This window comes from Cucurbita pepo, chromosome 14, assembly GCF_057944985.1.
Source record: "Cucurbita pepo subsp. pepo isolate OVF chromosome 14, ASM5794498v1, whole genome shotgun sequence".
Classification (NCBI taxonomy): Eukaryota; Viridiplantae; Streptophyta; class Magnoliopsida; order Cucurbitales; family Cucurbitaceae; genus Cucurbita; species Cucurbita pepo.
In genome coordinates this window covers 10,562,963-10,706,105 of record NC_141811.1, presented here as the reverse complement: position 1 = coordinate 10,706,105, position 143,143 = coordinate 10,562,963, and the positions used below count along the sequence as shown (strand labels likewise).

The 143,143-nt window shown below is 35.5% G+C and overlaps 11 protein-coding genes, 2 long non-coding RNA genes, 1 other non-coding gene and 1 pseudogene across 20 annotated transcripts in view; 4 read left to right on the top strand and 11 right to left on the bottom strand.

Annotated features, from left to right (window-relative positions):
* The window catches only part of LOC111810761 (subtilisin-like protease SBT5.3), a 4,785-nt pseudogene extending 1,300 nt beyond the window's left edge, over positions 1–3,485 (bottom strand). The window contains exons 1-8 of the transcript XR_015411757.1: positions 3,262–3,485; positions 3,066–3,175; positions 2,879–2,976; positions 2,462–2,626; positions 2,262–2,364; positions 848–1,382; positions 535–632; positions 64–309 (exon numbers count right to left, since the gene is read on the bottom strand). The product of XR_015411757.1 is annotated as a subtilisin-like protease SBT5.3 (transcript). The remainder of the gene's footprint in view (positions 1–63; positions 310–534; positions 633–847; positions 1,383–2,261; positions 2,365–2,461; positions 2,627–2,878; positions 2,977–3,065; positions 3,176–3,261) is intronic.
* A 7,395-nt stretch (positions 3,486–10,880) lies between these two features.
* On the bottom strand, positions 10,881–15,830 carry LOC111810765 (subtilisin-like protease SBT5.3). The gene is made up of 11 exons (XM_087117564.1): positions 15,721–15,830; positions 15,524–15,633; positions 15,337–15,434; positions 14,904–15,068; positions 14,716–14,818; positions 13,268–13,802; positions 12,960–13,057; positions 12,284–12,529; positions 11,998–12,109; positions 11,677–11,890; positions 10,881–11,521 (listed from the first exon to the last, which is right to left on the bottom strand). The coding sequence occupies exons 1-11, from the start codon at positions 15,802–15,804 to the stop codon at positions 10,977–10,979; spliced, it is 2,310 nt and encodes a 769-aa protein (XP_086973690.1). The 5' UTR covers positions 15,805–15,830; the 3' UTR covers positions 10,881–10,976.
* A 5,520-nt stretch (positions 15,831–21,350) lies between these two features.
* On the bottom strand, positions 21,351–25,742 carry LOC111810764 (subtilisin-like protease SBT5.3). Its single transcript, XM_087117578.1, has 11 exons — positions 25,648–25,742; positions 25,449–25,558; positions 25,262–25,359; positions 24,804–24,968; positions 24,595–24,697; positions 23,531–24,065; positions 23,248–23,345; positions 22,617–22,862; positions 22,377–22,488; positions 22,058–22,271; positions 21,351–21,907 (listed from the first exon to the last, which is right to left on the bottom strand). Exons 1-11 carry the CDS (start codon positions 25,729–25,731, stop codon positions 21,363–21,365), a joined length of 2,310 nt encoding a protein of 769 aa, XP_086973704.1. The 5' UTR covers positions 25,732–25,742; the 3' UTR covers positions 21,351–21,362.
* Positions 25,743–31,604: 5,862 nt separating this feature from the next.
* On the bottom strand, positions 31,605–41,296 carry LOC111810830 (subtilisin-like protease SBT5.3). Its single transcript, XM_087117315.1, has 12 exons — positions 40,768–41,296; positions 39,187–39,473; positions 35,952–36,061; positions 35,767–35,867; positions 35,301–35,465; positions 35,111–35,213; positions 33,750–34,308; positions 33,437–33,534; positions 32,981–33,226; positions 32,692–32,803; positions 32,369–32,582; positions 31,605–32,210 (listed from the first exon to the last, which is right to left on the bottom strand). Exons 1-12 carry the CDS (start codon positions 41,294–41,296, stop codon positions 31,666–31,668), a joined length of 3,069 nt encoding a protein of 1,022 aa, XP_086973441.1. The 3' UTR covers positions 31,605–31,665.
* On the bottom strand, positions 41,283–41,422 carry LOC111789454 (small nucleolar RNA Z247). The gene has a single exon (XR_002814352.2). It is a non-coding gene; the product is annotated as a small nucleolar RNA Z247 (small nucleolar RNA).
* Positions 41,423–51,133: 9,711 nt separating this feature from the next.
* On the bottom strand, positions 51,134–54,821 carry LOC111810782 (WPP domain-interacting protein 2). Its single transcript, XM_023697564.2, has 3 exons — positions 54,475–54,821; positions 53,008–54,178; positions 51,134–52,100 (listed from the first exon to the last, which is right to left on the bottom strand). The coding sequence occupies exons 2-3, from the start codon at positions 54,083–54,085 to the stop codon at positions 51,397–51,399; spliced, it is 1,782 nt and encodes a 593-aa protein (XP_023553332.2). The 5' UTR covers positions 54,086–54,178; positions 54,475–54,821; the 3' UTR covers positions 51,134–51,396.
* Positions 54,822–67,121: 12,300 nt separating this feature from the next.
* LOC111810753 (uncharacterized) lies at positions 67,122–72,808 on the bottom strand. Of its 3 annotated transcripts, none has more exons than XM_087117633.1 (5): positions 72,560–72,808; positions 71,634–71,962; positions 71,320–71,472; positions 69,863–70,997; positions 67,122–69,694 (listed from the first exon to the last, which is right to left on the bottom strand). In XM_087117633.1, the coding sequence occupies exons 2-5, from the start codon at positions 71,756–71,758 to the stop codon at positions 67,463–67,465; spliced, it is 3,645 nt and encodes a 1,214-aa protein (XP_086973759.1). In that variant the 5' UTR covers positions 71,759–71,962; positions 72,560–72,808; the 3' UTR covers positions 67,122–67,462. The 3 variants fall into 3 exon arrangements, with proteins under 3 accessions (XP_086973759.1, XP_086973760.1, XP_023553293.2); XM_087117634.1 differs by lacking the exon at positions 72,560–72,808 and adding an exon at positions 72,441–72,553; XM_023697525.2 differs by lacking the exon at positions 71,320–71,472 and having other exon boundaries at positions 72,560–72,807.
* Positions 72,809–77,774: 4,966 nt separating this feature from the next.
* On the top strand, positions 77,775–83,904 carry LOC111810759 (chloride channel protein CLC-f). Its single transcript, XM_023697536.2, has 9 exons — positions 77,775–78,565; positions 78,771–79,176; positions 79,335–79,529; positions 81,142–81,596; positions 81,697–81,801; positions 82,379–82,612; positions 82,704–82,910; positions 83,146–83,366; positions 83,515–83,904. The coding sequence occupies exons 1-9, from the start codon at positions 78,128–78,130 to the stop codon at positions 83,576–83,578; spliced, it is 2,325 nt and encodes a 774-aa protein (XP_023553304.1). The 5' UTR covers positions 77,775–78,127; the 3' UTR covers positions 83,579–83,904.
* A 79-nt stretch (positions 83,905–83,983) lies between these two features.
* Positions 83,984–87,348, bottom strand: LOC111810774 (putative WRKY transcription factor 2). The gene is made up of 5 exons (XM_023697557.2): positions 86,973–87,348; positions 86,085–86,551; positions 85,040–85,995; positions 84,805–84,963; positions 83,984–84,727 (listed from the first exon to the last, which is right to left on the bottom strand). Exons 2-5 carry the CDS (start codon positions 86,508–86,510, stop codon positions 84,166–84,168), a joined length of 2,103 nt encoding a protein of 700 aa, XP_023553325.1. The 5' UTR covers positions 86,511–86,551; positions 86,973–87,348; the 3' UTR covers positions 83,984–84,165.
* Positions 87,349–92,903: 5,555 nt separating this feature from the next.
* LOC111810478 (uncharacterized) lies at positions 92,904–94,849 on the bottom strand. Its single transcript, XR_015411656.1, has 2 exons — positions 94,710–94,849; positions 92,904–93,533 (listed from the first exon to the last, which is right to left on the bottom strand). It is a non-coding gene; the product is annotated as an uncharacterized LOC111810478 (long non-coding RNA).
* Positions 94,850–99,930: 5,081 nt separating this feature from the next.
* LOC111810820 (uncharacterized) lies at positions 99,931–106,883 on the top strand. 4 transcript variants are annotated; one of them, XM_087117718.1, is made up of 6 exons: positions 99,931–100,171; positions 103,516–103,712; positions 104,011–104,088; positions 105,434–105,639; positions 106,200–106,269; positions 106,515–106,883. In XM_087117718.1, exons 3-6 carry the CDS (start codon positions 104,037–104,039, stop codon positions 106,709–106,711), a joined length of 525 nt encoding a protein of 174 aa, XP_086973844.1. In that variant the 5' UTR covers positions 99,931–100,171; positions 103,516–103,712; positions 104,011–104,036; the 3' UTR covers positions 106,712–106,883. The 4 variants fall into 4 exon arrangements, with proteins under 4 accessions (XP_086973844.1, XP_023553394.1, XP_086973843.1 ...); XM_023697626.2 differs by having other exon boundaries at positions 99,932–100,171; positions 105,431–105,639; XM_087117717.1 differs by lacking the exon at positions 103,516–103,712 and having other exon boundaries at positions 99,932–100,171.
* Positions 106,884–110,349: 3,466 nt separating this feature from the next.
* LOC111810814 (calcineurin B-like protein 3) lies at positions 110,350–114,821 on the bottom strand. The gene is made up of 10 exons (XM_023697618.2): positions 114,709–114,821; positions 112,589–112,659; positions 112,355–112,500; positions 112,037–112,119; positions 111,794–111,853; positions 111,577–111,685; positions 111,389–111,441; positions 111,219–111,299; positions 110,965–111,077; positions 110,350–110,744 (listed from the first exon to the last, which is right to left on the bottom strand). The coding sequence occupies exons 3-10, from the start codon at positions 112,467–112,469 to the stop codon at positions 110,687–110,689; spliced, it is 672 nt and encodes a 223-aa protein (XP_023553386.1). The 5' UTR covers positions 112,470–112,500; positions 112,589–112,659; positions 114,709–114,821; the 3' UTR covers positions 110,350–110,686.
* Positions 114,822–118,948: 4,127 nt separating this feature from the next.
* On the bottom strand, positions 118,949–121,886 carry LOC111810773 (heat shock cognate protein 80-like). The gene is made up of 3 exons (XM_023697556.2): positions 121,674–121,886; positions 121,045–121,186; positions 118,949–120,961 (listed from the first exon to the last, which is right to left on the bottom strand). The coding sequence occupies exons 1-3, from the start codon at positions 121,794–121,796 to the stop codon at positions 119,124–119,126; spliced, it is 2,103 nt and encodes a 700-aa protein (XP_023553324.1). The 5' UTR covers positions 121,797–121,886; the 3' UTR covers positions 118,949–119,123.
* A 2,167-nt stretch (positions 121,887–124,053) lies between these two features.
* On the top strand, positions 124,054–126,145 carry LOC147789566 (uncharacterized). The gene is made up of 2 exons (XR_015411653.1): positions 124,054–125,473; positions 125,604–126,145. It is a non-coding gene; the product is annotated as an uncharacterized LOC147789566 (long non-coding RNA).
* Positions 126,146–135,207: 9,062 nt separating this feature from the next.
* LOC111810829 (subtilisin-like protease SBT5.3) lies at positions 135,208–139,626 on the top strand. The gene is made up of 11 exons (XM_087117621.1): positions 135,208–135,291; positions 135,379–135,488; positions 135,578–135,675; positions 135,808–135,972; positions 136,067–136,169; positions 136,836–137,376; positions 137,590–137,687; positions 138,007–138,249; positions 138,431–138,545; positions 138,652–138,865; positions 139,007–139,626. Exons 1-11 carry the CDS (start codon positions 135,208–135,210, stop codon positions 139,549–139,551), a joined length of 2,316 nt encoding a protein of 771 aa, XP_086973747.1. The 3' UTR covers positions 139,552–139,626.
* The last annotated feature ends 3,517 nt before the right edge of the window (positions 139,627–143,143 follow it).

Sequence of the window (143,143 nt, the reverse complement as noted above, 5' to 3'; positions counted from 1 at the left end):
CATAAAGTTTAAAATACTTCGAGAATAAACGTGGAAGTTGATGGAATAAGATGGAGTAATTACTTAGTAGACTGGATGTATTGGTAGACCGATTCACCATCGGTATAGCTTATATGTGAAGCAGGAAGTATGTGTGCTTCAGACAAAAGTGCACGCCCACCAAGCAAATCATTAGCAAGAATCATCCCTACACCACCTGCTTGAGCAACCATGTAACCTTTGTCCACTCTTGAATTGTCTCCTCTAAGGCAAACTACAATTTTTCCTTCTACCTTTTTAGGATCAAGAGTCCCTTCAAGACATAGTCAGCTGCAAGATCACAATAACTTTTGCTTAATATCATGTGGTTTATTTGAACTCAAAATGTATCTCGCTTACAAATTTACATTATACGGTTTCAAAAGAAAATTCTTTTAAAGGCTCGTTTTTTAATCTATTTCAAAATTCAAGTGTTAATTTTAAGGACTAGGGCGTGATTGAAATGTATCCAACATTTAGAGATATTTTTTATAATGTAAATAAAAATATACTCACGCTTCGTAATCAGAGACATTGTTGAATTTTGCATCTAAAGCACGAATCAACGGATAGAACTTCTTAGCTGGCAATATTTTACCTGAAAGACTTTCACCCTGGTATTGACAATGAAAAATCATTGAAGTCAACATAAACGTAGTACAGAGCCTTAAGTTCAATCGATAAAAATATAGAAACACGTATACGATACAATTTTATATGTCCAATAAAATTTACTATGTTTAAAAATGGTTCGATACTTACCTAACTATTTGTATAAATAGTGTCAAGAACATAACTATATAATACTAACAAGTGTCGAATAGAGTACCTTGAAGTGCCTCTTGTCTCCCAATGTCACGTTTGTGGTAAAAAGCCTATCAATTGTGCTAGCTCCTACCGTTATCATCCATGGTGCAACATTTGAGGCAGTGCCTTCATATGGTCCTGAATTTCCAGCAGAACAAACAACAGTGATGCCGTTCTTCACTGCATGGAAGGACCCTATAGCTAGTATATCGTCATAAAATTCTTGAACACTTCCACCGAGTGAAACCGACAGTACGTCAACTCCATCACTAATGGCAGCTTCAAAGCCAGCTAAAATATCGGCCACAAAACATCCACCATCCTCCACGGGAGGCCAACATACTTTATAGGCAGCAACAAGGGCTTTAGGGGAACCCCCTTTTGCAGTGCCATAACCATTCCCAAAAATGCTTACTCCTTCAACAAAATTGCCTCCCGTTGTGGATAAGGTGTGTGTTCCATGCCCATTATCATCCCTTGCTGTTTCATAGCTTGCATTCAGAGGTCCTGCGACCGATGCATAGCCTTTGTTGAAATACCGTGCTCCAATCAGCTTCCTGCATTTAAAATTGTTATACGTACTGATACAAGCATTTGATACAAAGATTAGCCAGAATACAAACACGAAAACCATAAATCTATTATCATTTTATATAAGAAGAAAACTAAAAAGTCAATGAGTTTATGCATTTGTATGCTAAAAAAACATGGATTAAACACAGGTTCCTAATTTTTTTTTATTTGTTTTTTTATTATATAGTTTGAAGGGCACTCTTCCTAATCCGAGTTTGAGATAGAACAAGACCCAGATGTACAGTCCTAAGTTTCTTAACTTTTATTCCTAAACCTTAAGTTCCTTGACCTTACAATTCTGTGATAGCCAAAAAAATCTTAAAATTTTAATTTTGTGTCTACTAAACTATGGGTATATACCCATTTGACATTTATTTAAAATTCAGGAACGTACTAAAAATAAATTGTATATTAAGAGTTCTATTAGACATAAAATTCAATTTTATAGGTAATAGATCAATCAGTTTTTAAATATCTAAATAGATGGAAGACGTATTAAACACATAATTGAATGTTTCATACCTATTATATATTTGAAAGCTTTTTTTAGACACAAACTTAAAGTTCAAATCGAAAGATATCTTAAATATTGAAATTTTGAAATTGAAACTAAAATGGATTTGATGTAATTTTGCCTTAAAAATTTATGCATTTGCGTGCCTATTTAGTATCATTAACATGATTTAATATGCTTCTAACAAATTTTAGATTAGCATTCATTATGAACAACTATTGTCAAGTGTTTGGTAACGAACGTGTCGAATCTGTGCTTAACATATTAGTCAAATGAAAGTGTGTGTATTTCTGAGCATAAAAGAATTAAATAGGGGTGAAGTAACAATAAGAGATTTGATGTTAGGGACGTGTTGCAACTAAAGTTGGATCCACCTTCACAACTTCCCTTCCATCTTGTTGGAATAGGTCCATATCCTTTATCACTAAAGCTTTTCGATTCTGGCCAAACACCTGTATTGATCCCAATTACAAGAAGAAGAAGAGGTGCCCAAATTATTACAAAAGTTGTCGAACGTCGAAGAACTTATAAGAGGAAAACAAGTTTGACCTGTGTCAAGGTTGCCAATGATTGTAGATTCACCAAATCTTGAAAGGTTCCAAAGTGAGTTCGAAGGAATTCCACCATCATTTTCAACTCCAAGAAAGTTCCATGATCGTGTCGTGTGCAGTTTTAGTCCTTTGTTTTCATATACTGATACAACATCAGGACGCTCTAAAAAAAAAACAACATCACTATTAAATTAAAAAAAATGAGTCACACTTGATAACTATTTGACTTTTGAAAATTAAGCTTGTGAATACTTTCAACCTACAAAGTTGTGGAATTTTTATGTAGAATTCTAATGTTTCCATAAAAGCATGAAACCCAATAAATTAGGACCAAACTAGTATGATTTTATTAGAAAGAAAATCATTATCAAACAAAAGGATAGCCATAGCCATAGAAACGGATGTATCATTTTACTTGCTATATCTTCTGCAACTTTCTGATCAAGAACAGCTGCAAAGGCATTGATATGTCTATTGTATGAGTAAAAGATTGCTTCCTTAGCTGCTTCATTGCTGTACTCAAAAACAAAAACATAAGAGCGTAAATGAAGAGGGAGAGTTCAACAAATCTACACTACATGATTTAAAACTAAAAGCTTCACCTTCCTAACACGGATCCAAGTAGATTGTAGTGGGTTTGTGTTGCAAGTTGGAGATCAACGGCAGAAGGATTCAAGCCATGTGAATGTGATCCCAAGTAAACAATATAAGACTGCACAACATAAACAAAACGTTTCAATATCTAAAACCCAGTTGATATAAACATTAAAAAGGATTTATAAGTGATGATTGAGTAACCTTCTTGGCTGCAATGGTGGATGTTTGCAAAAGAGCAAAAAGAAAGAATGAGAGAAGTAAAGGAGGAAGATTGAAGGCCTCCATTTCTTTTCCTCTTTCAGAATAATGGTTCCTTCCTCCTCATCCCTTCTTCCTGTATTTATAACGTTGATGAGTGTTTTATTTGAAGAAATTATTAAGAAAATTATGGTAAGAAAATGAAAATTATTTAACAACTCATCCTCCTCCAAAAACATGGAATCAAGAATGAATATGTTATGGTTATATGGTCATGTCCCATTTGACAGCCAAGATCATCCTCTTTAATTTTGTTCATACCACCTTCCAAAATAGATACAACTTTTTAAGCAATTGAATCTCTCCATTTTAAACCCTTTTAAATTTATTACAAATTTTAACTTGACATAAATAATAATATAAAAATATTTTAATTCTATTCAACTTGAGCATAGTTCAACTGATTTTAATATGTATAGCAGATTAAGATCATATAAAACTCAAAAAATAATAATTTTTTTTTTATATATATCTTAAATTGACGTCTTATGTTTGAATATATAGTCTTAAATAACTTAAGTTAATTGAAAAAAGTACATTGTTTTGTTTGTAAGTTTTCAAGCTGGATATTATAATGTCTTAAGTTTGAATTTGGTAACATGTTAGTCCATGTCGTGACCTGCCTTTAATTCCCGGTTAGTTAATTAATGAAAATTAACTCAAATTTTTACAAAAGTAAAATTTACTATTGAACAAAATAAAGAAATTTATATTAATTTCATCAATTATGTTTGGTTTTAATTTAATAAAATTAAGACGTTAAGCCTAAATTTGAATGACTAGGCTAGCGTAGAGTAAAAATGAATTATTATTTTTTTAATTATTAGTTTAAATTTTGATAGATCATATGTATATAAAGGAATTTTTTTTTTCTAAATTTTTTTAAAATTGATATTCTATTAAAAAAATTGAGATTTTAGAATAATAATGCAAAAAAAAACTTTTATAATCAATTTCATTTACAATACTATTTATTTTCAACTACTTAATTGAAAATTTACTAATTAATTAAAAAAATTGAGAGACATTTAATATTGTGATTATCAATTATTTTATTTAAAAAATAAATAATAATTGTTTTCTTAAAAAGGTAGAATCCAAGAAAGGATCATATTAGATTTGAACACCAAATTAAGATGATAAGGTTATATGGAATCTCTACATCTTTAAACCTTTGGATTTTATTTGATATGTTTTAATTCTTTGTTAATTAATTGAGTGGATAGACCAAAATGAGAACAAATTTAACTTTTAGAAATTTAGTTAAAGTTAATTTTAACATGAAACACACTTGAAAAGGAAAAAGTGTGAGAGATCATACCAATCTAATTCATATTAGGAGGTGGAAACTCGACTCGACTTTCTATCAAGTACTCAATTTCTTATTTCTTTAATATGGCTTGTGCCACCAAGATACATACGACAATGTTAAAGTAGAATGAGTAATCACTCTAATGAGACTTTTAGTTAAACCTTCTTGTGCGGTTGGAAATCAATTGTTGCACGACTCTAGACATCTTTGGTAGGTATGTAATGACCCTAGATTTCTACTTACCTAAAGTCACTATCGTCATCATAGCGTAATCATTTCTATGCAGAAATAAGCTTTAAACTTCTTCATAAAACATAAACTTCATCTTAAACACTGTCATAGACTTACGTGATCGAAAATATCTTTAAAATGGCATAATGAAAGACTAAATAAAATAAATAAACATTTAAATTAAAAATATCATATTCTAGTCCAAGTCTTGGAATATAAATGCATCTACCCTAGAGTCCTATCCGATCTCGACCAGCTTCTTATTACGTAAAAAACATGGAAAATAAGGAATGAGTACAAAAATTTAGTAAGTAGCCTACTTGTAGGCTCTTAATCATGTTCTTGATATGCTAGGGTACCACACTCTTTCTTGTCTTGTTATGGTTATTGTTGCAAGTACTTAGGCTCCTTAGTTATGTTCTTGACTTGGAGTTCTTATCATGATCTATCTGGAGGACATTGGTCTTTGGATTCTAAAATCTTAGTTATTCTCTGAGGGGCCTAAGTACTATGGTTATTGGTTCTTGTCCTTAAAACTTGGATCTTGATCCATATTCTAGTCCCTTCATCTTTATCTTGTTCTTGGTTATTTTTTAGGTTCTTGTTATGTTCTTGGTTCTTTCAACAAAACACTCCCCTAGAGTTTATGATATCAGTCATGAACCTGACAACCTGTGTCATAGGGTTCATGTGTACCAAGCGACACAATCTTAACCTACGTCCAAGGTTTCATGTGTGTCAAGTGACGTAGTCTGAACCCGCACCTTAGGGCTTACTTCTTAGGATATAGAAATGACTTTCTTAAGACTCTTACCCATGCTTAAATCCCTTCATTTCTTTTCTTTAATCCTTTGACATGAGCGGCTTATTCTTATTGAAGCTAATTTTCTTCATTTTAGGGTGTTACACTTTGATTAATGAACCAATGAGAAGAAGATGAGTTGTTCGACTTATAGGGACATGAGTCGTTGCCTCGCCTAAAGGAACAAACTTAAAGTTGAGAATAAGATAGAAAGCACAACTTCTAATTTGAAACATAAAAGTGATTGTAAATTGAGAATATTTGCTAGAACGACCACACACCTAAAGGGTGATGAATGTTCTTTCATGCTTTAAATCTATATCTGAGAATGTTTGATTAATCCACCACACCTAAATGGTGTGAAAATTATCTTATTTATAATCAAATAAATTACAAGGATATGGAAACAGTAATAAATGGAAATAAAAATAAATGGAAAGATACATATGGTAATAAGGCAAATATTAGATATTTGCCTTATAATAAAATATCAAATATAATATATACAACCCTAAATATCCTTAACAATATCACTTTTATACATACAACCCTATGTGCCCCACTTTTGTACACACATAACCAACCAGTCTCATTTCTTTTATTAGATGTACACATATTTTATATCACTTTCATATGTATAACCCTATACTAAATACTAAATGTAGCGACCCTATACTAAATACTAAATGTACACATATTTTAGATTCTTTGCAAGTAATACTTAGGATTGCTTGGAAATGCATTTATGTTAGTAAATCCTGCCCTTGGTGGATAGATTCAGTATGATTAGAGCCTAGAGAGATCGATTAAGTACGAAATTTGCCACACATATTGTAGAAATTTAAGAAATGCTCCTTAATTACTGTTATGGACTGTTTACTACTAATATGTTCATAGATATGTTGAAAGGATGATGAGAACTTGTGATCTGTGCTCTAGTTATTTGATGGATGGATGTTATCATCCCGTTGAGCATATGTGGTTGAATTGCATGTCTTATTATACATTAGCTTCCAATGCATGAATGTGTGTTCTCTCTAATAGAACTAATGTAGCTATTAAAAGATAAGACTCGGACATTAGAGACAGGTTGGCTAGACAATTTCTAGAGACCGGACGACTCAAACAAACTGAGCACTTTAGGATTATGAGTGGCAATCAATGGGTCTAGACCCTAGTGCTCTCAAATCAAGTAAGGGTTAAGGAACCCGAACAAAGAAACTTGGAGAGGAGAGTCCAAGTCAAAGCCATCAACCCGCCCTAGTAGGACTGACACAACAAACTAGAAAGACTAAGGTAGTGTCCAAGCTTATAACAATAGGTATGGTATCAAATAGACTTCCACTTTCCTCCATACCAGTACTGTTAAGTCAGGCCTAGACTTGTTAGGGCTGTGTGACCGACAGGTTAGTTGCTAGGAAGCATAGAGGGGTCACTCCACCAACTTTGGGTGACATGATGGTCCTGTAGGTAGGGTTTGCCAGCTAACCTCCCATGGATACTTAGACTAGGCTAGCACATACCAAGATGTCCCCACTAGAGAGAGAGTTCTATGGGGTAGCGTCTCAACTTAGGAGTTTCCGCTACATTGGCTAAGATAGTTACCTAAGCCCGAGAGAAGCAAAGGTTGCATACCAAGAGCCTAGAGAAAAGTTCGTGGACACCTACTAGGACATGGATGCGATAAGAGCTTAGAAGTAGGCTGTTTACTGAGTATAATTTTATACTCACCACTTGCGTCATTTATTTTTTTCAAGTGATTGATTTTAGTAGTTGAGGCGAGGGGTGCTCGGGAGCTTTGAAGCCACAGAGGGTGTCGACCCAGGGCATCTAGTGTGTCTGCATGTTATAGGATGTCATACTTTATAACTCTTGTATCCCAATTTCGTTCCCTACTTCGTAAACAATCTCATACATTTTCACCTGTAAACGTTCTTACTTTTGTTTTAATGTGAGTTCATTTATTTTTGTTAAATCGCGTAAAATTTTAATTTTCAAAATAATCTTTCATACATGTTTTTATTGCGTAATCCACTTTTCTTGACCTAGCTCAATATTAGTAAATTTGATTTAATTTGTCCTTCTGTTATTTAAATATTAATGTACAAATTGATTTCAAGGAAAGGGGAAAAGATAAATGTATACGGAATGATTTTTGAGAGAGAAAATATAGTGATAGTGACCAAAATGACTAATGACAATTGTTTTGATTTATATAAAAATAAGACGTACCTCATCTTTCCTAAGACAAATATGTTGAATGCAGGTTGAAGATTGTTGTGATTTATGTCATAAAAACTCGTAATTTATATCCCGATTTGGATATGCACATATAGCACAAATGCCCCAATAGCATGTCTTTTTGCTACGACTTTTTTTTTTTTTTTTTTTTCAATTTACTTCATGCTTGTAAACAAATATTCAACTAACGTATCCATCATATTACTCCATTAATTAACAGTTTTCTATCGATCCTATTTATAAATAAAATATGATACAAGTACTAATCATAGAATAGATAGATTCCAAATTTCCAAATTGGGTTTTTCTAAGGGGAGTCGGGATACTTCATTTTATTAGTACAACCGAGAAAACCGTAAATTATTCTAATTGATAATATTAATCTGGATACCCCCCAAAAAGTAGATCTAATTCCACTACACGCTCCAAATTTTTGATAATGAAATCAATCCGTCTTGGGCGAAAGAGAGGATACCTCGATCGAGGAAGAGAACGGGGAAATACCATATGACCCAATATATCTGACAAGTCGCACTATAGGTCAACCCACGATGCATCTTCATCTCCAGGACTTCGAAAAGAGACTTTTGGAATACGAACATGCATTAAAACAAACAAAAAAGAATTAAGTACTATAGCTCACTTTGAAGTGGAAGCGTAACAACAGGTTTATTGTCTTAATAAATAAGATCGTCCTTTTTTTATCATATTTGATCTTTTAGCATATTTTATACATAGATGGAATAAGTTCATAAAAAAGGAAAACAGAAGGAATAAAGGAAAATTCTTCCGAATAGGTTTTTGAATGATGAACAAATATGTATACATTCACTCATAAAAAATAGGATCAATTCCCATCCACCATTGCATATTGGTACTTATCGAGTATAGAATAGATCTGCTTCTTTTTGTTCCTACGAATAGAATAGAATTGTTCCATTATTACTAAAAGAATAGACCAAATATTAATCCTTTCGCCAAGATAATCCCCTCACCTCAAAGGGGAGGTCCATAGCATAGTTTTTTTTTTTTTTTTTCAGTGCAATAAAGTTACATAGTGTCTATTTTTCGTTGACAAAGGGGTATTTCCATGGGTTTGCCTTGGTATCGTGTTCATATGGTTGTATTGAATGATCTCGGTCGTTTGCTTTCTGTTCATAATGCATACAGCTCTAGTCGCTGGTTGGGCCGTTCAATGGCCCTATACGAATTAGCAGTTTTTGATCCCTCTGATCCTGTTCTTGATCTAATGTGGAGACAAGGTGTGTTCGTTATACCCTTCATGACTCGTTTAGGAATAACCAATTCATTGGGGGGTTGGAGTATCACAGGAGGGACTATAACGAATCCGGGTATTTGGAGTTACGAAGGTGTGGCCGGAGCACATATTGTGTTTTCTGGATTGTGCTTCTTAGTAGCTATCTAGCTATCTGGCATTGGGTGTATTGGGATCTAGAAATATTTTGTGATGAACGTACAAGAAAACCTTCTTTGGATTTGCCGAAGATTTTTGGAATTCATTTATTTCTCTTAGGGTTGGGTTGCTTTGATTTTGGTGCATTTCATGTAACTGGATTGTATGGTCCGGGAATATGGGTATCCGATCCTTATGGATTAACCGGAAGAGTACAAGCGCTTTTGTATAGGACACGTTTTTGATAGCTGTCACCTACCTTAGATCCTTATGTGAGTGAATAAACTTGATTTAGTAAAACAACTGTCAGTAGTAAAACAACTTTGAGTAGTTGCCAAAGTGTGGAGCTTAAGTTTTGAAAAATATTTAGTAATTTATTTAGGAGAATTATTAGACGTTTTAATATAAGGAGAATGTTCAGAAAATTTGTTAGTGCTTTCTCCCACATATAAATACTCATTAAATGTATGCTCTATTCACAACTACAAAAGAGAACTAAAAAGCATAGTGCTTAAGGTTCTTAGTCCAAGAAACTCTCTCCTCAAGTTGTTCTTTCTCCTTCATTAATTTGTTTTGGTATATTTTGATCTAGGTCAAAACCAATAATTGAAACGATCAAAGGCAAAGGATCCATCTGATTCCAGTGTAAGAACGACGATCAATGTCTATTTCTATTGACCAAAGAATATTACATCCCAAGTTTGAAAAAAGATCAATGTCTATTTCTATTGACCAAAGAATATTACATCTCAAATTTGAAAAAAAAATATTATTAGCTTTGATCAAATAACAGAAGAAGGTAGCATAATGAAGTTAGTTGACTCGTTCCTCAAGATATTCGACAAAAAAGGAGCTCTGTTGAAAAAGGTAAAACAATTGCAAAATCGCAGTATAAGATACTAATAAAATACCATCAACATCTTCCAAAAACCTCCATTAGCATTGAGAGCAAGAAAGAGAAGAAGAAATCAGGGGGTCGTGAGAAGAAGGAACGAAGAACAGAGCTAAGAAGAAATTAGAAGAAATAGCAATCTACAAGTCAAGGTGTTTCATAAAACTTACTGTCTTAACCAAAGAGGCCTCCTAGAGGCCGACTTAAAAAAACAAAAATTCAATAATAATAGGGTTTAAAAAGAGGAGTAGCTTACAACATGATGAAGTTCGAGTGTAAAAGAGAGGTGGAAGAATTGTCAGTAGCTGACAAATTGTGAAGCATAGTTATGGAAAATAATTAGTGGTTTATTTAGGAGAACTTTTTGCGGTAGAAAGTTTAGAAAATTTTGTTAGTACTTCCTTCCCAATAAATGTAACACGGATCAACGCTCTATTTACAACAACACTCTATTTACAACAACATATGAGAATTGAAAAACATAGTGTTAAGATTCTTAGTCTAAGAAACTCTCCCCTCAAATTGTTATTTCTACTTCATTTATTTTGTTTTAGGATAGTTAGATGGTGCCTGAAAACCAACCCTTCACATTTTTGACGGCTCTTTTTAAGCCCTTCAGCATAGAAAACTTAAATAAATTAAACTAAGAAAAAAAGCAACTAAAAATTCATTATTATCCGACATAAGAACTGTGAACAAGAAAAGAAATTTTCAAAAGATTGAGCTAAAACAAGCTAAACTCAATCCAACTTATGGGCTTGTTTTACTAAATCCCTAATATCACAAAAATCGGGCTACTAACACGATGTTTCCCATCAGACCATACAAGTTTTCCAAACACATGCTCTTCAGTTTGATTATTTGACACCCTCCTTAACACAACTTTGAAATCCTTCTCTTCATCAGTTTTAGTGAACTTCAAAGTACTTGGGTCTACCGAAACAGAAACTCCTGGTGGTGCCTCGACTTGAGCAACATACGTGCCTGGACTTCCCACATTTTTTACTCTTCTTTTGATCTCTACTGCCTCTGATTTCAAATTTTTCATTGAGATTGATGGGTAGTTCAAATCTGTTACTTTGAATGACTTTGAACAAACAAATGAAGTATCATTAGTGAATAGTTTCATTTGTGTTTTATTGTAGCCACGGGCACATAGGAAGTTCAAATAGTCTTGAGTGGAGAGGTCGTAAACAAGGCCTGGATTTGATGCTTTGTTTGGTTGGACATGACCTGAACCATATGCCAATGGGTTTGCTTTCTCCTTTTCTGAGCTTAGTATTGGATTTAAGTCATTGGCTTCGGTTCCCGCTACCAAACAAAACCGTTAGTAAGCAAGATTTAAGTCAAAAGTTTCTTAATGCAAAAAATGCAAATACCATAAATAACATCTCTTACTATTTATAAATTACTAGTTTAATTAGTCCCTTAAATTTAAAATGATAGAACAATTTTGAATAACGAACCTGTCGTCATGATTGCAGATCTGATAGCTGCTGGACTCCATTTTGGATAAAGCGTTTTGAGAAGGCCGACGATGCCAGAAATATGGGGGCATGACATGGAAGTGCCCGATAATGTAATAAATTGAGTATGACGCTTATCATAAGGTAAATCAGTTATGGATGCTGCTTCAGAGAAAGCCGCTATTATATCCACCCCTGGTGCTGTTATATCAGGCTGAAATTAAAAAAAAAAAATGCTTTACTTAAAATTTTGTGATTGTTAGGGGATGACACATTAAACTTTATACTATACAAGTACTCAACCCATCGTCCTTAACCAACCTTGAGTATTAAGGGCTCAACTGTGTTGGGACCTCTCGAAGAGAATGAAGCCATAATTGGTGCTGGTTTGATTCCCAACTCAGTCACCTGAGTCATGTAAGCTATTGGGGTTCTGTTTCAATCACAAAACATGAAATATATAACAAATTTTGAGTTTGATAAATTTTTTAACTTAAAAAATATATTTAATAGTCCTATACTTCTAATTTTATGTTTATTAGATCAAAAAGTTCAAAATACTTCGTGAATAAACATGGAAGTTGATGGAATAAGATGGAGTAATTACTTAGTAGATTGGATGTATTGGTAGACTGATTCACCATCGGTATAGCTTATATGTGCAGCAGGAAGAAAGTGAGGACTAGCCGAAAGATCATCCCCATATTGCTTGTCATTAGCTAGAATCATCCCAACACCACCTGCTTGAGCAACCACATAACCTTTCTCTCCTTTTGAATTTTCTCCTCTAAGGCAAACTACAATTTTTCCTTTTACCTTTCCTGGATTAAGAGACCCTTTACGACATAGTATGCTACAAGATCACAATAAATTTGGCTTAATATCATATGCTATAGTCAATTTATTCTAATTATTACCGTAAAACTATAGGGATTAAATTATATAAAATACTCTTAAATTTGAAAACATATTTTACCTTTTGAAAAATTTTATTTTAAAACTTTCAAAAATTGTGAAAGATGCAAATATTCTACAAATTAGAAAAAATTATGATCACAACTGATAACTATATATGTATAAAAAAAATATGATTAATGTTTATTGTTTATTTCAACTGAAAAGATATAGCTAACATCATTTATAAATTTACATTATAGGGTCTAATAGAAAATTTCTTTTAAGGAAAATTTTTGGATCTAATTTAAAATTCAAGCTTAGGACATGATTGAAATGTATCCAAAATTTAGAGATATTTTATATAGTTTAGAGAAAAATATACTCACGCTTCGGTACTAGAGGTGTTGTTGGATTTTGCATCTAAAGCACGAATCAGTGGATAGAACTTCTTAGGTGGCAATAATTTACTAGAAAGACTTTCACCCTGGTATGGATAATGAAAAATTATTGAAGAGAACATAAACATGGTAGAGAGCCCTAAACTCAATCGATACAAATATAGACATGTATACATACAATTTCATATGCCTAATGCAATTTACTATATTTAAAACTGATTCCATACTTACCTAAATATGTATAAATAGTGTCAAGAACATAACTATATACTACTAACAAGTGTTGGAAAGAGTACCTTGAATTGCCTCTTGTCTCCCAACACCACGTAACTTGTAAAAAGCCTGTCAACTGTGCTAGCTCCCACAGTTATCATCCATGGTGCGACATTTAAGATAGTACCTTCACTTGGTCCTGAATTTCCAGCTGAACAAACAACAGTGATGCCGTTCTTCACTGCATGGAAGGACCCTATAGCTATAAGATCGTCGGAAAATTCTTGAATACCTCCACCGAGTGAAACCGATAGAACATCAACTCCATCACTAATGGCAGCTTCAAAGCTAGCTAGAATATCGGCCATAAAACACCCATCACCTGTATCTGTAGACCAACATACTTTATAGGCAGCAACAAGGGCTTTAGGAGAACCCCCTTTTGCAGTGCCATAACTATTTCCTAAAATGCTTACTCCTTTAACGAAATTGCCTCCAGCAGTGGATAAGGTGTGTGTTCCGTGCCCATCAACGTCCCTTGCTGTTTCATAGCTTGAGTTGAGAGGTCCCGTGTCGGATGCAAAGCCTTTGTTGAAATATCGTGCTCCAATCAGCTTTCTGCATTTAAAATTACATACAAGCATTTGATACAATGATTAGCTAAAATACAAACACGACAAGGAAAAATCTAATATCATTTGTATATAAGAAGAAAATTCAAAAGTATTGAGTTTATGCATTTGCATGGTTAAAAACATAGATTCATGGACAAGTTTAGTTCCTAATTTTTTTTTTGTTTATATATATTATATATAGTCTATATATGAACTAAAATAAATGTCTCGTAAGTCTATATAAACTCTTAGCTTTGGATATATTTTATTCCTAAACCTTAAAAAGGCTTAAGTTCCTTAAACCTACAATTTTGTGATAGTCAATAAATCTTGAAATTTTAATTTTGTGTGTACTAAATCATTGATCCATTTGATATTTATTTAAAGTTTACAAACCTACTTAAAAAAAATATAAATTGAAGGTCCAGAGTTCTATTAGACATAAAATTTAATTTTATGTCGAATAGAAGTTTTTAAATATCTGAATATGTCTAGGACCTATTAGAACATAATTGAATGTTCCAAACATGGTACACAATTAAAAACTTTTTTGGACACAAAAAATTAAAGTTCAAATCCTTATTAGATAATTTTTAAAGTTTAAAGATATCTTAAACATAAACTTGAAAGTTTATGAACTATACTCGTAATTTAACCAAGAAAATGAATTTGAGGTAATTTTGCTCTAAAAATTTATAAGTTTCTTTTTAGTATCATTAATAATGTTTCGATAGCATCTAACAAATTTTAGATTAATATTCACTTTGAACAACTATTGTCAAGTGTGTGTTTGTCTATTGTGCGAATGAAAGTGTCTAATTTGTGCCTAATATATTAGGCAAATGGAAGTGTGCATATTTCTAAAAGAATTAAATAGAGGTGAAGTAACATTCACTAAGAGATTTGATGTTAGGAACCTGTTGCAACTAAAGTTGGTGCCACCTTCACAACTTCCCTTCCATCTTGTTGGGATAGGTCCATATCCTTGGTCACTAAAACTCTTTGATTCTGGCCAAACACCTATATGGATTCCAATTTCATATAAAAATTATTACAAAAACTCAAAAAAAAAAAAAAAAAAAAAAAAAACAAAAGTAAAACCAACCAGAGTCAATGTTGCCAATGATTGTAGATTCACCAAATCTTGAAAGGTTCCAAAGTGAGTTCAAAGGAATTCCACCATCATTCTCAACTCCAAGAAAGTTCCATGATCGTGTAGTGTGCAGTTTTAGTTTTTTGTTCTCATGTACTGATACCACATCATGATGCTCTAAAAAAGAAAAAGGATAAAAACATCATCATTATTAAATTAAAAAAACAAGGATCGCCTTGATAACTATTTGAAATTAAGTGTGAATACTTCCAATCTACAAAATTTGGAAACTAAAAAAGGTTTTTGGAATTTTTTTTATGAGTATGGTAATGTTTCCATAAAAGTATGAAACCAATAAATTAAGAACAAACAAATATAATTTCATCAGAAAATCATTATCAAACAAAATGATGTCACAGCCGTATGAACAGATGAATCATTTTACTTGCTATATCTTCTGCAACTTTCTGATCAAGAACAGCTGCAAAGGCATTGATATGTCTATTGTATGAGTAAAAGATTGCTTCCTTAGCTGCTTCGTTGCTGTACTTGGAAACAGAAACATAAGATCGTAAATTAGGAGTGAGAGTTCAACAAATCTGCACTACATGATTTGAAACTAAACGATTTACCTTCCTAACACGGATCCAAGTAGATTGTAGTGGGTTTGTGTTGCAAGTTGAAGATCAATTGCGGAAGGATTCAATCCATGTGAATGTGATCCCAAGTAAACAATATAAGACTGCACACAATTAAAAAAAAAACTTGAGTGTCTAAAACACATTTGGTTATAAACATTAAAAGGATTTAGAAGTGATCAATGACTAACCTTCTTGGCTGCAATGGTGGATGTTTGCAAAAGAACCAAAAGAAAGAAGGAGACAAGTAATGGAGGAAGATTGAAGGCCTCCATTTCTTTTCCTCTTTAAGAATAATGATTCCTTGGTGATCAGTGTTTCATTTGGGCTTCATCTTTCATTTCTCTTTATAGAGTTGGGAATAGTGGAAATTCATGGTTTGTTGAAGAAAATATTAAGATAATTATGGAAGGAGTGTAAATTATAAAACAACTCATACTGTTCCAAAAACATTGAATCAATAAGGGATATTATCAAAATGAATATGGTATGGTTAAATGGTTTTGTTCCATTTGACAGCACCAGACGAGATTCTGTTCCAATTGCAAGATCATCCTCTTAAATTTTGTTCATGGCACCTGCTATAAATAAATGGAGATTTTTATGCAAAGGAATCTCTCCATTTTAAACCCTTTTATTATTATTAGAAGTTTTAACTTGGAATAAATAATAACAATGCATAAATATCTTTTATTATTAGAAGTCTTAACCCATTTGTCGAATATATTTACATAGTAAAATGATGACATTTAAATGATATAGGTTATGGTACGGTATATGTGATTATTGACACGTTTATGATATGATATAATGTGAACCAATATGTTAGGGATATGTTATGTGATATGTTGGGATCTCATGCATTATTGTGTGTTCATCTATTGGGGGATACCCCTCTTCCTTGATGATAGTACAGATGCGTACACTACTAGGCTGGGGAACGTTCATTATGTTTATCATAATGTTGCCGTGATGGTTGCTATTCCGAACAGGTGTTCCGCATCAACAACTCCTGGAGAATGCTTGCCCGACTAGAAAGGGGGCCCAAGAGGTGTGCGAACTGATTGGTGGGTTCATATTCGCACATGTGGACTGTGTGTAGGAAAATTAAGTACACATCCCAATTACCTAACAGGATAGCCGTAGTAAGAAAATAGACTGTTATGATAGGGCTCATTGATGAGATTGTATGTGTTTGCATTTGACCTTAATAGTGGGGTCAATTACGGAGTATGTTTTAAAATACTCAAGTCATATGCTACTCCTATCTCAGGTAACGGCGAGGCATTCCTATATGGTTCATGACGACATCGCAATACGAGACCATGTCACAAACATAGGGTAGTCACGTTTATTTTTCTTAGACTTGGGTTAGAATGAGATGTTTTTAATTTAAATGTTTATTTGTTTAATTTAGTTTATTATTATGTCATTTTAAAGATATTTTCAAAACACGTAAGTCCATGAAGGTATTTTCAGATGAAATTTAAGTTTTCGAACACGTAAGTCCATGACTGTTTATTACTAATATGTTCATAAATATGTAGAAAGGATGATGAAAACTTGTGATATGTGCTCTGGTTATTTTTTATGGATGTTATAACCCCGTTAAGCATATATAGTTGAATTGCATGTCTTATTGTACATTAGCTTCATGTGCATGAATGTGTGTTCTCACTAATAGAAATAATTTAGTTATTAAGAGATAAGCTTAAGGCATTAGAGACAGATTGGCTAGACGATTCGTAGAGACCGAATGACTCCAACAAACTGAGCACTTTAGGATCATGAGTGGCGATCAATGGGTCTACACCCTAGTGCACTCAACCAAGTAAAGGTCAAGGAGCCAGAACAGATAATCATGGAGAGGAGAGTCCATGTCAAAGCCACCAAACCGCCTTAGTAACCTAGAGTACTGCCACAACAAACTAGAAAGACTAAGGTAGTGTCCAAGTTTATAGCACATACCACGGGTTGTGTGACTGACAAGTTAGTTGGGCTACCCTGCACAACGGATCCATCCTTCGAGAGGACGTAGGATTACGTAGGTAGTCTTAGTTGCTAGCAAGCACAAAGGGGTCGCTCCACCAACCTTGGGTAACATGATGGTCCTGTAGGTAGGGTTTGCCAACTAACCTCCCTCCCATGGATGATTAGAGCAGGATAGCACATACCACGATGTCTCCATTAGTGAAAGAGTTTTATGAGGTAATGTCTCAATCGGAGAGTAACCACTACTTAGGCTAAGATAGTTACCTAAGTCCGAGAGAAGCAAAGGTTGCATGCCTTGAGCCTAGAGAAAAGTTTGTAGACACCAACTAGGTAATGGATGTGATGAGAGCCTGCAAGTAGGTTGCTTGGTAAGTATAATTTTATACTCACCCCTTCCTTCCTTTATTTTTTCTCAAGTGACTGATATCACTGGTTGAGACAAGAGGTGCTCGAGAACTTTGAAGCCATAAAGGGTGTCGATCCAGTAGGTTTGCATGTTATAGAATGTCATATTTTATAACTCTTGTATCCCAATCTTGTTCCCTACCTTGTAAACAATCTCATACCTTTGCGCTTGTAAACGTTCTTAATTTAGTTTTAATGTGAGTACATTTATTTCTTTTAAATCACATAAAATTTTATTGTAATTTCTAATGTTATCTTTCATATATGTTTTTATTGCATAATCTGTTATTCTTGACCTAGCTAAAATTTTAAGTCCGTATAGTAAATGCAATTTAATTTGTCACTCGTTGCCACTCTTTGTTATGATAATATTAATATACAAATTGATACCAAGGAAATAATGAAAGTTCAATGTATAAGGAATGATTTCGAGAGAGAAAGTATCGTGCTAGTGACCAAAATAGCTATTTAATTATGGTCGTTTTTATTAAAAAAAAAAAAAAAAAAAAAAAAAAAAAAAAAAAAAAACTCTTTGGGTTAAAGTGTAACGCCCCGTTAGGTTTAATATATATATATATATATATATCTATATATATTAAAATAAAACTAACAAAATAAAGAAATGGTTTAATATATATATATTAAAATATAAATAAATAAAAAAACGACCACCTCTCCTTTAATCTCTTAGCCCCTCCTCTAAAATACCTCCCTCATCCAGTAAACAAAACAGAAACGGAAAGAAAAATTTTCTGGAGAAAAAAAAAATGTATACAATAGAGAGGTCGTTAGACAATAATGATGGAGAGATGGTTAGACAATAATGGAGAGATCCACGAGAAGGCAGATAATGAGAGAGATGGTTAGACAATAATGGAGAGATCGACCAGAAGGCAGATAATGAGATCGTAGACAAATAAAGGAAGAGAGATGTCATTTGAAAAGGAAACAAACCTTGGCAACATTGGGTGTAGTTCTCGAGGAACGGGAGCTTACGTTAAAAAAAATTAGGGAATACTTCGGCTAAGGCCAACCAGGTAAGTGGCTCACCCGTCGTAGGTTACGCGTTAATTGCTGTATGTTGGCACGTGCCTGTGGATATGCAAGTGTCATTAAATTGTATGCTAGCTTAATGTGCTTAAGTACGAAATCATGTGAACGTGAATGTATGTTATGTATGCTGCTTAGTTGATGTGATATGTTATGCATGTGACGATGTGTGGCCCTTGTACGACTATGACTTGTCTGTATGAATATTTGAATGTAACTGTATGAATTGTATGACATGAAATACGGTAAATTGCATGATACATAACCCTGCTAGGAATATGTATGATATGTAACGAAATGAGAATGAGAATGACATGTAAGTATGAAAACGTGACACGGGGTTATGTTCATTAATGATAACTGTAGGACTAGTGGGACCTCATGCATATTGTGTGTTCATGCATTTGGGGGGATACCCCTATCCCATCACGAGGGTACAGATGCGTACATCCAATGGCAGGACAAAGATTGTTATGCGCTGCATAGCGCTACCGTGACGGTTCTAGTTTTAACGGGTCCCAGTATAAGGGCTCCCAAAGCATGCCCACCGGCTAGGGACAGTGGCCCAGTGGTGTGCGAACTAGCTGGTGAGCCCATACTTGCACGTATGGGCTGCGTGTAGAGTATATGGTACACGTCCACGATTACTTGTTAGGATTACACCGTAGGGAAAACGAAACGAAACGATAGGTCCCATCATTTCATTGCATGTGTTTGTCGCATAACCCCGATAGAGGGTCACTTACTGAGTATTCTAGAAATACTCAAGCCTCGTGCTACTTTACTTTTTTCAAGTTAAGGCAAGGCATTCCTATACGGCTGACGACGGCATCGCAACTCGAGACCATGGCACATGCATAGGGTAGTGGTATTTATTTTCTGAGTCTTAGGCTAGAATAGGATGTTTTTAACTTAAACTTTTATTCCTTTTATTTAGTCTTTTGTTGTGTTGTTTTAAAGATGTTTTCGAAATAAGCAAGCCCATGGCTGTATTTTAAGATAAAGGTTATGTTTTATGGAATTTTAATGAAGTCTTCCCGCATTTAATGTTTATAGTACGTATACAGTAGCGACCTTAAATTATGTAGAAAATTTCGGGTCGTAACATAAAGTGTTTAAGAGTTACATTGAATGTCGAATATTACAAAACATATCTCATCTTCTCTAAGACAAATGTTGTAGGTAGAGTCTGCTCTAGAACTCAGGTCTCACTGCTATAGTGTAAGTAGAAGTTGTGATTTATATTATAAAACCTCATAATACCTCATAATTTATTATTTAATTTTTGTATAGGACAAGTTATGTATAACCATCACTTATTTTAGATCCTTTGTGATTCAATAATTTTGACTTAGTAAAAGACTGGTTAGTAAACTGTTAATAGTTGCCGAATTCTAGAGTAAGTTTTGAATAATAGTCCGTGATTTATTGAAGAGAATTATTAGTACCTTCTCCCATATAAATACTCATTAAATGTATGTTTTATTCACAACAGACAAAAGAACTAAAAGGCTTAATGCTTAAGGTTCTTAGTCCAATAAATTCTTCCCTCAAATTGTTCTTTCTCTTTCATTTATTTGTTTGGGTATATTTTGATCGTAGGTTAAAACCAATAATTGTATCGGTCCAATGAAAAGGATCTATCTTATTTCAATGTAAGAACGACGATCAACGTCTATTGACCAATGAATATTACATCCCGAGTTTAAAGAGATATATTATTAGCTTTGATCAAAATAACAAAAGAAGTTTACAGAATGGAGTTAGTTGGCTCGTTCCTCGACATATTCGACAGAAACGGAGCTCTGTTGATGAACATAAAACGGTTGTAAAATCGCTAGTATAAGATACTAATAAAAAACTATCAACATCTTCCAGGAGCCTCTATTAGCATTGACAGCAAGAAAGAGAAGAAGAAATTCGAGAGTTATAAGAAGAAAGAACAGAGCTAAGAAAAAGAAATTGGAGTAAACTTCAGTCGGAAAGAGCAATCTACAACTTAGATTGCTTCAGACTTACCGTCTCAATCAAAGTGACCTAGAGGAAAACCTAAAAAGAAACGAGAAAAACCTAAAAAGAAACAAGAATTCAATAATAATAGTGTTCAAGGTTAGAGGAGAGAATCGAAGAGCATAGGGTTAAGGTTGAAATTCTCCTCTCTAAGTTGTTTTTTTCTACCTCATTTATTTTGTTTTAATATATTTGGATCATGGGTGAAAGCCAATACCCTCAACAAATTTTAGTGCAAAAATTTAAATAAATTAAACTTCAAAAAAAAAAAAAAAAGCAAGGAAATGATAATTCATTATTAATAGAAATGAGAACTGTGAATAGGAAAAGAAATTTTCAAAAGATTGAGCTAAAACAAGCTAAACTCAACCTTTTACTAAATCTCTAATGTCACAAAAATTGGACTACTAACACGATGTTTCCCATCAGACCACACAAGTTTTCCGAACACATGCTTTTCAGTTTGATTACTTTGAACCCTCCTCAACACAACTTGAAAATCCTTCTCTTCAGCAGTTTTAGTGAACTTCAAAGTACTTGGGTCTACCGAAACCAAAACTCCTGGCGGTGCCTCGACTTTAGCAACATAGGTGCCTGGACTTCCTACATTCTTCACTCTTCTTTTGATCTTCACTACCTCTGATTTTAGATTATACATCGAGATTGATGGATAGTTCAAGTCTATTACTTTGAATGACTTTGAACAAACAAATGAAGTATCATTGGAGAATAGTTTCATTTGTTTTTTATTGTAGCCACGAGAACATAAGAAGTTCAAGTAGTCTTGGGTGGAAAGGTCGTAAACAAGGCCTGGATTTGCTGCTTTGTTTGGTTGGACATGACCTGCACCATATGCCAATGGGTTTGCTTTCTCCTTTTCTAAGCTTAGTATTGGATTTAAGTCATTGGCTTCCGTAACCGCTACAAAACAAAACCATTAGTGAGCAAGAATTAAGTCAAAATCTTTCCTAATACAAAATAATGCAAATACCATAAATAACATCTCTTACTATTCATAAGTTACTAGTTTAATTAACTTTTAAAATGTTGGAAGAATTTTGAATAATGAACCTGTGGTCATGATGGCAGATCTGATAGCTGCTGGACTCCATTTTGGATAAAGCGTTTTGAGAAGGCCAACGATGCCAGAAATATGGGGGCATGACATAGAAGTGCCAGATAATTCAGTGAATTGAACCCGACGCTTATCATAAGGTAAACCAGTTATGGATGTTGCTTCAGAGAAAGCCGCTATTATATTCACTCCTGGTGCTGTTATATCAGGCTGAAATTTTAAAAAAAATGCATTACTTAAAAGTTTGTGATTGTTAGGGGATGACACATTGAACTTTATACTATACAAGTACTCAACACACCGTTCTTAACCAACCTTGAGTATTAAGGGCTCAACTGTGTTGGGACCTCTCGACGAAAATGGAGCCATAATTGGTGCTGGTTTGATTCCCAACTCAGTCACGTGAGTCATGTAAGCCATTGGACTTCTGTTTCAACCACAAAACATGACATATAAATTCTAAATTTTGAGTTTCATAAATTTTTGTTAGATCATAAAGTTTAAAATACTTCGTGAATAGACGTGAAATTTCATAGAATAAGATAGAGTAATTACTTAGTAGATTGGATGTATTGGTAGATTGATTCACCGTCGGTATAGCTTATGTGTGCAGCAGGAAGTAAGTGTGCATCAAGCGAAAGTGCATCCCCACTTCCCTTGTCATTAGCAAGAATCATCCCAATACCACCTGCTTGAGCAACCACATAACCTTTCTCCACTCTTGGACTGTCCCCTCTAAGACAAACTACAATTTTTCCTTTTGCCTTCTCGGGATTAAGAGACCCTTGGTGACATTGTATGCTACAAGATCACAATAAATTTTGCTTAATATCATGTGTTCTTGTCAATTTATTCTTATTATTAGAGTGAAAATATGTGGATTAAATTATACAAAATACTCTTAAAATTTAAAACACATTTTACATTTTGAAAAGTTTATTTTAACTCGTTAAAAGATACCAATCAAAGTTAAACATTCAAAAAATTAGAAAACTTTTGATTATAACTATAGAGAAAAAATATGATATAGTAACATCATTTAATAATTTACATTATATTGTTTCAATAGAAAATTGTTTTTGGATATGTTTCAAAATTGAAGGGTTAATGGTAAGAATTAGGACTGGATTGAAATGTATCCAAAATTTAAAGATATTTTGTATAATTTAAATAAAAATATACTCACGCGTCATTGTCAGAGACATTGTTGGATTTTGCATCTAAAGCACGGATCAACGGATAGAGCTTCTTAGCTGGCAATAATTTACTAGAAAGACTTTCACCCTGGTATTGACAATGAAAAATCATTAATGAGAATATAAACGTAGTATAGAACCATAAACTCTACAATTTCATATGCCCAATGCAATTTACTATGTTTAAAAATTGTTTCGATACTAAACTAAATATTTGTAGAAATATTGTCAAGAACATAACTATATACTACTAACAAGTGTTGGGTAGAGTACCTTGAAGTGCCTTTTGTCTCCCAACACCACGTTAGTGGTAAAATGCCTGTCAACTGTGCTAGCTCCCACAGTTATCATCCATGGTGCAACATTTGAGGCCGTGCCTTCAAGTGGTCCAAAATTTCCAGCAGAACAAACAACAGTGATGCCGTTCTTCACTGCATGGAAGGACATTATAGCTAGTATATCTTCAGAAAATTCTCTAGCACCTCCACCGAGTGAAATCGATAGAACGTCAACTCCATCACTAATGGCAGCTTCAAAGGCAGCTAGAATATCGGCCATAAAACACCCACCACTCCCCACCGAAGGCCAACATACTTTATAGGCAGCAACAAGAGCTTTAGGGGAACCCCCTTTTGCAGTGCCATAACCATTCCCAAACATGCTTACTCTTTGAACGAAATTGCCTCCAGCTGTGGATAAGGTGTGTGTTCCATGCCCATCATCGTCCCTTGCTGTTTCATAGCTTGAGTTGAGATGTCCCACGTTGGATGCATAGCCTTTGTTGAAATATCGTGCTCCAATCAGCTTCCTGCATTTAAAATTGTCACTCGTACTCATACAAGCATTTGATAGAATGACTAGCTAGAATACAAACACACAAGTATGTTTAAGTTTCTTAACTTTATACTTTGTAATTGCCAATAAATCTTCAAACTTTAATTTGGTGCTATATCATTGACTCATTTGACATTTATTTAAAATTAAAAAACGTATTAAAAAAATAAACAGAATATTCAATTAGATATAAAATTTGATCAATTAATTTTTAAATATTTGAATGTCTCGAACCTATTAGATATATAATTGAATGTTCCAAACCTAAAAATAAAATTTCAAATCCTGATTAGATAGTTTTTCAAGCTCAAAGATATCTTAACATAGACGTGAAAGTTTAGGAACTATATTTATAATTTAACCAAGAAAATAAATTTGATGTTATTTTGCTTTCAAAATTTATGCATTTACATTTCTATTTCTATTTAGTAACTAGATATGCATTGAACAAATTTTAGATTAATAAGAGATTTGATGTTAGTAAGAGATTTGATGTTAGGGACCTGTTGCAACTAAAGTTAGAGCCACCTTCACAACTTCCCTTCCATCTTGTTGGGATAGGTCCATATCCTTCATCACTAAAACTCTTTGATTCTGGCCAAACACCTATATGGATTCCAAATACATATAAAAAACATTACAAAAACTCAAAAAATAAAATAAAATAAATAAATATATATATATATATATATATAAGGAAAGTAGGACCAACCAGAGTCAAGGTTGCCAATGATGGTAGATTCACCAAATTTTGAAAGGTTCCAAAGCGAGTTTGAAGGAATCCCACCATCATTCTCAACTCCAAGAAAGTTCCATGATCTGGTCGTGTGCAGTTCTAGCCCTTTGTTTTCATATACTGATACCACATCTGGACGCTCTAAAAAAGAAAAAGGATAAAAACATTATCATTATTAAATTAAAAAAACGAGTCTAGCTTAATAACTATTTGACTTTTGAAATTAAGCTGGTGAATACTTCCAACCTACAAAATTTTGGAAACTAAAAAGGGTCCTTTTGTTTTTGGAACTTTTTTTTAATGAGTATTGTAATGTTTCCATACAAATATGAAACCCAATAAATTAGGAATAAACTAATATAATTTTACTAGAAAGAAAATCATTATCAAACAAAATGATAGTTATAGCCATAGAAACAGATGAAACATTTTACTTGCTATATCTTCTGCAACTTTCTGATCAAGAACAGCTGCGAAGGCATTGATATGTCTATTGTATGAGTAAAAGATTGCTTCCTTAGCTACTTCGTTGCTGTACTTGGAAACAGAAACATAAGATCGTAAATTAGGAGTGAGAGTTCAACAAATCTGCACTACATGATTTGAAACGAAAAGATTCACCTTCCTAACACGGATCCAAGTAGATTGTAGTGGGTTTGTGTTGCAAGTTGAAGATCAATTGCGGAAGGATTCAATCCATGTGAATGTGATCCCAAGTAAACAATATAAGACTGCACACAATTAAAAAAAAAAAACTTGAGTGTCTAAAACGCATTTGGTATAAACGTTAAAAAGGATTTAGAAGTGATCAATGACTAACCTTCTTGGCTGCAATGGTGGATGTTTGCAAAAGAACCAAAAGAAAGAAGGACACAAGTAAAGGAGGAAGATTGAAGAACTCCATTTCTTCTCCTCTTTAAGAATAATGATTCCTTGGTGATTAGTGTTTCATTTGGGCTTCATCTTTCATTTCTCTTTATAGAGTTGGGAATAGTGGAAATTCATGGTTTGTTGAAGAAAATATTAAGATAATTATGGCAGGAATGTAAATCATTTAACAACTCATACTGTTCTAAAAGCATTGAATCAATAAGGGATATTATCAAAATGAATATGGTGTGGTTAAATGGTTATGTCTCATTTGACAGAATCATCCTCTTAAATTTTGTTCATGGCATCTTCCAAAATAGATAGAGCTTTTTAAGCAATGTAATCTCTCCATTTTAAACCCTTTTATTTTTATTACAAGTTTTAACTTGGAATAAATAATAACATTGCAAAAATATCTTTTAATTTTATCGAACTTTGGCATTGTTAATTTCGTTAAAGTATGTATAGTTGATCAAGAGATTAGGGTTCGAATCTGCTTCTCTTATTGAACTAAAAATAATAATAAATTTGTTATCTATACCATCTCTTTTATATGTATATAGTCTTAAAATCACTTAAGTTAATTAAAAAAAATTAAAATAAAATAAAATAATTCATATTAATTTCATCTAATTTAATGAAATTAAGACTTTAAGCCTAAATTTGATTGACTATGCTAGTTTAGAGTAAAAATGAATTAGTTTTTTAATTATTAGTTTAAAGTTTTTAGTAGATTATATGTATATTCTTTTATAAAGGAATTTTTTTATTCTAAATTTGTTTAAAATTGATTCTAAACCATTCAAACTTTTAATCGATACTCATACTAATTATAGAGTATGTTTTAAGTTGATTGAAAATTGAGATTTTAGAATAATAATGCAAAAAATACGTTTTATAATCTCATTTTATAATGGATTGATAGAACGATATGGTTAGGATACGTTCAAGCAATGGTCTGGCTAAAAAACGTTCATGAAACGATAAGAGTAAGATGCGTTCATGATATGACTAGGATACGTCTAGGAAACGATATGACTAAGTTGTGCTCATGAAATGATACGCCTATTATATGTATAAGAACATTAAGGCTATGATAAGTTAGGGAACGACATGACCACGAAGTATTTACGAAATGATATGATCATGATATGATATGGGAATGACGAATATATATATATAGTAAAATAGTATGTGATTGATATGATTTAGGTTATGGTACAATATATATGATTATGGACATGTTTATGATATGGTATAATGTGAATCGATATGTTAGGGATATGTTATGTGATTGTTATGATACACAATATGATATAATATGTGCACGATATGGATTGTTAGGTCTGAAAGCATGAAAACGTTATGATATGATTGATATGTGACATGAATGATATGCTATGATTGACATGCAAAACAATGAACTAGTATGAAATACAACCCCGACATACACAAAAAAATTGTGATAAATGATATAAGCAATGATATGAGAAATGATATGATAAGTACGAGATGCTAGTGGGGTTGTATTAATGATAATTAAAATGGAAAAATGTTGGGACCTCATGCATTATTGTGTATTCATGCATTGGGGGATACCCCTATTTATAGTAGAGACACCTACACTACTAGGCAGGGAAACGTTCATTATGTTTAACATAATGCTGCAGTGATGGTCGATATTCTTAATGGGTGTCCGGCATCAACAGCTCATGGAGAATGCTCGCTCGACTAGAAAGGGGGCCTAGGAGGTGTGCGAACCGACTAATATGTCCATGCTCGCACGTGTGGACCGTGTGTAGGAAAATTAAGTACACATCTCAATTTCTCAGTAGGATAGCCTTCGTAAGAAAATAGACTGTTATGATCGTTCTCATTCATGAAATTGTATGTCTTTGCATTTAACCCCAATAGTGGGGTCACTTACTCAATATTTCTTAAAATATTCAAGTCATCGGCTACTTCTCTTTCAAGTAAAGGCAAGACATTCATGTATGATTGACGACAACAGCGAGACCATGTCACATACATAGGGTAGTCACATTTATTTTTCTTATACTTAGGCTAGAATAGGATGTTTTTAATTTAAATGTTTATTTGTTTCATTTAGTTCATTATTATGTCGTTTTAAAGATATTTTCGAACATTTAAGTTCATGACTGTAGTTTCAGATGAAATTTATATTTTAGGAAGAAGTTTAAACGTTCATTTCCGTAAATAAATAAATATGTTATGATGAAGGTAATGACTCTAGGTAAGTAGAAATCTAAAGTCACGTTCTCGCCTAACATGACATTAAAAAAATCATACCTAGAGAGGCATAATTGACATCATAGCATAATATTCTTTGTAAGCATCATGTCAAAGGATCATGCAAAATAACATACATCAATTGTATGACCCTAGATTTTTTACTAACCTAAAGTTGCTATTATATACATATCATGAATATTTAATTCGAAAATAATTCATTTTAATGGTTATATGTTATCAATCTTGTGGTTATTGCTTGTTCGCTTTTACGTGTAACATTGTTTTTTTATCAAATTGTTTTCAATACATTTCCTCGCTCACGTTTCATAAAAAATTTCTACCCAATGTAACTTGAAACTCGATCGTACACAAAGATTATCCTCGATCGTTTGTGTCCCTTTTTTATCTATTCAGCCTTTGTATGTCACTCTTTTATCCCAACTTCGATACTAACCTTATCTTAATGTGAATTAGGTTCCATCATAAGAAATTCAAAAATTTCGGACACCTCATTTGGGAGAAATCGTATTTGGGAAGGCACGCATCAACCAAGTAAACACACAGATTTTAGGCAAGTAATACTCGTAGGGATTCTTTAAAATGCATTCATATTAGTAAATCCTATCTTTGGTGGATAGATTCAGTATGATTAGAGCCTAAGAGATCAATTAAGCAAGAGATTTGTCACAAATATTGTAGGAATTTAAGAACAGTTGTTAGGGAATGTTTACTACTAATATGTTCATAAATATGGTGAAAGATGATGAAAAGTTGTGATATGCGCTTTGGTTATTTGATGGATGTCATAACCCCGTTGAGCATATGTGGTTGAATTGCATGTCTTATTGTACATTAGCTTCAAGTGCATGAATGTGTGTTCTCACTTATATAAATGATTTAGTTATTAAGAGATAAACTTAGGTCGTTGAAGACAAATTGGCTAGACAATTCATAGAGACCATATAACTCCAACAGATTGAGCACCTTAAGATCACGAGTGGCGATCAATGGATCTAGACCCTAGTACTCTCAAACCATGTAAGTGTCAAGGAGCAAGAACAGAGAATCATGGAGAGGAGAGTCCATGTCAAAGCCACCAACCCGCCCTAGTAACCTAGAGTACGCCACAGCAAACTAGAAAGACTAAAGTAGTGTCCAAGCTTATAGCAGTAGGTATGGTATCAAATAGACTTCCACTTTCCTCCATACCAGTACCAATACCGTTAAGTCATGCCTCGATTTGTTAGGTTTGTGTGACTGACAAGGTAATGCCTAGATTTGTTAGGTTTGTGTGACATGAGAAGTTAGTTGGACTACTCTGCACAATAGATCCATCTTGAGAGAGGATGTAGGATTACGTAGGTAGTCTTAGTTGCTAGCAAGCATAGAGGGGCCACTCCACCAATCTTGAGTTACATGATGGTATTGTAGGTAGGGTTTGCCAGCTAACCTTCCATGGATGATTAGAGCAGGCTAGCACATACCATGATGTCCCCATTAGTGAAAGAGTTTTATGAGGTAATGTCTCAACCTGGGAGTAACCGCTACTTAGGCTAAGATAGTTACCTAAGTCCGAGAGAAGTAAAGGTTGTATGCCTTGAGCCTAGAGAAAAGTTTGTAGACACCAACTAGATCATGGATGTGATGAGAGCCTACAAGTAGGTTGATTACTGAGTATAATTTTATATTCACCCCTTCCTTCCTTTATTTTTTTCTCAAGTGACCAATGTCACTGGTTGAGGCGAGAGGTGCTCGGGAGCTTTGAAGCCATAGAGGGTGTCAACCCAGGGCATCTAGTGTGTCTGCATGTTATAGAATGTCATATTTTATAACTCTACTATCCCAATCTCGTTCTCTACTTTGTAAAAAATCTCATACCTTCGTACTTGTATGTTAATGTGAGTTCATTTATTTCTTTTAAATCACATAAAATTTTATTGTAATTTTTAATGTTATCTTTCATACATGTTTTTATGGCATAATCTGCTATTCATGACCTAGCCCAAATTTTGAATCTTGACTTTATAGTAAATGCATTTGTCACTCTTTGTCACTCTTTGTTAGGATAATATTAATATACAAATTGATATCAAGGAAATAATGAAAGATGAATGTATATGGAATGATTTTGAGAGAGAAAGTATCGTGCTAGTGACCAAAATGACTATTTAATGACCGTCGTTTTGATTAAAAAAAAAATCTTTAAGCTAAAGTGTTCAAGAGCTACATAGAATGTCTAGTATTACAAACATATCTCATCGTTCTCTAAGATAAATATATTGGGTGCAGAGTCTCTTCTAGGACTCATGCATGTCTCACTAGCTATAGTGCAGGTAGAAGATTGTTGTGATTTATATCATAAAACAACCTAATTTATTATTTAATTTTGTATAGCACACATTCTTGTATAACTATCACTTATCTTAGATCCCTTTGTGATTCAAGCTTGACTTAGTAAAAGAACGGTGGTAGTAAAACAACTGTTAGTCCAAAAGATCCCTTTGTGATTCAATAAGTTTAAAAAGAAAAATTAGTGTCTTCTCCCATATAAATAATTATTAAATGTATGTTTTATCAAAGTGCTTAAGGTTTTTAGTCCAAGAAATTCTCCTTCATCTATTTGTTTTGGTATATTTTGATCGCAGGTCAAAACCAATAATTGTACCGATCCAAGAAAAATGATCCATCTTATTTCAGTGTAAGAACGACGATCAACGTCTATTGACCAAGGAATATTATATCCCGAGTTTGAAGAGCAATATTATTAGTCTTGGTCAAATAACAGAAGAAGACAACAGAATCGATTAGCTGGCTCCTTCCTCAAGATATTCAACAAAAGATAGAGGAGTACCTTAAAATATGATAAAATTCCTGTTACAAAAGAGAGGTCCTTAAAATATGATGAAATTCCTGTTACAAAAGAGAGGTCCTTAAAATATGATGAAATTCCTGTTACAAAAGAGAGGTCCTTAAAATATGATGAAATTCCCATTGTAAAAGAGAGGTTGAATAATTGTAGTAGTTGCTTTTGTAACGACCAAGATCCACGGCTAGAAGATATTGTCCTCTTTGGGCTTTCCCTTTCGGGCTTCTCCAGATCCACCGCTAGCAGATATTGTCCTCTTTGGGCTTTCCCTTTCGGGCTTCCCCAGATCTACCGCTAGCCGATATTGTCCTCTTTGGGTTTTCCCTATCGGGCTTCCCCTCAAGGCTTTAAAACGCGTCTGCTAGGGGAAGGTTTCCACAACCTTATAAATGGTGGTTTGTTCTCTTTCCTAAAGAATGTGGGACATCACAATTGCCAAATTGTAAAACAAGTTTTTGGAAACTAGTTAGTAATTGGAGAACTTTTAGCTGTTTTAATTTGAGTAGAGAGTTAAAAGGAAATTTTGTTAGTGATTTTGTTAATAAATACTCATCAAATTTATGTTCTATTTACCAATTGAAAAGGATAGTGTTAAGAGATTCTTAGTCCTGGACACTATCCCTCAACTTGTTTTTTGTACTTCATTTCTTTTGTTTTAGTATACTTCCTTAGTTTGTCAAAACCAACAACATTGAAAAATTAAATTAATTAAACTTAAAAAAAAAAAACATGGAATAACTCATTATTCATTATTCATTATTATTAAACATAACTGTGAAGAGAAAAGAGATTTTCAAAAGATTGAGCTAAAACAAGCTAAACTCAACCCAAACTCATGGGTTTGTTTTACTAAATCTCTAATGTCACAAAAATTGGACTACTAACACGATGTTTCCCATCAGACCACACAAGTTTTCCGAACACATGTTCTTCAGTTTGATTACTTTGCACCCTCCTCAACACAACTTTGAAATTCTTCTCTTCACCCGGTTTAGTGAACTTCAAAGTATTTGGTGCTACCGAAACTGAAACTCCTGGCGGTGACTCGACTTTAGCAACATAGGTGCCTAGACTTCCTACATTCTTCACTCTTCTTTTGATATTCACTACCTCTGATTTTAGATTATATATCGAGATTGATGGGTAGTTCAAGTCTATTACTTTGAATGACTTTGAACAAACAAATGAAGTATCATTGGTGAATAGTTTCATTTGTGCTTTATTGTACCCACGAGCACATAAGAAGTTCAAGTAGTCTTGGGTGGAGAGATCGTAAACAAGGCCAGGATTTGCTGCTTTGTTTGGTTGGACATGGCCTACACCATATGCCAATGGGTTTGCTTTCTCCTTTTCTGAGGTTAGTATTGGATTTAAGTCATTGGCTTCGGTTCCAGCTACCAAACAAAATCATTAGATAGCAAGATTTAAGTCAAAATGTTTCTTAATACAAAATAATGCAAATATCATAAATAACATCTCTTACTATTCATAAATTACTAGTTTATTTAGTCTGTTCACTTTTAAAATGGTTGAAGAATTTTGGATAACGAACCTGTGGTCATAATTGCAGATCTGATAGCTGCTGGACTCCATTTTGGATAAAGGGTTTTGAGAAGACCGACGATGCCAGAAATATGGGGGCATGACATGGAAGTGCCAGATAATTCAGTGAATTGAACCCGACGCTTATCATAAGGTAAACCAGTTATGGATGTTGCTTCCGAGAAAGCCGCTATTATATTTACACCTGGTGCTGTTATGTCAGGCTGAAATTAAAAAAAAAAAAAATGCAGTACTTAAAATTTTGTGATTGTTAGGGGATGACACATTGAACTTTATACTATACAAGTACTCAACACATCGTTCTTAACCAACCTTGAGTATTGAGGGCTCAATTGTGTTGGGACCTCTCGATGAGAATGAAGCCATAATTGGTGCTGGTTTGATTCCCAACTCAGTCACGTGAGTCATGTAAGCCATTGGAGTTCTGTTTCAACAACAAAACATGACATATAAGTTACAAATTTTGAGTTTAATAAAGTTTTTAACTTGAAAAGTACGTTTAATAGATTAATAAACTTCTAAATTTATGTTTATTAGATCATAAAGTTTAAAATATTTTATGAATAAACATGAAAGTTGTGGAATAAGATGGAGAAATTACTTAGTAGACTGGATGTATTGGTAGACTGATTCACCATCGGTATAGCTTATATGTGAAGTAGGAAGTAAATGCGCATTAGCCTCAAATGCATCCCCATTTTCCTTGTCATTAGCAAGAATCATCCCAACCGCACCTGCTTGAGCAACCACATAACCTTTCTCGATTTTTGCATTGTCCCCTCTAAGGCAAACTACAATTTTTCCTTTTACCTTTTTAAGATCAAGAGACCCTTGGCGACATAGTATGCTACAAGATCACAATAAATTTTGCTTAATATCATGTGTTCTTGTCAATGTATTCTTATTATTAGAGTGAAAATATGTGGATTAAATTATTCAAAATACTCTTAAATGTTAAAACACATTTTACATAATTGAAGTGTTAATGTGAGGGGAGGATTGAAATGTTTCTAAAATTTAGATATATTTTGTATCATTTAAATAAAAATATACTCACGCGTCGTTATCAGAGACATTGTTGGATTTTGCATCTAAAGCACGGATCAATGGATAGAGCTTCTTAGCTGGCAATAATTTACTAGAAAGGCTTTTACCCTGGTATTGACAATGAAAAATCATTGATGAGAATATAAATGTAGTACGGAGCTATAAACTCAATCGATACAAATATAGAGACATGTATATGATATAACTTCATATGCCCAATACAATTTACTATGTTTAAAAATTGTTCGATACTAACTTAAATATTTATATAAATGTTGTCAAGAACACAACTATATAGCACTAACAAGTGTTGAGTAGAGTACCTTGAAGTGCCTCTTGTCTCCCAACACCACGTGACTTGTAAAAAGCCTGTCAACTGTGCTAGCTCCCACCGTTATCATCCATGGTGCGACATTTGAGACTGTACCTGCAAATGGTCCTGAATTTCCAGCCGAACAAACAACAGTGATGTCGTTCTTCACTGCATGGTAGGACATTATAGCTAGTAGATCTTCAGAAAATTCTATAGCACCTCCACCGAGTGAAATCGATAGAACGTCAACTCCATCGCTAATGGCAGCTTCAAAGCCAGCTAGAATATCGGCCATAAAACACCCACCATTCCCCACCTCAGGCCAACATACTCTATAGGCAGCAACACGAGCTTTAGGGGAACCCCCTTTTGCCGTGCCATAACCATTCCCAAACATGCTTACTCTTTGAACGAAATTGCCTCCAGCTGTGGATAAGGTGTGTGTTCCATGCCCATCATCGTCCCTTGCCGTTTCATAGCTCGAGTTGAGAGGTCCCACGTTGGATGCATAGCCTTTGTTGAAATATCGTGCTCCAATCAGCTTCCTACATTTAAAATTGTCACACGTACTGATACAAGCATTTGATACAATGACTAACTAGAATACAACACGACCAGGAAAAATCTATTCTCATTTTTATATGAAGAAAATTCAAAAGTCATGAGTTTATGTCTTTGTATGCTTAAAAGCATAGATTAAACTACAAGTTTAGTTTAGTTTTTTTTTTTTTTTTTCTTTTTTTTTTTACATTTGAACTAAAAGAAATGTATGATAGGTCTATCTATTTTATTCCAAAACTTTAAATAGACTTTACATTTTGTAATAGCAATAATTCTTGAAATTTTAATTTCATACTAAATGATTGAACTATTTGACATTTATTTAAAATTCATCGACCTACTAAAAATAAATAGAAGGTAAAGAGTTTTATTAGATATAAAATTTGATCAATTAATTTTTAAATATCTGAATATGTCTCACATCTATTAGACACATAATTGAATGTTCTAAAACCTATTACACATTTGAAAAAAAAATTAGACACAACAAATAAAAGTTCAAATCCTTATTAAATAATTTTTGAAATTCAAAGATATCTTAAACATAAACATGAAAGTTTAGGAGCTATACTTGAAATTTAACCAAGAAAATGAGTTTGATGAAATTTTTCTTAAAAATTTATGCATTTACGAGTCTATTTAGACAAATTTTACATTAATATTCGCGAATTTCACGTTAATATTCACTTTGACCAACTATTGTTCAATATTTATCTATTAGGCTAACAAAAGTGTCTAATAGTGCATATTTCTAAGCATAAAAGAATTAAATAGAGGTGAAGTAATAATAAGAGATTTGATGGTAAGGACCTGTTGCAACGAAAGTTGGAGCCACCTTCACAACTTCCCTTCCATCTTGTTGGGATAGGTCCATATCCTTCGTCACTAAAACTCTTTGATTCTGGCCAAACACCTATATTGATTCGAATTACATATAAAAATTATTACAAAAACTCAAAAATAAAAAAATAAAAAAAAAACTTAAAAAAGTAAGACCAACCAGAGTCAAGGTTGCCAATGATTGTAGATTCACCAAATCTTGAAAGTTTCCAAAGCGAGTTTGAAGGAATTCTACCATTATTCTCAACTCCAAGAAAGTTCCATGATTGTGTCGTGTGCAGTTTTAGTTCTTTGTTTTCATACACTAATACCACATCAGGATGTTCTAAAAAAAGAAAAGGATAAAACCATCCTGATACCACATCAGGATGTTCTAAAAAAGAAAAGGATAAAACCATCATTATTAAATTAAGAAAGGCTTGATAACTATTGAATTTTGAAATTAAGCTTGTGAATACTTCCAACTTGCAAAGTTATAGAATCTAAAAAGGGTCATTTTTGTTTTTTGAATTCCATAAAAGTATGAAACTCAATAAATTAGGAACAAACGAGTATGATTTTACTAGGAAGTTTCATTATCAAACAAAATGATAGCCATAGACATAGAAACGGATGAATCATTTTACTCGCTATATCTTCTACAACTTTCTGATCAAGAACAGCTGCAAAGGCATTGATGTCTATTGTATGAGTAAAAGATTGCTTCCTTAGCTGCGTCATAGCTGTACTTAGAAACAAAAACATAAGAGCGTAAATGAAGAGTGAGAATTCAACAAATCTACCCTACATGATTTGAAACAAAAAGCTTCACCTTCCTAACACGGATCCAAGTAGATTGTAGTGAGTTTGTGTTGTAAGTTGGAGATCAACTGCAGAAGGATTCAACCCATGCGAATGTGATCCCAAGTAAACAATATAAGACTGCACAACATAAACAAAACGTTTCAATGTCTAAAACCCACTTGATACAGACATTAAGAAGGATTTATAAGCGATGATTGAGTAACCTTCTTGGCTGCAATGGTGGATGTTTGTAAAAGAGCAAAAAGAAAGAAGGAGAGAAGTAAAGGAGGAAGATTGAAGGCCTCCATTTCTTTTCCTCTTTCAGAGTAATGGTTCCTTCCTCATCCTTACCCGTATTTATAATGTTGATAAGTGTTCTATTTGGACTTTCATTTTTCTTTATAGAAAGTGACAAGGATTATTCCATTGAAGAGAAGGGAGAAGATGAAGAGTCAAAAATAATGGACGTTCATGGTGTGTTTGAAGAAATTATGAGTATAATTATGATAAGGAAATGAAAATTATTCAATATCAGATTTGAGCCATTTGACAGCACCAAATGAGATTTTGTTCCAATTGCACGATCATCCTCTTTAACTTTGTTCATTGGCACCTTCCAAAATAGATACAACTTTTTATGCAATGGAATCTCTCCATTTTAAACCTTTTCACTTTTATTTCTAAGTTTTAACTTTCGTATAAATAATAATAATGCAAAAATATATTTTAAATTTATCGAACTTGAGCATAGTTCAACTTGTCAAACTATGTATAATTATTAAGGTTCGAATCTCACTCATCTTACTTAACTCAAAAAAGAATTCAAACCTCATATATATATATATATATATATATATATATCTTAAATGATTTAAGTTAATTGAAAAAAATATACATTTGATACGAAATATATAACTAATTATATAGTTTATTTTAAGATAATTAAAAATTGAAATTTTAGAATGATAATGCGAAAAATACATTCTATAGTCTATTTTATATCTAAACGATACTATTTATTTTCGAAGTTAAAATATAAGAAATAAGCTTCATAACTTAAAATAACATTTTTTTTCTTTTTTCTATAAGAGCTTGGGCAATATTAATTTCATTTTTTGAATTCATAATATATTATACAAAGTAATGAAATTTCCTTCCATTTGAAGAGAACAGAGAAGATTAAGAGGCAAAATGGTGGAAATTATTAGAATAATTATGGTTAGGAAATGAAAATTATTTAATAAGAACTTAGCACTAAAAAGGTAGAGTCCAAGAAAGGATCATATTAGATTTGAACAAGAATGATAAGGTTATATGAATCTCTATAAGGTTTAAAGATATGTTTTATTTCTCCGTTAATTAATTGAGTGATAGACCAAAATGCTATCAAATTTAACTTTTAGAAACTAAAAAATGTAATATTGTTAAGTTAATTTTAATATGAGCACACGGTTGAAAAGGAAAAAGTGTGAGATCAAACCAATCCAATTCATATTAGGAGGTGGAAATTGGCTCTACTTTCTATTAGGTAACAACTCTAAACTTCTACCTACTCAGAATTGCTACTATAGTCTCATGCTCAACTAATATGCGGAATCTAACTCTTAAATAAAATATCATTTGTAGTATAAATATCGAAAGCGTTAAAAACAATTTCATCTCTGGAAAATACCGTCATAGTCCTACTTGCTTCAAACGAAATACTAGAATTCAAAAATAAAACAAATACAAAATAATTTAAAATGATGAAATGCAAAACAATATATTCTAACCTAAGACTGCACGTATCATGGTCTCTGCTCGCAATACCACCGTCATACATTTATAGGAGCCTTGCCTTCACTTGAAAAATGATGTGGCACACGACCCGAAGAATACTCAGTAAGTGACCCCACTACAAGGGTCATGTTAATGCAAACACGTTCAATCATGCTCTAGGAACCTATCTTTATCTCTTTCTCATATTAGGATTGGCCTCCAGTTCGGACTACTATGGATGTGTAGTACTTCCCTACACATGATCCACACATGTGAGTGTGAATCCTCAGGCGGCTCACACACCCCCTGACCCTCTCTAGTCAAGCTAGTTGTCTGTAGCAACGTCCGGAGGTCAACGGACCCCTGGTGTCATGCTCCCCATGAACACCGTCATCATCATACTGTGCACGTCTGCACTCATCATCATAAAGGGGAAATATCCCGATGCTTATGTACACACAACATGCATGAGGTCCCTCTAATTCTCATCTTAACATCTCTTTTGACACAACCCTAGTCTCATCTCTTTGTTATGCTTAGTAACATGCTCGTTAGATACTTATATTAATATCGTTTTTCATGCTCTTAGGGTAGTGTCCTAGGTTGAACTTTCGACATGATGCAATATGGCAATCATCATCATAGAACATGCTTAATATGGAAAGACATCATCATATTAAGGTACATATCATGCAAAAACATCATACTCATCAGATAGTGCCATTACATGCATCAAGCATGTCAAGTACGTCATACATCATCATAACATCTGCATACATCATCATGCATCATAACTCATATATCATCATATAACTAGTGTACGACATAATACAATACAACTCATAGCTGATGATAATAATATCATCAACGTAGATGAGGATATACATCTGAATGCCCGTTTTGTTAAAAATAAAAAGAGAGACATCAGCCTTTGAAGGTGTAAAATCCAGCTGTAATAGTTTGGAGCTAAGGCGAGAAAACCAGGCACGCGGAGCTTGTTTAAGGCCATAAAGCGACTTATCCAGCTTGCAGAGATAACCAGGGTGTTGAGAATCCACAAATCCAGGGGGCTGCTTCATATAAACATCTTCATTAAGAAGGCCATGAAGAAAAGCATTTTGAATATCAATCTGCCGAATAGCCCAACCACGAGAAATAGCAAGAGATAATAAGAGCCGAATGGTAGTGGGCTTAACAACTGGACTAAAGGTATCATCATAATCAACGCCATACTGCTGTTTAAAACCTTTAGCAACCAGGCGTGCTTTGTAGCGATCAATAGAGCCATCTGGCTTTTGTTTGAGTTTGAAAACCCATTTGCAATCAATAACGTGAAGACCAGCACGAGGAGGAACTAAGTGCCATGTCTTATTTTTTTGAAGTGCCTGAAATTCATCATTCATTGCCTGACGCCAGAGGGGATGCTCAATAGCAGTAATATGTGAAGTAGGTTCAGAGGCAGAAGACCGAGCTACAAGATATGTTACTGTTCCATCTGTACGCACCTTGGGTTTCTTGATATTGTGCTTCAATCGAGTACCATACGGATGAGTAGTAGGTGCAGGATCCACATTTGAGGGGACGGCCCTATCAGCCGTTGCGAGGGGAGCAACCGATGCTACAGCAGTTGGTTGACCAACGGCCGAGGATTCGACCGGGCATTGCGCAATATCATCTGCTGGCGGAGGAGCCGAGGCCTCAATCATTGGCGGAACAACCAACGCCGATTCGCATGGCAGCGACGCGGAGGATTGTTGCGGCAATTCCGAAGCTGATGTAGACACCAAATTTTCTGCATCCAAAGAGTTAGTAGGCCCAGACATATGCATGTGATCATTCTCCAAATTAGTACTGCTATTACCCAAATGCAAGGTGCACAAATCAGGGGCATTATGCGTCGACTGCATGATTGGGGAAGAATTAGGTGAGGCTCTCTTGAATGGAAAAATATTTTCATCAAATATGACATCTCTAGATATATAGACACGACCAGAATCGGTGTCAAGACACTTATACCCTTTATGTGAAGAACTGTAGCCTAGAAAGACACATTCCTTTGATCGAAAAGAGAACTTTTGTTTGTTATAAGGACGAAGATGAGGCCAACAAGCACACCCAAAATTTTTTAATAAGGAGTAATTTGGTGGGGTATGAAAAAGAAGCTCTAAGGGGCATTTTTTATCGATGACACGAGTAGGAAGACGATTGATGAGATATGTGGCTGTAAGAAACGCGTCGTCCCAAAATTTAATAGGTACATGAGCATGAGCTAGAAGGGCTAGGCCAGTTTCAACAATATGACGATGCTTGCGTTCAGCAGACCCATTTTGTTGATGTGTGTGAGGGCACGAAACACGATGACCAATTCCAAGGGAACGAAAAAATGTGTTATGAATTTTCTGATATTCCCCACCCCAATCAGATTGGACCCACTTGATTTTAGTATCTAGGAGGCGCTCAACATGAGCTTGGAATTGCAAAAATTACGAGGAGCTTCTGTACGATCATGCATCAAATAGATCCACGAAAATTTACTGAAATCATCAATGAAACTAATATAATATTTAAAACCCCCAACAGATGGAGGTGCAAGGCCCCAAACATCCGAAAAAATAAGTTCCAAAGGTGACGAAGACCTATGGGAAGAACTAGTATATGGTAATCGATGACTCTTTGCTAACTGACACGCATTACAAACTGACAAAGATGACTCACTAGCACACGAAATATTATTTAGACGCAAAATGGATTTTATTACTTGAGATGAAGGATGTCCAAGACGTGCATGCCATTGGGCGTGAGTAGTAGATCTGCTCACCAAGGCGTGCTTGAGATTATCGACATCGGATGCTTAATAGGATAAAGACCAGATTCACACCTCCCATTTAGGAGACTTTTTCTCGACTGTCGATCCTTTATAGAAAAATGCCAAGGATGGAATTCAAAGAATACGTCATTATCACGAGAAAATTTATGAACAGAAAGAAGATGTTTGGAAATTTCAGGCACATGCAAAATATTACGCAACGCAAGAGGACGAGTAGCAGTATTAATTAGAGAATGACCAGTATGCAAAACACGCAAACCTGCTCCATTGCCGACTTGAACTTGTTCACCTCCATTATAACGTTCACGCACAGCGAGACGATCCAGGTCACTGGTGATATGGTCTGTAGCGCCTGTGTCGCTGTACCAATTTGGGTCAATCTTGTAAGAGGAAGTAGCCGCCAGTGCCGTAGGAGGAGCAGAAGAAGGTTCATCTTGATAGGACTCATCCATCCTATGCCAGCAGCGGATAGCAGTATGCCCCACTTTGCCGCAGATCTGGCAGGAAGGACGAGCAGAAGGGCCACGACAATCACCAGCAGGACGAGAGGGTGCATAACCTTGAGAACGACCACGACCGCGATCCCTACGCCCACGATTCTTCTGCTGACCACCACGACTAGCATAATTGGCAGAAGATCCAAGATTTAACTGAAGTTCAGCCTGGTGTTGTAGTTGGCGAGCTTCATACGTCATTAGATGTGCAACACGACTAGCATAATTGGCAGAAGATCCAAGATTTAACTGAAGTTCAGCCTGGTGTTGTAGTTGGCGAGCTTCATACGTCATTAGATGTGCAAACACATCATCAAGGGTGAGGGCTTCACTCTTGGTAGTCATTGAGGTGACGAAGGGATCATAGTCAGGGCCAAGACCAGCGAGAAGATACGCGATCACATCATCATCCTGCAAGGCAGAGCCGGCGGCGGCCAGCTCGGTGGCTAGCCCTTTGATCTTGCAAAAATAATTTGCAGCAGATTGATCTCGTTTCTTGGACGTGGCGAGCTCAACACGAATCTGAGTAGTGCGAGCACGAGTTGACGATGAAAACATCCGCTGCAGGGTATCCCACGCCTCCTTGGACGTAGTAGCGGCAACCACATCATGAAGAATCTCCTCAGACATGGAGGAGAGAAGGCCGCTAAGGACTTGTTGATCCTGATCATACCACTGATTATAGGCCGGATTAGAGACCAGCTCAGCACCAGCAGCAGTTGAGGAAGGGATCAGCTTGGCAGGTGCAACATTGGTCCCATCGAGGTAGCCCATAAGCTTCGTACTCCGTAGGTAGGGGAGGAGCTGGGCACGCCATATGATGAAGTTGTTTTTGGTTAGACGAATTGTGACAACATGGTGTAGAGGGATTGGATATTGTTTAAGGCCAAAAGTCGCCATGGTAGTTGAGACGGTGTTGGAGATGGTGGATGGAGAGGAGGAAGAAGACATGGCGAGGAGTTTAAAAAATAAACCTTGGCTCTGATACCATGTTAGATTGAATGGCACGATGACCTATATGGGTCACGACCTCATGTATTTATAGATGCGTATAATGAAGATTACATTCCAAATCTATGATTTGGTAACAAACCATAAAATCATAGATTTGGTAACAAACTCTTCAAATCATAACAACTAGTAAATCTTAGACTATTTTAGTATATACAGTTATGATCTATTTTAGGTTTAACAATCATCATATTAAGGTACATATCATGCAAAAACATCATACTCATCAGATAGTGCCATTACATGCATCAAGCATGTCAAGTACGTCATACATCATCATAACATCTACATACATCATCATGCATCATAACTCATATATCATCATATAACTAGTGTACGACATAATACAATACAACTCAAAAATCATAAATATCGCATACATCATTGGATGTCATCGCAAGTAATCATATATTATAGCTCATACAATTTCTAGTCTATCCTATAGTAAGGTCACTTATCTGTTAAGTTTAAGTTGTTGTCACGAATTTATCCTTAATGAAAGTTCGACAACCTATGGGAGCTCATGACATCACTTTCAAGTTCAAACTTCTATAAAACTATTTCCCTAATTTACATTGGTTCATGTGTTAAATTTCATGCTAACATTAAACTCTTTGCATGAATAAAGTCGTGAAATGTTTATTTATTTTTGTTACAATATTATTTTCATGCTACCTTTAACATTTCTCAGATATTTTCTTTCCTCCAATTTGTTTCCTTTTTTTTTTTCACACTTACATTCTAGCGAAACTAAATCTGCTTCGTGTTTGTTTTTGCAGGAGTGGTGAGAGTTGACGGATGGTAGGAAATCCGTTACCTTTTTCTTTTTTTATAAGGTTGTTAGATATCAAGTACTCAATTTCGTATTCCTTTAATATTGGTTGTGCTAGCAAAATACATACGACAAACCGAAAGTGAGAATGTTTGCTTAATCCATCTCATCTATGGTAAGAAGTCAAATACCTAGATATTTTCCTTATAATAAAATACCATATATGAAATATATGGTAAAATATAATTTAATATTAAATATCGTTAACACCCTTCGCAAGCTGAGGGTCGGATTTGAACGAACGTGAATCTTGGATCTGAAAAATTCAAAGAGAGATCGAGAAACACTTTTCGTGAAGATGTCAACAACCTGATTCAGAGGAGGCATAGAGAAACACTTTTTTGCCCATCAAAAACTACAGAGGGATCGTTGCTCAGCGGCGATGCTGCCTTGGCTCTGGCGAGAAATATGTCTAACCCAAGAAGTAGAATGGGAAACCTAGAGGAAAGGACAAAAACAATGTTGAAGCCGGAAGAGTCGCCACATTGGGCGAACAAGCCAATTTTGGTGAGAAGGGCTGCCGAAAGAGTCGCCACATTAGGTGAAGAAGCCAATTTTGGCGAGAAGGGTTGGCGACTTGGTTGGTGAAGAGGTTAGTGCGGCGCCTAGATTCCAAAGGTAAATCTCTGCAGAACGTCGATAGGTTTCTCGAGATTCTGTATATTTTCGATGGGAACGCTCATGAGGATTCTAAGGTTAGGGTTTCTGCGAAGGATGAAGGGTTGATTGGGATGAAAATGAGAGAGGCTATGTTGGCCAAGGGGAAACTGATTATGTTGGAGAATGTGAGGTTTGTCTGTACAAAGTATGACGAAGGGTGATTTGGTGGTCAAAAGGTTGAATCGAAGAGTAATCAATCGGCTCCATTTGCGGTAGCCATAGAGACTGTCGTTGCAGCGTCAAAGCCAGCAGGGGTGGTGGAGAAGAAGATGAGTAGGAGATTCAAAAGCTATTGAAAATAAGGGATCAGGGTTGCTAAACCGAAAGGGCTCTGATACCATGTGAATGTTTGCTTAATCCACCACACCTATGATAAGAAGTCAAATATCTAGATATTTGCCTTATAATAAAACATCACATATGATATATATGGTAAATTATGATTTAATATTAAATATCATTAACACAAAGTAATACTAAATGAGTAATCACTCTAATGAGACTATTAGTTAAACTTTCTTGTGTGGTTCGAAACCAATTGTTGTGCGACTCTAGACATCCGTGGTTGATAGCACTTTGAATGGTCTCAAATTTTGGCCGAAAGAACTTACTTCTCAAACTGATCTCTTACATATATAATATAAATGGGTTTATCAACCATATGGAAAAAAAAATGTCGTTAATTAATTAAGTAGTAGTGAGGCGTCGACATAAAATTGCGGTAGACCAATACCATATGACCTTTTGTGCGATAGCATGGAAGAGTTTGGTTTAGAATGAAGGTGTCAAGTTTTTTTTTTATCGGTTCACAAATAGATCTATTATTTAAAGAGAAGTTGTTCATCACTTAACTAATGAACCAAGGTGAAGGAACTAAGTTGTTCAATTGATAGGGATAGGAGTCGTTGTCTCACCTAAAGGAACAGACTCAAAGTTTAGAATAAGATCGAAAGCACATATGGAAATTTTCAACTCATACCTAAGAAGGGATTTGTTTAAATTGACAATATCCGATGAGCACTCTATCTAGATTGGCATAATCATGCTTATGATGAATTCATGAGTTTGAGTAGATCGAGGTTGTTCATCAAGTATCAATGAGATTTTGGTTTGACGGTAACACTTGTATTTCGAAAAGGAATTAAATACGATTTTTTCCTAAAATGTTTGAACTTGAATTTTATTTAGCATCTTAGAAGCCAAATTTCATGTTTGAAATGTTATTAACAAATGGCAACTATCAAATTTATTTATTAGACCCTTGATTCAAATTTAAGATCCGAATATCAGAATCTAACGTTAAAAAAATGCAATTATCATAAAGCTCATTAATTGTCCTTTTTCTTTACGATGTTAAGAGAACTTGTAGTCGAGTTTCCCGTTTGAGCAAAATTCATGAGGCTAACCTCGAATTTTTCCACTCTCGTCCTTATTCGCCCTCTCCGACCAGTGACAGACCAGCTCCAACAAGCATCATTCAAAGAGGAGATACAAGCCTTCCATGGGGCCTCCAAATGAAACCTCATATGCACATACAATGCCTTCATGGATGAAAAAACCTCATTGCACCGTCCACATTTGGGCTTCTCCAAGCTATCAGCTGCACTTCTAGTAATGGAGCTATAGCATGCTATATTGCTGTTGGTAGTTTGAGAGTTTTCAGACTTAAACCCTTTTCTTCTAATATTGCAGCTATGGCTAAAAGTTTGTTCGTTCGACCTCGAACATGGAGATGACGAAGATGAAGAAGACGATGCATCTTCATCACCATTTGAAGAAGCAGGGCCACCTTCAAATCTTAGGTTTTGACTATCTTGATGCATCTACAAGATTAGATTTTCCAAATACTTTAAAATTGTATATGAAAAATTAATATTAAAAAGGTTACATTTATAAAAATAAAACATATCAATGTTCGGTTTAGTTTAGCTCGATTCGATGGGTTCTTTAATCTAAGTTGATATGCATGCATGGTTTGTTTTGTATATATATGAAATGTTTTGTAGGTATAGAATCAAATGATCCGTAAAAAAGGATTGTGACGATCCATAGTCGTGTCATAAGTTAATTATATCACCATGATCACAAGCTGGTGGACTTATGTTTGTGAACAAAAATTGTCTTTGTAACGAGTTATGAATCTGATTGTTTTGGGCTTCACTTCAAGATTTTTAAAACACGTCTCGTAGGGAGAGATTTCCATACCCTTATAAAGGGGGTTTCGTTCTCCTCCCCAACCAATGTAAGATCTCACAATCCACCTCCTCTCCCTCCCTTGAGTCCCAACGTCCTCGCTGGCACTCATTCCCTTCTCCAATCAATGTGGGATCCCCACCAAATCCACTCCCTTTGGGGCTCTGCCTCTTCGCTGGCACATCGCCGCCCAGTGCCTGATTCTGATACCATTTGTAACAGCTCAAATACACCGCTAACCGATATTGTCCTCTTTGTGCTTTCCCTTTTGAGCTTCCCCTCAAGGTTTTTAAAACAGGGAGAAGTTTTCATACCTTTATAAAAGGTGTTTCATTCTCCTCCCCAATCGATATGGAATCTCACATTATATTGCTTTTAGTCAGTCTAGGTTTACAAAGTCGAGTCGCTACCTTCTATAAATTTGAATCAATATTGCAATTAATAACTCTTTACCACTAAATTAGAAAATTCAATCAATCATACAAAATTCATAGAAATAACAAGACCCAATTATGAAAATCTTGAAATCTAGCCATACCAACAAAAGTAAATAAAGAAAATGCTCATCATTGGCAACAAAATGCCCTAAATCCAATTAATGGAAAGCATTCCACATAAATATATAAAAGAATCAATATTTACATAGTAGTCTTGTTCAATCATAGTTTTCAAAATAAACATTGGAAAAACTTAGGATATTAAATGACACCACCACCAAATTCAAGTTTTGTTTAGTTTGGTATTTTGTTTCACAAAAATTAAAAATTAAATAAATAATAATAGATGAAAGTATATGAAAAGTTGAGATGTCCATTTAAACTTTCGAACCTGACCGAAAAAATGTATAAACAAAAATTTGTAGAGAGAGCTAGACAAGAAAGGTAGGAGGGAGTGGGAAGAGATTTCTTCTCGTTAACTAAATGTAGATGGAGACAAAAGATATATTTTCCGTCCCCATCCTCTCCCAATTCCCCGCCCCTAAATATATATAATTTCCATTTGTTTAGATATGTTTAAGATTACGTTACGATATTAAAATTTAAATTTCTAGTTAATAAGTAAAGAATTTCGAAAGGATGGAGATAGAAACAGATGACATAGACAAGGAAGGCTTCACCCTCCCTATCCCGGTGAGAAACATACATTCAGAGGATGCTATAAAAATCTATTCCAATTCATATCAATAAAAATTTAAGTTAGATTAATTGAAAAACGGTAACAATGTTCTCAAATTCTCTCCGAGAAGCGTTTTGAAGTTAAATTTCTCGACACCTTTGTAAAGAGTCTCTGAAAGTTTAAGCAAATCGATGGTGTTGTTTGAGAAGCTTCAAGATAATAGAGTGAGGATGGAGAAGGCTTCCCCATTCTCATCTCCGTCACCCATTTGATACACGAATCTGATACGAGTGGATCTTTAATGCAAGTTGTCTCATACCTGTTCTTTAGTCTGGTTCGTGTAAATCCACACATATCAGATTCATACGTCAACCGTATATATATATAGACTACCAACCAAATCGAATCAAGTATAAACAAGTAGACATCAAATGGTAAACAAAAAAAAAATTATTTCACAAAACAAATAAGCAAGAATCATCCTAATCTCTATTATTTTATTTATTTATTTATGTTTGGAGCCAAGAAGACATAAATTTTACTTACTTGATTCCTCTTTGTTGATTGCTCCATTGAGTTATTGGTTGTGAATGTCATTGTAGCATAAATAACATCCTCAAAAGTTCCCATAATCGTGTGAATGAAGAACATGAAGAACATGAAGATATAGGAAGAGGGTATCCAAAATAAGGTTCTTTTCATGGGCTTCTTCACATCCAAAGTTTTTGTGAATCAAAACTAGATTTTAAAGTTCGAGATAATTGTAGCAAAATTTTAAAATTTTAGATATATCGTTCTATTCTCTCTTATATCTTATATCTTATATCAATCAGATTTTGGTTCGTGCCAATCTTTTTCCTAAATTTCGATCGAATAATTTAAATTAGATTAGGTTATTTTGAATTCTTTAAATCTAGGTCGATTACATTAACATTTTCAAAATAAATAATCCAATATTTACACAATCTTTACTTGATTTTGTAGATTAAATTATAAGTTAAATTCATAAAATGATGTCATGGACTTAAATGTTCATATTAAAAGCCTTAAAATAAAATAATGAAAAATAATCAATGCAAAAGTATAAATAAATCAAAGAAAAGATTAAGATCATGTCTTGATCTAACTTAAGAGCTACAAAATGAATAAAATGTAACTATCTTAACAAAAGTTTCATGGTCTTCTATGCAACGCCGTCGTCGTCATCCGTATAAGGGTGTGTTGTCTTTATGTGAATATAAGAATAGCACAAGGATTGAGTATTTAAGAAGTATTAAGTGATCCCATTATTGGGGTCGTGGAATGGAAACATATGTAGAATGATGGGACCTATCATTTAAAATCGTCTTCTGTTAAGCAACTTTCCAACCTAGACAGATTGGATGTGTAGTACTTCTCTAAACACGATCCACACATGCGAGCATGGGCCTACCAAGCGAGCTCGCACACCCTCTAAGCTTGATGGTTGGGCTAGCTTATCTGGGCTGTTGTCAAAGACCCAGAGGGTATATCTGTGTAACGACCCTAAATTTATGGAAGTTTAAAGTGATTACTGTATACATAACATACTCATTTGTGCATAAATAATCATTTGAAACTTCAACATAAAGCATTGTCATGGACTTAAGACGTTTTCGAACACTTAAGTCTAAAAAAATAAATACAACTATCTTATGCATGTGTCATGGTCTTGACTTGTGATATCGTCGTTAACCGTACAGGAGTATCTTGCCTTTACTTGAAATAGAAGTAGCACTTGAATTGAGTATTTTAATAAATGCTTAGTAAGTGACCTCACTATTCGGGTTTGATGCAAACACATACAGTAGTGAATGTGAACTATCCTTTCAGTTTATATTCCCATAAGCGGCTATCCTAAACAAGCAATTGAATGTGACATATCCTTTCAGTCTACACATGGCCCACGCGTGCGAGTATGAGCCTACCAGTCGGTCACACATCTTCTGGGTCACTTTCTTGGTCGGGCGAGCATTCTCTAGAGTTGTTGATGTAGGACACCCGTTAGGAATAGCGACCGTCGCAGCATTATGATAAACATAATGATCGTTTTCCTGCCTCATCATGATCATAACATCATAATAAGGAGATATTCCCCGATGCATGAATACACAATTATGCACGAGGTCCCAACATTTTCATTCATTATAATGTAAAATAACCCCCTTCCATTTTCCTTCCTATCATATCATATTTTAATATAGCCTTTAAGGCATGTATCGGGGTTGAATCGCGTACCATTCATAGCATATTTGGTCTTATGTCATATCATGCACATAATATATCTTTCGACATATCATATCAGATCATATCATATCATAAAACACGTCACAACATGTTTTGTATCGTCAAACATGTTACACCATAACATATCGTATTATCAACACGTCACATCATAACACATTGTAACATTAACATAACATATCATCCACATTTCATAACATATCTTAGTCATATCATTTCATAAACGTATCACATATATCGTATCATAACCATATCATTGTCATATCCTTTTACATACATATCATAGTCATATCACTTTGTAAACATATCATAGTCATATCGTTTCGTAAACATAACATAGTTATATTGTTTCAGATACATGTCTATAGCGAAATACGATTAGTCATCAATTTTTTCTACTCGAAGTTATATGTTATCAATGTCGTTATCTCTTATTTGCTTGCCAGCCGATAACATTACTTTCCAAAATTACTTTCAAAACATTTTAGAATTTCACATACCCTTTCTTTCTACCTCGCTCGTGTCAATGACGACACAAATATGAGTTGACCCTTTCTTTCTACCTCGCTCGTGGCAATGACGACACAAATATGAGTTGCCTGACTTACTTGTTGGTGGGAGTGAGTGTCACACAATCATTTTGCAAAGCCTCGTAAAAGTGTGTTTGGACTAAAATCGAGCATAAACTATTTTTTTAGTTTAAAAAAAAAAGTTCAAACAAAAATAAAAATGCAAAACAACGAAAATGATTGGAAATCACAATGGATTACCGCTGTTTAAACCAGCATTAGCGAATGCAATTTTCTTCCATGAAAAATCAAATGTAAAAATCAAAAGGTTTACATATCCAACCATACATTTGGATGTTTTGGTACATGCAACTTCAAAATCCCAACTACTTCAAAATAGTTTAGGCCAATCGATGAGCGAGGAGGTGACGAAGACACGAGAGGGAGGGAACAATTTTGTCAGACGAAGGCAAATGGTATCTGAGGTATGGCTGTTTGGCAAAACCACGACATTAATAAAACGTAAGTCAATCCAAAGTGACCAGTTAACGTGAACGTAGCTCAACTAGTTAAGATGTAGATTCAAAAGTTCCAACCACATGAAAACAATTCAATCTTTTGCAAGAAATACAACGGAATATTTTCCTCAGTGAATTGTTTGCGAAACGTGGCGAGTTTTCAAGACCGATAAGGGATAGTCCATGGGGAATTCCTGTTAGTCACTATAACACAACATGAATAAGAGAATTATACCATTTTGACTAAACGCTCCCAAAAATAAAACCAAGAGTTTGTTCAGTTTCAATGCACAACATCAACCGCATGTCTTCAATAACTTACAATATGGCATTCCCCAATCTAATCAACCACTCCAAATATTCGAACAATACTATAACAGTCCAAGCCCACCGCTAGGCGATATTGTTTGGATCAAATATTGTAACTAATAATAGAAATACCGTAACAGCCCAAACTCACCACTAGCCGATATTGTTCTCTTTAGACTTTCGTGTCTACTTTAGACTTTCGTGTCTACTATGGAGAGGTTTCCACGCCCTTATAAAGAATGTTTTGTTCTCCTCCCCAACCGACATGGGATCTCACAATCCACACCCTTATAAAGAATGTTTCGTTCTCCTCCCCAACTGACATGGAATCTCACAATCCACTCCCTTATAAAGAATGTTTCGTTCTCCTCCCCAACTGACATGGAATCTCACAATCCACACCCTTATAAAGAATGTTTCGTTCTCCTCCCCAACCGACGTGGGATCTCACAATTCACACTCTTATAAGGACTCTTTCGTTCTCCTCCCCAACCAATATGGGATCTCACAATCCACCCCCTTCGGGACCCAGTGTCCTCACTAGCACTCAATAAGCTTGGGCTGTTACAAATACATCCTAATGAACCCGACCTGACGTTCTAGAGACAGCCAATAGCTAGTAATATGTATAATATAAAGTTCATTATTCAAATATGATGCCAGAAATGTATAATCCCAATGAATGAATGCACATGAAGCCAGGATGTTAACACAGTATAACAATTCAACCAGCAGTTGCAACCTTTTTAGAAGCTCTATTAGTTGTCTATCAAAAATCACGACTACAACAACAGTTACAAGAAGAAACAAAGGAAAAAAGAACCCATTAAACAACTTACAACTGAGATTCCTACTTGCCCCTTCCCCTTTTCCTCCTTTTTTTTCCTTTTTTTTCTATGCAAATTGATAAAAGGGGAACGAAGCCGTTTAGTTTAAACACTGTTCATCAATTCACAAAATATGTATGTCCTTTTCTAGGCTTAATTATGTTGGTACAACTACTCCAGCAGGTGAAGACATTTGCAAGACAAAAACCCAAAGAACCAAGCTCAAGAGTATCAACTGCAGAAACGCACACGAACTAACCTTGAATACGTCTCCTCGAGTCGTTGAAACCTCCTTTGTATCCAAGATATCACCACAGCATTTCTCCAAACCCTCTGCTCGTTTCTTAAGCGCCGTAGCTTTACTTTCGGCTTCTCTAAATATGTTCATCGTCTCTGCTTGCTCATCAGCCAATTTTTTTTTAGCATCAACTAATGTTTCACATTGTAAATTCTCAATGGCTCTTACTATTGCCAAATATTCAATTTCTGCTTCAAGTCTTTGCTTAAAAAACATCTCAAATTCCTTCTCTATTTCCTTGACTTTTTCATCCCTTACTGCTTCCTCCTTGGGTGATTTTCTGGTGCTAATGGAGGATTCCAGTTCAGCGACTCGGGATTCCTTCGATTTGAGTATGGTCATCGTCTCTTCTAACTTGTTCTCCAGAAATTTAACCTTTCCTGTCAAGCCAAGAACTGTGGCTTCGAAGGAACTCGAAACAGCCTTCCCAGAGCCCATTTGGAAAGAAGAACTTGATTTGTGTGCTTCTAGGTTGTCATACCCAAAACTTGAAGGTTCGGTATTGTCGATTATGCTGGAAGATGGTATCTCGTCCCTTCCTATCTCCCCTAGCTTCTTGATTTCTGGGAAGTGTAGAACAGCATTATTAGATATCACATTGTTAGCTCAACTCAAAATAACAAAGTGCAGAAAAAACCAGCAAGAAACAACCAGATCTGATGGATAAAAACCAAACTCCATGTGTGTAATGGCAACAAACAACAATCAGGTTTGTAGGAAACTTTAAAAACGTCGTATCCAAACTGGAATGATGAGCTAATCGACCTCATGAACGTCCAGACCAATTTGTGGACACCTCGAATAAACTCATGAGACAAATGTTTTAGCCTACTACATTTGGTTGCCAAGGAAAGTATGATATTAAATCCTTGGTAGGTGTTCCCAGCATAATGTACATATACCTCAACAAAATATAAACGAGTACGAGGTACTCTCAACTATTTCCACGAGACAACTATTTGAGCCTACTTCATTCGATTGTCAAAGAAACTCATACAATATTAAATCCTACGTAGGTATACACCATAGCCACCATGTCATATATTCAAGTCAACGAAAATGTTCTAGCTACTTGTCCAGCGATACAAAGCTTCCCCACCCTTCTACATATACATAAGTGATCAGCCTATATGACTTCTAACTCAACAAAATGTAGATGAGTAAGAGGTACTAGCGTAATAAATCGTACGGTCTACTCACAAGCGCGTCACTGAAAGATTCCCCAACAATCGCAATGGAATATGTCACAAAGAACGCTTTACAACTATTGTCCAAACGAGAGATTGCAACATCTACAAGCTTTCTAAGAAAGCCATGATGGATAATAAATCATTACTTCATTCTCAGTTCATGAAGGCTCAAGGAATACCATCATTCTTGATTAGAAAGAGTGCATAATAATCTCATCTCTAAGGCAACAAAACTATAGAGAAAAATATTCCACAAATTTAAAAAGAAAGGTATATGAACCTTTTTCGAGCGCGTGTTGAGCTGACTGGAGGCTGAGAATAGACTCTTCCATGGGATCCTTATTCAAAGGTGACCAATGATTCCTATCCTTTTCATCCTTAACTTCCCAAGACAAGTCAGCAGCTAAATTATCTTCAGCTTCGACCTCGTCGTCTTTCCTATATGCAGTTTCAACTTCTTCACTAAACTGTTGATCACCTGCGTAAGCTCCATCACCTGCGTAAGCTCCATCGCTGTTGTCTCCATCGTCGGTAACAGACCTTTCATTTTGGTTTCCATTGCTAGCAGTAGCAATCATGCCCTGCCTAAAGACAAAGCACGAGCTCCTCGAGTCAGATTCAATGCTAGACTGAGAATTCTCCTTCTCGACTTTGATTCTTTCTCCTCTCGCCTTTTTACTTCCTTCAGCACGTCCCTTTCCCTGATGACCCTTTTGACCAGAACCACCTGGATTTTTCCCACTCACGTTCTTTATCCTGTTCTTTTCCCGCACATGTCCTAAGACGGTATTCAGATCATACCTCGCCTTCGGAGCACTCGCTGCAGTGGAAGATTTGCTACTCCGATCTTCGCTGTTTTCCGAATCTGTTCCATGGTTAAAGGCAGACCCCGCAGCAAACCTCGAATTGGAACTCGAACCATGGAATTGGCTATCAACATTTCCGATATTCCTCAACGGGGTTAAACCTTCGTTATTTTGCTTATTCCCGGTTGGAGAATGTTGAGGTTTAAGCGGATTCCCAGAAGTGGACAGTGCCCGCTTCAAAATTTTACTAGTATCGTCGCTAGAATTCATATCCTTCACAAAATCTCTAGGGATACGCTTCCATTTCTTCAATCCATAACCTTTTGCTACAGGAGAAGAAATGTTGGGAGGAGGAGGAGATTGTGAATTCATAGCTTTTCCACTTAAATCATTTCCCTTCGAAGGCGGTGAAATGGATACCATCGGGTCAGCATCATTAGCACAACTCCCATTGGTTCTGGTTCGGTTGATATCATCAAAAGGAATAGTTTCGTGGTTCACTTCATTGTCTTCCACAGATTCAAGAGCCGAAGATTCGCTTTCAAAATCCATGAGAGAAATCCAGTGAGATCTCAAACAGCCCGAATGCTCAAAATGTAAGTCCGATCAAGACAACAACAATCCTTCCTATCAGCAGCACTAAATCTACACAAAAACAAAAAACAAAAAACAAGACAGAAACAATCAATCAACAACCCACGTAATGAAAAACAAATTATAATAGAAACCAAAACAGAACCAACCCAGATAACAAAAACAAACACAAAACGGAAACCAAAAAGAAATCGAAACTGGGTGTTCTCGATCGTGAGTAAAACAAGCAAAACAGGGACAGAAAATTGCAAAGCGGAAGAAGCTTAAAAACAGTCCAAATTCATGAAATGATTAACAAACTAATCGCGGTTTAGTGAAGAGAGTATGAGAAAGAAATGGGAACGTACCTTGAATTTCAAAGCCCCCCACCTCCCACCAAGAGTAGAAGGTTTAGAAGAGGGGGATTGAAAGGACAGAGCAAAAGAGAGGGGAAATTAAAGGGAATTGGAAACCCTAGATCGTTGAGGAAGTGGGAAATTAATAGAAATAAAGAGGAATTGAAAGAATCAAAACCATGGGGGAAGAACTTAGAAGAGAAAAATCAAAATATGGGAACGAGAAAAACAGAGAAAAGGGTAAAAGAAAAGGGAAATTTGTTCGAAAGATGAACGAGCAAGAACGTGGAGAAGAGCGATGGGGGCCACATGGCGCACTGTGGGTTACTTAATCACCACCCACTACGCAGCCACACCCGTCGCCCTCTCTCCGCCGTCTGATCCATCTCCGCCCCCTCTCATCAACTGATAACCCGAGCAATTCAAATAGGACCCAATTTTTTAAGCTTTGGTTACGTAATTCAAGTTGGTTGGATTCTCAGATCAAGGATATTTCCTGACCCGGGTGGATATAGATTTGAATGGGGTTGGATAACTCCTTTGAATGAATTCGAAGTTTCGAGCTTGTTAGGTTGATGACTCGAGCAACTTGAATAAAACCCAATTTTTGCAAATTTCGAGTTCGTTAGGTTGATGACCCGAGCAACTCGAATAGAATCCAATTTTTACAGTTTCTGTTAGATAGTTCAAGTTACGTCCATTCTCTGATTATATGAACACATCACCTTTTTATCTCTCTATTTTTAAGCTTGAATTTTTTTACGTTTAAATTTTTTTTAAATATTATGTCTCAATTTTGTATTTAATAAATGTGTGAATTAAAAAAAAATTAAATAGCTAGAATCTTTGAATTTAAGAATATATTAAATATTTTAGTTTACAAAATTTAAAAATTAATTATTAGATATTTTTAGAATTTTTAGAAGTTTAAATGACATATTTAAAAATTCACTTAAATTTGTAATATTATATTTAAAATTCTTTTAATTTTTAAAAATTATTTTTCAGATTATTTTATTGCAAATCTTGAAAATAATATTTATACGTTTTGAATTTAAAATTTAAAATGTATAATTATATTAAAAGAAAAATAAAAGTAATTTTAGAAAATCCCTTTATAGGATAAACTTTTAAAATATGTTTTATTTTATTTTAAAAATTACTTGGAAAATTCATATAACTAATATTAATATATATATTAATTTAAACATATAAGAAAATATATTAAAATATTTTTTTTCGGAAAAAGAAAATATTGTTTTTAATTTTTGAAAATTAAGCTAATTTTCTTTATTTAGGATCAACCTAAAAACTATTTTAATTTTTATTTTCAGTTTTTATTAAATTAAAAAAAAAAGTTAAAAAATCCAATCAGACTAAAACGAAATTAAATATATTTTCCAATTTTTTATTCACTTCTGAAATCTCAATTAATATTTAAAACACTTTTGAGATCTCAATTAAATTTAAAAATAAGAAATATATTTCTGACATGATACAGATGAATAATTAATATATATATATTGATTAAAAAAAATTAAAAGGGGCATAAATCAACTTTTAAGTTAAGGTTGGTATATTATGCTTAGCATATGGATGTAAACCGTTTATCGATGTATTATCGTCTCTGCTCTTCTACTTCAATCTATTGTCTAACGCTTCGCATTAAATTATAAGAGAAATTAGAGTAAAACTTTTTAAATCATATAATCTAATATAATTATCGTTTTTAATTTAACATAATCTCGATTATCTCATTTTATCGTATATGTGACTTAAACACATTGCTGTATAACATCTCCAACGGTTTGAGATTAATGTTCTCATATATTAATAAATTAATTTTTTATTTTATATTGTGTATAATATTATCCAATATAATTTTGGTAAATTTGACTCGTATGTAGTTTATGTAAGAGAATAATGTTCCAGTAATAATTTAAAGGGTATATGGTATATGGATAAAGGTGGGTGTCTTATGTTTTTAATAGTATTAACACGATCTCCTTTGTAATTGTTATACAATGAGCTGTATATAAATTGACCATGAAACACTTAATCTCTCTTTATAAATTCGGAGTAAGTTATAGGATGATCATATGCAACTCAATCTTAATCTGGATTAAGTTATGAACTCCTCCTTCTAAGGGCTTGTTCTTTGATTTGTATAAGTGAGAATGACTTTTGTAGCTGATTCAATATATCTGACGTTTTGGTGACTTGACCAAATTCAGTGATAAAAACATATAGAATTCACTCCTACCCGTGAAAGTAGGTCAGTAATGGGGTCACTACTGTTAGGTGAGGGAGACTTATGCTTATTTATTATAGCTTAGTAAACGTTATATCGGGAAAGCTATATTTGGTAAAGCTATATATATAAAACTATATACGGTAAATAGCTATATATAGTAGATGGTTAAATCGGGTAAAGCTATATATAGTAAATAGCTATATATAGTAGAACTATATATAGTAAATTGAACTATATATATATCTAGGAGAGCTTTTAGATGTACTTTCTATTCTCTGTACTACCTCTGTTGTACATTGAAGTCATCAATAAAAAAAGAATCCTTTTAGCCAGATCTCCTTGCAATTTTCACTATCCCATTTTTTGTGTTCGTCTAGATCGAGCGTGTGCGTTGTTGTGCGATCCTAACACCTCCCTCTCTCACTGGCTCGTAAGTGACCTAATTTATGGTTGGATCATAAATAAATTGTTCATTAGAAAATTAGCAGTAGTTAAAGGTGCAAGATGTAATTACAAGAGTAAAACAAACTTTTGATCTACCTGTAATTTGAATAATTAGTGAATCATCGACTTGCATGATTATATCCATAGATACAACTTGACCTACCGTGCACAAGAGTTGAACTATAAAATCATAGTTGAGTGACTTATAGTTAATGAATGAAACATTATTGGAGTTTATAACCCGACTAGAAAATTTTTAAATGTTCAAATTAATATTTAATATATTTGATGTGAATTGAGGTGCTAAAATTAATACTTTACAGAAAATATATATTTAATAAGACTCTCACACAGGAGTTTGGTTTGATGTGTCGGATATGATGTAGATGTGTGATTATCTTAGTCACGGGTATTTAAATGTTCTTAGTGCTTACGTGTTTTGTGGCAACGAAGTTGAGTCTTGAGACCCATTATTTTAACTGTCCCTTTATTCGGGTTATTTGGAAATGTGTTTTTTTGGGATGGCTGACTCCTATTAGATTTCTCGATCGATTATGAAGCTCGACTGAATTTGTAATTTTAGCATAGATCATCACAGGTGAGCATTCGTCTGAAGTGATTATTCATATCATTCGATTCAATGCATTTCTTTATTGTTCTACTTTGTTTAGGGTTTTCAAAAACTAAATCACAAGCTTCTGATAAAAAACGAGCGTTTCGATCCATTTACTAGCAAAGACGGCAGTCTTGAGGACTTACAGGTGTTACGAATGATGAAAACTCCTCTTTGGAAAGGAATGTATTTACCTTGTCATCACACATATATTATCATTAATAATATCAATTAGCAACCATCATAGTCATGTTTATTTAATCTTAATTTCTCAAAATAGTGGTTGACTAACTCAAAAGTCTTTTCCAATTGTCAACATCAATAATATATTTTAATCTTTTATTAAAATAATATTTTAAAATAAAAATTTGAATAAGTCGAATGTGACGAATTAGTCTAGAAAAATTTTAACCGATAAAATTTAGAGATATAAATTGATTTTTTTTTTTTTTTACTTCAAAATTAACCTAAATTGATTTGAACGATTTGTTGTCAAGGAACGTCGGGCGATCTATGTGATCATCACATCGAGACTCTTGGACGAGGCGAATATTCGTATGATTAACATTCATCCATTGCCCTTGATGGTTGTGATTGTTGAAGCTAATAATAGAGTTTGAATGAGTTACTGCCGAAGAGAAGGAGGAGGTGAATTCAATTTCATCCACACAAATCTCAACCAACTCCGGGAATCCCCCTATAAAAGGACCTCCCTCCCCATCACTCAAATCACTCCTCCTCTCAATCTCACTTCAGTTTTCTGTTGTCACCAACAACTGGTATCAGAGCAATCTTGCAGCAGCAAAAAATGGCAGCAGAAAAACAAGTTGAGAGCTACGTTCAGCCCGCCATCCCGAGGTTCGATGGTCACTATGATCATTGGGCGATGTTGATGGAAAATTTTCTCAGATCAAAGGAGTTCTTTGATATGGTGGAGACGGGTTATGAAGAGCCAAATGAAGGCGAGGTACTCTCAGCTGGTCAACAGCAACTGTTGGCAGCATCGAAGTTGAAGGACCTGAAGGTCAAGAACTATTTATTTCAGTCAATTGATAGGACTATCTTGGAAACAATGCTTCAGAAGAAGACATCCAAGGAAATTTGGGATTCTATGAGGAGGAAGTATCAAGGCTCAACGAAAGTAAAACGTGCTCAACTACAAGCCGTCAGAAGAGACTTTGAAATTCTCCAAATGCAAAAGGGAGAAACGGTGAATGATTATATTGGCAAGGTTATAAGTCTTGCAAGTAAAATGAGGATGCATGGTGGTTCAATCACGGAGGTTGCGGTCGTAGAAAAGATTTTGCGATCACTAACTCCAAAGTTCGATTACATTGTATGTTCTATCGAAGAAGCAAACAATGTCGAAGAGATGCAAATAGATGAACTCCAAAGCTCCCTGTTAGTACATGAGCAGAGGCTCAATCGTACAAGTGCAATAGAGGAGATGACAGCCTTAAAAATATCCACACCAGGTGAAGCTTCAAGCCCTAGAGGTAGAGGGCAAAGAAGAGGCAGAGGTCGTGGGAGAGGCAGTCGAGAAAGAAGTGGAGATGTTGGCAGGTCAGCAGACCTAGTCAGAAATGATTATGAAAACAAAGGCAAGAGACACTTTGACAAGTCTAAGGTGGAATGCTACAGATGTGGACGCCTTGGACATTACAAAAATGAATGCTATACCAGGCTCCAAAAGGAGAAAAGAGATCAATCCAATTTTGTGGAGAGAAGAGAAGAAGAAACATTATTAATGTCATTCCATGCTATGAAGGTTGCAGATCAAGGTGTATGGGTCGTAGACTCTGGATGCAGCAATCATATGACAGGTTGTAAGGAATTCTTCTCAACTCTAGATGAAAATTTTCATACTACGGTTTCTCTCGGAAACAATTCAACTCTCCAAGTGATGGGGAAAGGAACCGTAGATATCAAGACTAGAAATGGCTTTGTAGAGTCTATTTCTAATGTATTCTACATTCCTGATCTGAAGGCCAACTTACTTAGTATCGGTCAGTTACAAGAAAAGGGGTATGTGATCACATTCCAAAATGATGAATGTGAAATTTATGACTCCAAAAGAGGATCGATTGCTAAGATGAAGATGACCACCAACCGTCTATATCCGTTGACGTTAAATATCGTTGCCAAAAGTTTGATGGTGAAGAAAGAAGATACCACATGGCTTTGGCATTTTAGGTATGGTCATCTACACTTCAAAGGATTAAAGACGTTGTCCTCAAAGAAGATGGTAACTGGGTTGCCAGATATTACTCCACCAACGGAAATTTGCGAGAGCTGTGTAGTAGCAAAACATGAAAGAAACTCTTTTTCATCCGGAAAATCAAGAAGAGCTCAAGCAATTTTGGAGTTGATTCATTCGGACATATATGGTCCCATCTCTCCAGCATCAAATGGTAACAAGAAATATTTCATGACCCTCATCGATGATTTTAGTCGAAAAACATGGACTTATTTCTTGCACGCCAAATCAGAAGCCTTTGATTGCTTCAAAAAATTTTGTGCTACTATGAAGACGGAAACTGGAAGAAGAATCAAGGCTTTAAGAACTGACAGAGGTGGAGAGTTCTGCTCGAACGAGTTTACTAAATTTTGTGAAGAGAAGGGCATACGGAGGCAGTTAACAACAGCATATACACCACAACAAAATGGTGTGGCCGAAAGGAAAAACAGGACCATTCTCAACATGGTTCGAAGTTTACTAAATAAAGGAGAAGTCCCGAAGGAATTCTGGCCTGAAGCTGTCGTGTGGTCCGTTCACATTCTCAACCGGAGTCCTACCTTTTCTGTTAGAGATATGACTCCACAAGAAGCATGGAGCGGAAGAAAACCTGCAGTAGACCACTTTAGAATCTTTGGGTGCATAGCATATGCACACGTTCCTGATGAGAAGAGAAAGAAACTTGAGGACAAGAGTTTGAAGTGTGTGTTCCTTGGAGTAAGCGAGACCTCTAAGGCGGTAAGCGAGACCTCTAAGGCGTACAAGCTCTATGATCCTTTGACAAAGAAGGTGGTGATAAGTCGTGATGTAGTCTTTGACGAAAGGAAGACTTGGACATGGGAAGAAAAGATCACTGTGAATCAGCAGATTCCTGTAGATCTTGAAGAAGAACAAACTGAAGCCCCAATTCAGCCTCACTTTGAGCATGGAGAGAGCTCATCACAAGCTCAACAAGAAGAACCAGTAGAAGAAGATCATGATCATAATCAAAGAAATCCAAGAACAAGAAAGAGACCAAATTGGATGATTGATTATGAGATGGACTATGAATCAAGTGATAGCGGTTATTTTGCATTCTTTATGGATAGTGATCCAATTGTCTATGAAGAAGCGGTAAAGGAGAAGAAATGGAAGGAAGCTATGGACAGTGAAATCAAATCCATAGAGAAGAACAAGACTTGGGAGCTCACCGATCTTCCTAGAGGACAGAAAACAATCGGAGTAAAATGGGTTTTCAAAACCAAGTTGAATGAAAACGGTGAGGTGGATAAGTACAAAGCGCGACTTGTTGCAAAAGGATACAAGCAAAAGTATGGAATTGATTATAAGGAGGTATTTGCACCAGTGGCACGTCAAGACACTATCAGGCTCATAATTTCTATTGCAGCACAGAAATCTTGGCCTATTTATCAACTTGATGTGAAATCGGCCTTCTTACATGGAGAGCTTCAAGAAGAGGTATATGTGGAGCAACCAGAAGGTTTTGTTAAAAAAGGCAAAGAGGAACAAGTATACAAGTTGAAGAAAGCTTTGTATGGTTTGAAGCAAGCTCCGAGGGCATGGTACAGTCGCATTGATTCTCATTTTGAAAAGATGGGATTCACTAAATGCCCGTATGAACATACGTTGTATGTGAAAACTGAAAAGGGAGGTAACATTATCATTATTTGCTTATACGTTGATGATTTAATATTTACTGGCAATAATGAAGAAATGTTTGAATTTTTTAAGAAGAGCATGATGAAGGAATTTGAAATGACAGATCTTGGCTTGATGAGATATTTTCTTGGAGTAGAAGTTACTCAAACTCCCGCAGGTAACTTTATCTGTCAGAAGAAGTATGCTCAAGAATTACTTGAAAGGTTTAAATTGGATGAGCGCACATTTGGAACTCCATCAGAATTGAGTTTAAAGTTGCACAAGGATATTGACGGGCGAGAGGTTGATAATCGGTACTTCAAACAAATTGTGGGAAGTTTGATGTACCTAACTTCAACAAGACCAGACATCATGTATGCGGTTAGTATGATAAGTCGTTACATGGAGCATCCAACGGAAAAACATCTCAATGCAGCAAGAAGGATACTTCGTTATGTGAGGGGAACCTTTGATTTGGGGGTATTCTACAAGAAAGGAGATGATCCGAAGATGGTTGGCTATACAGATAGCGACTATGCAGGTGATATAGACGATCGTAAAAGTACTTCAGGAAGTATTTTCATGATGAGTTCAGGAGCTATTTGCTGGTCTTCAAAGAAGCAACCTATTGTAACACTCTCAACTACAGAAGCAGAATTTGTGGCAGCAGCAGCATGCTCATGCCAAGCAATTTGGTTAAGAAAAATGCTTGAAATTCTTAATCAGAAGCAACCAGGTACGACGGTTATATATTGTGATAATATGTCAACTATTAAGTTGTCTAAAAATCCTGTGTTGCATGGAAGGAGCAAGCACATCGATGTTCGATTTCATTTCTTGCGTGATTTGTGTAAAGAAGGCATTATTGAACTCAACTTTTGCCGAAGTGATGAACAAATCGCAGACCTATTCACAAAGCCCTTGAAACAACCATTGTTCGAGAAGCTTAGAAGAAAGATGGGGATGTGCAGAATCCAAGATGTATATCAAGATGACGAAGTGAAGTCCTAAACTGATTTCCGCAGAATTCAGTTTAAGGGAGGGTGTTGAAGCTAATAATAGAGTTTGAATGAGTTACTGCCGAAGAGAAGGAGGAGGTGAATTCAATTTCATCCACACAAATCTCAACCAACTCCGGGAATCCCCCTATAAAAGGACCTCCCTCCCCATCACTCAAATCACTCCTCCTCTCAATCTCACTTCAGTTTTCTGTTGTCACCAACAGTGATGAGAAGAAAAAGGAAGAAAGAATACGATGAAGATGAATTGGAATATCCAAGGAAGTTTGATGAGAAACTTGGGAGGTTGACATATGGTCTTTGTGTGAGGACTAAGACAACACGGTGTCGTGATGTGACCAAGGAAGACGGTGCATCATCCAACATACCATGTAAGATATACATTGAAGTTAAGTCGAGGCATAGGCAAGAACGAGGCTACGAGTAGACAAGAGTGTGAAAGATAGGTTTGTTGAAGGATCTTGACCTCGAAAGTTAGAGTTTTGGAGGGAATTCGAACATGCGGTTCTGAAGTCAAGTCCATCTATATGAAATATGAATGCTCGCCAAATTTGGTGTCAATCAGGCATGAGATGAAGGCTCCACAACACCATATGCTCATTTACCAAAATCATGTCTACGCTTGCTAAACCAAAAATGTCTCAGATTGTACATTAGTGAGAGACATGGTGTCAGCTCTACACCACCCGGGACCTTGTGGCCTAAGCGAGCTTTGTGACACAGTGACGGCGAGTGTTGCAAGACAAGTGTCTCGAGTGACTTCTTTTGAAATGAGTCTTTCAAGGATAGTATCAGACGACATGGATGTACTGGCATTGCTCCCCAGCCCATGTGTCGAAGGTTGGATCAGACACTTGCTATCCAATCCGAAGTCCATAAATGATATGACATGGACATGGGAGGGTCCTATGTCTCGATAGAACTCAGATGAATGGATGTTCGAGATGTCTCGATATTATCAACGACACGTGGGCCTATTCTCAATGGCATATTGAGATGCGACATTGCATCGAGAGACCTTGGCCCCAAGTAGAGACAAGTTGAATGGCTCGCAGAAGATTGAACATGCATGTGCAGACAGACGTGTATGGCTGAACAAGTTTGGATTCCGCACAAGTTGTATTCGGTGGGCAAAAACAAACCTTGCCTAAGGTCTGACGAAGCCACAAAGTCGGGCGAAAAAAATATAGGATTTGGATCTCCTTCAAGGCTGGTCGTGAGGGTGTCATGATCGACCGTGACACCTTCGGTATCTGTACTAGCCACAGCATAGCTGTGTCAAGAAAAGGGTTTAAAAAGTGGAGCAAATACCTGAGGTTCATGTTTGGTTGATGCTCCTCTTGTTTAGGTTCATAAGGTTGGGAAGAGTATGGAAGAATCTGCTCTTCTTATATGATCAAGTTTGTACTCGCCCAGAAGGCAAACAAGCAACCCGAGCTAAGCTACTACTGACTGAGAGGGTGAACACTTCGACAGTGCCCAAAGAACATAACAACAATCATGTTGGGGACAAGAAACATCAGTGATGATCGTTTTGTCTTTGGAGCAAGATCTGATGTCGTTAATAGTTTTGACAGTTAGATAATGCAAGTGTTGTACGTAAATTCTAATGCTTTTTATTGAGTCATCTTGTACTAATAGAAAAAACAGTCATTTTTACTTCTAACTAATACAAGACATTAGTTACTCTGATAATAATATCGACATAGGTTCATAGTGTCACGATCATACTCGTCTCGGGCGTGTTGCTCGCGACTGCATGCCCTGTCACGCTAAACCCTTTATTTGATTTCATGTTATATTGTCTTACTATTCTATTTTCTATTTGTATGACTTTTCGACAAAATTATGTCTAGAACTACCTAACCTAAATCGCCTCAAAATTTATTATAGAGAGTAGCAACTAGTCGTCAACTCCTCCCACCTAGATTTTGTATGACCGTTCGGCGAAATCATGAAAAAATCATGTCTAGATAACCTACTAGACCTGAATCGCCTCAAAATATACTACCTTTAGTCATATAATATTTAAGCCGTGGTGTTTTTTTTTTTTTCTTTTTGCTTATAGCTATATAACGTTGCTTTCAATCTTTGTTTCAACCTAACTTTCAAACTCTCTTTCGAAAATCTCTCTACTCCCGTTTTCTAAAACCTTCTTCTCAAAACAGGGTCAGAGGCTGGAGCATAAGTTGAAACGACACTGAATGTCGTACAATCGCAAAATTTAGCTGCTAAAAAAAGTGTGATTGTGACACCCGACACCTTATATTGGGGTCGTGGGTCGGTGATATGAAATGCTCGAGAGCCCCACGAGTAGTGAATTGTTTAATATTGTAAGCTTTTGAAGAACACAGACTAAGGCACATGTAAAGTGGAAGCAAGTGGTCCACAATGGCTAGAGAGATTGAGAGAGAATAATGTCTTTGGGAACTTTCTAGATTTCATTCTGCAAAGTATGTATTGATTAACCCTACATATTAAGCTTTAGGATTTAATTAAATCAAGAGATCTCAAACCCCAAACCCCGACAAATTAAGTTGTCGTGACGATACCCTGACTATCGAAAACCGCAAACGGGTTGCTATTGGAGTCACCATTTTCGTAATTTCAAGTAATTGATCCGGGTCTCTTTTGAATCAATCTTTTTACACATTATATATATATATATATATATATATATATATATATATATATATATATATATATATATATATAAAGAACTTCCCGCAAGAAAAGGCGATCTTGTGCTATTTTCGGGTGATATCTTTCCTTTTGAGCACGTAAACTCTACTTGTATGTTAAAAACCTTGAAGGAAAGTATGAAAGGGAAGACTAAAGAGGACAATATCTACTAGCGTGGGCTTGGACTGTTATAAATAGTATTAGATCAGTAGACACTGAGTAGTGTGTCAGCAAAGCGAGAACACTAGGCCTCCGAAGAGGGGTGGATTGTGAGATTCTACACCGGTGACGCTGGGCTCACCAAGGGAGGTGGATTGTTAGATCCCACGTTGGTGCCAACAAAGCGAGAATACTGGTCTTCAAGGGAGGTGGATTGTGAGATCCTACATTGGTGGCGTTGGGTCCACCAAGAGGGTGGGGATTGTGAGATCCCACATTGGTTGGAAAAGGGAATAAAACATTCCTTAGAAGGATGTGAAAACTTTTCTCTAACAGATATGTTTTAAAAAACTTGAGGAAAAGCCCGAAACAAAAAGCTCAAAGATAACAATATCTGCAAGTAATGGGCTTAAAGTTGTTACAAATGGTATCACAGCCAAACACCAAGCAGTATGCCAACGAGGACGTTGGGTCTCAAGGGAGTGGACGGTGAGATCTCACATTGATTAGAGAGGAGAACAAAACATTTCTGACGAGGGTGTGATAACCTCTCCCTAATAGACGCGTTTTAAAAACTTTGAGGGAAAACCCGAAAAGAAAAGTCCAAAGACTTTGAACAATATTTGTTAGCACAATATTTGTTAGCGGTGGGTATAAACTGTTACGTGTATATATATATATAGATAGATAGATAGATAAAAGGGTCCGCCACCTTTGCATGCGAGAGCGTGCCCTCTCTTATACTAAAGAGGCCCCAATAAAAATCCCTTCCACTGCCTTGGGCTATTTCTTCACATAGAGAGATCTTTTGCAGCAAGAAAATGATATCAATATACAAAAGCAAGAGGCACCCATGTTTGTTTTCATCAAAATACAGCTACCCGTATGATCAAAATGTGATCTTGACAGCGAAAGATGGGTACTCCATCGTGAAGTTTGGCTTCTTCTGTTCCATTCATTGTACAACTAATCTTCATATTAAATACAGTAATGGAAGTTAAGTTAATCCAATGGAGCTTCATTATATAGTGATGGTTTCTGCTATTGATTTGACTATCAAGGAATCTTCTTTTTCCTCCTCTTGTTTGTTTCTTCTTGTTCGTATTGAATCCATGGAACCTTTTAGAGTAGGAGCAATATAAACGGTTCTCATGAATTCAGACCGGTAAGATCCCACATCGGTTGGGGAGGAAAACGAAATATCATTTATAAAGATATGGAAACCTCTCCCTAACAGACACGTTCTAAAAATTTTGAACTACAACCCAAAGAGGACAATATCACCGGTAAGATCTTAGGTCCGTTGGAGAGGAGGACGAAACACTCTTTACAAAGATATGAAAACCTCTCCCTAGTAGACACGTTTTAAAAATTTTGAGAAAAAGCCCAAAGAGAACAACATCACCTGTTAGATCATTCATCCGTTGAAGAGGAGAACGAAACACTCTTTATAAAGATATGAAAACCTCTCCCTAACAGACACGTTTTAAAATTTTTGAGCGAAAATCCAAAGAAGACAATATCTGCTAGCGGTGAGCTTGAACCGTTACAAGACCCATGAAGTTAGACAAAAGAGACTACTACTACTTATTGACTCGAAAAATGAACAAGAAAGACACTTTAAATAGCGGGAAAGCTCTGTTCCATTATGTTTCGGTCAAAGGTTCGAGACGATTATTCATCGAAAAACCACTTGTACATTATATATATATATATATATATATATATTATCTACTCTCTTCATAGCTTTAGAACTGACTAATAACACAGCCCCTCTCTGAATCTCCATTGTATGTTGTATCTCCTTCATCTGGTAAAATGTATCTGTCACCCGTTGCTTAGAGCGTTCAAAAAAACATTTGGCTACCGAAAAAACACGGATACTATCACTGATTCGATGGCAGGAACTTGATAGCATAACCTACGACGACGAGCAAAGACCTCGAGTAACTCTATTAAAAGACTCCTCTCCTGCAGACGTATGGCGGTTCGGAATTACAATCCCATTTAACAGGGCTGGCATGATCTTTTCGAGACGGGGTCGATTGAAAACTAGAACTGTGTATTGTTGCTGGTTTGTTGAGATTTGAAGCATCCTTTGGTTGATAACAAAATGGACTTACAAGGTGTTTTGGATCATTGGCAATGAATCTGGCTTGGGAGGCTGTGTGCTGCTTAAGAAACAATGTGGTAGGTGCTTGACCGTGCGGTGACGACATATTCAGATTCGCAGGGCTCCCGAAGCCCCTCGACGACGTTACATCGAGACTCTGCCCCAATAAGTTACCTGCATTTTGATGTGGCCAATGAGGATACGAACCAGAGGAAGCTTGATTTCGAACATGTTGCGTGGAACCGCCCGAAAAACTTGGAACCTGACTAAGTTGTGGCTGCTTAACTGACATAGCTACATCTTCCTCATCTTTGTTTACCACCATCAAGTTCTTTCCCATTAACCTCAGTACAGAATTAGACGTAACTGGACTGGCAGGCTCACGAGGACTCGAAAACTTCGGTCCCGGATAGGACTTGAAAGGCGACTTAATTACTGGGAACCCCGTGCTCTCCAGTGTCGTCTGTCCAGGCCCTTCAGCCATAATATCAAAGCTGTTTGGTCTTCTGTCCATGGCTGGCATGGTTTCCGATGTCATCGCGTGATGCCTCGTCAGTTGTGGTTCGGGATAAGTTACGTTGGTGCCGACCCTTTGACAACAGCAAGGCTGGCCATTATTTACAACGTCAAGAGCTCCCGTTTCAACTGGTAACTTATTGACTTTAAACATATCACCATTTACATGAGGCAATGCACGAGCTTTTGGCGATACTGACCCGAACTTATCATGAAATACATCGGAACATACTCGAGATGGATTGTTATGCCTAAAACAAGATCTAGATGCTGTGGTGTTAGAGATGGTTGATGTTGCAGAAATAGGAGAACCTGATGAATCCCCATCAATCAACTCGTGCTGATCGAGGCAGGAATGAACCCAGCTATAGCTCAACGAAGACGTTCCTCGGTATTCTGAGGATCTCATATCCCTCGGGGGGCTCGGCAAGAAAGATCCTGGAGGTCCTGGAATAGATATTGGATCAACCTCGAAACACGACGTTCCTCGCTTGGCCTCGGAATCCAGTTCTCCTTGAACATCATGTCCAATCATGGCACTGCAGTCTTCATCAGTGAAAAACATGTCTTGTCCAATACCGAAACCGCCTTTCGCTCCATCGGATGATCCATAGAAGGTGCATGAACAATTCTGAGTAGATTGTAGCATGCCACACCGGGTCTTGACGTTATTGTTCGTCTTACAAAAACACGTGAATCTCTCGTTCGGAGCTAATTTTGAAGAAGAATCCACACTAACATCTTCATGAAATGAGTTCTGTTTACTACCAAGTTCAAGTCCCTTGATGTTTTCTTGAAACTCGACATCCAGTCGAATATGAGAATCCATGTTTTTCAACTCGTGACATCCGTCGTATTCGGGTTCCGAGTCCGAACTACTCAAAGCTATGGCTTTGCTCATTGCTTCTCTATTACTTCTGTTTCTCAATTCACTTACTTTGGTAACCTCTTCCTTTGCAGATTGATCACTTTCAATACTTCCATCTGATGAGCTACGGCTGTGATCAAAAGTAGAAAACCGATTAAACCGAGGGGACGGCTTAGAACCAGTAGACGACCGGCTACTGACATGGAACTCGTCTCGTCGGGAAGAGTTCAAATTTCTAACTTTCACTGCATTTTCATGGTAATTACTTGACAACTTCTTGTTAAAACCAGGTGGAGTTTGAGATTTCATTTGTGTTGGAGAACCAATATCAACCATTTCACCAGAAAACGAACTTCTCAGGCTCCTCCGCACGGGAGACCGCCCTTTCTTGTCTGAAATATAGGCTTCGTACGCCATGTTGTCCGTTCTCTCGCTGCTTTCGGGAGACGAAACACAATGCTCAACTTGACTTCTGTCAAACAAAGAGTCAGCTAAAACCGAGCGATCAGTATCAACATGCCATTTAAACGTAGAGGGTTGGTAGCCTTCCTTTCTGGTGCTCACACTTGCTCTGGTTCGTTTCGAGCACGCCCATTGTCGTAAAGTTCCCGAATCGTGGGGTTTCGCTTGCTTCGTTATTTTATGTACCTCCAATCTACTACTTCCATTCCGTTCAGCGTGTCCTTCGACCTTATCAGTCAATCAAGGATAAGCAAACTCAGTGACCATACTAGGCTAAACGAGAATGTCGAAGCTATTCTAGAATAACGTTCGAGTTTAAGCATTGCATGAATCGTAAATAATTTATCATAACATGAATATTTCGGGTTCAAATAACGTTCAAAACTCCATGAGTACCTGAGGAATGCACCGTTGAGATGGAACTTTTCTACCTTCAGCAGCTACTTTAAGATACTTGTGATGCTTAGTTGAATGATCTTTCTTCTTTTTGGCTGAATGAAACTTCCTTCCCATTACTCCGTTGAGTTTCTTCGAACCAAGTTCATTTTGCGATATCGACAACGATGACGGAGAACTAAACTTGGACAAAATTCGAAGTTTCGTGCCATTGGCATCGATATAAACTGCACCTGCACTATGATCATCAATGTCCTCTGGATGAACTGGCATCACTTTCTGCTTTTTCCCTTCATTAATCTGACAATTTTCGATATTCTCAGCAGGAAAGCCCGACGAAGTGGCCCAAGCGGTACCATTTCGTCTGTCAAGCTCTTCCAACGTGCAAGAACGAGCTGTAGCGTAGATATCAACCATCAATTTCGTCTTCCTCGGCTTGATCCTAAACCGTGTGAGTTTGGAGTTTGATGTACACTTAGGAGTTGATGCTATAGAAAGACACTGATCAATATGAGCATTTAAAGTGGTGTTTGATGAAGAGGAGAACGTCTTGCAGACAGGGCATATTTTCGAAGCCATCGACTCCGATACCGTACTAAGACTCGCAGCAATATCTACAGTTGATGTTTGGTCAACGTGATTGGTCGATTTTCTGATAATCTTGCATCTTTTACCTGAGGTTTTGATCTTACTTTCGTTCTTTTCAGATGCTGGAAAACACATACGCTCCACTTCGGCCGGGGTTTCCGATAAAGTATCGGTTTTTAAAGATGAACTAGACGGTCTACTTGTGGAAACCAATTCTTTTTGGGGTTGTGAGATGCTTGTCATGGTGGAAGAGAAACCATTTTCTCCTTCACATCTGCATGAACTCGATTCCGTACAAGTTCTTACTAGCTTTTCGTCGAACTTAGCATCCGATCGCTCTAGTTCTACAGGTTCTTTAGGCTCAGAGAACTCCCCATGAAGAACACTTGATCTTGAACTTTCACCCCGCTGGTTTCGGACACGATTCGGAGACTGAAAAGGTGGTAGTAAATCCTTCACACCATGTTTCAAACAAAGCTGCAAATTCTTGAGGGAAAATGGCCAGTTGTTTTCGATATCCTTGCTCCGACAACCGAAAACATAATCTCTGCATCAAAACCATTCCTTTCCATTAACAAACTAGCACAAGCTCGAAACCTCGTAAGAACATAAGCTTTCAGCTTAGCAGTATCCAACCAGAAAGTTCAAGAATCAAAATCTTAAGACATTTGATCAAGAAAACAAATGAATGGTTCCAAAAGAGAGGTAGAATCAAATATCATCGACCACTCGAGCCTGGTGAATACTAATTATCGAGTTCGTTAAACACACGACATGGTAAGAACAAAGAAAACAGATATTAAAAGTTTCCAAAGTCAGCTCTAGAGAACCCATTGAGAAGCAAAAGTGTACGAAAATAGGAACAATACGGGTTCATGAGCCAGGTCCCATGGTGGGTATAACGGCCCACGCCCACCGATAGCAGATATTGTCCTCTTCGAGTTTTCCCGCGTCTAGTAGGGAGAGGTTTCCACACCCTTATAAAAGATCTTTCGTTCTCCTCTCCGACCGATGGGGCTAAACTACAAACAACCAAACAAGCAAGCAAGCAACAATTTACCGTATGGATCTACACCAACAGAGATTTTCCAAGATGGGTTGATATGACTTTGAGATCATCAAAGAGAAAAGAACACACACAAACATGATATCTGTTCATCAAGCCAAAGGGTGAAGAGAGTACCTCAAGGAGAAGTTAGGGAAGGAGGAGTGGTCAAGAATGGCGGCGTTTTGAGTAGGCCTCTCATCATTGTTGATACTCAATGGCTGATATGAGGGATCTGGTGGAGGGTTTTCAATGGATAACATCTGATGAAAAGCTTCTCTAATGATCTTGTGCTGTTCTTAAAACAGTCACAAGCTCTTCTTCTACTACTACTACTACTACTAGTTCTTATCTTTAACTTAGACTTCAGCATATATATATATATATAAAAGCAGAACTACAGTTCTTTCACCCAAAATCAGTAGAACAAAGGTGAAGCAAACCCACCAGAATCATCATCCATTAACCTACAAAAAACGAAGAAATCAACATGAAATCATGAACTACGAGAGAGATCCAAGCAAAAAAAAGCAGAAGAGAACACTCTAGAATCAGGTAGAACGTTATTTCATGTGATGCAAAGAAACAAGAACAGAATTAAGTGGGTTTTGAGTATCATTTCATGTGGATTCAACCCAGAAAAATGCTCAAAATCATCAAAGGTCAGATGGGTAGACGAAAAATGACATGAAATTTGAAGATCAAAACACAAACCCATCAAAGAACATGAAAACAACCGATTAAAGAAACCCATCAGTACAAAAACAAGAAAACCCCCAAATCTTGGTTTATGAACAGTAGAGCTCAGAAAAAGAAACCCAAATCGAAGAAAAACAGAACCCGAGTGAGAGACAGCCATGAAATAACCCAAAAACAAGACGATTAAGCAAAAACAAAGAACACCCAGAAGAGGATCCACAGAAACAGAGGAGGTAGAACACAAACCTAAGAATCTGATGATGAAATTAGCAGAAGTTCATGAGATTAAAAGGGTGTTTGAAAGGGGAAAATGGAGAAAAAGAGAGAAAAAAAAAAAAAAAAAAAAAACAGCACCACCCACTCACACATCAAACGGGCATCAGGTTCTTTGTCAAAAGCAGGCTTTGGAGCACTAAGCACACCACGATTCACCCCTCAATCTGTGAATATGCGCCAAGAGGACCGACTTTTTGGAGGAGAGAGAAGATTGAAGCAAGGAAAAACAATAATGAAGAGAGAGAAGAAGAAGAAGAAGAAGAAAAAAGTGTGTTTGGGCAATTGGGTGCATAATTTTTCTTCATTTTCTTCATCTCTGTTCAATTTTGTAAAATACAGAGGAAAGCTATCTCTGCCACTAACCTTCCATTTGTAAGTAAATTAATTATCAAATTTTAATTCTTTTTTTTAAATTTAATTTATATTATTTTTTTAAGGATTTTAATAATAATTACTCAAATTTTATCACTAATTTATTTTTTGGAATAAAAGTAATTAAATTATTAAACGAACTAATTTTTTATAAATTTTTTTATTTATTTACGTCAATATCTGTCATATCGATATGTTCATAAATTTTGATATTGATATGACCTCGATAATTTAATGCGTTTTTCAATTATATTCTAGTAAATTAAATGTAGCTAAAAAAATTAAAGTAGGGTAAGGTTGGGTTAAATTGTAACTTTGTTTTCTGGTTGTCGGATTGATCTGACAAAATAAACGTCGACTAGTGAACTGGTTCGAATTTGTTGGTTTTCCAAAAATTCAACCGAACCCAAACTAAAAATAATTGATTCAACTGAACTTATATGGTTTGGATTGGATACTTCGAGTTGGTTAGGTTCATTAGGTCATATGAAAAACCGTACAAAATTTAACGTAATCTTTTTTTTTTTTTTTTGTTATCGAGATATTTTCCCATTTTAATTTTTAAATTAAATTTAGAGAATTAAGAAAATGGTTTTATGATTTTTATTTTATTTTATATTTTTAAAAGATATAAAAAAATGGAAAGAAAAATAAAAAAAGAGTGGATTAAAAAATAATAAATAAATAAAATAAAATAGACACTACACGACATGTCGGTTTTCAGTCAGTTCTTAGGGTTAAAATGGTCACAAAACATAGACACTACACGACAAAACCCTGTCTCTGTCTTGACGATAAAATCCTTGTTGCCTTCCACTATTACCTTTTTACCCTCTCCCATAACCTTGCAATTTCCTCTTTTCTTTGGGCTTTTCTGTAATTTCATACATCATATGAGTTTAATGTCTTCCCTACACTAGTTAATGCCATTAGTTTATTTATGGTAATTTTTTTTAATTATTATTTTACAAATTATAATTATTCACCTAACATTTACAAGTTCGTTAAAAAATTATAATTACAGTTAAATATTCTTAATCTTTTTTAAAATTATTGGATTGGATTGGGTTCCGCTGTAACTCTATTCTCGAGTTTATCTCATCGATCGAATCAACTGAATTTTCAATTTTCAAAAATTCAACTCAATTCAAACTGAAATAAAATTCAATCCAACTCTATTCAACCTTTATAATTTGGGTTGAGTAATCTGGATTGGTCGGATTATCTCGTCCAAAAAAATTCTAACTCACGAATTGCATTTAATTTTCGATTTTCTGAGAATTGAATTCGAACCCAAATTGAAAAAAAGAAAAATCTGACTGTGGGTTGGATAGTCTTAGTTGCTCGAGTTATTATATCATATATTACATTATAAATTTGGTTCTAAAATTTTAAATTGTGTCTGATAAGTTTCTAAACTTTAAAAAATGTTTATTATGCTCTTCCGATAATAAATTCGATTTTGAAAAATTATCCATTAAATATTTCGGTTTAGAATTTTATTTTTATCCCATTTTTAAATTTTTAGTGTCATGTCTAATACATTTTTTAACATATTTAACTCAATAAATTATATAATTCAAAATTTTATTCTAAATGATTTTCATCATCAATAATTGAAAAAATGAATATTCTAATAATAATTTCAATAATGCAAATAGGAAAATGTATATATATATATATATATATTTATTTTTTATTTTTTATTTTTCTGTTTATATTGAGTTGAATTTTAAAAATGTGAGTTCAGTTAGAAACGGACATTTTTTTTATTGGATAAACCTAACTAACTTGAAAATAGAGTCACAACCCAATCTAACGCTCAATACTTTTAAGATTGTCACGATATGGTGCGACTCATAAATGTTTTATATTTGAATTTTATAAGATTTTATAATCAGTAATGTAAAATATATGGTAGATAAGTAAGGTTCTTTTTATAAAAAAAATAAAAACCGTAGCCCAACTTATACCAAATGTATTGGGTTTTGAACTCTATTTTGATTGCTCGGGTCATAACTCATCCAATCCAAAATTTTAAGTTAAATTTAAAAGATTTTTTAACGAAGTCGGTGTACACCTCTGATAATTTTTTGACAGATAATTTTTTTTAAGAGAATTTAAGCTGATTTTAAATTGAACCAAAGTGAAAATAGCTATAAATCACTGATAAATAGTCTAAACTTTCGTAAATTAAATTGATACACAGGTGATTGAGAAATCTAAATTTATATTTTTTTTAAATAATATAGTCTATACTTTATTGTCATCGTCTACTCATAAGGTATGACGATGAAGAACGAGAATGTAAATTTTCGTTCGTCAAATAGACGATATCAGTAGAATGTATGAACGATATCAATTAGTGGGTCTCATTGTCAATTTTGTAACCTTCAAATAATCTCGTTTATCTCTCGGAACTATAAATTATATATTTTTATTTAATTTAGTGGGCCCACCCCTTTTTCATTATTTATTTTTCGAACCAAATGAGCTAAAACTTATTCCATATGATCGCTGAAGAAATCGAGAGAAGATATTAGTCTTCGGCTCCATCTTTTTTGACCTCCAATCATCCTTCGTAGACCCACCATTGGCCATACTTTGTACATACAACCTTACCTTCTCCAACAAAATCGGTTTCCTCTTTGCCAACATAGCCTCTTTCATTTTTCTTTCGAGTTGGCAGTTCGTTCTTTACAGATTCTTTAACCTTAGGATTCTCATCAGCGTTTTCATTGGAAATATATGGAATCTCGACAAGCCCATCGACCTTCTATAGAGATTTATCTTCAAAATCCGGATGCTGCATTGGCCTCTTCGCCAACCAAGTCGCCACCGGCCACCTCGCCAAAATCGGCTCCTTTGCCCACTATGGCAACTCTTTCGGCTTCAACATGTCTTTGTATCTTGCTTTGGGGGGTGTGGCTCCATCTCTGTCCATTGGAACTTCACCGCCTGCTATGGCGCCGACTACTTCTCCATAGACTCCACCTAGTGTTCCTTCAGAGTCACCAGCGTAAACTCCAGTTGTAAAATATGCTCGAGATATTCTTACTCGTGCTCATTTGCTCGATAGCATACCAATCCACAAGGCACAGACCCCATTCCATCTCTGCCCCTCTCTCTCTTTCTTTCTTCGTCAAAAATACACTCCAGGGTCCGCATTCTCCGTTTCTTCCGTCTTCGTCATCTCTTGCTCTGACTTTCACCAAGTCCACCCTTCCTTCTTCACAGCCACCTTCGAACACTCTCACTCTATGTCTGCCCTTTTCTCGTAATAGAGTCATCGCCCTAATTTTGGAGCCTCTATCTTGAGTCTCTATAGCCCACAACTCATGGTTATTTCTCAACACGATGATGGTTCTCTCTTCTCATATTCTACCCTCTATCGACCTCCTTTTGAATTTTTCAGATCCAAACTTCACGTTCGTTCAAATCCGACGCTAAGTTTGCAGGGGGGTGTTAAGGATATTTAGCATTCAATTACGATTTCCCATAGGTACCCTATTTGACATTTTACTGAAGGCAAATGCTTTCTATTACGGTTTACCATAGGTATCATATTTTTACCTTTATTATAGGCAAATATATTCTATCCATTTATTGTTCCTTCCATTCCATTTCCATTTCTGTTGTAATTTATTTGATGATTATAAATAGAGAATTCACTACCATTTAGGTGGGGTGTTTTTAGTAAATATTCTCACAATTTCACCGTAAAGACAATAGATTATGACCCTCATATGTGGACAGATAAGGTGGCTACCCTCAAGTGGTACCCATTCGGCTACGTGAAGACCAAGACAGACAAGTGTCATGATGTCAGAGAATGACGGTCCATCATCCAACACACCAAGAAGAGTGTGCATTAAAGCCAAGTTGAGACATAAATAAGGTTGGAGAGAACAAGACGACACGAGTGTCAAAGACAAGCTCAGAGAGAGCCAAGTAAGGCCTCAGACCATAACCTCAGAAATCGAGGTTTCAATATAAGTTTTGGCATGCAGCTCTGGAGTTAAATCTGTATATGAAAGATGAAAACTCACCAAATTTGGTGTTAATAAGATATTTGACAGATGCTCCACGGAGCCATATGATCGCTTGCCAAAATTATGTTTACTCTTCAGATTAGAAATGACTCAAAATGTACTCTAGGAGAAGCATAGTGTTAGCTCTCTACCACCCTTGGCCCCGTAACCTAAGCAACTATAGGCACCAAGTGTCTCAACTGACTTCCTTGAAATGGGTCTTTCAAAGACAGTGTCGAACGACATAGGTATGTCGACGTGGTGCCCCTGCCCATGTGTCCAAGGTTGATATATGCACCCGATATTCAATACCAAGTCCATAAATGATATGACATGGACACGAGAGGATCCAATGGCTCAATAGAGCCCAGAAAAACGGATGTTTAGGGTGTCCCAATGATATGAACAACACATGGGCTCGTTCTCAATGAGCATGACCAAATGAGCTACGATGACCAATGACATCCCGGGACTTGGGATGACATTAAGACATGTGGGTCGTGTTAACTGGAAACCCAAGATAACAAAATGAGACGCGATGTTGCATGTGAGAGACCTTGGCCCTAAGTAGAGGTAATGTCGACCCGAATGACTTGATCTAGTGTAGAGGCAAGTTGAATAGACTCGCAAACAATTGAACATGTACATCCAGACAGCATGTGTGGCCGAACAGGTTTAGATTTTGCATGAATTATGTTTAATTAGTGAACCGAACCTCGCCTAAAGTCCAACAAAGACGGACAAAAATATATATGAGCTTTAGATTTTCCATAAGAGCGTGCCAAGATCATAACGCACATACGCATAGTTAAAAATATATACATGGTTGACACTATGCATCAATTAATTGACCTACTAAAACATTCATATAAAACAGCTCACATTTAGAACATGCAATCTGGCACTTTCAATTCGATTAACACATTCCAATCCAGTACCTACCCAGGGAAGAAACTCACCAGAATTTATACTAATTTGAAATCCAATACGGAACGTGAAGCGGCCTTGTTCTCTGTTTACGCGTCGCTTCCTTTCGCCGGGTTCCTTCCCGGCTTAGCTCGCCGGAAGTTGAATTCCCAAATTTCCCCTTTGAAATTCGATTCCATTCATTACCCAATTCACCTTTTTCGTTGATTTTCCCGTTTCGATTCGTGGGTCTTTGCTAAACAAAAGGCTCTCACCGTCTTCGAACTTGGGAGTTCTTGGGCTACATCGGAAGGGGAATTTTCCGATTATAATCGCCGTCTTAGATCTATGGAGGATCACAATGAGGAAAACCATGATTTAGAATTGCAAGATGGCGATGAACTTCATCCAATGAGAACTAACAGTGGAAAACGCGGAGGGTTTCTGGATCTGTTTCATCATCTCAATCGAGGCGGCAGCTTTTCTGGTCGTCGTCTCAATTACAAGCGTCTTGAAACGGAGAATCATAGCGCTAATTTCAACCCTTCTTCTGTTAATATTGTCGGTAGAAATCGTACGGCTTCTTCTTCTTCTTCTTCTTCTTCTTCTTCATCTTCTTCTTCCGATCGTCACAACAATTCGCATTCTCTTCAAACCCCAACTGTAATCGATGGCGAAATCGACGACAATATCGATGATTCTGCCCCTCCTGAATGGGCTTTGCTCCTTATTGCCTGTCTTCTTGGTCTCGCCACCGGTCTTTGCGTTGCAGCTTTTAACATTGGGGTTAGTTTCTCTGTTCTGTTCTTAAATTTGCAGCATCTAATTATGGTTTAAATGATCGTTTGGTTTCTTGGATGAAGTGTTTGTAATCCCCCTTGGATTGTTCTAAAATTAATGATTTCATTTCGTTGTAATCTTCATTCTGTTAATGAAAATATGTTTTAAAGAGAATGATATGAATGTTGCTGATGCCATGGTTCTGAAGTAGGTACATGTAATCCATGAATGGGCTTGGGCTGGCACTCCAAATGAGGGTGCTGCTTGGCTTCGCTTACAGAGAATAGCTGATACATGGCATCGCATTCTCTTGATACCAGTGACTGGAGGTGTTATAGTGGGTATGATGCATGGTTTGCTTGAGATTCTCAGCCAAATAAAACAGTCAAGTTCTTCCCAAAGGCAAGGATTCGATTTACTTTCTGGAATTTTTCCTACGGTTAAAGCCATTCAAGCAGCCATCACTTTAGGTACTGGCTGTTCATTGGGTCCTGAAGGGCCTAGTGTAGATATTGGGAAATCATGTGCCAATGGATTCTATCTTATGATGGAAAACAACAGTGAAAAGATAAAAATAGCATTTGTTGCAGCTGGTGCAGCAGCTGGAATTGCTTCCGGTATTCGACTAATCTTTGTATATGCTATAACTCGTACAATACTATATGTATAATCCCCCCGCCCCTGCGCCCGCCCCCTGAACTTTTGCTGATCTTTCCTCTTCGTTGAGGCATCTACTTGTTCTGTGGCTAATTTGTTTTGTATCCTTCTCTTTTAGGCTTCAATGCAGCTGTTGCTGGTAGCTTCTTTGCAATCGAAACTGTATTAAGGCCTCTACGTGCAGAAAATTCGCCTCCTTTTACGACTGCGATGATCATATTGGCATCTGTTATTTCTTCTACAGTCTCGAATGTTTTACTTGGTGCACAGTCTGCTTTCACAGTACCTACTTATGATTTGAAATCTGCTGCTGGTATTATGTCACCCTCTCTCTTTGTTTGGTTATTTCAATTATCCGACGTCGTCTTCTGTTTAATAGGAATTTGTTGTTGCATGATAGTATAGGCATGTCGTAATCTATTCCATCCTATATTTCTTATTATTATCCTTTTTACTTTTAAATTACATGAGGAACATAACAAGTTTCATTAATCTTGAGTAACAAAAGAGGTACAAAATAAAGGAAGGGAAAAAAGACTTAAATGTCACGGGTTTCTTAAAAATAACCACAATCAAGACTAATAGATCCATAATTTGTCAATTTTATGTCTAGTAGATTGGTAAGTTTTAAAAAATGGAACCGAATAGACACAAGCCTCAAAGTTTAGGACTAACTTTGTATTTTAACCATATGTTCTTCGTAAAATGAAATGTACCAAGTGAAGGAAAGGCCTTCCTTTTATGGAAGGTGGATTACAAATGACTTCACCAACCAACAGGATAAGTAAAGCTGTGAATTTGGAAGGATGTAAGCATTTACCCCAAGAAAAGCTATAAAAAGAACTAGCTGAATAATGCTATCAAAAGGTGGGGGTAGTTTGTTGAACACCCGATTGTTCCTTTCGCGTCAAAGGTTCCCAAAGAATGCTTGGCTGATGTAAAGCCGTAGAGTCCTCTTCTCGGCTTTGAGTCGATGGCTTAGGAAAACAAGTGTAAGGAAGTCAGATGCATTTTTTTTTTTTTTTTTTTGTCGTGTAACTTAATTTCCTCCAACAAAGGAACAACTAGAAGTAGATCATCTTTTATTAGTACTTCCTGCCCAATCTACACGAGTATGAACTTTTGGAAGATGGTCATGCTCGTAAAATAGTATACTTCTACCAAGAATTCCATTCTTGTATTTCAAGATTCTATACACAGCTTCAAAATGAGTGGGTCTAGATAAGTGTATAAATAACTCACCATACTCGTTTCAAATGCAATATCTAAGCATATGTGAGATAAATAACTTTTTCTAGTACATCGACAAATCTTTGGTATCGATCTGTGTCCTCTTGTTCAGCTTTTGTAGCTTGTAATTTTAAGTTGGTTTGATAGGGAGGCTCCCAAACTCACTTGCAAGCTTGTTCTTAAGATCTAGTAAACCTTCTTCATCATTACCTTTTTGAATGATTTTACTTTCTCCTTCTGCTGTCGTCTATGTAAGTAATTTTCAGGTTTGCCCTAAACCTTTTATCTTTAAACAAGAAACAACGTTTCTTGTCCTTAATCTTTTATAACTTGGTTTTTTACCTTGAATGCATTAGTTTTAATTAATTTTCATAAAGAAACTTTAAGAAAATTAGTGATAAATACGTTAATTTTGAATTATTATTTTATTGATAGTTTTAGACACGTGGTGATGCCACTTCGAATGTTGCTTGAACATGTGGATATGCCCACACAAATACCAAAAGGGACCTACATGTAATCTGATCTGCCCACATTATTCTATTTGTGTGAAACCCACGAACATACAAATAAAAACCACTCAAATACCCATTGTTTCGTTGTAGAATTGCCATGGCACAAGTGTATAAATTGATCAATACCATATAAGCCTATTAATTTGGATTCATTATTGATTACCTCGTGTTTCATTGTAGAACTTCCATTGTATTTGATATTGGGAATGCTATGTGGCGTTGTGAGTGTAGCAGTTACACGTTTAGTTGCTTGGTTCGATAAATCATTTGAGTTCATCAAGGAAAGGTTTGGTCTTCCTCCTGTTGTCTGTCCTGCTTTAGGTGGTTTGGGAGCTGGAATAATAGCTCTCAAGTACCCAGGAATACTTTATTGGGGTTTTACAAATGTTGAAGAAATCCTTCATACTGGGAACCGTCCTTCAGCTCCTGGGATTTGGTTATTAACTCAGATAGCAGCTGCAAAAGTCGTGGCTACTTCTCTGTGCAAAGGTTCCGGGCTCGTAGGTGGCCTTTATGCACCCAGTCTAATGATTGGTGCGGCTGTCGGTGCTGTATTTGGGGGCTCCGCTGTTGAACTTATTAATATTGCAATTCCTGGAAATGCAGCTGTTGCACAGCCACAAGCATATGCACTTGTAATTTTCTTTTTCGCAGTTTCCTTTTCGTAATTTTCTTTAGCTGGTTTCTTCCTACATAACTTTGTTCTATTCCTTATAATTTGATGCCATTATACAGGTTGGAATGGCTGCTACGCTGGCCTCGGTCTGTTCAGTGCCCTTGACATCCGTTCTACTTCTGTTTGAGCTGACAAAGGATTATAGGATACTCCTTCCTCTCATGGCAAGTATTCCGTGATATCTTTAGTACACTCTTGTACAGATGCATTTTTTTTAAAGGAGATCCTTCAAGTAATTTGCTCATAATGCTTTTGAGAATAAAATTTATTGTAATCAAGGATCTAATAATATGGATAGTGAGTGTAGTTAGTATTAAATTCATCTTCCGCAATGGATGTCATGACAATATCTTCGGAGTTGTTATCTTGAAGGCTTCCTTTATGGATATTTGTTTTCGAAACGTCTACTTCTGAACCTCTTGCTCGGTTTTGTCATCAATTTTTAATCCAAACCCAAGAGTTCTTTTATCAAACGAATGATAAAAAGTTAAATCTTAGTGTGAGTTGTAGTTTTTACGCGTCAACAGGTGAGCAGTCGTTACTACACAATTCAAACTTAGGGAGCATACCAGTGTCGAAAAGTAGTGCAGGGTTACCAATTCCAATTTTAAAACTCTTTGATATCTTATTCTTCCAACATAGTTCGATTATATTGGCTCGTTATTCTTGTCGCTAGACATTGTGAAGCATATACTTCTCAGGGACTGGTTCTTATTTTCCTTACTTCTGTCATATGAGTAGGGGGCAGTAGGCTTGGCCATATGGGTTCCTTCCGTTACAAAACAGACCAAGGAAATCGAATCATCCGATAAGCGGGGTTTCGCTAGAGGTTATACGCCTCTTTCACCTTCTGAACGTAAAGATGGGGCGTCTTGGAGATATGATAATATTGACAATGGCTTGGAGCTCTCTGAGATAGCAAATCCATCTGACCATGAATCTACTATTGAAGATAATCTTCTCGATGACCTAAAGGTACTTATTTCTTCTCTCCCCTTACCTGCATCTATCCCTTAGCAACTTGCTACTTATCCCAACTTTTATTCTTGACACTCCTGCCTTTCAGGTTTCTCAAGCGATGTCGAAGAACTATCTGAAGGTTTCATTTTCCATATATTTGAAAGATGCATTAAAATATATGAAAGATAACCAGCAGAACTGTGCATTAGTGGTCGACGATGATGATTTCCTCGAAGGGATCTTGACATATGGTGACATTAAACGATATTTCTTCAAGAAATATGGTGATGCTTTGAAGGGTGATTCCCTCAGTGTATGTATCCATTATCCGTGCATTTTTTGTTCACTTTTATTTGCTCATTTTGTTAATACTTCTTGTCTCCAGGAAAAGCCCCCTATCAAATATAAAATCATTTGAGTATGCATGCATTGTTTTATGATCTGTACATTGACTGATGATCTTGTGTTGATTCTCAATATAATTTCTTCTTTTCGTTTCATTTGTACTCTTCAATACAAATAACAAAGAAACCCCAAAATCTTTGCAGGTGGATACCGGCCTTGTGTCCTCTATTTACACTCGAGGGATTAGGTACCGTGGGCGAGAACGAGGAATTTTAACATGCCACCCTGACACTGATCTCGCAACTGCCAAGGAACTAATGGAGGCTAAGGGTATAAAGCAGTTGCCTGTTGTTAAGCGTAGTAAAGAAAGGAAGAAAAGAATCGTAGCTGTTCTCCACTATGATTCAATCTTTAGCTGTCTCAGGTTGTTAATGAATCTTAAATTTTGTTTTCTATTAATAAATTATCGTTCACCCGGACGGTAATGGGTACTTGGACTTAAGTCGTTTCTCGAGATTTATCGTTTATGCATCTGGATTTTTCTTGTAAGAGGCGTTTTTGTTTATGTGCAGAGAGGTCTTGAATCAAAGGGAAACTGAGAAGGTTGTCCAGGAGAGTGTTGCAGATGGTCATTAAGAAGCTGCGCAACATATTCAGAGCTCAAATGTTGAACTACAATGATCTGATTTGGTCTTAAGAGGAGATATAAACTATATGGTGAGTAGATTTGTTATGTAATATTTTTCCAAGTAATTTAGCAAACTGTATCATAATACACAGATTAATTTAGAGGCAGAGATGAACCTTCATAGTCTGAGGAATCCATTTGGTTTATTAGGGTATATACGAGTCGTCATACCTGTTCGGTTAGGTTTCAATGTAGCTGGTTCATTTTTTGTGTTCTCCTGATATGTAAGTTATAGTGGATCCATTTCAATGAATTAGCTCATTCCCATTTCTCATGATCTGTTTGCTTGTATTGTTTTCCGAGTATCGAAAGAGCTGCCTCATCGGTCGAAAAGTAAAAAAGTTATAAGAAAGTTCTAAAACTTTTGTTCGATATTGACATAAATCAACTGTTTCCACAAGAATTTTGTTGCTCATCGACACGTTGATCGTCATATATGTGTATTCATATTATGATAACTATGTGTACCACCAGTAAGAGCTTTTAGTTTCCTAGAGAACAAAGATTGGGAACAAAAGGTAAAATAAGAACAAACTCACATCTCAGGCCCAAGTGGAAGCCTACTCATAATTTGCTGATACGCTGTTGAACCATTGGAAAAGTTGAAGCCAAGATCAGATGTAGGTTCTAGATTGGGCTCACCTTTAGGCAACAACAAACCCATTTCATGAACATTGTGTGCTTGTGCTAAGTATGGATGCATTGGTAGAACAGGAAGCTTGGCTTGACCAGCTGATGCCATGGTCATGGTCAGGTTTAGATTTCTCAGTCCAGGTTGGTTCATACCAAAACCGAAGCCATGGGCATGGGCAGTGCCCATCGGTTGTCTTCCAGCAAGGCCGAAGGCTGGCCTTTCGAATCTTGGCATGTTGTTTTGAGACTGCGGTGGCCCTGGCCTGTGAGCATGAGTAGTGGTCGAGTTTTGACCCGTTACTGGACTGGATGTGCATGAACTGATGTGGCTGCTGTTGCGAGCAGCAGGAACATCGTGATTGTGCTTTCCTTCATATGTGGTTATCACTGACTTCAGGTCATGTGACGCTCGCTCGACATGCTTCCTCACCGTGCAGCCAGGATTCGTGCACTTGTAGTAACTCCTGTACACAAGCAACTTTGTCAAAGATAAAACTTAGTGATAGGACGAGAGCGCACACAAACATGGAATTTGATGTACCTAGGATTCGGATTTCCCTTCACCACCTTCTGTCCGTATTTACGCCAACGATAGCCATCGTCGAGAATATCTACTTCACTGGTAGTCTGAACAACAACTCTAGGCTCACGGATAGCTCTAGTAGCCCCACTCATCTCCGTTACATAGGCGTCGAGTTTCCTGATAGATATCAAAGCAAACCCAAGCTAAATTTCATGGTTCTTTTCATATGATTCATAAAATAAGATGGCTATACCTTTTCTTCGACTCGGATTCATCTCCTTCCCCCTCATATCCCATTGTTATACTTCCATGTGTTCCTCTATCATCTTCATCTTCATCATTAGAGAATGTGGATGAGGCATCAATGGCCTCAACTGTTTCAATATGATTGCCATATTCAGGACCCAATGATGCTGAAGAACTCACCTCAAGGTTGCTATGCATCCAATCGGGAGTCCCTTTTTGTGAATCTTCCCACAGGGGAACTTCGGCATTCTGTTGGCCTGCTTGTTGCATATTGATATGGGAATCCGATGCTCGTCGATTCGGTGAGGGTTTTACGTGGTTATGCGTTCCTTTATAGATGATCTCTGTTATATGGCCTTCATGAGATCGCTCGACCTTCTTCTTGACCTGACAGTTCGGATGTGTGCACTTGTAATAACTCCGAGGATACTCGCTTCCTTTAACCTGTTTTTGTCCATATTTTCTCCAGTTATATCCATCCTCCGAGGGTGCACCACAACCACCACCGGCCATCGAATCCCCAGTGCCTCGTTGCTCCCCTTCATCCGGTTGCTCGTCGAGCGGTGAAGAATGTTCACCACCACCCCCACCACTACCACACACAGAATCAAAGGGTCTTTGATCATCCAACACATTCTTACCCCCATCGTCCCTCTCCGTGCACGACATAGAGAGCCCCATTTGAGGATGATGATTGATTCTATTTTCGGGTTGATAAGAATTTTCTGAGCGTAGACCCGGAACCTCAATTCTTGGACAAGATTGTGGAAGCGAAATTACTTTGCTTGCTGCACCATGAAAAAATGATCCTGATTCCACACTCGGTCTGAAAGCAAACGATGAACTATTATCATCGAACGGATTGTCGTTGCCTCGATTGTTCGCCTCCAACATCATCGTCGAGCTTCGATAACTAACGTTCGCTACAAACGGGAACTTCCCAGTTGTGGGAGATTGCTGAGCCTGCAACAAGACAGATGAAGAACAACAAGTATAAACAAATTTAACATGAAGATCAGATATAAACTTCATAAATCAAGTGTTCAACTTACCAATGAATTTGAAAGAAAAACTGGAGAATCAAGCAATGTAGTTGGACTCAAACCAGGCGGTATTGTCAAGTAAGGAGACTTCACTTCCTCTGTTGATCTAATGTTCTCTGTATTTAATCTTGGAGCATTAAATCCAGCTCTTGCTGCAATCCTTTCCACAAGTCCCCCACGCTTCTGCTCCGATACCGTACCGAACTCCGTCGACCGATCGCCAGAGTTAACACCCGGGATCCCGCCTCTTGCAATGTCGTTTTCAGTCACCGTGTGTTCTCGAGACCCGAGAAAGAGTTTTTCGGGTTTATCAGTGGGTCTAGAACCAGCAACATCCTCCTCTAGCATTTGCATTGCTGAGAAGAAGGTTCTTGGGCTGGGACTTGGAGGCACCCAATCCCCAATAATAGCAACATTATCATCATTCCTCCCCATTACTACTCGATCGATCCCGACCTCGAAAATCTCGACGAATCCTAAGAAACAACGCAAAATCGTTCAACAATTTGAAGTTCAGCAGATAATCTAATCTTCTTCACAACAAAATCAGGAGTTTCATTGGATTTGGAAGATGGAACGACCCTGTATGATCAATCATAGCTCCCAAACAACACAGCATAAACAGAGCTTAGCTGAAACAAAGCTAGCTAAAATGTTGAACAGAACATCAACATGTCTGTCTGTTCTTGATATTGCTAGCATAGTTTAAGAATCAAACCCCAGAAACCACCAAGAACATGAAAATCGATAGAAACAGACATATCAAACATGTCGTAAAACATTCAAAATGATATCAGATCCGAAGATCCCGCAAAGATCTAAGCATAAAACATCGAAGCCATCACAAAAACAGAACAGAATTAAGAAAACCAAACAACAGATTCGGACAGGGATTACCTGAGTGATTTGGCGGTCGGAAACGGAAATCAAAACAGAGAAGAACAAGAAATGGGTTCCGACATCGAAAATCAAAAGAGGGCAAAATCCCAGAAGATGAAACAAGGTTTAGGGATCATTGAACAAAAACAAAAAAACAATCAACAATCCCTGCGGCTGTTCTTCCCCTTTTTCTTTTGTCTGTCTCAAATTGGCGTTTTGTGATTGTGGTCAAAACCCAATTGATGAAGAACAATGAACATGAGTGGAGTGTTTGTATTTGGAGACAAAATTACAGAGCTACAAAAACCCAGAAACGAAGATTAAAAAAAAAATGGTCGGACCCCTCTTGAAGAGAAAAGGGCGAAGAGAAGGGATTATGTTTGGACGACAGGAAATGGAACGGAATCTTTGAATTTCAAGAAAGAAAAAAAAAAAAAAAAAAAAAAAGTGAAAAGAAATTTTAAATATTTTTTTTAAAAAATATATTTATTTCCAAAAACTTCTTTTTGTATTATTGTCTGTCTTCTTTTTTTAAAAAAAAAAAAAAACTAAATTATTCCATTTTTTAAAAAATATATCCTTTTTTGAAGGGCCCATTTTTTAAATATATATTTTTAAAAAAAATATTTATTTCCAAGATTTTGTATTATTTTCTCTCAATTAATATTTTTTTTTTGTGGGTGTTTTTTTTTTCTTAAATTTTTCGTCAAAATAAAATGGGAGAGAAAAAAAATAATTAATTAATTTATAAAATATACAATAATGGAATTGATTTGGTGCCTTAAAATCAGCAATAATATTATTTTTAATTAAACAGGAATGGTCAATAATACAAATATAATGTAATATAGATGTCTTAGGTCAATGCCCTAACACATGTAACCTATAGATTTTAAATATAATTTTTTTTTCTTTAAATTTTAAATTTTTTTTTACGATTTGCTAGAGGCTGGGTCTGGGTCGAGATCGGGAATTGATAGATGTGAAATTTGTTCGGGTTGTAATTTTTTTCAACTTAAACCGTTAAATAATGAACCTAACTTAAACCCAACAGTAACTTTTTTGAGCTGGGTTGGTTCATATGTTCGAGTCATTTTATTCATTTTTTATTTTTAATGAAGAGTAAAACATCTGTTTATTTTTTATACCGTTCAATTTAAATATATATTTTAAATAATTATATTCTTTTTTTTTTTTTAGAGTTTTTGGAGAATAAATAATTAAAATAATTACAAAATTAAATGCAAATTAAATAAATATGTGTATATAATTGTATTTTTTTAAAAAAAATTACAATAAATTTAGTTTTTTTCAATTCAAGGAACCCACGTCAATTCATAGAATTTTCATTTATTTGAACTTAACTCAATCGAAATAAATTCATAACCCGACCCAAATCATACATATTGGGTTGAGTTGATCGAGTTTCTTACGTCATGAAATTTTTTGAACACCCATAATCATTATCGAGAATATAAATTTTTAGTCATCATATCTCGGAAATTGGGTATAAGAGCTTTAAAAAAACGATATCTCCTTTGTTCGAGTGGTTCGAGTGGTTCGAGTTGTGTAAATTGAGGTGAAAGTTATTTTTTTTAATTATTTTGTAAATATGAAATAATTTAAAAGTTATTATAAAAATTTAGGTTTAGCTACAAATTTAATTTGAAATTTAAAGAATAAAATAGAGTGATGTAATTAAATGTCAAAAAAAAAATAATGAAAAAGTATTTAATTTATATTACAATAATTGAAAAACATTTAATTTAATTTAATTTAAGTTCTTTAGAAGGGATAAATAAATATTCCCCTAGAGGGAGGTTTGTTGGGTAAAAAATAGATATTCAACCACCAACATAATTAACATCTCTTTTAGTCAAAATTAAAATTATATTTAATTTTTAAATAATTAAACCGAGAATATCTCCGGCCTGAATTCATTTGAAACTTCTCGTTTCAACCGGTTAAGCGTGCGCAAGCTCATAGTCAGATCTAGGTTTACGAGAACGATATTTGAGTAGTGGGTCTACATGTACCTTGTGTGGAGAAATACTGTGCGTTCAATTTTACCTGAAAATGAAAATATAACACAAACCCAGTACATCGATTTTAAGTCCCACTTGACATGATAGACATTGCATGTGATAGTATTTTCCGACCAGGTTCGGGTGACTGTTTACCAAAAACACAGGTCTCCGCAAAGTTGTAAGATCATGTATGGGGGCTGACGCCTGCCCAGTGCCGGAAGGTCAAGGAAGTTGGTGACCTGATAACAGGGGAGCCGGCGACCGAAGCCCCGGTGAACGGCAGCCGTAACTATAACGGTCCTAAGGTAGCATATATTTTTAGCATTTTTTTCAGATATAGATAAGAGATTGCTGTTGGGATCATAGATTCTATCCCAACAGATTCTGATGTAGAGACCATAAAGTGGTAGTTTTTAGATATTTTTTTTAGTTGAATAACATCTCTTTTTATTGTCGAGTTGGGGTTAGATTTCGTAACTTCCAAAGTTATAGTTTTAGCGTTTTTATAAAAAATTTGAAGTAGAGTTTAAATTCATTTGAAAATCTCTCGTGAAATACATGTAGTAACGAATCTATTTATACATGTAGTAACCTCGATTAAAAATGTCGACATTTTTTTAATCAGTTGAATTACAATTCAACCTGATTAAAAAAATGTCAACTCATGAATCAGACCCGAATTTTTTATTTTTTAAAAATTCAACCCAACCAAAATAAAAAAAAAAAAAAACAAAAAAAAAAACAAAGAATATATATAAAAATATAAAGTTGATATATATATATATGTTCTATATTACAATGATTGAAAGAATGAAAATGAAAGAAATTAAAAATACTTTATTCCATAAAAAGCAATGTCACCATCAAAAGAAAGTTGAGCATTTTGTTTTACCCCAACTCCCACCGGACAACGACACAGCCGGTGAACACAACAAATCATCATATATATATATATAAATATATATATTAAAAATGACAAATATTTGTGAAAATTTTGAGTTTAAAATTTATTTAAAAATAAATAAATTCACACATTACAAAGTAACAATAATAAAAAATAAAGGAATTCTTTTTAATAAAAATAACTAAATTAATAAATTATCCTAAAACTTTATACTTTATTCTCTTAAACTAAAAAAAAATTAAAATATTACAAAATTTCATTAATACCCTTCAAATTTTTTAAAAATTCAAAAATATATTTACCATTACTATCAGAAATTTTAAAATTAACGTTAGTAACACCATTTATCTGGTAAAAAAAGTTAAGTTTTTTTTACCATCCATAAATAGACGAGAAAACCGTCTAACAACCTCTCATATATTATTTAGAGATTTTTTAATGTTACTTTTAAAAGTTTATGAATATTTTTAAATGTGGTCGATAAAGATAATTTTAAATTAAAGAAAAGAAGATTATTTTTTTTATTTTTAAGGGTATTTAAAAAAAATAGTTTAAGAATATATTTTAGATTTTTTTTTTGTTTATTTTTTAGACAAAAATTAAAAAATCAAATATATTTTTATTAGTTAGCCTAAAAAAAAATTGTGTTTGTTTGTTTGTTTGTGTGTCCGGTCGGCAAGACGGTCGGACCCGGTCAAAAAAGGAATTGGAAATTCGGACCAAGTCTCTGTCCTTTCTTGCTAACGTCACGTACTGTCACCAAACTTGCATGAACGGCCACATGTAAACGCGTCACGTGGGAAGCCTACGCGTGGTGTTCAGCACATAGTTAACCACACGCAGTCACCTATGTTCCATTATTACCAACTACTTACCAAAACTACTCCCACTTTGCGACCGTTTTACAATTACATGATTTTTTTTTTTTTTTTAATGTAATATATTAATGATTATTTTATTTTATTTTATTTATTTATTTAACGACCCGTCAAAAATTGAAAGTTTAGAGTTTCGTTAGACTTAAAATTTAAATTAATTAATAGTTATAAAAAAAATATATGGTATAAACGGTAACTATCCATGCATAGGATTTGTAATATGAATTCGGCACCTGATTTGCTTGGCATTCTTTTGCATCCTCTGCAACATGGTTACGTTACCTCTCCCAAAACGAGCCTAGAGTGATACCTCTCGTTGTAAGAAATACTTTGAGCAATTCTATGTTGGGTGATCTTCTAAGAATTTTCTTGAGATGCACGTGAGTGAGAAAAAAAAAAACATAATAGAATGACTCGTATTGGTCTATGGAGATAGTTTTCATTCGTAAGAAGCAAGGAATAAGTAACGTAACCATGTCGTAAATGAGATAGGAGAATTTCAGGATTATATGTGTTGGATGAAAATCCCGCATCGGCTAATTTAGAGAATGATCATGGGTTTATAATCAAATAATACTATCTCCATATGAGGCCTTTTGAGAAGCTCAAAGCAAAACCATGAGAGTTGATGCTCAAAGTGGACAATATCATACGATTCTGGAGAGTCGTGTTTATCTAACATGGTATCAGAGTTCCAACCGACGTGGTCTTGTTATTTACCTCGAAAGTATGCTAAATCGAACCGTTAATTATTGACTTTCAATCTAAGTTTGTGCCCTTTGAAAATTTACAAAAGTTTGTTATTATACATTAAATATAGTCGGTTACATTTTTGTACATAGATTTCATATTATAACTCCTATTTATTTCAAATCCAACCGTTAATTACTGCAACGCTCGGCTTTAAAAAAAGGTCCAACTTAGACTCAAATTTCTATGAGTTCATCTTGTTTTCTCTAATCGGTATCTCTAAACTTGCTATCCATTTTGATCGAAAGGTAGCCATCTTGTTTCAATTCTAAGCTTTATGTTCGTTTATATATAAAGCATCGTACTATCAACTCGATTGCAAACCATTCGGGCTTGATTGTTGCCATGAATCAATGAACTTCGGATTGAGAAAGTGATTGCGATACTTTTTCAGTTCGTTTGAAATTTGATTATTGTTGCAAATACGAGAGAGAGAGAGGATCAGGAGACTGTTATTCTTTATTTATTTTCTCTTCGGGATATTTGATTATAATGTATGTAAGGGTATAATTGGTCATTTAACCAATAAAAATAAAAAAATTAATATAGAATATTATTTTTATGGGCAGTTTCATTCATGGATGAATGATATATAATTGACTAAAGTTTTGAATAATAATAATGTTTCTTAAAAGCAACATTATTTTAAAATAACTTAAATATTAAATAATGCAAATTTAAAACTCATCATTTAATTCACCAACCATCTCTCCATAAAAATAATAAATTTTAAAATTTTAAAATTGCATTTTTGGTCTCAGAATTTAATTTTTATTTGGTCTATAAATTTTAAAATATTATATTTTTATTTTTTAATTTCAAATTCAAATTTCATTTGGTTTATATGTCTATTTTGTTTGTGCTAATTTTTTATTAATTAATTTTTAAATAATTTTCATTATTTTTCGAAAAAATCCACATCATAATTATTTTGAATTAATCAATTAAAACAAATTACTTATTTAGTAATAAAAGTATAATCATAACAATTTATGGAGTAAATAAAAATTAAATTCAAAATTCAAGAATAAGAATGTAATATTTTGAAATTTAGAAATTGAATTAATAAGGTAATGACATTAATACAAAATAATAATAAAAAAAATTTATTTCTCTTAATTTTTTAATTTGGATAAGATTAAAACAAAAAATAAAAAACAAATTATTAATTGAAATTTAAAGGTTTAAAACGTTGAAGTTTTTTTTTTTGACAAAATTGAAGAATAATATATGCAATAAATTTATTTGTAACTTTTAAAAATGGCAACCTCAATAAATATATGCCCATTTATTCCCTCTTTTTTTGAAATAATAATAATTATTATATATATATATATATATTTCTAAAAAAATTTATGAATCTATAGTCACAAAATAAAAAAATTTAATATTTTATGCCCTATAGATTTAATTTAAAAAATGGTTAAATACATTACACAATTCAAGAACCTATTTGACATTTTTAAAATGGGGAAACTTCAACACTGGACCGACTGGTCCGACTGGTCCGACTGGTCCTACTGGTCCGACTGGTCCGACTGGTCGAACTGGTCCGACTGGTCGAACTGGTCCGACTGGTCGAACTGGTCCGACTGGTCGAACCGAAAGTTCCTTTCATTTAGAATCACAAATACATAACTGAATCTGTACAGATGGAAGGAAGTCAACAACCAGAGAGCCAAGAAGTCCTAAAGAAGAAGCAATAGAGAGCCAATAGAGAGGGTTTGTGTATGATACTCAATCAGGCTATCTATTCATACAGACAGCTCAAATTTGGACACTAAAATGGCATATCACCATCACCAATACAACCATTCTCCTTCATGAATCATGAATCAGACTCCCACCAACCCTTAAGAACCTCTCTCACCAAAACATTGTCTTCAAACGCCTTCACCGTCACTACCCGTCCCGTAAATCTCGAATGACGCTTGCAGTACTCGGAGACCTCCGCTTGTGATATGTCCTGCATTTGTATCACAAACTTCTGCTGTTGCTGGTGCTGCCATGCCTTCCCACTCTGGCAAGGATATGTCAATAGTTAGGATATAGTTTTGAAGTAACTTTCACAGAAAGATCAGAAAATACCAAAATAGATCGACTTCATTCCTTCCTCCCGCTTTCTCTAGGAGACTAGCCTATAATGGCTTGACTTGCCTGCCAGAGGTCTTGAAGGAAACGGCCTTCATTCATACAAGAGAAGGTCTTGAAGGAAACGGCCTTCATTCATACAAAAGAAGAACTGGGACATAGCCATCTCTATGGATATTAATCATTCTATTTTGAGAGAATCCCGACCTTCTTAATAGAAGCCACTCAGCCTAGACGAGTAGATAGAGCTCCCACCCAGTAAGACTTTATCTAACTCTCTGAATCTCATGGATCTTAAAGCAAAAGAGAAGACGTTGTTACAAATGGCAGGGCGATGGGCATTTGTAACGGTCCAAGCCCACCATCAGCCAATATTGTCATCTTTGGGCTTTCCCTTCTAAACTTCCCCTCAAGGTTTTTAAAATGTGTTTGCTAGGGAGAGATTTCCACACCCTTATAAAGAGTGATTCGTTCTCCTCCACAACCGATGTACGATCTCACATTAACAACGCAGAAGTTGTTTAACAGTGATTTGATATATGGCATCAACACAAGATATAAATGAAATTCAGTTGTTTCATATCAAGAGTCCATACATTTTATAAGTTAATTTTGATTGAACACTTGATGGACAGACAAGAAAGAGCTTGAGCATCAATGTGTATGGATGGTGCAAGTGAAACCATGGTTTAAACTATATTTTTCAAGGCACAATCAGAGCTTCATCTACCCTCTGTTCACAGAGAAAGTTCTCTCCTATCCAATGGAAGAAGGCTTGAATACTTCTCCCATGAAGAACAACTTTACATGAAGACATATAGCTGATAAAACCACACCATTCCCAGCCAATTTAGGAAGAAATGAGACTCCAGTTTACAGCACACAGATTAGGTTAAGTTCTAGGAATCACTACTTTACTTTCATAGTTTTGCTTTCGATTTCTTCAAAAAGGCCTCGTACCAAAGAGATTCAGACAAACTAAACTGGATTTTCAAGTTCTCAACACATCTTGTAATGAGTTGAAGTAGGAAACTATTTGAAACTGGATTAAACAATATTCCATGTATAAGAAAAAAGTGGAGATAAAATGACGGAGGAAACTCACCAATTGAAAGCCCTGTTCTTCTGTGGAAATCAAGGCCCAAAACCGTCGAATCGAACAATAAAAAACAGCGCGATGGTGAATTTAAGCCACACCATTGCGTAGAATTTAGAAATGGAGGAAAAATTACCAAGATAATTGAATAATGAATATACCAGAGCGTTGGTTCCTGTGCCCTGAAAGCGATGATCGTCGCTGGCGCCTTTGGGCTTCTGGCTTTGTGATCGTCCTTGGATTGATGAGCTTCTAATTTGGGTCATACGGCCTGCGATTTCAAAGATTAATCAGCCCATTGGTAATGGCGCGATTTTGTATCCGCAAATCCACAATGGTATGATATTGTTCGTTCTGATCATGAGCTCTCATGATTTTGCTTTGTACTTCTCTAAAAGCCCTGGTACCATCAGAAATAGTATTCTTCTCATGTGGTATGATATTGTTCGCTCTGACCATGAGCTCTCATGATTTTGCTTTGTACTCCATCAGAAATAGTATTCTTCTCATGAATTTGCTGTAGAGTTATCCAAAAGCCCTCGTACCAGTTCTTTTATTATAAATTCATGATTCTTTAAATGAGCTGATTTTGACTTTCACTTTTAATATTTTATGTTAAAAAATATTAGGTAACACCTAAAAATAAATAAATAAATAAAAATTATTTTAAACAAAAAAATATTATTATGTAAAAAAAATAATAATAATAAATTAATAAATGAGTAAATAAAAATAATTATTTTCTCGTCTCTCCACTAACTTTAGTCACTTCCCTTAATAATCTCTCCCCAACACAAAAAACGAAACAGAAATGAAAAAAAGTTAAATTTGAGAAAACAGCCTGCATCAGATTCATAGGGATGGGTTTACAAAGATGATCAAGATTTAAAGATTTGAGATTTCTCTGTAGTTATATCTCAGATCTCCTTTCTTTATCTAATTATTTAGTTTTATTTAGCAATTTACCTTGTCACAAACATGGTCAGGATAAATAGAATCAATTAAATTGGCCAAAATAATTGCTAACTAATCAAACAAAAAAAGGAAAAAAAAAAAAAAAAAGTTCAGATTTAGTTTGGCTAGTAAGAGATATTATTTTGCATTTGAAGAGGTCTAGTAGTTTTCCTCCTATTTTATTTAATGTTATTAAAAGTCATCCTTAAACACAGGGATAATTAAAAGTAGAGAAATACGGTAAGAGACGAAGATTGTGAATATAATTGAAATTATCTGGAAAATGTTAAAGAGTATTAAACACGGTAAAAGCAAAGACTCTAACGTTAACATGAAGTATAACATATGGATCAATATAAATTAGAGAAACAATTTTGTAGAAATTCAAACTCGAAACTGATGTCATGGGCTCACATAGGTTGACTTGGAGTTCAATGGACTTTCATTAAGGATAACGACGGAATCGAACTTTCATTAAGGATATATTCGTGACCACGATTTAAGCTAACCAGATAAGTGACCTTACTATCGACATGGTTATATTTGATGTTGACACGTGCCCTGTGGTTCTGCACGTGTCATATATATTGATATGTGTGAATTGTCTGTGGATCGATATGCTTCCTATATGTTATGTTATGTTATAATATGTGGTTTGTATGATAATAATTATGGTACGATGTGCTCAAGGATATGTTTGAGATAGGATACGAGAAGGATGCACAAAATGAAATGTAACGATAGGAGTAAGATACGTTCATGGAACGTATGCACAAAATGAAATGTAACGATAGGAGTAAGATATGTTCATGGAACGTTAAGGTTAGGTTACATACTAGAGTGCTATGGATATGAGAGATTGATGAAAGAATACGGTTAGGTTATGGGTAGAAAGGGTTAGGTTTGTGATAGATTGATAGAACGATAGCGTTAGGGTACATTCTTGTGACGATATGACTAAGGTACGTTACATAATGATATGTCTGTGATAGGTATAAGAACGTTAAGGCTATGGTAAGTTAGAGAACGATATGACTATTAAGTGTTTACGTTATGACTTGTTTATGATATGATACATTGTATGCTAGATTATTGTGCTTAAGTACGTAGTTATGTGAACGTGAATGTATGCTATGTATGCTTTTAGTCTGATGTGATGTATAATGCATGCGTAATAGCCCAAAAATAAATAAAGAAATAAAGAATAAAAATAATTATAAAAATAGTTAAAATTATAATAATAAAAAAATAAATTTAATTAATTAATTAATTAAAAAAAATTAAAAAAATAAACCTTTCCCATCTCTCTCCACTAACCTCTCATCCCTTTCCACAATCATCTCTCGTCTGCCCATCTACGCTGCAAAAAAAAAGAAACAGAAAACCACCCTGTCAAATTTGAGAAGAAGTATTTGAACAGATGACAGATTTAGAGATTTTTGTCAGTTATTAAGGTAAAATTCTATCTCATAACTCCTTTTCCTTTATAGTTATGCTTGTAAGAAATTAATTTAGGATCAAATTTTCTTTCCTATGTTACCCTCCTATGTAATAATCAAATCCCATGTTCAATTAATTAGATTTTTTTTAGCATCAAAAGTTATAGGAAATAAGGTTAGAATCAATATAATTTTAGCTGGCAGATCCATAAATCTGTAAGATAGTAGCCAAATTAAAATTGGCCAATAATATCGGTTTACAGAAGAAAATAAATATAGAATTAGATTAATATCTTATTTACAGATGTTTACAAAACTGAGAATCTATTTACAGAATGGGAATGAAAATAATTACCATGAGGAGGAGGGAAGATTGAGGGAAGATTTGTTAAACAGAATTTAAAAATATAACAGGAGATATGAGAGGGCATGAAACTCCATTAAATTCTGTCTAACGGTAAATATCAGAATTTTAACAAGGTAAATTAGAGAAATAATTGTATAGAGTTCAAACTTGAAACTGATGTTATGGGCTCACATAGGTTGGTTTGGATTTCAAAGGAGGGAATCGAACTTTAGTAAGGATATATACGTGACAACGACTTAAGCTAGCCAAGTAAGTGACCTTACTATCGGCATGGTTATATTTGATGTTGACACGTGCCCTGTGGTTCTGTATGTGTCATATATATTGATATGTGTGAATTGTCTGTGGATCGATATGCTTCCTATATGTTATGTTATGTTATAATATATGGTTTGTATGATAATAATTATGGTACGATGTGCTCAAGGATATGTTTAAGATAGGGTACGAGAAGAATGCACAAAACGAAATGTAACGATAGGAGTAAGATACATTCATGAAACGTTAGAGTTAGGTTACATACCGGAGTGCTATGGATAGGAGAGATTAATGAAAGAATACGGTTAGGTTATGGGTAGAAAGGGATAGGTTTGTGATAGATTGATAGAACGATAGCGTTAGGGTATGTTCTTGTGACGATATGACTAAGGTATGTCATGTAATGATATGTCTGTGATAGGTATAAGAACATTAAGGCTATGGTAAGTTAGAGAATGTTATGACTATGAAGTGTTCACGTTATGACTTGGTTATGATATGATACATTGTATGCTAGATTATTGTGCTTAAGTACGAAATCATGTGGACGTGAATGTATGTTATTTATGCTGCTTAGTTGATGTGATATGAATGCATGTGACGATGTGTGCCCTTGTACGATTATGGCTTGTTGTATGAGTATTGAAATGTAACTGAATGAATTGTATGACATGAAATACGGTAAATTGCATGATACATAACCCCGCTAGGAATATGTATGATATGTAACGAAATGAGAATGAGCATGACATGTAAGCATGAAAACGTGACATGGGGTTATGTTCATTAAATGATGACTGTAGGACTAGTGGGACCTCATGCATATTGTGTGATCATGCATTTGGGTGGATACCCCTATCCCATCACGAGGGTACGGACGCATACATCCAAATGGCAGGACAACGATCGTTATGCCCTGCATAGCGCTGCCGTGACGGTTTTACTTTTAACGGGTCCCGGTGGGCCCCTAGAGCATGCCCACCGGCTAGGGACAGTGGCCCAGCGGTGTGCGAACTAGCTGGTGAGCCCATATTCGCACGTATGGGCTGCGTGTAGAGTATATGGTACACGTCCACGATTACCTGTTAGGATTACACCGTAGGGAAAATGAAACGAAACGAAACGAAAGATAGGTCCCATCATTTTATTGCATGTGATTGTTGCATTTAACCCCAATAGAGGGGTCACTTACTGAGTATTTCTTTAAATACTCAAGGCATGTGCTACTACATTTTTCAGGTTAAGGCAAGACATTCCTGTACGGCTGACGACGGCATCGCAACTCGAGATCATGACACATGCATAGGATAGTGATATTTATTTTCTTAGACTTAGGATAGAATAGGATGTTTTAAACTTAAACACTTATTTATTTTATTTCGGGTGTTTTGTTGTGTCGTTTTAAAGATGTATTCGAAACACGTAAGTCCATGGCTGTGTTTTAAGTTAAAGGTTATGTTTTATGAAATTTAAATGAAGTCTTCCGCCTTCAATGTTTATGGTACGTATACAGTAGCGACCTTAAAGTAGCGACCTTAAATTAAGTAGAAAATTTTGGATCCTAACATATTACTAATCTATTACTATCTTTTTTTTTTTAAGTTTGAAATTTCTTTAATTAAAAAATACATTTACTATTAGTATATAAATGAATCGGTTAGTACACATTTCAAAAATATTTTGAACTTTTAAAAATAACGTTAATACTCTTCCTCACATATTAACACGAATCCTTCTAGTATGTTTTATTATTACTCACATGTCCACTAACTTTCGCGTTGGTTCGTCCTCGAACAAATTCTTATCGAGAGAGGTACCGCTCTTTTTTTCCGGTGGTTTAATCGTAAGAACTTTGTTTTACTGAGAGTAATTCTATGTTGGGTGATATTATGAGAATATTTCTAGGATGCATTTGAGTGATAACAAAATATGTTGGAAAGACTCGTGTTAGTCTGTGAGGATAATCTAAGTTAAGTATCGTGACCATGTTACAGGGGAATACCGAGGGCATCAGGTGCTGAATTCGGTTTTTGAATCTTAGGCACGAACTGTTACGAAAGGTATTAATGAAAATTTGGAATATTGGAAGGCATTTTTAATTTTTAAATTTTTAAATTTAAAAAATAATATTGAAGAAATTTTAGAGGTATTTATGTAAATAGAAAATTAAGATTTATTTATTTATTTTAAATAGGAAATAATTTCTATCCATAATCCTTGCGCCAATCGGAGCGGCGAAACAAAAGGGAATTTATATTTGACCGCCTCTTCCCTCCTCCCTTTTATCTCCATGAATTCTCGCCAGGAGCTCGCCGCCATCGCCCTTCAAACCACTCCTTCCGCTGCCTAACCTCCTTCTCTCTCTCTCTCTCTCGAAAGCTTTCGGCGTTACGGATTTGCGCTACTTTGTAGGGACGAATCGAGTTGGTTATCGGGTCTGTCGTATCTTCAAGGTTTGGTTCCTGTAATTTCTGTTCTGCTTCTTTGTATTGATAGTTTCCCGTTGTTCCACATTGAAGAATTATGTTGTAAGTTCTCGTGGTATAGCCAATTCTTCTCCTTTGCTTCGCATTGTCGTTGAATTGAAGAGGTTATTCTTGCTTTTTTGTTGGTATTTTGGAATTGATTGAAGTGGGTTGCTTGAATGCTAGAATTTCCGTGTGACCTAAGGGTTCTGATTACTTGAAGACGCTTCTGCTTTTTATTTTGGAATAAAGTTCAGATTATTGTTTTGTAGTTTTCTTTTATGGATTTCTGTAAAGGGGGAAATCGTCTAAAGCAGGGATTTCTTGGTATGGGGAATACTTTAGGGCAAGGAGAGGGGATGAGGACGCCATCACTACCTCTCACCCTTTTTCTTCCCCCTCTGAAGTCTTTATCACCATCTGGACTCCTCGGTGGAAGTGTCATACTCCTTTTGAGGTTTTTTTTTAGGTGTAAAGAACTTATGTACGACCAAGATTATAAAAAAGCAATGACAATTTTAAGAAATCAGAGTTTGTGTAAGAAATCGCGTTTTTGGTGTTCATTTGATGTCAAATTAGTTAATATTATAAAAAGAAGTTAAAAGAGATCAAAGTGAAACTAGACTTCGGGTTGATGTAGAATATTAAAAAAAAAACCTCAATTTTTGGTCTCGAATAGACCTTGATTGGTTTCAAGTTCAAAATAACTGAATTAGACCAATAAAACAGTGGCATTCTCGATCATCTTTATAATTCTGTTTTAAAGTTCATGAAACCCACGAAGTCAATAGAAACTAGAATGGCGTATGTTAAGAGTTTACTTGGCATGTATGGGGGTTACCTTGTTATGTACATTCATAGAAACATTCATATCTTGTGATTTTGAAGAATGTAATGTAAGGGTATTTCATTTTGTGTTGGGGTATGTCTTGTTAAGTTAGTTTCTCTCACTCAATCTGGACTGGACATAAACAAGTTCTTCCCGTTTTTCTTTAGCTTTGGTTCAATTGTGGAGATGCCTGCCAGTAAGGTGGCCAAATAGTTTTGATTTTTTTTTTTTTGCTGAAAATTACTTGAATTTAGGAGAATGTGGATCAAATATACCGTCTCTGACTATCTTTTAGACTTTCCTCTTGTGATCTTTTACCATGTTCTTTTAGTTGTTTTCTTTATCTGTAGATGATTACTCGTTCTCTCTTGACATGACACCAAGGACACATGAAACTGAACCAAATTGATCCGGATTCAATTAAGTTAGTTAATGTCATTGTTGGGTTCTAATTGACTCCATTTAGGACAGTTTGGTTAGTTGTTCAAAATAAATTATATTAACCAAAGAAAACTGAACCAAACCAATTATAATATAATTATGCAATATAAATCATATGAGAATATGAAGAATTTTATTTTTTGAAAGATATATTTTTTCTCAAATCACTCTCAATTGAATATTTGAAATTATTAAAAAGAAACTTTAATAAAAAAATCTCTATCTTAGCCTTTTATGAATGAAAAGAATCCCAAAAAGAATCCTCATGTTTTCTTATCTCACCCTCTCAGCCACTTCTATTGACAGACCCCTCCATGCCCCCCCTTTGTTGTTGTTGCTTTCTCTCTTCCTACGCTTTCTGCCTCCCACGAAATCCTCTTTTGAATCCATTCTAATATCATCCTCTCAATTTCCTGTTGGTTTCTGCTGTCGCACCATCATTGTTGCTGGCCTCCACACTTTTGCCTCTAATCTTCTCTCAGTATTTCTAACTATAAGTTAAGTAACCCTTTCTCTCTTCCTTGATCGTTGCCCTTGCTTTCAAAAGAGAATTGGTAAATTGATCGGTTAATTCATTCCAATCTGTTTTGGGCAGAAGCTTGGTTCTTTTATTTAATGGAGCTTTTCTGCTGTAGAATGTAGGTCTAGGAGGCCTGTTGTCCGATGAGATTGATCAGTGTCGAATACGAAGTGTTTTGTCTTGGATAAGAAATAGGGTACCTTTATTAAAATAAAAACCTCACATAACAACCTAAAAGCCATAATGAGAGGTGTTTCTACACTGTCTAATAAGTTAATATATAATAAATTGCTAAGGTACTAGAGAATCCAATCCTAGTGAGCACTTGAGGACTGCTCACTTGCAAAATGTGTACTACTTTAGAATCAGATTTCATTTGAAGCTCATTATGGAATGAGGTGAATTCCTCTCTCTCTCTCTCTCTCTCTCTCTCTCTTGTGGTCGCATGTTTTTGGGATCATAACTATTTCAGTTTACGGTAGGAGCGAGTACCTAACTGCTAATAGCTTAAGGCTATGGTTCTGGCCTTTGGAAGTTTTTGTGAATTGGAATTTTGATGGCAATGGTAAGATGTTTTGATTTATTTTTTGTTTTTTGAGATTGTGTGTAGAGTTCTTCAGAAAGGTGAGAAAAGCAAAGGACTTTTGAAGATAAGATCTTTATGTTCTAATTTTGTGATAGTGGAGAACATTCCACCTCATGGTGATGTTGTTTTTGTTTGGAAGGCTCTTATTTTGCAGTCCTTTTTGGATGGGGTTTCCTCTACCCCTCCCCTCCCGAGAAGGGGAGGTTTCTGTGGCGAGCTAGGTGGTATAGTTTTGTGAGGCCTTTGGCATGAGAGGAACCATATAACATTTAGAGGATTTGAGATGACTTCAGTTATGTTTGGTTCTTTGTAATGTTCCACATTTCTCTTACACTTCAGTAGCGAAGTCTTTTGTAATTATCCTTTAGGTCTTATTTCATTTTGAGCTCCTTTTTTCGTGGGATTTGTTTTCGTGTGACTTTGTATTCTATCATTATTTTCTCAAGGGAAGTTCTATTATTCATAGAAAAACAGTTTTGGTGAATACAAAAAAGGGACTAAAATGAGTTATACGCAAACAATCATCAATACCATCAACAAGTCAGAATATCTTAACACTGTAAATGGTTTTTTTTTCTTTTGAGGTCTGCGATGTCTGTGAGTGTATGGGCCAAAATGATTTACCATCGTAAGTACCTTTTAGGGATTCTAGTTTCAATCCAGGATTTAAGATTTGAAACTAGATATTCGGTTCCTGAACAACCTTCATGGCCTTTTTCTCTTACACTATATAAAATCACGACAAATAAGAGGGATAGATCAAATCATCTGAACATATGCCAAAATCAACCTAATGACTAATCAAATAAGATTTACCTACTGTTCATATCTACTGTATTGCTTCTCGAACTCCTCCTTACGTCTGCAGTCGGCCAAATCAGGGCTTCATTGTATTCAATTATCTCTCTTATTTTATTTTATTTTTCCGAAGTATTCATTTGAGTCACCTTTTTTAGGGCCCATGCTTGTTGAAGCCACCCTACAAGGTTTCTAGGTTGCTTTTGGAAAGAATTTCCTGCTTTGAAAAAGTATCCCAAAGATCCTCCAGCTCTTACAACAATTTCTGAGTTCGAATTCTAGCCTGTGCCTTCTGACACCAGCTCTAGAGTTTAGGGATTTGATTCCTATCTTATACTTTTTCATTCATTTAGTGGTAATCTTATGAAACAGATCATTATTATCCACTTTTATCATATAGCTTCTTCTTATTCTTCCCTTTTTTTCCTGTTACTATTTTTATTTTATAAGAGGCAATTTCATTTATGTTCGAAATTTACAAAACCTTGTTATTTTAAAACTTCCTTAACTGTGCATTGCATAGGGTTCGGATAAACAATTTTTTTTATGTTGTGTTATCATTTTATTCTTATTTCACGTTCTTAATTACATAACATGCAATCTTTTAGGTTGCAACTTGTTGGCGCTTTCATCTCAGAAATTCTTGTTTACAGTGTCAGGTTGTCATCTACCCTCGAAGATGGAGATGCTTACTACAAGTTCTGGTGCCATGCTAACTCTTCTACCCCCAGGTACAAGCAACTAATTTTCGTATTGTTTCATTGATTTGATGCAAGTGGAAATGAATCGATTTAATTATAATAATAATAAAAAAAGACAAGTACAGGAGAAGGGAAGCAGGATATGGCATTTACCTTACCTTAGAAAGGAACACGTAAGAAATAAGAAGCAACCCATGTCTAATTTGATTGGAGAAGTAAGTTAATGTCAGAATTCGTAGCATGTCACTCCAGCATTAGGTACTGTACTGTATAAAATCCAAGGAATTGTCAAAAGTTTTAAAGATATCTTGAAGGGATTCCATTATTCCTTTCAGTCTAAAATTAGCCATTTCATAAAAATAAAAAATAAAAAATAAAAAATTTATAATTAGCCATAAAATAGCTTTAGAAGGAATTCCATGTAGAAATCGTCCTTTATTTTCAGTCACCAAGCACAAACTTCTGAAAATCAGGGATCTCACATCCTTCAGTAAGCTCTAAGAATTCCAAATTTGACATGATGAAAATTCCACCTTTATTGGACACTCAATAGAGGAATAGATGGTCTATATTGGGAAAAGTTGACTTTTGTGTGGACCTCTTCCTAGTCAGGTTAGCTATGTTGGTAACTGAGGTTAGGGTTTTTGTTTAGTTAGGGAGAAAGAGCAGACTTGCAAGAATGTCCCCAAATTATCAAAATTCCAAACGAAAAGAGATGTTATATGATCTTATACTAACAATATCTATCATGGTTTATTAAGTTTGGGAACAAATAATAGCTGGTATAGATCCACTCGAGCAATCTGATTGTCGAGATAACATTTATGTGCACTGTGCTCAGTGTGTACATATGAATGGTGTATATATATATATATGTATATATATATTTTCTTGAAAGTAATAGATAACTATTGTAAAAATAATCGTTCCTGGTACAGCTGTGAAAGGTCACAGCTTTTCATGGTTCTGTGGTCTCATTATTTAGTCAGGATTTTTATTGATGGACTATAACATCTTGCTTTTTCTTTGGAATGTATATTTACTTACACTCGGTTGATTGGAGCAGTCAATTTCCATGGCTGCTAATGGTGATAATGATTTGTCAAATGTCTCTATGTTCGTAGCATAATATATGTCCTTTTCCTGTGGTCTTATGTTGTCCTTCATGCTTTAAGTTTTAATATATTTCTTCTCAGACTAAAGAATGGAACTAAGTAACTTATATTATCTTTTGTATTGGAATACCGTTGTAGTTGCATTGATTTCTTATTCAGTTGAAAAGCATTGGTTTCTTGCTTAAATTAATGTTTTATATTACCATTAATTTGAGATTTCTTTGATCTTTAGTTGTAATATTGTCTTTGTAAAATAGTAGGTCAGCATTGGGGAAAAATGAAGGCCAAAGACTTCCTTCTTAGAAGGGATAGTGTCCAACTTCAAACTCCTAATGGGAGGAGACAATCTGTGATTGCTAAAGCAGGACCAGTTTTTCTCAAACCAATTCCATCTACTGGGACGAAGGGAGGCGTTCTGTATTCTACTAGAAAGAACAACAACGCTTTCATATGTTTTGCTGCATTGGTAATTTGGTTCTCATTAATTTGTTTGTCTTTTAATGCTTCCTTATTTCAACTGTTCTCTGTTTACTTCAAAGCCCTGCTGGTAGTAATTGTTCTATATCAAAAACATTACTGTACAATCCTAAGCTTAGATGCCAAGGGAGAGTTTTAAAAGTCTTCCGAATCCGAATTTTTAGCGGGGTGAATTACCTGAAGCGGATGTGATAGGTTGAATTAATACCTTGATTTGGGTCTCTATGGCTAATGTCTTTTGTAATATCAATTATGTCTTATTCTTATGCCTTATTATTTTGGATTAGAGCCCCTTTTGTACTTCCTTGGGGACTGGTTTTTAAAAAAAGTGTAGAAATGAGAAATAGTTGAAGCCACATTTTTTTTTCATTTACCTAATCAATTAGTTTCTGGGTAGTGGATTTTCAAATAATCAATAGCAAAGAACAAAATCGAGTTTTAAGCATAGTGAAAGACTTAAACACAATATTGTAGGGGTTTATATGTGTGTGTGTATATATATATATATATATATATATATATATATCTAATGACGCTGTCTCTCTGCAGAATGCTAGGTGTGCAGCGGAGCAGACCCAGACTGTTACAAGAGAGGCTCCTACAATCACTGTTCTTCCCGGTAACAATCACTTGCAAATTTTATGAATAATAGTAACTTTAAACTTCAAACTTCCTAGCAGCAGCATATGCACATGCACATGTTACGCCTTGCAACCCGAACATCACCGTCTGTTACTCCTTGCTAATAACATGCTTCACTATGTTCTTACCTATTCGTCAGCATCGTCCTAGGTTATCATAACTTTGCTGTTGCTAAGCCTTATTTTTAGCCATACATTGTGTTGCCTAAAACTAAAATTGCAGGCAAGGAGAAGTCGCCGCAACTGGATGATGGCGATTCTGGATTTCCACCTCGTGATGATGGTGATGGCGGCGGTGGAGGTGGCGGTGGTGGAGGAAACTGGTCTGGTGGATTCTTCTTCTTTGGCTTCCTTGCTTTCCTAGGCTTTTTAAAAGATAAAGAAAGTGAAGGGGCATATGAGGATGATAGGAGAAGATAAATTTCCTAGGCTTTTTAAAAGATAAAGAAAGTGAAGGGGCATATGAGGATGATAGGAGAAGATAAATATATTTTGATGAAATTTATAAAATGTAGATTCAGATTTATACTTGGAGACAATCTCAAAATAAACATTTGTTTGTAGTAACGTTAATCCCATTTGATTTCTTTCATCCACTTAAAATTCAGTAATCCCTATGGATTGGCGTTAAGAACACACCAAGGCAATATATAGTGATCCTTACATGCCACCAAGTATGCTACCTTTGAGCCATCGTAGTAAAAAATTTGAGCCATCGTAGTAAACTTACATGCCACCAAGTATGCTACCTTTGAGCCATCGTAGTAAAAAATTTGAGCCATCGTAGTAAAAAATTGAAAACTAAGTTTTTTCCGTGGAGTTCGATGGAAAGACATCTTATAGGGTTCAAATTCAGATGCATCCTATCATTGCCTAATCATCCTTACCCCAAACTCTTTGTCACCAACCTGGCAACTCGTCACTATTCTCATTAACAGCATTAACCAACCTGGCAACCATATGCTTATTAAACGCCACGCCGGGCCGCTGGTTGACCACCAACCTGGCAACCATATGCTTATTAAACGCCGGGCCGCTGGTTGACCGTTGGTTGAAGATAAAAGTAATCGAATCTATATGAAGTTTTACTATTTATTAAACGCTGGCCGGGCCGCTGGTTGAAGATAAAAGTAATCGAATCTATATGAAGTTTTACTATTTATTAAACGCTGGCCGAGATAAAAGTAATCGAATCTATATGAAGTTTTACTATTTATTAAACGCTGGCCGGGCCGCTGGTTGAAGATAAAAGTAATCGAACCCATATGAAGTTTTACTATTTATTAAACGCTGGTCCGCTTGTTGAAGATAATCGAAGATTAAGTTTTACTATTTATTAAACGCTGGTCCGCTTGTTGAAGATAATCGAAGATTAAATTCATTGGGCAAAAGTAATCGAACCCATGTTAAAAGTAATCGAACAATTTTACTATGATTGGGCAAAAATGGGTTTGATTAAGATTTGTTTCTCTGGAACCAGTTTTAGAAGTTTTACTAGGCAAAAATGGGTTTGATTAAGTGATTAAGATTTGTTTCTCTGGAACCAGAAGTTTTACTATGATTGGGCAAAAATGGGTTTGATTAAGATTTGTTTTACTATGATTGGGCAAAAATGGGTTTGATTAAGTGATTAAGATTTGTTTCTCTGGAACCAGAAGTTTTACTATGATTGGGCAAAAATGGGTTTGATTAAGATTTGTTTCTCTGGAACCAGTTTTATGGGTTTGATTAACTGAAACCAGTTTTAGATTGCAAAAGTTTTACTATGATTGGGCAAAAATGGGTTTGATTAAGATTTGTTTCTCTGGAACCAGTTTTAGATTCATTGGGCAAAAATGGGTTTGATTAAGATTTGTTTATCCAGGTTTCTCCGAAACCCATATGAAGTTTTACTATGATTCATTGGGCAAAAATATATGAAGTTTTACTATATATATATATATATATATATATATATATATATATATATATATATATATATGAAATTTTACTATGATCGGTTAAAAATGGGTTTGATTAAGATTTGTTTCTCCAGATTTTTACGGAACCTATGAAGTTTTACTATGATTCATTGGTCAAAAATGGGTTTGATTAAGATTTGTTTATAACAATGACATCATTATGAACATAAAGCCCCATCCTATAACTGTTTGAGTGAAGTTGATCAAATTTTTTATTTTGAGTCTTTTGAATACCTCTAGTCCAAAAATAAAATGGAAAAAAAATAAACCAAAAAAATCATTTTTTTTTTCATAAATATTGACATTTGTGAAATACATTCGAAAACAATACATTTAACGCTACATTTTTTTTTTTTTTTGCGGAGGGTTTGTGAAAACAATACATTTAACACTACATTTTTTTTTTGTGACAAATCTTTAATTATGGATGGAAATTCTTGTTTTTATCCTCACAAAAATTAATGAAAAATTTTGTGAAATAGGATATGAAGATGGAAAGAAGATGGAAAAAGGTCTTGCCTTGAAATAGGATATGAAGATGGAAAGAAGATGGAAAAAGGTCTTGCCTTGTACACATCTCTACGTTATTGAATTTAAGGTTGTACTTCTTCACTTTTCGCTTTTTACATCTAGTTTGGTCTTAGCATACGTTCACTTTTCGCTTTTTACATCTAGTTTGGTCTTAGCATACGGAGACTCTTCACAGCATACGTTCACTTTTCGCTTTTTACATCTAGTTTGGTCTTAGCATACGGAGACTCTTCACAGCATACGTTCACTTTTCGCTTTTTACATCTAGTTTGGTCTTAGCATACGGAGACTCTTCACATTTCATGCCCTCCATTATCTCCCAAGTATAAGTTTTTTACATCTAGTTTAGTCTTAGCATACGTTCACTTTTCGCTTTTTACATCGCTTTTTACATCTAGTTTGGTCTTAGCATACGGAGACTTCGCTTTTTACATCTAGTTTGGTCTTAACATACGGAGACTCTTCACATTTCATGCCCTAGCATACGGAGACTCTTCACATTTCATGCCCTAGCATACGGAGACTCTTCACATTTCATGCCCTCCATTATCTCCCAAGTATAAGGCTCTAAGCCTAACTTCCTACACATTTCTCAACTATAATTGAGTTAGGGTTCGTTTGGATTATATATTTTACGATTCTATCTTAGCGAGAACGTGTTAATGTAGTAGGAAAATTGTCATCCTGAGTGGATTTTAAGAGCTAGTTTCAGATGGTAGGCATGTCTATATAGACTTAATATTTACAATAATCAAACTTTTTCTAACCTGAACAAAAAATACAAAGACAAGCACAAATGAACAAATTCAATGAAAGCCATGACCTTAGCGAATTTAGTTACTATCAAAATTTTCAATCTGAACTCCCACTAGAATCAGGGTCGAGATCTAAACCAAAAAATTTAAAAATGACGAATTTGCCAAATTCTTGCTTACTATTCGTTTCTTTAATACCGATGAATCTCAACTAGGTTTCATCAATACCAATGCAAACTTCTCGACATAAAAAATTACTTCGACACAATTCAAAATCGACTCACTGGAGGAGTAGAAAACAAAAGGAAAATATAACTTTCGAGGAAGGAAGGTGAGAAATTTGAATTTTGCACAAATGTCTTTTCACATTTCATGGGGTAAAAAAAGAGGCCATTTTCCCAAAAGGAAAGCAAAATGAACAATATTTTTCCCCCATACATGGAAGGTGGAAAAGGGAGAATACATAAGCATCCAAGAGGAGCCTTGGATCCCAAGAGCGGGCAATAAGGCAATAGCATGAGCATTCACTTTCAAGGACTTGCCCAAACGCCCTCTCTTGGGATCCAAAATGATCTTAATAAATCCCTGCACCCACAACAAGAAGGGAAGAACCCACCTTTGAAGATCGAAGCTGATTCCCTTGGCGTCATCAAGCTTCCTCAATGGAACATTTTGGTGCCTGTTTGAACATAACTTATCCAAAACACTGAGTATTTATGCCCCCATCCATATTGACATAAACAGGACACACTCAGTTGGTACCAATTACGATCAATCAACAACTGGAAATTGAAAGGCGACAAATATCACATCACATCAATATCACTATTAATATTGAATTTGAAAGAAGAAAACAAATGATGACTGCTGATGAAACATTGAATACTTTCTAGATGAGGGATTAGCTTCATCAGCCTATGCTCAAACTCAGCCAAGAATGCAAACAAAAGCAACCAGAGTTCTGCTTGTCTAGTGCTTAAAACACAAAAGTTCAGTCACTGAAGAAACTAGACCGAAAATGACCAAAGGAGCAACCCATGCGAAGTGAAAATTCAATATTAGCCCCTCCTCTGAGAAGTGGCCAACAGCATTTACAGTTGGGCAAACCATGATCCAATAAGATCACGAACACGATCACAGTCACAACTTCAGGTATCGTCGACTTGTGAATGGAAGACAAAGCTTGGGAAAGTTGTGGTGATGTCCCTGCCCAGAAACAACGCCCAGCTTATATAACACATAGCAAGTGCCAATAAGTTCAGTTATAGTTCACTTTATGAGACCGTGTCTTTTTACGACAAAACAGGATATGTGACAGAGTTCTCTTTCGTTTTTCCCAACGACGTTACACAAAAACAAACAAGCACTGACTTAAGGTATATGATTATGATTTTCCAATGTTTCAGTTCAACAAAAATGGACTTACTTGAGATATTGAAGGGTCATGTTCTTTAAGAGAGATGGATGTCGCGAAACAAGGTTTCTCCACTCTTCCTTGTCAATCTTTCCGTCATGTTTTGTATCAGCTTCCTCAAAGGTCTAAAACATACTCCAAGGTTTAGAAGTATTAATAAAATTAAAATTTTCTATGCATACAATACAAAAGCACATAAATAATCTCGAATAAGACCTCTAAGTAAATTCATCAAACTTTTGAGAGCTAAACGGATAGAGGAGTACCTTATCAATTATACTCTCAATAACATCATCCGAAAGATTCATACCAGATTCTGCAAGGGTAGCCACAACCATTTGCTTCACCTAAGTACAACAAAAAAACCAACTCTGTAGTAGGAAAGTTGGGATAAAAAACCGGAAACCTAACTTCATCACTAGGAAGAAAGTATTACCTCTTGTCTCTCAATAAAACCTTGCTGCTTAAGATCGTACAATTGAAAAGAAACTGAAAACATGGCATTATAAGGTAAAGGCAAAAGGATTTAGTTAGACATAAGGGTTCCAATCATAGTATAAACGTCTTAACAACCAGCATGACAACTGCTCCAGATATTTTATCATTTTACTATACATAACGTACATTCAACTTTATCATCAATTGGGGCATTTGGATGAAATACAGATAACGCACGAGCAAATTCTTCGAAGCCTAATATTCCATTGTGTTTTGTATCAAATAAGTCAAACACCTACAATAAAAGCAAAAAAGTATAAGAAGTTTATACAAGAGATATTGGTAAAAAAAATGAGTTAATAAATCTAGTCCATGCAACAGAAAAGGCAATATCAAAAAGTACCCTGTCAGCAAATAAGCTTTCTTTTTTATTCGTCTTGAACAATGCCAGTTGAAACTCCTCCTATAGCATAAAAGTACAACAAACAACTTCAAGAAAGAACCAACGAAAATCAGCAAATACAAACGTACAAGGATTAATATATTGTATGAAGAAAGGATGTCAGGTCCAAAATATGGTAAAATTTTTGCATAAGCTACAAATCTTAATATCCCTAACCAATGGCAGAAAAGGATGCATATATACCTTGTTGATCAGGCCATCATCAATCACGGCACTGCTTATCTTCTTGAAGAGTTCATATAGTGCCTCTATTTCACTTACACTGACTGCATGTTGTAGAAAACTAGCATCATTTAATAAAATTTACGGTTTTTGTTTCTGAAAAGATAACAGATGACTAGAGTTGTATCACACTTCATTTTGGTAGCCCAATTCATTATGGTCACCAACTTCCAATTTTAGTTTTAGGTTCACTGGACATCAAGTAGATGTGACAATATGAATTGTGTGCATTTCAGAGGTATAAATCGACAATGGAAGGAATGAAAATTAAAAACATACACACAGTCTCCCTCGCAAGAAGTTCAGGATCGTCGAGACCTCTTGATTGCTTATACAATTCAAGATCACAACATCTTACTAGGGAAGCAAAAAATCCCCCTATGCACTGCAACATGATATCGCTTGATAATCAAAACACTCCATGCCTGATTAATAGAAGTTGTATATAAGAGTTTCTTCTCAGTGATATCAGAAAATTAATAGAAAAAAAATGCATGGAAAGAGAGTATGAACCTTTTAACCATTCTCTGCTTCTAATGACTCACTCAAATGCCAAAACTTCACATAACAACAGGAAACCTATTCTGGTTAAGACAATATTTTGAGTACATTAGGAATTAATAGAACAAACGGTAACAAGTGAAGTACAAAAATATTTTCTGGAGAAGGAATAGATGGCTCAAGTAGCTTTTCAATGTTACATAACAGCAAGAACAGATAATAACGTCAATAACTAACAAAATAAAAACTAGCATCAACTGGATGCTTAACGACTTCCCAACCCAAACTTCCTCCTTGACTATCCCTGCATTAACATCTTCTTCTTTTTTCTTTTATTTTAATGTCACAATAATTTGATTATCCTTGCATCAAATTGTTTCTTATCAAAAAAAAAATCCTTACATCCAAAAGGCGTTTTCGAGGTGGATGCATCAAGCTGGTTCTTTTCAAGGTGGCTCTATCAAGTAAGATGATCATGTATAGGTGCTTCATGAGTTTCATATTATTTAATACAAAAGTAATTATAAATTCTCCATTTCCAACTTGTATCAAGTATTAGCCAGTAACAGAGAAGCATAGACATGGCATGGGACACAAACAAGGCACAACCACAATGACATGTCATTGTCTAATGAACTAGGACATGGAAACAGCCATGACACATTTACAACAATATCTTTTAGAATATGCCAGACAATATTAAAAAACTTTTCACAGCTTATTAAAAAAATGATGTCAATAATGCTTATGCACTTACATGCTTCTCTTCTGCTATCAAAATTTATAATTTCTCTTACTTTTTACAAGTACAAGTATCAATAGTTTCAGTACATATCAAACATGAGGACGGTACCCAAACTAACGTATACATGCTCCATACAGCTTGAAATGTAGCTAAACAAATCGGCTAATCAACCAGTTTAAATAGGCACAACAAGTAAGCTTTAAGAACTAAACAAAACTCAGTAAATAGTTAGTAAGATACCTGTTAGTCCTTATATAAAATTAGTTTTAAAAAAGAAATCTAAATGGAGAAATAAAGGGATATCGTAATTTCAAATTTCCTCGTGGATAAGATAAAACTGAAATAGTCATAAAAGAACAAACTGCAAGAGAGTATTTGGAGAAAAAAGGAAGAAATAATACATAACGCGCAAATTCGATTGGTGTTTAGCTACATAAGAATTCTGTAAAGATGCAACACTTATAATCGGGGAAGCAAGCTGCATATTCCAAAAAGAGCTTCCAAGCATTCAACTGACAAAGAAAATATTCACAACATGCACTGATAAACATACATGTATAATACACATAAGTGTCCCTGTCCTAGAATCCCAAAAAGGAGATCCGATGTGTTTTTAGGTAAACTGATGAGAAATCAATTTATGATCTTCAATGAAATGCGAAAATACCATAGTTAAACTATGTCTAATCTCCTGAACAAATCCAATATAAGCCAAAAATCTATTTGCTACATCTAGAACAGAACTAGATTATAGTCATTAGACAATGATGATGGGAGTTAAAGAATTATGGTGATGTATTTCTTGCATAATCTTTCTACCACATAATCATTAAAAAATAAAAACGTTGTTCCCAGATCAGAACATTCTCTGAAGAACATATCAATTCGGAAAAAAAAAAAAAAAAAAGTGATACCAACTCTACTTCCACACATCGAAGTTTTTTGGGAACGCGGAAAACCTTCCTAAGGCAATCTAGTCACCACAAGCATTGCCATGACCAATTAGAGAGTTGAATTTGAATATAACAAAAGAAAAATAGCCACCGAAATTTCCAACCAATGGGAAAGAACCCATAGAAAATTACCATAACAACTTCCTAAAGAAAAAGAGGCACAACAGCCATCACAAAATCCCTCCCAACCACAGATCTCTAAATCGGAAACAGATCCAGTCGCGCAATTAATCGTTATAGGTCCCACCAAACAACAGATTTCAAATTCCAAACATTCGATTACACAAACACAAAATTCGGAAACGATCTGGTGAAGATAAAACGCAATTCAATTGAAACTGATGAAGCTTCCACACAGCAACAAAATCCAGTAATCATATTGTGTTACAAATTTATCCATAAAAACAAAGAAATTAAAATCAACCGTAGTATACCGTATAAGGAGAGGGGACGACGATGGAAGCGAGGTTGTTCCGGTGAGGTGATGCGGTGGCTGTCGACGAAGAAGAGCGAAGGTAACAAATCCAGAGAGAGAGAGAGAGAGAGACGAGCAGAGAGACGAGCAGAGAGATGAAGAAACGTTCTTATAGCCAAAAGATACGAACGGAAAACCAAACCAAAAACAATAATTTGGTTTATTTATTTATTTATTTATTATTATTTTTTTTTTCTCGAAGAAATAAATAAATAAAAAAAACATAAATATTATGATGTTTTGTAGCGTGGCGATGAGATGGGAAGGGTATGCCCATAACCTTGGAGTTGGGATGATAAGACCCACACAAAAACGACATCGTTTTCATTGGCTTCTATTTGTTTTCTTTTTTTTTTTTTCTTTCTATATAGTAATTTTTCAAATAAAGTTTTTATGAATTAAAACTAATTTGTGAAATATGTAAATTTTAAAATATAATTTCGTCATATAGATTTTAAAATTCAAGTGATTTCGTCACATTTTTTTAGTTATTCCTCGACTACTTAACTAAAATCGTAAAAATTTGGTTGAGTTATTATTATTATTTTTTTCGATGAATTTTTAGAAAAAAATAAAAAAATTCAGTGTTTTCTTGAATTTTAAAACGTTTTATTAATATCTTTCCATTTTTTTAAAAATAAATTCAAAAATACTTTTACCGCTAGAACTATATTTAAAAAATACTCATAAAATTTAAAAAAAAAAATAAATATTTTAAAAAAATTTAGGGTATTTTTGGAATTTTATATGTGGAATAGAAAAATTAATAAAATAGAGGACAAATTGTTAAAGTTATTATTTGGGTAGTGAAAAAATGGTTAGGAATTATCATTCAATGCTTTTATCACTTAATGTATAAGAAAAATGATAGTAGTTAGGGATAATAATTGTCAAAATTATTTCATTAAGATATTATTTTGAAGAAATAATTAAAGCTACGAATATGACCGTAAAATCATTTATTATATGTATTACTCACGGAATCGGGTTGAAGATGTAAGTATCTTGATATAAATTCAACGTTCGTAGAATAGCTTAGATCGTTGAAGTTTATGTTGACAATCTTACCTAACTCAAGTAGGTATTGATTAAGTGAAAAAAATTAAATAGGACGCGGGTAGGTTAATATCAATCTTACCAAGATTTCGAGTATTTGACTTGAACAGTAAAATAATACGTGAAATTGATTAATCTAAATGAAAGGAGAAAACCAGTAAAAAAAAAAAAAAGTAAGAATTTCAAATTAAATTTGAACGAAGTATTTGAGATTTTTTAGTATTAGTATCAACACGAGTTATTGATTTCAACAAATACGAGCTTGAGCTGTGAACCTGTTCTTAAGATTATGGATATAATTACTTAGTAGAGTTGAGGTGGACTAAAACACGACACACGGTAAGTTATTAGACCAAGATTTCACATGCCGTAATGTTTTTCAATCGGCGCACATGTATTTTTTCAGAAACAAGAAACGATTGAAGGAGGGTAATGTTTCAAACATTTTCTTGTTATGTATTGTTTTTGGACTCACTAGTGCTCACATTTGATTTTTATAAGCAAGATGTTCGAGGAATTTTCTAGGCTAGTTTATATTGATCATAGGAGGTTAATGAAAGATTAATAAAGCCATTTTAAGTAATTTGACGGTTTTTATGTAGCATGTTCTATGGCAAATTCTCTGTGTATGAATCTTAAATGAAAAAAAATTCTCTGAGCTTGTAACTCTCACTGAAGTGGGAATAAGTAAAAATGCATGAGATTTAAAACTTTTAAACGTGCATGCACATAAAGAAAATTTAGATTTAGTACGACATTGTTTTGAAATATAGCACAAACTGACGACCCACATGACATACACACAAAAGAACATGACACACGTAATTCGTAAAATCCAGAAATACAAAGACATAAAGGGTTAGTAAAGGAAACATATTAGTGGGGTACACGACACCGATCTAGCCAAAAACTCCATAGTCCCTAGCTCGTGTGCGCCTCATTATGTTCACTACATCATGTCTAATCTGAAAGAAAGTCAAGGTAGTAGGGGTGAGTATATTAAATATACTCAGAAAGTAGCTTGCTGATAGTTCCTAGTTTCTTATCAATTTTTATTTATTTTAGTTAGCTCCTTTGTATCTTATTCTCATCCGGGGATTTGTTCCCCAATATAGGTGCCTCTTAAGCTACACCCTAGGTTAACTCATTCTATTTCTTGGTTCTTGGTCCTATCTGGACCTCCGTGGCTCAAAATATTTTAAGCTTGAGTCTCTTGGTTAGTCATTTCTACTAGTCTCATCATCATCATAATATCTCTAAGTCTTTGAGTTGCGTCCTTAGTGCTCAATGTTCATGCATTCTAGGATTTGACCAACTCCCAAGTATACTACTGTAGGTCCTCGCCACTCGTGCCAAGTCCACTTAAAGGAACTAACGACCAAACTTCTCAACAATAAAATAGACCAATTTTATAGTTATTCGGACCCTTGACAACCGAATCAGGTTTACGATTAGAGTTTAGTTGGCGAACCCCTAATCGTCTCTGTATAACCACTAATTCATATGCATGAACAATAAATCAAGAGTCGCAAGATCGACCAACTCTAATGTACCACTGTGGACTTGCCACTCATGACATGTTCACTAATAGGAAATTAACTAGCAAACTTCTTATAATTCCCCCACGAGTACCATCAACAATAAAATAGGGCAGTTCATAAAATAGGCCAGTTCTTCATACCCCTGACACTGAGTCAGGTTTACGCCTATAGGTTAGTTGGTGAACCCCTAATTGTCCCCGTATAACCACTAACATCCCAACATATGTAATTGGTGAACCCCTAATTGTCCCCGTATAACCACTAACATCCCAACATATGTAATTGAGACATAACATAGTGATCTAAACATGAAAACCTAGTTATAATTTTTAATTCATAATACAATGCGTACACATTTAGTAAACACGCATAATAATAGTCAACGGGTATCATCCTATGCTCAAACCTTTAATGCTTTATATCATATTAAAGTCATGTGTGTATCATAACGTTTAACCTACTCTTACATACGTCAAACCAACTCATTTCATGCTCAAGTTTCTTTGACATACTTGGAAAAGTTTCAAGGTGCCACTTACGAGGAAAAGTTTCAAGGTGCCACTTACGAGCATAGCTGAATCCAAAGTTTCAAGGTGCCACTTACTTGGAAAGCATATTCTTATATCATACTTTTATGTATACTGCATCTTCTTATATCATACTTTTATGTATAGTGCGAGCATAGCTAAATCTAAAATTCCAACGTGTCATTTAATGGGTAGCTGGCCCCTGTTTGATTCTCCCTCTTTCAACAACTAAAATCGGGTCAACCCATGAAGGATAGGGGCGAATCTAGCTGTAGAAGCTTTCAAAACCCATGAACGCACCTTGGCGTTGGTTTGTTTTCGTTCGATTACGCCCCTGGATCTAGAACTCCAATTCTCTTATAGGGAGCATGGGTTTTGGTCTCCAACCTCCGTTGCTTCTCCCTTAGACAAATTCGAATCCCTTATTCCTTTTCCTCAACCAGCAAGCTGCCTATAATCAACTCTCACCCCCTTCTATTCACGCGTGCCCTCTCTACATGCTGCCGATGAGCAGTGTACAACGCGCCTGTCATTTCCCTCTTTCCTTCTTGTTTTTTTTTTTTTTTTTTTTTTTTTTTAAATTTATTTACTCATATATAACAGTCCATGACTCGAAGAGAGTCATTGTTACTGTGCTACTACGGTGCTACGGTCCATGACTGGGAAGAGTCATTGTTACTGTACTAGGGTCCACGACTCGGAAGAGTCATTGTTTGTGTACTACAGTCCATGACACAAAGAAACGCGACAGTCCATGATTCAAAGAACAGAGTCATTACAATATTAAAACAAAAAAGGTCTTGTTATCACACGGAAGAGACAGTACCGCATATAATTAAACCTAACCAATACCAACAGTTTAATTTCTCATATTTCAAACTTCGGTAGTAGTCGTAATAGCTTCCACTTTACGGGATAATCGATCCACATTTCATAAACGACAGCAGACACACAATCCATGCCGTGCTTGTGTGCATACATATATGCATGTAAAGGAGAATTTGGAAAGTGCTTTCTTCAACTCTCATGTCTATGAAGGAATTCTCAAACAGAAGAGTCTGAATCAGTAAACATCTTTCGAGAACAAGAACACTATGATATCCATTAGAATTACCACAAAACTTGGGGGGAAACGAAGTTAAAGGTAATCAGAAAAAACAAAGACAAGAAAAAAGACAGTCACCTAAGAACGCAGTGAAGTGAGAACAGCCTTAAAAGAAGATGCTTACTAGTTTTGTTTGAACTTCAAATTAATCAACTTCCTCCATCTTGCTACCCTCCTCAGCATCTGCCTCAGCATCTTCTAGAGGAGGCATCTCGGAATCCACCTCACCCTCTTCCTCGTCGATGCTTAATCCCAGCTTCAACATTCTGTGGATCCTGTTCCCGAACGTGTTCGGGTCGTCCAGGCTGAACCCAGAAGTGAGCAGGGAAGTCTCAAACAGGAGTAGAACAAGGTCCTTCACGGACTTGTCGTTCTTGTCCTCGTCAGACCTCTTCCTCAGCTCTTCTATGATTGGGTTCTCCGGGTTGATTTCCATCGTCTTCTTGCTAGACATGTAACCAGCCATGCTGTTGTCCTTCAACGCCTGAGCTTTCATGATTCTTTCCATGTTTGCTGTCCAACCGTATTCACCAGTTACCAAACAGCACGGCGAATCGACAACCCGGTCAGATACCACGACCTTCTCCACCTTGTCACCCAACACGTCCTTGATCACCTTGCAAAGACCCTCGAATTTCTCCTTCAAGCTTTCCTTCTTTTTCTTCTCATCTTCGCTTTCCTCGAGTTTCAGACCTTCTTTGGTTGCTGACACGAGCTTCTTCCCTTCAAATTCCTTCAGTTGACCGACTGCGTATTCATCGATTGAGTCGACCATGAACAGAACTTCGTAACCCTTCTTCTTGAGCTTTTCAAGGAAAGGAGAGTTCTCTACAGCTTTCTTGCTTTCACCAGTGATGTAAAAGATGTCATTCTGACCTTCCTTCATTCTGGTCACATAGTCCTTCAGGCTGGTCAACTCGTCACCACTTTTCGTGGAGTGGAAACGGAGAAGTTCGGCAAGCTTAGGCCTATTCTGAGAATCCTCGTGGATACCAAGCTTCAAGTTCTTGGAGAAGGACTCGTAGAACTTGTTGTAGTCTTCCTTGTTCTCAGCAATCTCAAAGAAGAGCTCAAGGCACTTCTTGACCAAGTTTTTGCGGATGACCTTCAAGATTTTGTTCTGCTGCAGCATTTCTCTGGAAATGTTGAGGGGAAGATCCTCAGAGTCGACTATGCCCTTCACGAAACCAAGGTACTCAGGAATCAACTCCTCACAGTTGTCCATGATAAACACACGTCTAACATACAACTTAATGTTGTTAGGCTTCTTCTTTGTGTCAAAGAGATCAAAAGGAGCCCTCTTGGGGACAAAGAGAACAGCCTTGAATTCCAATTGACCTTCCACCGAGAAGTGTTTTACAGCGAGGTGCTCTTCCCAGTCATTGGTAAGGCTCTTGTAGAAAGCAGCATATTCTTCCTTGGTAATCTCCTCTGGCTTCCTCATCCAGATGGGTTTCTGTTTGTTCACCAAAGACCACTCATGAGAAACCTCCTTGATCTTTTTCTTCTTCTTTTCTTCCTTCTCCTTCTCTTCATCGACTTCCTCAACCTTGCCTTCCTCGTCCTTCTTCTCCTCTTCATCCTCATCATCAGAGATTTCCTTCTCAGTGGTCTTCTCCACCCAGAGAGAAATTGGGTAGCTAATGAACTCGGAGTGCTTCTTAATCAAGTCCTTGAGACGACGTTCCTCAAGATATTCAAGTTGATCTTCCTTGAGATACAGGGTAATCTTTGTACCTCTGCCCAGATTCTCACCAGAGGTATCCCTGGTGACAGTGAATGAACCTCCAGCTTGGGACTCCCATACGTACTGCTCATCATCATTGTGCTTTGTGGTTACAATGACCTTTTCAGCTACAAGGTATGCTGAGTAGAAACCAACTCCAAACTGCCCAATCATGCTCACATCAGCACCAGCTGCAATGGCTTCCATGAATTCCTTGGTCCCAGATCTCGCAATGGTTCCAAGATTGTTCACCAAATCTGCATCAAGATGATAGGGAAATGAGATACGAGTATCATATAGGCTAAAAGACGATTACACATAAGCCGTGGCAATCACTCACCAGCCTTGGTCATGCCAATACCACTGTCAATAATCGACAATGTATTGTTTGCCTTATCAGGAATGATGTGGATAAAGAGTTCAGGCTGGGCATCTAGCTTGCTCTTGTCGGTCAAGCTCTCGAACCGGATTTTATCTAGAGCCTGAAATTAAGTTTGAAATTATTAATTTCAAAACTTCAATTAGGGAAATTTCTATCTTCATAATCCAAGAAAGTATATAATGTTACATGATTCCATGAAAAAAAATATATTCACACGACTACCGAACAAGACTATACATGTCAATTCACTTGATACAAAGAAAACTTGTTCAAATTGTAAATCATGATGTAAGTAAAATCCCAAAAGCTAACAATCGACCAATTTTAGATCGATAAACCAACTAAAATTACGATCTCTTATAATTCAGAGTATGTCTAGAAAAACATCGTCAGAAGCCACAAATCAGAACACAACCTACCAAGTTTGGATCAAATAAATGTAAAAGAAAATGGAGTTAAATCAAACTTCACAATCGAGAAGAATGCACATACGACAGAAGAAAAACAAAAAGGAAACAATTAACTCCTATAACAGCAGATACGAAGAAGATCAAAGAAAAAGTGAAAGAAAAGAAAAGGAGACATACATCAGAGGAGTTGCTAATAAGTTCCCGAAGGAAGATCTCCTTATTGCTGTAAAATGTGTTGATAATCAGACTGAGAAGCTGATTAATCTCGGCCTGAAAAGCGAACGTTTCAGCATCCGCCATTGTTGAAGACAACGAACGAAGTTAATCGAAGACCAGCAATGGAGGAAATGGAAACGGAGGGAGGAAGCTTCGAGCGAGCAATTCCAGATCTATGGAGGAACCGCAGGGTTATATAGAAGAAGGGGTTTCTACTAGGGTTTCTAGAACCTTCTATCAGTTTGAAATTAATTACGATTATTACTTTTCTTTAATTAGAATATTATCGGATTACGTGGCTGGCTGTAATGAAAAATTCGAGAAAACGGGGTTTGGGAAAACCTAACCTAGGATTGGAGCAAGATAATCCGAATCCCAGCCATGGAAAGTCCGCAGCCAAACAAGCCTCTAACAATTAGTTGGGTTCTTTAATCCCAAAAGAAAATTATAAATTATAATGGATAATTTTATTTTATAAATATAAAATTTGATACTTTTACAGTTGGATTCATTAAAATAATCCCTATTAAATAATAATAAATCTAACCATAAATTTTTTGAATTTAATTAGTTCACGCAATTATTTAATTTTTTCATTTCTAATAAAAGTATTTATTTATGCATTTTCAAACATTTAATTGCCCTTTATAACAAAAAAAAAAAAAAAAAAAAAAAAAAACCTTTTAAATAATTAAAAATGATTCCAAACAGTGTCTAAAAATAAATAATCATGAAATTAAATAAAAATAAAATAAATGTACGAATTGAATTTAATTAGTTCACGCAATTATTTAATTTTTTTTTCATTTTTAATAAAAGCATTTATTTACTTATTTTCAAACCTTAAATTACAATTTGTAACGAAAAAAATTTCCTTTTAAATAATCATAAAATAAAATAAATAAATGTACATAAAATTGTTGAGGTCCAAAAATAAATAATCATAAAATAAAATAAATGTACATAAACCAAATGTATATTTTAAATTTAATAATAAATTTAAATAAAATAAAATAAATGTACGTAAATAAAATGTATATTTTAAAGTTAATAATAAATTTGAATGGGTAGTTTCAACCCATTCTAATTTTTGGTGTACTTATAAATCATTCTAATTTATAGAATTTTTTTTTCTAACCTCAATAAAACTCAAATAAATTTATAAATCATGCAATTATTTTTTAATTATTTTTTAAATTTTAATGCAATTAATTAACTCCCTAAACTTATAATAGTTAATTAAACTATATATATAACAACTAGTTACTTCTCCTGAACCTACTTCTGTGGCGAAAGATGGATTCTTTCTTTTCTCTTCTCCCTCTTGCCTGAACTGGCGTATTGTCTATCTCCTATCCCTGATTGAAGGAACTGTAAGAAAAGACTGAAGATGCATATTCAATTCATTCATTCTGCTGAACCTCTTCTACCTATTTCTTCTTTAACTGATCTTTTCTTTTCCGAGGTAGGTAATGTTGAAGTCAAGACTGAAGATGAATTCGAGCATATTCTCTCCTTCTTTCACTGTAACCTCGTCTCCACGACTATTACTTCTTTCACTTAGTCTTGAACAAGGGGGAAGGGGTAACTCTTTTCTATTACTTGATTAAAGACTAACTGAATGAGACAGAACAACTTCTTCCATCCCCTTCTTAGTAAACTGATGAACAACTACTTCCTTTTCTTTATGCGGCTTATTAATGAAAGACTGTAAGAACTAAAGATTAATTAATTAGTTGCGTAAGTAGAGTAAGTAAATGGCGTAGCCGTAACTGAACACTCTCATTGTTTATATTTTAAAATTAATAATAAATTTAAGTAATTCACGCCATAGATTAAAAATAGAAGTGTTTGTTTGAAGGCATGGAGGAAACCCCCAATTTCAATCAAAACCCCTAATCCAAACACTTCCATTCAAATTCCCCACAGATCCAGAACGGATCGGACCGGAGAAATCCGCCATTGAAGTTTCCTCCGGCAGACGCGAATCCGTACAACAAAATACAATAAACAAAAAGGGAAAAGCCCTAATTCAGATTTCGCTCACAAATGGAACCGATCAGCGGGGAGCCAAAACAGGTAACGACGAATTGCAACTCGCCGACCTCGAAATCCGCGCAGCCGGAGTTGGAATTAGACGATCAGAAGAAGAACGCGCAGATGACGAGGTCGCCGAGCGCTAGATCGACCTGCCTCTGCTCTCCGACGACGCACGTTGGATCTTTCCGGTGCCGGCATCACCGAGGCACTGCCATCTCCCGCGGCGGCTCCGAGGGATCTAACCTCTCCGATCTGGCTCAGAAATCGGCGGCGGTGGAGGATTCAATGGAAGGTGAGTAGATTCATATGTTTGGGAGTGGTGTTGAGGTTTGTGGGGGAAACTTCAATTGGTTTTCTGGTAAAACCGATTTTATGAATATTAAATGGAGAATTAACTGTACGGAAACCTTATAATAAAATAAACTTTAATCTTGCTGGCTTCATTTGTTACTTTTTGAATAAAACTAATACAAATACAAATAGCATCAAACAAAAATAATACAAAATCAAATGCATAGTCTCCTCAGCTGTCTTGCCTTTATTTGAAAAATAGAGTAACACGTGGTTGGAGTATTTTGAAGGAATACTAGTAATGACCCGGAGTTATAATGCAAAGACATACAAATGCATGCATGAGACCTATCATAATACTCTATTTTCCTACTGGGGCTATCCTAATCGGCAACATGGATGTGTAATTAATTTCCTACACACGGTCCACATGGGCAAGTATGGACCTACCCGTCGGTTCACACACCGTCTGAGCCCATTTCTGGTTGAACGAGTATTTTTTGGGAGCTGTTGATGCAAGACATCGATTAGGATTAGCGACCATCATAGTAGCACTATGTCAAACATAATGATTGTTTCTTTTTCTAGTAGCAGAAGTGTTTGTATGATCGAAGGAATATGGGTATTCCCTAATGCATGAGCACACAATAACGCATGAGGTTCCAATATTTTCCATTTTATTTATCCTTCATACAACCCCGCCGCTAGTGTCTTCTTCATATCGTAACATTTTTCATATCATTTATCATAATATTTATCATGTCACTTATCATAGTATTCATGCATATGTCGAGATTGTATTTCATCTTAGTTTTCGTTTTGCAACTCCCGACGACACGAGGAGCAACTTACTCAAGTTTAGGGAGAACACTGGCTAAGGCCAATCAAGTAAGTTGCCTTACTATCGGCATGATTATATTTGATAATTGACACGTGCCTCGTGGTTTTGCACAGGTCATATATATTCAATATGTGTGAATTGTTTCAGCATGATTATATTTGATGATTGACACATGCCTCGTGGTTTTGCACGGGTCATATATATTCGATATGTGTGAATTGTTTATGATTCGATATGATTATGATATTAATATGTATATGTTATGATATGTGAATGATATCCCCTTTGCTGCCTATAAACTATGTTGGCTTCCTGTGGCAATTGGTGGGTGCTTTGAGACCGACATTAATGGAGTTGATGTTCTGTCGAGGGAGGTCCTCTAGAATTTTATGATGATCCAATAGCTATAGCATCCTTCCATGCAATGAAGAACGACATCACTGTTGTTTGTTCTGCTGGAAACTCAGGACCATCTCCCATCTCTAGGCACGGTTGAAAATATCGCACCATGGATGATAACCGTAGGAGCTAGCACAACTGACAGGCTTTTTACACTTACATGGTGCTCGGAGACAAGAGACACATTAAGGTACTCTTTTAAGAAACACAAACACCTTAATTTAACGAACATGTTTGTGTCTGACATTTGTTGGACCAGTATTAACACTTGTTTAACTCTAGATAATATATGTGCCTAACGATGTTTATATAAATTCTAGACACATATTGAACAATTATTAAGCATACTATGTATTGAAGAGGACATTGCAAATGTGGACAAAGGTTATGTGACTGTTCAAGCAGGTGCCGTTGGTATGATTCTTGCTAATGACAAGGAAGATGGGGATGGACTTGAGGCTAATGCACACTTCCTACTTCCAAAATAAACTACACTGTATGGCGAATTTCTGCATCCAAGACTATGACGAACTTTTCAGCCATTTTCAATTCTGTATCCACTTGTGATGGCACAAAACATTTCAACCTCATGAATTCTCTTGCATAAGCATCAACAAAACGTCCATTTTGTGTCAGGTGGGTGAACTCCTGTTGTCTTTGGAGCCGAGCTGTCTTCGGATAATATTGTTTTGAGAACACCTCTTTAAACCGAACCATGGTATTATACTTCCGTCTGGACTGAGAATTTCTATGTTATCTATCCACCATAATTCTACGTCCTTCTTTAGCATGAACGACGCACATGATACATTCTGATCATCCGAACAGTTCATTAATAAGAAAATGGTCTTGATTGATGATAGTTATAACTGTGCTTCTGTTGGGTACCCTGCAGGTCAGACCGCTTGAAATCTAGTAAATATCTTTCCTCTCTCGTAGATTGCGAGTTGTTGGCTTGCTGGGTGGCCACCATTGTTTGCATCATAGTCTGGAATGATTGTCATATCAGATTTTTCGTGGGGTCTATTCCAGCCGTGCCTATTCAAGTTATGGAGATTTTACGAGCTAGGCTCTCTCTACCTCTACCCCTTCCTCGGGTGGCCACCATTGTTTGCATCATAGTCTGGAATGATTGTCATATCAGATTTTTTGTGGGGTCTATTCCAGCCGTGCCTATTCAAGTTATGGAGATTTTACGAGCTAGGCTCTCTCTACCTCTACCCCTTCCTCTAATAGGGGTCGTCTCCTTCTTCGACATCATTTTCCACATCCTCTAGGGGACATGGTTCTAAAACCAACATATATTTTTTTTTAAGTCTACCGTGCGCTAACATAAATCATACTATATTCTATATTATAATAAACATAGAATTAAGCTTACCATAATCCAATCAACAATAATACAATTAATGATGTTATTTTCATTCACGAATTACATTTAATAATGGCCCAACAATAATACATAAGCAATCAATAACATTTTTTTTCCTTATTTTATACATAGCAGTGGACTAAGAAACACGCCAAGCCTACCTTGAGCTCTGATACAGAATCTATACTAGAGTTCTTATACCAACGATAATGATCCTTATTTTCAACTAACCTAAAGTCGCTATCATATGCATGACGTAACTTCTTTATACGGAAAACCTTCATTTAAGACAATTTCATAAAACGACGCCAAGGACATATATTTAAAAAAGGGTCTTAAAACAATACAACAGTGCCCTATACTAACCTATGATCTACTAAAATAAATAAATAAATATACCTAGGCAAGTTCCATGGTCTTAGATGTGATGTCGTCTTCATGTTGGTGACAACAAAAATTGAAGGTCGTCTTCATGTTGGTGACAACAAAAATTGAAGTGAGATTGAGAGGAGGAGTGATTTGAGTCTTCATGTTGGTGACAACAAAAATTGAAGTGAGATTGAGAGGAGGAGTGATTTGAGTGATTCGAGTGATTAAAAATGATTGGTTGGGATTTTTGTGGATGAAATTGAATTCACCTCCTCCTTATTCGTAGTAACTAAATTCAAATTTCTATTATTAGTTTCAACACCTTCCTTAAACTGAATCCGGCATAAATCAGTTTAGGACTTCACTTCATCTACTTTATATACATCTTGAATTCTACACATCCCCATCTTTCTTCTAAGCTTCTCAAACAATAGTTGTTTCAAGGGCTTTGTGAATAGGTCTGCGATTTGTTCATCACTTCAGCAAAAGTTGAGTTCAATAATGCCTTCTTTACACAAATCACTCAAGAAATGAAATCGAACATCGATGTGCTTACTCCTTCCATGAAACACAGGATTTTTAGACGACTTAATAGTTGACATATTATCACAAAATATAACCGTCGTACCTGGTTGCTTCTGATTAAGAATTTCAAGCATTTTTCTTAACCAAATTGCTTGGCACGAGCATGCTGCTGCTGCCACAAATTCTGCTTCTGTAGTTGAGAGTGTTACAATAGGTTGCTTCTTTGAAGACCAGCAAATAGCTCATGAACTCATCATGAAAATACTTCCTGAAGTACTTTTACGATCATCTATATCACCTGCATAGTCGCTATCTGTATAGCCAACCATCTTCGGATCATCTCCTTTCTTGTAGTATACCCCCAAATCAAAAGTTCCTCTCACATAACGAAGTATCCTTCTTGCTGCATTGAGATGTTTTTCCGTTGGATACTCCATGTAACGACTTATCATACTAACCGCATACATGATGTCTGGTCCTGTTGAAGTTAGGTACATCAAACTTCCCACAACTTGTTTGAAGTACCTATTATCAACCTCTCACCCTTCAATATCCTTGTGCAACTTCAAACCCAATTCTGATGGAGTTCCAAATGTGCGCTCATCCAATTTAAATCTTTCAAGTAATTCTTGAGCATATTCCTTCTGACAGATAAAGTTACCTGCGAGAGTTTGAGTAACTTCTACTCCAAGAAAATATTTCATCAAACCAAGATCTGTCATTTCAAATTCCTTCATCATGCTCTTCTTAAAATATTCAAAAATTTCTTCATTATTGCCAGTAAATATTAAATCATCAACATATAAGCAAATAATGATAATGTTACCTCTCTTTTCAGTTCACATACAACGTATGTTCATACGGGCATTTAGTGAATCCCATCTTTTCAAAATGAGAATCAATGCGACTGTACCATGCCCTAGGAGCTTGCTTCAAACCGTACAAAGCTTTCTTCAACTTGTATACTTTTTCCTCTTTGCCTTTTTGAACAAAACCTTCTGGTTGCTCCACCTCTTCTTGAAGCTCTCCATGTAAGAAGGCCGATTTCACATCAAGTTGATAAATAGGCCAAGATTTCTGTGCTGCAATAGAAATTATGAGCCTGATAGTATCTTGACGTGCCACTGGTGCAAATACCTCATTGTAATCAATTCCATACTTCTGATTGTGTCCTTTTGCAACGAGTCATGCCTAGTACTTATCCACCTCACCGTTTTCATTCAACTTGGTTTTGAAAACCCATTTTACTCGGATTGTTTTCTGTCCTCTAGGAAGATCAGTGAGCTCCCAAGTCTTGTTCTTCTCTATGAATTTGATTTCACTGTCCATAGCTTCCTTCCATTTCTTCTCCTTTACCGCTTCTTCATAGAAAATTGGATCACTATCCATAAAGAATGCAAAATAACCACTATCACTTGATTCATAGTCCATCTCATAATCAATCATCAAATTTTGTCTCTTTCTTGTTCTTGGATTTCTTTGATTATGATCATGATCTTCTTCTACTGGGATTCTTGTTGAGCTTGTAATGAGCTCTCTCTCTCTCTCCATGCTCATAGTGAGGCTGAATAGGGGTTGAAGCTTGTTCTCCTTCAAGATCTACAGGAATCTGCTAATTCACAGTGATCTTTTCTTCCCATGTCCAACCAAGTCTGATTTTCGTCAAAGATTACATCACGACTTACCACCACCTTCTTTGTCAAAGGATCATAGAGCTTGTACGCCTTAGAAGTCTCGCTTACTCCAAGGAACACACACTTCAAACTCTTGTCCTCAAGTTTCTTCCTTTTCTCATCAGGAACGTGTGCATATGCTATGCACCAAAAGATTCTAAAGTGGTCTACTGCAGGTTTCCTTCCGCTCCATGCTTCTTGTGGAGTCATATATATATATCTCTAAGAGAAAAAGTAGGGCTCCAATTAAGAATGTGAACGGACCACACGACAGCTTCTGGCTAGAATTCCTTCGGAACTTCTCCTTTCTTTATTTAGTCAACTTCGAACCATGTTGAGAATGGTCCTGTTTTTCCTTTCAGCCACACCATTTTGTTGTGGAGTATATGCTGTTATTAACTGCCTCCTTATGCCCTTCTCTTCACAAAATTGAATAAACTTGTTCTAGCAGAACTCTCCACCTCTGTCAGTTCTTAAAGCCTTGACTCTTCTTCCAGTTTCCGTCTTCATAGTAGCACAAAATTTCTTGAAGCAATCAAATCAGATTTGGCGTGCAAGAAATCAGTCCATGTTTTCGACTAAATGAGGGTCATGAAATATTTCTTGTTACCATTTGATGCTGGAGAGATGGGACCACATATGTTTGGATGAGTCAACTCCAAAATTGCTTTTTCTCTTCTTTCTTTTCCGGCGGATGGAAAAGAATTTCTTTCATGTTTTGCTACTACACAGCTCTCGCAAATTTCTGTTGGAGGAGTAATATCTGGCAACCCAGATACCATCTTCTTTAAAGACAACGTCTTTAATCCTTTGAAGTGTAGAAGACCATACCTAAAATGCCAAAGCCAGGTGGTATCTTCTTTCTTCACCATCAAACTTTTGGCAACGATAAACGGATATAGACGGTTGGTGGTCATCTTCATCTTAGCAATCGATCCTCTTTTGGAGTCATAAATCTCACATTCATCATTTTGGAATGTGATCACATACCCCTTTTCTTGTAATTGACTGATACTAAGTAAGTTGACCTTCAGGTCAGGAATGTAGAATACATTAGAAATAGACTCTACAAAGCCATTTCTAGTCTTGATATCTACGGTTCCTTTCCCCATCGCTTGGATAGTTGAATTGTTGCCAAGAGAAACCGTAGTATGAAAATTTTCATCCAGAGTTGAGAAGAATTCCTTACAACCTGTCATATGGTTGCTGCATCCAGAGTCTACGACCCATACACCTTGATCTGCAACCTTCATAGCATGGAATGACATTAACAATGTTTCTTCTTCTCTTTGTTGACTCTGGCAATTCTGAGGACAATGTCGACGAAAAATAGGCCGAAGGTTTCTTCGAAAGAAAAATTAGCGGAAGTAAAAGGAGAGAGGGAGAGAGATTCACTCACATCCGCTGAAGACTCGATATCTTATTTTACTTCAGTTGAACGGTTTAAATAACAAATCTAATTACAAAAATAGAAAAATCAATTATACAAAAATAGAAGAAGTGGACGAAGACTTCGCCCAAATTGCCAAAACAATGGCCCCTAGAATCACGCTCCTCCATTCGTGTGAATTCAGATGTTTTACAAACCTAACTAAATAAGGCATGACTTTTATTTAACACTTTCTCTCCACAAAATTGGATTGATCTCTTTCCTCCTTTTGGAGCCTGGTATAGCATTCATTTTTAATGTCCAAGGCGTCCATATATGTAGCATTCCACCTTGGACTTGTCAAAGTGTCTCTTGCCTTTGTTGTCATAATCGTTTCTGACTAGATCTGCTGACCTGCCAACATCTCCACTTCTATCTCGACTGCCTCTCCACGCACTCTGCCTTTTCTATGCCTTCTACCTTTGGGGCTTGAAGTTTCACCTCGTGTGGATATCTTTAAGGCTGTTAAAATGTCATCACTGGCCCAATAGGATTAAGCCCAACCATTGTATGAGTAAAAAATGATTTAGGGATTTTAGGAATAAAGTTAGGAGAGTGATTTAGGTATTTTAGGAAAAACATGGAGAAATTTTAGGAATAGATTGACTACCATCTTGTATAAATACCCCTCCACTCTACCTAGTTCATCATCCCAAGAAATACCAAGCAACACAAAGTAGTGGTTTCTACAAAAAAGTGTCTTGTACTCTCTTCTCTATTGATCTTAATAAAGTGTGCGAGTGTTTCCCACAGAGAGTTGTGTTCAACAATCATCTCCTCTATTGCACTTGTACGATTGAGTCTCTGTTCATGTACTAACAGGGAGCTTTGAAGTTCATCTATTTGCATCTCTTCGACGTTGTTTGCTTCTTCGATAGAACATACAATGTAATCTAACTTTGGAGTTAGTGATCGCAAAATCTTTTCTACGACCGCAACATCCGTGATTGAATCACCATGCATCCTCATTTTACTTGCAAGACTTATAACCTTGCCAATATAATCATTCATCGTTTCTCCCTTTTGCATTTGGAGAATTTCAAAGTCTCTTCTAACTGCTTGAAGTTGAGCACGCTTTACTCTCGTTGAGCCTTGATACTTCCTCCTCGTAGAATCCCAAATTTCCTTGGATGTCTTCTTCTGAAGCATTGTTTCCAAGATAGTCCTATCAATGGACTGAAATAAATAGTTCTTGACCTTTAAGTCGTTCAACTTCGATGCTGCCAACAGTTGCTGTTGACCAGCTGAGAATACCTCGCCTTCATTTGGCTCTTCATAACCTGTCTCCACCATATCAAAAAACTCCTTTGATCTGAGAAAATTTTCCACAACATCGCCCAATGATCATAGTGACCATCGAACCTCGGGATGGCGGGCTGAATGTAGCTCTCAACTTGTTTTTCTACTACCATTCTTGCTGCTGCAAGATCGCTCTGATACCCGTTGTTGGTGACAACAAAAATTGAAGTGAGATTGTGAGGAGTGATTTGAGTGATTGAAAGGGAGGTCATTTTATAGGACGAGATTTCATTGCTTCCCGGAGTTGGTTGGGATTTTTGTGGATGAAATTGAATTCACCTCCTCCTCGGCATAACTAAATTCAAATTTCTATTATTAGCTTCAACACCTCAAGCGTACATGTGTGCTTTGATACTGTGAATCCACTACTTGGGTCAAAGAATGCAAACACATGCAATCATAATTAGAAACCTATCATTGAAAACCCACACATTCGAGCATTGGCCCACCAGGTGGACTCGCACACCCCTTGGGCCTACATGGTCGGGCTAGTTAGCTATAGTTGTCTGGATGTACAACAAACCGTCAATTATCATGCAATATTTTGAAGCGTCAATCTATTTGTACCGTTACAGTTTTGGAGCATCAGTCTATTTATACAATTTGGAGTATTTGTATTTTGTTTTATAATTGTATCTCAATCCCATTTCCCGGGGTCGTAATAGTGTGAATAAACACTATCTTATAATTGAACTTTAATTTATATTTAATTTTGGTAGTGTGGTCTTTGTTTCATTTTACTTTTTATTTTTATTTATTTTTTTAATTTCATGTTGTAAGTCACATCCAAGATATGAAGTCTCCAAAATGCCCTTACATATACCATTCCCTTACTATTTTTCCAATACAATATTAATTTTATCATAATCCTTCCCAATTATGATTAAAAAAACCTTTATTATGTCAAAATTCCTCTTCAAATTTTTTTTACAACTATGTTTGTACTCTTTTAGAAAGTTCATAATAAGCAAGAAATCAAATTTCTATTTTTAATACATGATAATTAAAATCCAAAATTATGGAAAAATTTCCATTCACAAAGTTGGTTTTTATTTTATTTTATTATTATTATTATTTTCACACTCGGAGATCGTACACAGAAATTTCATAAATTTTGGAGCTCCTAACATGCAAAAAGGCTAGCTCGGGAAAGTATTCGTTATCTAAGTAACCACACGAATACTAGAAAGTAATACTGGCAGGGATGGCTTGTTAACACATGCATGTTAGTAAAACCAAATCTTAGATAGATAGATTTGATTTGAGGTAAGTCTAAGACGATTGGATAAGCATGAGAATAGTCACTCTTGTTAGTAGCATACCTAAACATGATGTAACAAACTGTTGTTTTATTACTTGTACATAATTGTGCTAAACAAGAAGATGAAAATTGTATATCTTTCCTTGGAGTAATTGATGGATGTTATCACTCGTAGAGCATATGTGACTATATGAATGGTTTACAGTACCATAACTACAGGTGATTGGATGCGTGATTCTCCCTATCGTAAATAGTGGAAATAGAATAAGAGTAAGATGTGAGGGTTAGTTTGGTTAGAGAATACCTAGGATGAAACACCTCCGATAGTCCAAGCACATTAGAGAATCGTGAGAGACGATCATAGAATGTAGCCCTAGTTCTCCTGATGTGCTTCCGACCGAACAAGACTCAAGTAGTCAAAATTGAGAAACCTCGAGACATGAATCCATGTCAAGCCCTCTAACCTACTCTGGGAGACCTAAAAGACCATCATGACAACCTCGAAACAAATGTAGCCACCTAGGCCCATAGTAGTCGGTACAATGTCTGTAGAACTTCTACTTCCCATTTCACTTCGGTACGATATTGTTGAGCTAGGCGTAAGGTTGGTGAGGGTTGTGTAACTAGATAGTTCGCTTGGATTAGCTTGCATGATGGATTTTTCCTATGGGTAGGCATTGATCATGTGGGTCGTCAATGAACTGGCACATATTGGGGTCGCTCCCCCTAATCTCGAGCAACTACATGAGTTGCCATCTAACCTCCTATGGATGACGAGTAGCTAGCACTCACCATGCTGCCCCACCTAATAGAGAGAGTTCTTTAAGGTAGTACCTAAACCAAGATACTGACTACTACTCTGTAGGCTAAACTAGTTACTCAAGTCTGTGAACAACAACTCTTCACCTAGAGCTGAGAGTAAAGCCTATGGTCTCCTATTAGATCAAGGATGCAATGAGAGCCTACGAATAAGTTGCTTATTGGGTATATTTTTATACACACCCTTTTTCTCCTTCCTTTTTCAAGTATTTGCAACTTGCAAATCGATGGATGAGTATTCGAGAGTTATGCGGTCACAGAGGGGAATATTTTGGAGCGTCAGTCCATCTTCACTTTCATCATTTTATTCTCGATCTGGGTTTCGTAGCCTTAAAACTCGAGTTGTGACAAGTATTCGTCATAATCAAACATTTATTTATAGACGTAGAAAGATCATTTTGGGAAGTGAGTTCCTTCCAACAATTTGAAAACCCTTTAAAGATTTATCAAGTCAAGATGATAAGATAAGGAATCAACTACAAGGGGAATAAGATTCGGATTATCTTGTTGATCGAATATCTCAAGGCAAGAACATTGTTTGAGATTCGAATCACTCCACAAGCAAGATCGATCATGTCTAGCTTGTGGAGAACATCTTTTGATAATTTTGACAACCTTATCTTCACATATTCATTGAAGTATATTGTATGATTGATGTCTCTTGGTTCATATCACAAGATGCCTAGAGTCACACAATAAATGGTTTCTAACAACACAAAAGGCTCGACTAACAGTCTCATTACGGTGGTGTATCTTGTTTGCACGGGTCAAATTGAAAGTATGGAAAACTGAGTACTCGATAGAAGGTCGAGAAGAGTTTCGACCTCCTAGGATTCATTGGATTGGTGTAACAACTATATCATCTTAATTTTCTACTCGAAGTCTAATATATTTCTTACTTGGATTCTACCTTTCTGGTGCAGGGTGTGTTATTAAATCATTTTCATTTCCTTACCAAACTAATTTCTTTAAAATACCATGAATTTCTCCCATTTGGAGTTATAATCTTCTCTGTTCTCTTCAAATGGAAGATTTCTTCGTCACTTTCTATACATAAAAATGAAACCCCAAATCTGAGTCCAATCATAAAACATTGATCAACATTATAAAAAGGCACTAAGGAAGTGAGAGTATAACATAACATTTTAACGAAACAATTATTTTGAGAGAAAAAGAAATGGAGGCCTTCAATCTTCCTCCTTTACTTCTTCCCTTCTTTCTTTTTGCTCTTTTGCAAACATCCACCATTGCAGCCAAGAAGGTTACTCAATCATCACTTATAAATGCTTTTTAATGTTTATATCAATCGGGATTTAGACGTTGAAATATTTTGTTTATGTTGGTGCAGTCGTATATTGTTTACTTGGGATCACATTCACATGGCTTGAATCCTTCTGCTCTTGATCAACAACTTGCAACACAAACTCACTACAATCTACTTGGATCCGTGTTAGGAAGGTGAATCTTTTAGTATCAAAACATGTAGTGTAGATTTGTTGAACTCTCACTATTCATCTACGCTCTTATGTTTTTGTTTCCAAGTACAGCAATGAAGCAGCTAAGGAAGCAATCTTTTACTCATACAATAGAAATATCAATGGCTTTGCCGCTGTTCTTGATCAAGATGTTGCAGAAGATGTAGCAAGTAAAATGATTCATCCATATCTATGACGATGGCTATCATAAGTCATACTCGATATTTAGTTTCCAAAACTTTGTTACAAAGCCAGCCTAGTTTTTCTATTTTAATAATATAGTGTTTTCTCTTTTTTTTTAGAGCATCCTGATGTGATATCAGTATATGAAAACAAAGGATTAAAACTACACACAACACGATCATGGAACTTTCTTGGAGTTGAGAATGATGGTGGAGTTCCTTCAAACTCACTTTGGAACCTTTCAAGTTTTGGTGAATCTACAATCATTGGCAACCTTGACTCAGGTTGGACTTGTTTCCCTCTCATAAGTTCTTGGACATTTGGCCGCGTTTGTACTAATTTGAGTACATCTTCTTATTATAATTGGGATCAATACAGGTGTTCGGCCAGAATCAAAGAGCTTTAGTGATGAAGGATATGGACCTATCCCAAAAAGATGGAAGGGAAGTTGTGAAGGTGGCTCCAACTTTCGTTGCAACAGGTCCCTCTTATTGTTACTTCGCCTCTATTTAATTCTTTTATGTTAAGAAATACATACATCTTCATTTGACTAATGTATTAACCACGTATTTGACACCTTCATTTGAACATAATAGTTGTTAAAGTGAATATTAATCTAACATTTGCAAGTACCTTTCCTAAAGAACTTTAAAAAGTATTATATTTCTACTTTGTAAAAAACTTTTAAGAAGTATAATAGGTTTGGACATTCAATTTCATGTCTAATAGGCTTTAGGCATATTCAGATGTTTAAAAACGAATTGATCGATTAGATATAAAATTAAATTTTATGTCTAATAGCACTCTAAACATTTAATTTATTGTCTCGTAGGTTCGTGAATTTTAAATAAATGTCAAATGTTTCAATGATCTATTAAACAAGAAATTAAATTTTCTGGTTGTCGAAAAGTTGTAAATTTAATAACATACTTTTCAAAGTTTAATAAAAATGATACAAAACTAAAAATACAATGAAAAAAAAATTTAGGTACTAAACTTTCATTTAACTTTGTTTCCAAGGATACAAATGCATAAACTCATCAAATTTTCTTAAATGAAAATGATAATACATCTATCCTAGTCATTATGTCAAAGGCTTGTATTGATATGTGTGACGTAGATGTGAAATTGAAGATTTTAAATGCAGGAAGCTGATTGGAGCACGATATTTCAACAAAGGATATATATCCATCGTGGAACCTAAACCTATCAACTCAACCCTTGAAACAGCAAGGGACCATGATGGACATGGAACACACACCTTATCCACAGCTGGAGGCAATTTCGTTGAAGGAGTAAGCATTTTTGGAAATGGTTATGGTACTGCAAAAGGCGGTTCCCCTAAAGCCCTTGTTGCCGCCTATAGAGTATGTTGGCCTCAAACGTTGGATGGTGCATGTTTTATCGCCGATGTTGTAGCTGGCTTTGAAGCTGCCATTAGTGACGGAGTTGATGTTCTATCGGTTTCACTCGGTGGAGATGCTACTGAATTTTCTAACGATCTAATAGCTATAATGTCCTTCCATGCCGTGAAGAATGGCATCACTGTTGTTTGTTCTGCTGGAAATTCAGGACCAACTGAAACCATGGTCTCAAATGTCGCACCATGGATGATAACTGTGGGAGCTAGCACAATTGACAGGCTTTTTACCACTTACGTGGTGTTGGGAAACAAGACGCGCTTGAAGGTACTCTATCCGACACTTGTTAGTACTATATAGTCATGTTCTCGATCCTATTTATACAAATATATAGGTAAGAATCGAGCCATATTTAAACATTGTTAATTGCATTGGGCATATAAATTTTTTTCGTATACGTGTCTCTATATTTGTCGTTTGAGTTTATTTCTATGTACTACGTTCATGTTGTCTTAAATGATTTTTCATTGTCAATATCAGGGTGAAAGTCTTTCTAATCAAATATTGCCAGTTAAGAAGTTCTATCCGCTGATCCGTTCTTTAGATGCAAAATTCAATAATACCTCTCCTAACGAGGCGTGAGTATATTTTTATTTAAATTATACAAAAATATCTTTAAATTAAATTTCGAATACATTTCAATCATGCCCTAATTTTTAAAATTAACACTTGAATGAGTTGAAATAAACCATAAAAATGATGTTATGTTATATTCTCCCATTTTTACGTTGACAATTTTTGAGGAGGGTTAAAATAAATTTTTTTAAAGATGTAAGAACATTATTTAAATCTATTTTAAAATTTAAGATTGTTTTATATAATTTAATGGACATGTTTCTATCGAATAAATTTACAGTAGCCATATAATATTAACAAAAATTTATTGTGATATTGTAGCCAAACATGTGAGAAAGGAGCTCTTGATCCTCAAAAGGTAAAAGGAAAAATTGTAGTTTGCGTTAATGTGGGCGACCCTATGGCCAAAAGTTATGTGGCTGCTCAAGCAGGTGCGGTTGGGATAATTCTTGTTAATTACGAGGATATTGGAGATGAACTTTTGCCTGCTGCACACTTACTTCCTGCTGCACATATAAGCTACACCGATAGGAAATCAATCGAACAATACATCCAGTCTACTAAGTAATTACTCCATCTTATTCTATAAACTTCCACGATTATTCTCGAACTCTTTTAAACTTTATGATCTAATAAACATATACTAAGAACTTAGGAATTAGGAATCTATTAAACATAAAACGTTAAAAATTTATTATACTTTAAAGTTGTAACTTATACGTCAAGTTTTTTGTGGTTGAATCAGAAGTCCAATAGCTTACATAACTCGCGTGAAGACTGAGTTGGGAATCAAACCAGCACCAATTATGGCTTCATTCTCGTCAAGAGGTCCTAACCCAATTGAGCCCTCAATACTCAAGGTTTGTGAGATATATGTGTTGAGTAATTTTATAGTATAAAGTTCAATGTGTCAACGGCTAACCACCGCAAAATTTGAAGTATTCCATTTTTCTTTTTAATTTCCAGCCTGATATAACAGCACCAGGTGTGAATATACTAGCGGCTTTCTCTGACGAAGCATCACCAACTGGTTCACCTTTTGATAAACGTCGGATTCTATATACTGTATTATCAGGCACTTCTATGTCATGCCCCCATATTTCTGGTATCGTTGGCCTTCTCAAAACCCTTTATCCAAAATGGAGCCCAGCAGCTATCAGATCTGCAATCATGACCACAGGTCCATTACTAAATTTTTTTAGTGGACTAATTAAACTAGTAATTTCTCAAATGTATTTCCAAATAATGAATACTAAGATATATTATTTATGAGATTTTCATTTTGACTTAAATCTCGTAAGCTAATGGTTTTGTTTGACAGCTGAAACCAAAGCCAATGACTTAAATCCAATACTAAACCAAGAAAAGGAGAAAGTAAACCCCTTGGCCTATGGTGCCGGCCATGTCCAACCAAACAAAGCAGCAGACCCTGGCCTTGTTTACGACCTCTCCACCCAAGACTACTTGAACTTCCTATGTGCTCATGGCTACAATAAAACACAAATGAAACTATTCACTAATGATACTTCATTTGTTTGTTCAAAGACATTCAAAGTAACAGATTTGAACTACCCATCAATATCGATGAATAATCTGAAATCAGAGGTAGTAGAGGTCAAAAGAAGAGTAAAAAATGTGGGAAGTCCAGGTACGTATGTTGCCCAAGTTGAGGCACCGCCAGGAGTTTCAGTTTCGGTAGATCCAAGTACTTTGAAGTTCACCAAAACTGATGAAGAGAAGGATTTCAAAGTTGTGTTGAGGAGGGTGCCAAATAATCAAACTGATGGGTATGTTTTTGGAAAACTTGTGTGGTCTGATGGGAAGCATCGTGTTAGCAGTCCAATTTTTGTGACATTAAGGAGGTAGTGAAAGAAACACATGAGTTAGGTTGAGTTTAGCTTGTTTAAGCTCAATAATTGAAATTTTATTTTCAGTTTCACAGTTTAATGATAATAGTTTTCTAGAAGTTTCCTACCTTGAACCGCTTCAAGTAAAATGTAGAGGAGGATATTAGCTTCTCTCTTCTGCATAGGAATTTCACCTTGTTATTCTTTTTAGGTTTGCCTCCACACTGACTTGTAGATTGCTCTCTCTTAATTGAAGTGGCCTTCGATTTATTCTTAACTATGTTCGATGGTTTTTCTTAGCTTTGTTCTTCGGTTCCTTCTTCTCCTAACTCACTGATTTCTTCTTCTCTTTCTTGCTTCCTGTGCAAAGGTCGAGAAGATGTTGAAGGTCTTTTATTTTTATCTTATACTGGCGGTTTTGTGACGATATTACATTCATCGACAGGGCTCCGTTTCTATCGAATATCTTGATAAACGAGCCAACTAACTTCATTCTACTTCCTTCTTCGATCATTTGGCCAAGTCTAATAATATTGCTCTGCAAACTCAGGATGTAATATACATTGGTCAATAGACGTTGATCGTTGTTCTTACACTAAAACAAAGTGGATCATTTTCCTTGGATCGATACAATTGTTGGTTTTGATCCACGGTCGAAATATACCGAAACAAATAAATGGAGTAGAAATAACAACTTGAGGGAAGGGTTTCTTGGACTCCGAACCTTAAGCACTATACTTTTTAATTCTATTATGTTGTTGTGAAAAGAATATACATCTAATGAGCAATTATTCTTACACAAAAAGAAATGATGTGTTCAATCTACCTCCTTTACTTCTGCCATTCTTTCCTTTTGCTCTTTTGCAAACATCCACCTGATAGCCAAGAAGGTTAGTCTCTCACTCTTGATTTGTTAGACGAACACGACTCTCCACAGTGATATGAGGTATGATATTGTCAACTTTGAGCATAAGCTCTCGTGGCTTTGCTTTGAGCTTCCCCAAAAGGCCTCATACCAATGGAGTTAGTATTCGTCACTTATAAACCCATGATCATTCTCTAAATTAGCGGATGTGGGACTTCCATCATCCAACAAAAATAAAGGACTAAAACTACAAATAACTTGACCATGGAACTTTAGTGGAGTTGAGAATGACGGTGGAATTCCTTTCAAACTCACTTTGGAACCTTTCAAGATTTGGTGAATCTACCATATTGGCAACTTTGACACATGTCAATCTTATTTTTCTCTTATAAACTCTTAGACATTCTACAACTTTTGTAATAATTTGTGTAATTTGGGTACCTCTTTTATGGTAATTGGGATCAATATAGGTGTTTTATCCGAATCAAAGAGCTTTAGTGACCAAGGATACGAAGCTGAAGCTGTTTCAACAAGATGGAAGAGAAGTTGGGAAGGTGGCTCCAAAGTTCATTGCAAGGTCCCTAAGATCAAATCTCTTATTGTTACTTTGCCTTTATTTAATTCTTTTATGTTAAGAAACACAAACACATTCATTTGACTAACGTATTAAGCACGTATTTGACAATTTTGTTAGCATAATAGACAAACAATTGGACACATTTATTAGATGCATATAGAATCATTGTTACCGATACTAAATAGACACATAAACGCATATATTTTTAGAGCAAAATTACTTAAATCTAGTTTTTTGGTTAAATTAAAGTATAGTTCCTAAACTTTCATGCTTATGTTTAAGATATCTTTGACATTTAAAAAATATTGTATTTAAACCTTTAACTTTTTGTGCCGAGAAAAGTTTTAAAATGTGTAATAGGTTTGGAACATTCAATTTGGATCTAACACGGTCTTAGACATATTCAGATATTTAAAAATTAATTGATCTATTAGATATAAAATTAAATTTTATGTCTAATAGAACTTCGAACATTCGTAAGTTCGTGAATTTTAAATAAACCTCAAATGTGTCAATGATCTATCAGACAAAATTGAATTTTAAGTTTGAGGAACTTAAAATAATTTTTAAAGTTTAAGAATAAAATAAATATAAATTGAAAAGTTTAGAGACCCATTACACATTTATTTTAGTTGATATATATTTTTTAAAAAATTACAAATAAATAAATAAATAAATAAACTTGACGTTTAACTCATGTTTTTAAGCATAAAATGATAATAGATCTATCTAGCTAGTCATTGTATCAAATGCTTGTATAGGTACGTGTGACGTAGATGTAAAAGTGAATATTTTAAATACAAGAAGTTGATTGAAGCATGTTATTTCAACAAAGGGTATGCATCCATTGCATCCATTGTCGGACCTCTCAACTCAAGCTATAAAATAGCAAGGGACAATGATGGGCATGGAACACACTTCAAGGTACTCTATTTAACACTAGTTAGTACTAGACACTTCAAGGTACTCTATTTAACACTAGTTAGTACTGTATAGCTATGTTCTTGACACTATTTAATACAAGTATTTAGGTAATTATCGAACCATTTTTAAACATAGTATATTGTATTGGGCAAATAAAATTATATCGTATATATGTCTATATATTCGTATTGATTGATTTTACGTAACAACCCTAAATTTTCTACTTAACCTAAAGTCGCTCATAAACATTTAATGCAGAATGATCTATTGATAATTTATAATAAATCAACCTTAAAATTGCATGCTTCATTTATTACTCTTGAATAAAACTAATAGCAATAGAAGTAAAATGAAGAAACCATACAAAAATGAAATGCCCTGTGGTAACCTACCGCTACTAAATGAAAATGTAATTAACCTATACTAACCAATAGTCTACTAAAATTCAAATACGAATTTATCCTAAGCATGTGCCATAGTCTTAGGATTGCGATACCACGTTAGCCTTGCAGGTGCGCCTTGACATTACCTGAAAAATAGAGTAGCACGTGGCTTAAGTATTTTAAGAAATACTTAGTAATCGACCCCTTATCGAGATTATGATGCAACGGCATAAAAATGCATGCATGAGACCTATCATAACAGTTTGTTTTCTTATGGCGACTATCCTAACGAGCAACTTGGATGTGTAATTAATTTCATACACATGGCCTACACGTGTGATTATGAACCCACCAGTCGGTTCGCACACCTCTTGGGCCCCTTTCTAGTCGGGCGAGCATACTCTGGGAGCTGTTGATGCTGGACACCCGTTAGGAGTATCGACCGTCACGACAGCACTATGTCAAACATAATGATCGTTTTCCTGCCTAGTAGCGTATGCGTTTGTAATATCGTGAAAGAATAGGGGTGTGCCTCGCTGCATGAACACACAATAATACATGTGGTCCCTATATCTTTCCCATATTACATTTTTCATAATATTTCTCATAATATTTATCGTATCATTTATCATAACTTTCATACATATGTCGGAGTTATATTTCATGTTAGTTGTCGTTTTACATGTCAATCATATCATATCATGCATGCAACATATAAGTCATATCATAACATTTTCATACTTTCAGACATAACATTCCATATCGTGCCTATAACATATTGTTGAAGATATTTAGTACTAAATTATAGTTTACCATATATATCATATTTGATATTTTATTATAAAACAAATATCATATATAT

Bases quoted from the DNA above. Each gene is read 5' to 3' on its own strand.
- LOC111810765 (XM_087117564.1), bottom strand. From the start codon at position 15,804: ATGGAGGCCTTCAATCTTCCTCCATTACTTGTCTCCTTCTTTCTTTTG. The intron at 15,435-15,523 runs GTAAATCGTTTA...TTCCAAGTACAG, and splicing joins CTTGGATCCGTGTTAGGAAG to CAACGAAGCAGCTAAGGAAG. The intron at 11,522-11,676 runs GTTCGTTATTCA...TTTGTTTGGTAG, and splicing joins ATCTGCAATCATGACGACAG to CGGGAACCGAAGCCAATGAC.
- LOC111810829 (XM_087117621.1), top strand. From the start codon at position 135,208: ATGGAGGCCTTCAATCTTCCTCCTTTACTTCTTCCCTTCTTTCTTTTT. The intron at 135,292-135,378 runs GTTACTCAATCA...ATGTTGGTGCAG, and splicing joins CCACCATTGCAGCCAAGAAG to TCGTATATTGTTTACTTGGG. The intron at 138,546-138,651 runs GTTTGTGAGATA...TTTAATTTCCAG, and splicing joins TTGAGCCCTCAATACTCAAG to CCTGATATAACAGCACCAGG.
- LOC111810830 (XM_087117315.1), bottom strand. From the start codon at position 41,296: ATGACGTATGAAGCTCGCCAACTACAACACCAGGCTGAACTTCAGTTA. The intron at 34,309-35,110 runs GTCCTTACCATC...TGCTTGTATCAG, and splicing joins TCCAACTTTCGTTGCAACAG to TACGTGTGACAATTTTAAAT. The intron at 32,583-32,691 runs GTTGGTTAAGAA...TTTTAATTTCAG, and splicing joins TTGAGCCCTCAATACTCAAG to CCTGACATAACAGCACCAGG.
- LOC111810820 (XM_023697626.2), top strand. From the start codon at position 104,037: ATGGAGATGCTTACTACAAGTTCTGGTGCCATGCTAACTCTTCTACCC. The intron at 104,089-105,430 runs GTACAAGCAACT...TTTGTAAAATAG, and splicing joins GCTAACTCTTCTACCCCCAG to TAGGTCAGCATTGGGGAAAA. The intron at 106,270-106,514 runs GTAACAATCACT...CTAAAATTGCAG, and splicing joins TACAATCACTGTTCTTCCCG to GCAAGGAGAAGTCGCCGCAA.
- LOC111810782 (XM_023697564.2), bottom strand. From the start codon at position 54,085: ATGGATTTTGAAAGCGAATCTTCGGCTCTTGAATCTGTGGAAGACAAT. The intron at 52,101-53,007 runs GTTCATATACCT...TACACTTCCCAG, and splicing joins TCAACACGCGCTCGAAAAAG to AAATCAAGAAGCTAGGGGAG.
- LOC111810753 (XM_087117633.1), bottom strand. From the start codon at position 71,758: ATGTTATCCATTGAAAACCCTCCACCAGATCCCTCATATCAGCCATTG. The intron at 70,998-71,319 runs GTATTGTTCCTA...GTTTTGATGCAG, and splicing joins GGGACCTGGCTCATGAACCC to AGATTATGTTTTCGGTTGTC. The intron at 69,695-69,862 runs GTACTCATGGAG...TTGACTGATAAG, and splicing joins CTCAACGGTGCATTCCTCAG to GTCGAAGGACACGCTGAACG.
- LOC111810773 (XM_023697556.2), bottom strand. From the start codon at position 121,796: ATGGCGGATGCTGAAACGTTCGCTTTTCAGGCCGAGATTAATCAGCTT. The intron at 121,187-121,673 runs GTATGTCTCCTT...ACTTAATTTCAG, and splicing joins TTATTAGCAACTCCTCTGAT to GCTCTAGATAAAATCCGGTT. The intron at 120,962-121,044 runs GTGAGTGATTGC...ATCTTGATGCAG, and splicing joins TATTGGCATGACCAAGGCTG to ATTTGGTGAACAATCTTGGA.
- LOC111810764 (XM_087117578.1), bottom strand. From the start codon at position 25,731: ATGGAGTTCTTCAATCTTCCTCCTTTACTTGTGTCCTTCTTTCTTTTG. The intron at 25,559-25,647 runs GTTAGTCATTGA...AATTGTGTGCAG, and splicing joins CCACCATTGCAGCCAAGAAG to TCTTATATTGTTTACTTGGG. The intron at 24,698-24,803 runs GTTGGTCCTACT...GAATCCATATAG, and splicing joins CATTGGCAACCTTGACTCTG to GTGTTTGGCCAGAATCAAAG.
- LOC111810774 (XM_023697557.2), bottom strand. From the start codon at position 86,510: ATGGGGAGGAATGATGATAATGTTGCTATTATTGGGGATTGGGTGCCT. The intron at 85,996-86,084 runs GTAAGTTGAACA...GTCTTGTTGCAG, and splicing joins TTTTTCTTTCAAATTCATTG to GCTCAGCAATCTCCCACAAC. The intron at 84,728-84,804 runs GTACATCAAATT...GCTTGTGTACAG, and splicing joins AAGGGAAATCCGAATCCTAG to GAGTTACTACAAGTGCACGA.
- LOC111810759 (XM_023697536.2), top strand. From the start codon at position 78,128: ATGGAGGATCACAATGAGGAAAACCATGATTTAGAATTGCAAGATGGC. The intron at 81,802-82,378 runs GCAAGTATTCCG...TCATATGAGTAG, and splicing joins GGATACTCCTTCCTCTCATG to GGGGCAGTAGGCTTGGCCAT. The intron at 83,367-83,514 runs GTTGTTAATGAA...GTTTATGTGCAG, and splicing joins TCAATCTTTAGCTGTCTCAG to AGAGGTCTTGAATCAAAGGG.
- LOC111810814 (XM_023697618.2), bottom strand. From the start codon at position 112,469: ATGTTGCAGTGCATAGGGGGATTTTTTGCTTCCCTAGTAAGATGTTGT. The intron at 111,854-112,036 runs GTATATATGCAT...TTTATGCTATAG, and splicing joins ATGATGGCCTGATCAACAAG to GAGGAGTTTCAACTGGCATT. The intron at 111,300-111,388 runs GTAATACTTTCT...TGTTGTACTTAG, and splicing joins GTTTTATTGAGAGACAAGAG to GTGAAGCAAATGGTTGTGGC.